The 123,193-nt window shown below is 39.9% G+C and overlaps 11 protein-coding genes and 1 long non-coding RNA gene across 20 annotated transcripts; 7 read left to right on the top strand and 5 right to left on the bottom strand.

Annotated features, from left to right (window-relative positions):
• Positions 1-5,439: 5,439 nt before the first annotated feature.
• Positions 5,440-8,261, bottom strand: coxfa4a (cytochrome c oxidase associated subunit FA4 a). The gene is made up of 4 exons (XM_006803008.3): positions 8,093-8,261; positions 7,416-7,504; positions 7,237-7,297; positions 5,440-5,946 (listed from the first exon to the last, which is right to left on the bottom strand). The coding sequence occupies exons 1-4, from the start codon at positions 8,132-8,134 to the stop codon at positions 5,890-5,892; spliced, it is 249 nt and encodes an 82-aa protein (XP_006803071.1). The 5' UTR covers positions 8,135-8,261; the 3' UTR covers positions 5,440-5,889.
• Positions 8,262-11,567: 3,306 nt separating this feature from the next.
• slc35b1 (solute carrier family 35 member B1) lies at positions 11,568-18,453 on the bottom strand. The gene is made up of 9 exons (XM_006803009.3): positions 17,773-18,453; positions 15,624-15,715; positions 15,308-15,438; positions 15,159-15,189; positions 14,527-14,687; positions 14,254-14,380; positions 12,830-12,936; positions 12,542-12,695; positions 11,568-12,255 (listed from the first exon to the last, which is right to left on the bottom strand). Exons 1-9 carry the CDS (start codon positions 17,895-17,897, stop codon positions 12,203-12,205), a joined length of 981 nt encoding a protein of 326 aa, XP_006803072.1. The 5' UTR covers positions 17,898-18,453; the 3' UTR covers positions 11,568-12,202.
• A 240-nt stretch (positions 18,454-18,693) lies between these two features.
• On the bottom strand, positions 18,694-27,782 carry fam117aa (family with sequence similarity 117 member Aa). The gene is made up of 8 exons (XM_006803010.3): positions 27,249-27,782; positions 25,721-25,866; positions 23,078-23,173; positions 22,772-22,885; positions 22,335-22,451; positions 21,784-22,009; positions 21,469-21,643; positions 18,694-20,061 (listed from the first exon to the last, which is right to left on the bottom strand). The coding sequence occupies exons 1-8, from the start codon at positions 27,370-27,372 to the stop codon at positions 19,848-19,850; spliced, it is 1,212 nt and encodes a 403-aa protein (XP_006803073.1). The 5' UTR covers positions 27,373-27,782; the 3' UTR covers positions 18,694-19,847.
• Positions 27,783-29,374: 1,592 nt separating this feature from the next.
• rundc3aa (RUN domain containing 3Aa) lies at positions 29,375-44,144 on the bottom strand. Of its 3 annotated transcripts, none has more exons than XM_006803013.3 (11): positions 43,849-44,144; positions 35,889-36,016; positions 35,540-35,673; positions 35,349-35,434; positions 35,064-35,153; positions 32,608-32,688; positions 32,353-32,518; positions 32,110-32,267; positions 30,900-31,013; positions 30,692-30,795; positions 29,375-30,334 (listed from the first exon to the last, which is right to left on the bottom strand). In XM_006803013.3, exons 1-11 carry the CDS (start codon positions 43,953-43,955, stop codon positions 30,192-30,194), a joined length of 1,311 nt encoding a protein of 436 aa, XP_006803076.1. In that variant the 5' UTR covers positions 43,956-44,144; the 3' UTR covers positions 29,375-30,191. The 3 variants fall into 3 exon arrangements, with proteins under 3 accessions (XP_006803076.1, XP_006803077.1, XP_006803075.1); XM_006803014.3 differs by having other exon boundaries at positions 30,692-30,798; positions 35,901-36,016; positions 43,849-44,143; XM_006803012.3 differs by having other exon boundaries at positions 30,692-30,798; positions 43,849-44,143.
• On the top strand, positions 36,356-42,262 carry zwi (zwilling). 2 transcript variants are annotated; one of them, XM_087840001.1, is made up of 3 exons: positions 36,356-37,267; positions 39,902-39,934; positions 40,819-42,262. In XM_087840001.1, the coding sequence occupies exon 1, from the start codon at positions 36,593-36,595 to the stop codon at positions 36,839-36,841; it is 249 nt and encodes an 82-aa protein (XP_087696127.1). In that variant the 5' UTR covers positions 36,356-36,592; the 3' UTR covers positions 36,842-37,267; positions 39,902-39,934; positions 40,819-42,262. The 2 variants fall into 2 exon arrangements, with proteins under 2 accessions (XP_087696127.1, XP_087696126.1); XM_087840000.1 differs by having other exon boundaries at positions 39,902-42,262.
• On the top strand, positions 37,274-42,262 carry LOC148103010 (uncharacterized). Of its 3 annotated transcripts, XR_015719000.1 has the most exons (3): positions 37,274-38,858; positions 39,902-39,934; positions 40,819-42,262. It is a non-coding gene; the product is annotated as an uncharacterized LOC148103010 (long non-coding RNA). The 3 variants fall into 3 exon arrangements; XR_437358.2 differs by having other exon boundaries at positions 39,902-42,262; XR_015719001.1 differs by lacking the exon at positions 39,902-39,934.
• An 870-nt stretch (positions 44,145-45,014) lies between the features above and the next one.
• On the top strand, positions 45,015-49,621 carry rnf113a (ring finger protein 113A). The gene is made up of 10 exons (XM_006803015.3): positions 45,015-45,172; positions 45,576-45,655; positions 46,061-46,159; positions 46,418-46,525; positions 46,718-46,827; positions 47,153-47,259; positions 48,664-48,753; positions 48,830-48,923; positions 49,005-49,111; positions 49,478-49,621. The coding sequence occupies exons 1-10, from the start codon at positions 45,067-45,069 to the stop codon at positions 49,543-49,545; spliced, it is 969 nt and encodes a 322-aa protein (XP_006803078.1). The 5' UTR covers positions 45,015-45,066; the 3' UTR covers positions 49,546-49,621.
• A 36-nt stretch (positions 49,622-49,657) lies between these two features.
• strada (STE20 related adaptor alpha) lies at positions 49,658-59,613 on the bottom strand. 4 transcript variants are annotated; one of them, XM_087839996.1, is made up of 13 exons: positions 59,454-59,613; positions 58,772-58,835; positions 58,254-58,311; positions 55,975-56,003; positions 54,162-54,264; positions 52,737-52,858; positions 52,429-52,537; positions 52,168-52,291; positions 51,895-52,066; positions 51,647-51,751; positions 51,187-51,440; positions 51,028-51,070; positions 49,658-50,707 (listed from the first exon to the last, which is right to left on the bottom strand). In XM_087839996.1, the coding sequence occupies exons 2-13, from the start codon at positions 58,781-58,783 to the stop codon at positions 50,552-50,554; spliced, it is 1,287 nt and encodes a 428-aa protein (XP_087696122.1). In that variant the 5' UTR covers positions 58,784-58,835; positions 59,454-59,613; the 3' UTR covers positions 49,658-50,551. The 4 variants fall into 4 exon arrangements, with proteins under 4 accessions (XP_087696122.1, XP_087696124.1, XP_087696123.1 ...); XM_087839998.1 differs by lacking the exon at positions 55,975-56,003 and having other exon boundaries at positions 59,454-59,472; XM_087839997.1 differs by lacking the exons at positions 55,975-56,003; positions 58,254-58,311 and having other exon boundaries at positions 59,454-59,612.
• Positions 59,588-67,874, top strand: ddx42 (DEAD (Asp-Glu-Ala-Asp) box helicase 42). The gene is made up of 18 exons (XM_006803016.3): positions 59,588-59,695; positions 61,299-61,520; positions 61,641-61,791; positions 61,876-61,937; positions 62,290-62,326; positions 62,614-62,766; positions 62,891-62,995; positions 63,154-63,273; positions 63,358-63,534; positions 63,627-63,755; positions 63,855-63,954; positions 64,058-64,105; positions 64,194-64,291; positions 64,567-64,843; positions 65,016-65,242; positions 65,363-65,473; positions 65,595-65,708; positions 66,609-67,874. The coding sequence occupies exons 2-18, from the start codon at positions 61,306-61,308 to the stop codon at positions 67,212-67,214; spliced, it is 2,730 nt and encodes a 909-aa protein (XP_006803079.1). The 5' UTR covers positions 59,588-59,695; positions 61,299-61,305; the 3' UTR covers positions 67,215-67,874.
• Positions 67,875-70,161: 2,287 nt separating this feature from the next.
• limd2 (LIM domain containing 2) lies at positions 70,162-81,134 on the top strand. Its single transcript, XM_006803017.3, has 4 exons — positions 70,162-70,301; positions 77,827-77,871; positions 78,082-78,218; positions 78,320-81,134. The coding sequence occupies exons 1-4, from the start codon at positions 70,299-70,301 to the stop codon at positions 78,465-78,467; spliced, it is 333 nt and encodes a 110-aa protein (XP_006803080.1). The 5' UTR covers positions 70,162-70,298; the 3' UTR covers positions 78,468-81,134.
• Positions 81,135-84,181: 3,047 nt separating this feature from the next.
• Positions 84,182-105,816, top strand: map3k3 (mitogen-activated protein kinase kinase kinase 3). The gene is made up of 17 exons (XM_006803018.3): positions 84,182-85,576; positions 90,691-90,780; positions 91,252-91,373; positions 94,569-94,609; positions 95,048-95,147; positions 95,590-95,703; positions 95,917-96,037; positions 96,661-96,794; positions 97,171-97,244; positions 97,451-97,518; positions 97,919-98,014; positions 98,130-98,291; positions 99,421-99,569; positions 100,787-100,918; positions 101,434-101,563; positions 101,717-101,894; positions 103,122-105,816. The coding sequence occupies exons 2-17, from the start codon at positions 90,777-90,779 to the stop codon at positions 103,348-103,350; spliced, it is 1,854 nt and encodes a 617-aa protein (XP_006803081.2). The 5' UTR covers positions 84,182-85,576; positions 90,691-90,776; the 3' UTR covers positions 103,351-105,816.
• Positions 105,817-112,203: 6,387 nt separating this feature from the next.
• gfap (glial fibrillary acidic protein) lies at positions 112,204-118,610 on the top strand. The gene is made up of 9 exons (XM_006803019.3): positions 112,204-112,776; positions 114,427-114,487; positions 114,586-114,681; positions 114,781-114,942; positions 115,102-115,227; positions 115,850-116,070; positions 116,153-116,196; positions 116,408-116,490; positions 116,926-118,610. The coding sequence occupies exons 1-9, from the start codon at positions 112,256-112,258 to the stop codon at positions 116,965-116,967; spliced, it is 1,356 nt and encodes a 451-aa protein (XP_006803082.2). The 5' UTR covers positions 112,204-112,255; the 3' UTR covers positions 116,968-118,610.
• Positions 118,611-123,193: the final 4,583 nt, after the last annotated feature.

Genomic DNA, 123,193 nt, shown 5'->3' on the forward strand with positions numbered 1-123,193 from the left:
ACACGGGTTTTGTGAGGTCACAGCGACCTTCACTTTTGACTATTTAATTCCAATTAGGTCATCCTTGAGCCCAAATGGACCTTTGTGCTAGATCAAATCAAATTTCCTTTTGGTATTTCTGCTATTGTTTCCATGACAATGGGAAGGATGGATGGGCAACCTGAAAACAAAATGCCTCTGGCCTTGGCTGTAGCCATGAAGACATAAAAAAGGATTTAGAAATTAAGGTGTCAACATATTTGAGGGTTTGGTGAGAAGAGGAGTTAGAAAATAGATATAAGGAAAGCACAAGGCAGCACATGGTATATAATAATATAGGAAATTGCAGTTCAGTTGTGTTTGCTGTTCATCAAGAGGTGTAAACAAAATGTTTCTTTCATTTAACCCGGTAAGACCCAACCCTTCAAAAAACTAGCCAGAAAATTCAGATTTTTTTGGAACTGAGATGTTTATTAACCTTTATAACAAAATCCACATTTTTTTTTGCTATATCATGTTGTGTATGATATATTTTTATTGTATATTTATTATATATTTTCTGTATCGCATTGAATACATTGGGCATTTTTTGCAACTTTTTGTTAACAACAGTGTTAATTTTAGAGTTTTGTCTATAACATTTTGAAATTATGTCAAGTATTGATCATGTTGATGAGCTAGAGGTCTCAGAAACTCATATCAAATATGACACAACGGGCATTATAGGGTTAATTTATGGGAAACACAAATGAAACTGCACTATTTGGTTATTAAATGAGGGATGAAACTAAATGCTGGAAAGGTTTGTTGGTAAATTGCAAATCATTGGCAAACATAGGTGAAGGACTTTTATTTTAATGAAATGGGTTGTTGTTTTTTTAGCTGGAGAATTAAGAATATAAAAAATAAAATGTAAAATTAAATAGATTTAAAACCATTAACCTTAGCTTCTAAGTTAAAGTTCCATTATCTTTTAAACCTGAGCAGCTGCACTAATCAAAAAGTTGAACAAAGAGTGAAAGGAGAAAAAAAGAAAGCTGAAGATTATTTTTGTGGTACTGATGGTTTCCTAAATGACTTTTTGAAAAGCAGTCATTTAAGCAGGCCACCCACTTGTATTTCTGCTCAGACATCATGGCTAAACTTTGCCGATCACAGTCATAAAATATTCAAGATAATACTCAAAAAGAGAAAATGATATGTCTAGTTGTTGCTGGCAGGCTTATACTGGGGTAGAACTGCAACAGCTTCAAGTGCATGGCTTTCAGATTAAAGAGAATAGAAGAGCTTTTTAATTGTTTCTTCTCATGCACAAACTTCAAAACTCACACAAGCTTTATGAAGATGCTTTGGTCAGGACTTTGCTAATATGAATGGTGCAAGATTCTCTGCATTCTCCCATGTTTCTGGGCTGCCTGACCTTTGGTTTGACCTTTTGAAGAAAATTTGCAGCACCAGCTGCCTAGTGTCTTGCCTCACATTAATTTTCCTCGTTACTTATTTTTTCTATGCTAACTTTGCAGTGTGGCAGAAAAAAGCTGAATTCAAGGGGTCAAGGGTCAGGAGTGGGAGGGTAAAGATGCAGGTCAGCTTGGCTCTGCAGTTGTGTTCAGCCAGTTTCCTCAGAGGCGTTACTGCCACAAAGCAGTTTGAACTCTTCCCCCTTTAGCTGCCTGTCAAAAACTGTCCCTCAAGAGTTGACGGTTAGATTATTAGAAAAGCTCCTAAGCCAGTGTTGTAATAATGTTATGTTAATGTTATGATTCAATGTACATTCATTGTTCTTTAATGACTTTAAAAAACAAGAATTGGCTGTATATGTTTGAATTTATTTAGGATTTTTTTGTAGACATCAGCAAGCTTCTAGCATAATTCTGGCTCTATATTCTTGGTAGAACTGAGAGTGTTTTGGCTCAAAGATATGCACATACTCACTTAAATCTTGGGAAGAACACTCAACACATCATCCTCAGATGGGAGGAAATGAGGTCCCAGCAGATAGCTGCCCCTCCCTGAGCCTGGTTCTGCAAGAGGTTTCTTCTTTTTAAAAGGGAGATTTTCCGTCCCACTGTCGCCAAAGTGCTTGCTCATGGAAAAGAAGCCCCTGCTCCAAAACTGACACCTTCAAGCTTGATTGAAATCTGCAGCTGCCCACATGGACAAGACAAATGCCTTCTGAAGAAAAGTGGCCAGCTGAGACTGTCACGTCCGAGTGGCAGACGTGTGGAGTTGTATGAAGGACCCAAAAGGCGGCAGCTCTGGTGCAGGTGAGTATTTATTTACAGGAGTGGGCACAAACAGCAAAGGTGGGTGAACATGAAACTGGAAAACCTAAACTGGGTAAAACTAACAAAACAAATCAGAAACGAAGATGCAGGGAGGTCCGGGGAAATACATACGGAGAGACGCAGGGAGACCGAGGGGAAACAACACAGACGAACCAGCAACGACTAAGACAGAAGACACGACTTAAAAACACTCAGAGAACACAGGGAGATTACACACAGGTGGGGGACACAGCTGGGAGTGATTAACGTGACGAGACTAGGGAGGTAAACTGAAAACACTCACATAAGATGCAGACCTTCACAATAAAACAGGAAACACATACACGCAAAGACACAGACTAGGAAACGCGGACTTAGCACAGGAATAGATGGGCAGAACAGAATAACACTAAACAGGAGGAACAACAGAACCAAAATGACACTAATAGAAAACACAAAACGCTGGGTCAAAAGAACCCAGGATCATGACAGAGACAAAGACTGAAGTATTAGGTCACAGTGACAACAGGTATGTTTGGAAGAGTAAAGGTGAGGCTTTCAAACAGAAAGAATACTGTACGAACTGTCAAGCATGGTGGTGGTTCCATCATGCACTGGGGCTGCTGCCACTGGTACTGGTACATTGCATACAGTGGATGGAATAATGATAAAGGAGGACTACCTTCGAATTCTACAAATTCACCCAAACTTAACAACTAAATGGCTGAAGCTTGGACACAGTTGGGTGTTCCAACAAGACAATGATCCCAAACACACATGAAAACTGTGTTTGGGATGTATAATGGATAAATCAGGCTAACATTAAGTTTCTGGACTGGACTTCCCAAAGCCCTGACCTCAACTCTTTTGAAAACTTATGGACTATGCTTAAAATCCAGGTTCCCACCAAAAAAAAACACCTAGTTAAAATGATCTCTTGTCTTGATGCATGCTCAATCATCCAGGTAAGGAAATCCAGGAAAACTGATTCTGTTGTAGCATTTTCACTGGAAGAAACGTTTTGTCACTCTTCCAAGTGAATTCTTCAGTCTCAGTTGACTGCAGGCTTCTCTAATGTCATAAATGAACTCTTGTTCCAAGAAGAGCTGTCAAATATCCAGCCTGATTATGCCTGAAGGTTGTTAATGGCTACAAAAGTCCATGGTGAAGGTGCAACCTGCTACAGGACCAACATATCTGTTATTTGGAATGTATACATGTAAGTATACATACTTTATGTATGCTTTTGACCCTGTATGGACTTAAAGATGTATGCTGTGCAATCATTCTACCCTGGAAAGTTAAAAGAAAACAAAAGCCCCAAATTACTATGACATTCATGCCCATGATGGTATATGTAAACTGTATGTATGCTTAACATTTACTTGAAAGCAGCAAAACAATTGTTACAACAAAGTCTTTTTTTTAATTTAATGCATTTATTCCTCAAAAACAGCAAAGTCAATGTAAAAATTATTAAAATTTAAAAAAAAAAAGAAGAAAGAAATCTGTTAGATAAATAAGTCTAAATGCCAATTTCCTTATATTTTAAGGTAGTGATTTTGCATCATTAATAAACAAAATGTCTGTACACATTAGTGATACCATGAATAAGGCAGAAAGCGAGTTTTCTCTCCCCTGATGGAGTGTTCACTATGGACCAAGTACGCCACTGGCTTCCATCTTGTCACCCCTTTAAAACAGATTTTATTACCTCTAATAAGAACCTATCTGGAGTGAGGCTTGGCAGCATATATACAGTGGGTGGCAAAACTTTCCCACAGATTTAGATCTGGACTTTGACTGGGCCATTCGAACACATGGATATGTTTTGTTTTAAACCACTCCATTGTTGCCCTGGCTTTATGTTTAGGGTCGTTGTCCTGCTGGAAGGTGAACCTCCGCCCCAGTGTCAAGTCTTTTGCAGACTCCAAGAGGCTTTCTGCTAATAGTTGTCCTATGGACAGATTCCCCCACCTGAGCTGTAGATCTCTGCAGCTCGTCCAGAGTCACCATGGGCCTCTTGGCTGCATTTCTGATCAGCGCTCTCCTTGTTCGGCCTGTGAGTTTAGGTGGACAGCCTTGTCTTGGTAGGTTTACAGTTGTGCCATACTCCTTCCATTTCTGAATGATTGCTTGAACAGTGCTCCGTGGGATGTTCAAGGCTTGGGAAATCTTTTTGTAGCCTAAGCCTGCTTTAAATTTCTCAATAACTTTATCCCTGACCTGTCTGGTGTCTAAAGCCAATCGAGAATCTGTGGCAAGATCTGAAAACTGCTGTTCACAAACGCTGACCATCTAATCTGACTGAGCTGGAGCTGTTTTGCAAAGAAGAATGGGCAAGAGTTTCAGTCTCTAGATGTGCAAAGCTGGTAGAGACATACCCTAAAAGACTGGCAGCTGTAATTGCAGCAAAAGGTGGTTCTACAAAGTATTGATTCAGGGGGCTGAATAATTATGCACACCCCACTTTTCAGTTATTTGTAAAAAATGTTTGGTATCATGTATCATTTTCGTTCCACTTCTCACGTGTACACCACTTTGTATTGGTCTTTCACGTGGAATTCCAATAAAATTGATTCATGTTTGTTGCTGTAATGTGACAAAATGTGGAAAAGTTCAAGGGGGCGGAATACTTTTGCAAGCCACTGTGATATATATATATATATATATATATAGATATACACACATACACATAGGTTAAAAGCTGATATTGTGTTATACACTGTAGCAAAAGCCCCAAGGTGAAAACTGGGAGATTCACATGTGTGCAACACTACAGAAGATGGGTAAAGACTACAACGAGGGCTTCCATTCAAATATGAAAGTGTCCTTGACATTTTCTGCACTGCATTGGCTGCTCATCCTTGTCGCATTTCTCCAGGCTGCAGATGGAAAAGCACGACCTGTTGACATTTACAAACTTATCTGGCTGAGAGCGATGGCATTCTATAAGAAGACACACCTCCAAATGTCCCACTGCCAACTTCCAGTTCATTCCACTTAATGTGTAACACAAACACGCTACTGCTCTAACCCATCAAGTCCAGCTTTGAAAGGGGGGGGACAAAAACAAAACAAAAACACACCTTTTTACCACCATGTCTTCTCGATTGAAGCAATTGCAACCAAAGGTGGTTCAAATACAGACAGGGTTCCTTTTTATGTCAAAAGATTGGACAGCAACCAAAAGTAGTGTGGTACATAGTTTACTGTTAATTGGGTTAAAGCAGGACAAAGCTAAAATTAGGTGAATGCAAAGCAGGTATAGCAGCAGCAGAACATGACAAATGTAAAGAAGTTGTGGACATTAGTCTGAAAAGTGATGCAATATGTATGCATATTAGATGCTGGAAAGTGAGGATGCAAATTAAGACAGGACAAGCATATAGCAGGCAACAGCACATGAAAAAAATAAAAACAAATTATTTTCTCTGTATAGAGGAGAAAAGACTCCTGTACTTTATTGATGAGACAATGAGTAAATCAATATCAAAAAGCCAAATGGATGCAATGAGGAAACTTAAATATGTAACATCTGTGCGGGTTAAGCCTCTGCATCATTAAGCTTTCAAGAGGAACGTTCACAATGAGCCAGTTGGTGCAGATCTGCCGATCTTTGTGCTTGTGGTCCAGCTGTTGTTTAGAAATCAGGACGGTCCTTCTTCAGCTTGCTGTAGTCCATGTTGACTGCGAAAAACTGAAAAGACACACACACAAAAAAATAATAATAATAATAATAATAATAATAATGATAATCAGGCCCAGATAAAACCCTGATAACCCATAACCTACATGGTAATTTCAAGTGTGGGGCATGCATTAATTGTCAATACACCAAAAATGTTAAATCATTCAAAGACCCTATAGGTGACAAACTCATTGCCATAAAGGGCTTTATTACATGCAGAACTAAAAATGTAATCTACATGATACATGTGCCCATGCAATAAAATATATATAGGAGAAACATCTCGCCCTTTAAAGATCGAATTAATGAACACAGAAGTTCAATCAAGAGGAATGATTTAACCAGTCCTGTTGCAAGACACTTCAATGATAAACATCCAAATTCACCATTATTTTTCCTAGGCATAGAAGCCATTAAACTAAACCAAAGAGGTGGCAATATAAATTTTATCCGGAAAAAAAGAGAAGCATCTTGGATATTTCGTTTTAAGAGTCTGCACCCCAGAGGTATGAATGAGGATTTTTCTATCAATGAGTTTTTATGAACTACACCTCTTTTTTTTTTTTTTTTTTTTTAAACCTGTGTGCATATTTATAGCATCCTCCTTATGCATTTCATGCATGTGTTATTTTCAGACATATGGGGGTTATGTCACACACCCCCCCTCCTCCTCATCAGTAATGATCTAGTCCGGTATTTACTTGGGCGTGACTTAGCCAATTAACCAATACCTACCTATTATATGTCAGCTGACCTGTCTGAGGTTTTGACTGGTTAATTTGAATTTTTTTTTCTGTTTCCTGTCTTGTATTTAAGCAATTTTTACAATGTTTTACTATGACCCTGATGAAGGCCACAAGCCGAAACACGGTGGACTATTATTAAAGTTGTTCATCTTCCCTCAAGTGTTGCTGGAGTTCCTGCTTTGTGAATTCTTTTATCCTCTCCATGCACCTTGGAAGCAGGTGAAGTTGTGCCAGAAAATTTTCCAATTTTTTTCCAACACCAAGATTGCACAGAAAAATGCATGCACCACCATAAATGGTTTGGGTCACTTGCCACAACAAACATGACTACATCAAGTTACACTCGTTAATGACTTAATAAGATTTGTTAACACAGGTCAGCGTTAACAAGATTATGTTTGATTAGTTCAACTAAAGAGGAATTATCCCTGGATCAGAAACTCCACCGCTAAAGCTACACAATACAATCCAAGAGTAAAACCACCTCCACTGTTAAATACATCAGAGCAGAAAAATCAAGACTGCAAGACAATTAAACATAAGGGATGCACACCTTGTACTGATCAGTTGGGCCAAGTTTGTTCCAGGGCTCTGGATTATTCTTGCGATCCCAGCTGCAGAAAGAAGAGTTAAAGAGTAACTCCTAGGTACATGGCAACCAACTTGAAAATTCTCTTGTATGCAAATACTAAAAACAAACACATTTTTAATTAATAAAACGACATGACTTACCAGACATCAGGGTTTCTCAAGCCCAGACGGGCGAGGTACAACAGAGACATGGCTGCTCCTCCACCGATGAAGAAAAAAAGGGGGATCAGCTGTAAGAGACAAGAAGATAAAGTATCTTATCAGCTGAGAGAAGCCTAAAGCTCTCAAGACAATGACACTCAACTACATGTTTACACTGAAAACACGCCCCTGCTCACGTAGACAGCCTCTGGAATGAAACACGAAACTGACAGGGGCTCAAATTGGCCAACTTTAACTACCATAACTATAAAATATATATACACACATATATTTTGTCGAAAAGAGAGGCGCTTTTGTGGGTTCTATTAATAGTTCACAAGGACTTGCTAACCCAATGTAGCCAGCTAACTAGTGGGAGCAGCTATTTAGAGCACATGAAAAGGCTCTTCGTGGCTAATAATCAACAACCATCGAATGACTAAAGTCGTGACCTTATTTAACTGAAAGTCATCAGCTGCCAGAAGGATCACTCTTAACTAACAAATTACACAGAAAAAATGAAAACAGAAACACCGCTACATACTTTGATCTCTCAAAGTCAGTGCGGTCAAACGCAGAGGCTAATCAAGCTAGCACTGCTAACTGGCAACTTAGCCTAGTACCAGCCTGGGCTCTCAAAATGACTTTTAACCTGAATATAGTTACAATATACTTACAGCTGGGTGGTTTCTAAGTTGTTTGCGGACTATGGCGAGCATTTTGTCGTTCCTCACGTGCAAAGTTAACCGACTTTGTACACAAATAAAAGGATTACGAGCAGTCTTGCCAGAACAGTGCGCAATTTAATCCTTGAGAAAGGGCGGAAGGAGGGTAGAGCAAGTACCAATAGGATGCTCACACACTGCCTGATTCAGCGTGAGTAAAAAACGGAATTAATTATTACTATGTTCAGTATGCATATCGATAATTTTGTTAGTGGATATAATAAATTCCGAATAATTTCACATGGTTTAATTAACGAGCTGTTATATTGCTCGAGCTTTGATTTCCACGCAGCATTTTTAATCCGGCAAAATCAAAGTGGTTTAAAAGCCCCAACAATCGCTTATTTTGAACAAAACAAATATTTAATATATATTCTCTTCTTCTTGAGGTCAAGAATAAAATTAACCTTCAGGACTGTCTCTGTTTGTGAAGCCTAACAAATGTTCGTCTTAATTTAATTTGGAATACTTATTTTATGTACCTATTTACCTACTCCAATGAAAAAAAGTATTTTATCATTCGTATTTCCAATATTTCGTTCAAATTTTATGTGATTATTAAACAAAGAAAAGCTTAGATCCTACCGAGGTTATTGTAGTTAATTAAAAATAAAATAAAAACTAGTAGATGTCGAAAAAGCTTTTTAGTTAATAAATATAAAAAGTACACTTTTGAAAAAAAAAAATATATAAGCTAACTGAAACGATTTTGTGTACTTGAAAAAAAAACCTTAAAATAAAATGAAAAACATATCGTAACCAGCCTGATGAGGCTTTGATGGACATGTTTATTGGGACTTGTGGGTGACCTGCTTTCAAAAAGTTATTTTTTTAATGTACTCGCTATTCTGATTTTTTTCCTAAACATCCTCTTCAGTAGATGCTCTCCATATCCTGGAGGCCTAAAATAAAGACCGAAGCTAATAAAAACTCAATGAAAAGTAAACATTTGTAACCAAAATGAGCAAACACATTTTGGGAGCTATATTAAACTCAACTGAAGTGAAAACTCAATAAAATAAAATAAATAAAACTATAATAATTCTGGTTCCCACTGATCCAGAACAGATATTTTTTTTCATTTATCATCTTATACTGCACTATAAATATAAATTGTGTTTAATGTAATATGTGCAATCAGCTATATATGTTTCCCACACCAAGACAGAAGTAGCTGTTGCTCATAATTATATCAAGCTACAGTATAAAGTCTACCTAATGTTAAATTCCCCTTTACTCTATTTAAAAAAACTTTAATATTAGTGGCATGATAGATAACAGTAGAGACACACCATGATCATTATGATGTTTGAGAATAAATATTCAGAGTAATTCATTATGTATTTCATTATTTACTTCTTAACTTTGTTCTAGGCAAACAAAAAGTTTCATAACTCCTTATCTTGCTCTATGACATCTACAGAGAGCAAGATTAGGAGGTTAGAAGTTTACATACACTCATCATGGGTATGAAAGACATGGTAATTTGGGGGGGGGAGGGGGGGGGGTTTGTTTTTTTAAAAAAAAACATTTCTTTTTCGAGAGGGGAATGATTGCACAGCTTAGATCTTTAAAAAAACAAAGAATTGTGTGCATAAGTTTGAATTTATTTTGGATTTTTGCTAATCCACACAGAGTCAAAAGTATACAGATACGTATTCCTATATATATATATATAAACATATATATATAAACGGTACACATTCACCCAAATCTTTTTTGACAAGGCAAAGGCCTATTAACTTCTCATCACAGAGAATGATTGGTTACAACTGGTAATTTGGATTGACCAGTAGAGAACAATGCGACACAGCTGGGTGTTCCAAAAGGATCACCAAACAATCCAAAGCACAAATCCAAAGCTGGGTTTGGAATGGATAAAGGAGGCTAGCATTAAGTTTCTGGAACAAATTCCACAAACCCCTAGTCTCAACTCTATTGGAAATTTGTGCAGTATGATTAAAATCCAACTTCTTGCCAGGGAATCAACCAGATTAAACAAAAGAATTTCTGCCAAGAAAAGTCAAATGTTCAGCCAGAATTCTTCCAGCAGCTTGCTAATGGCTACCAAAACTGTGTGGTTGAGCTGAAACTTGCTAAACAGAACAATTCGTGTTTTTAAAAGCCATTAAAGATGTTTGTCGTACAATCACTCCACACTGGAAAAACAACAGTTCAAAGAAATAATAAAGAGTTCAAAATCATCATGACTTTCATGTCCTTGATGAGTTATCTTTTTTTTAAAGTTGCTATTTTGTTTTCAGTTTTGTTTTATGTAGATTTTCTCCTCACAGTTAATGTTGTTAATTTGTTGTTGAGGCACTCCCTGATTTGCAAATCAGGGAGTGCCTCCCCTCTGCACTGTTATGAGTTGTAATTTTATTTTTTGAACTATAACTGTGGTATATTTAGTGATTATACGCTAAATGCTACTTTCATATTATAATTTCCTCAGGTACTTTCTCTCAAAGTGCACACTGAGATGAGTTTACAATTTGCACTATACATAAATAGTGATCACTTACTTCAAATTTATTTTAATTGAATGATAAAATAGATCTCAGACTTCACCGTAGGATATGGTGAATTATATTGATGATGAAAGTTGGTTATAAAAATGTATTCATTAATCATGCTAAAGAAAACAAGATTTGGGCTTTGGACTGTGACATTTAGAGTGGATGTAAAACTAATCTAAGTGGAAGTTTAAACCCTGAAAATGTCATCAGATTTCAATTTTTGCTATCAAATGCATTTATTAAATTATGACAGATTTAAAAATCCTGGGGGAAAAAACACGCATGTCCCCTAAGTACTTTGAGGAACTATAACTTAAAATTTCTGTAGTATGAAGGTAAAATTTTGCAGGCCTTATTTAAATACAATAAAGATTGCATATTTTGTTTCTTTATTAGATATAAAGAAACAAAACAGGCTGCTGTTAACGTCTCTTTTATCAGTGCATCCATGTTTTAACAGCAGAGTTCACTGTCAGCTATTTCTCCTCCAAACACTGCATTGATTTTCAAGAAAAAAAACCCTGGCTATTTAGTTTTAATTGTCAGGTTTAAGGACATTTCCCTTAAGATATAATCAATATTCCAGTTTTTTACCAGTTCCATTCAAAATATTGATTCAGAGGCATTTCATATTTAGAAGTCCGGTGTCCTTTCATTCCTTAGGTACATTTCCACAATCAATGCATCTTTAAAAATATTATTTGAAGTAGAGAAAATTGTGTAAGCTACATATTATTGGAATATCGATGGGTGTTTAAATACATTTAATTGTTGGGTTTGGCTAACAAGTTTAACAAGTAGCTGGTGATTAGTGTCTTGATGTAGTCAATACCATTCTAGAATGAACCGATTCGAACCAGTTTTTAAAAATTGAAAGAAAAAAAAAAGGAATAAAAATGACAACAAAATATAATAATTTCCCTTTTATGGCAAGTAATTTTCAACTTTAGAAAATAAACGTAAATACAATTTAATAGTAAGACTGGACATAAGACAACAGGCGACATACAACCGTCTAAATTTTCATAAAGGACATTAAACATACTAATTGTTTTCTCAGACAAACTAAATGTTACAATTACACACATTCAAGCATCCATTTGTAAACCATTTGGTGTAATTTCATGGGTTAACTGCTGGAAATGTATTTCTAAGGCCTTGTTTGGTTCAACATCAATCCAAGGCAGGTGAGCTGGTTTCAGAAACAATAAAGATTTGTCTGAATAAAATAAGGTTTACACCTGTGCACTTCAGCCAGTTCAAATTCTTCCACAAAAAGGATTGCAAGCTGTGTCACAGCTCATTCTGGACTTGATCCCATATAATGCATCTCTTCAGTATATCAACTGTACACAACAGAAGCTGGAGTTGAAAACTACAACGACTCTCTTTTAAATGCAGTAAAATATCTGACCATAGTTCAACAAGTCATAGGCACATATAGTGTGCCTGTACATGATGTCTTATGAAAATAATATACTGGCTATAGTGTTTCCAATCTAGTGTTTCGCTTCTTTTTTTTTCCTCATGTGTGCCAGATGTTTCAGTGTGTAGTCTTCTTGGGGGCTTTGCCAAATTTAGCATCCATTCCAAGACCTAAAGTGAGAAAACCAAAGATGTGAATGGAGGGAAGACACAACATCTGAACAGATATTTTATATACATTTAACCTGACGAAATGTCTTGATGCATACTCAATCATCCAGGTAAGTAAATTCCAAAAAGTTGACTCTGTTCATCTGGACGTAGCGTTTTCAATGGGAGAAACGTTTTGTCACTTGGATTGAAAAAACTATGTCCAGATGAACAGAATCAACCTTTTGGAAACCTGACGAAATGGAAATCTAATATATTAAAATACGAAAGTAATATAGTTACTGACCGAGGAATACGAGAATGGTGCCAACCCACTGCATTGTAGTCATTACATTGCCAAACAAAATAACAGAGCCAAGGATGGTGAAGAACTTCCTCGTAGTTGTGACAATGGAGCAGGTCAGAGGCCCAAAGTACACAACTGTCATGAAGATGAAGGTCTGAAAAAGGAACATTTGAGCCAGCCAGTCAGGATGTCAGTCATTACTAAGTATCTATTGTAAAACACAACAGGGTGTTTCCTGTTCTTTAATATGGCATTGCTAATAATCAGTACTCGCATTGATCCACCTACCTGGCCTAAAGCACTGGTGACGCCAAACAGAAATATATTGTAAAAGATGCCCGGGTGGCGCTCTGCAAAACTCAGGAATTCCCACACTTCCCCTGTCCACAACACCGCTGAGAACAGAGAGGAACGTAACATCAACAACTTTTCAAAAACACAGTTCATTTCTGACTATCCTTGGTAAGAAAACCAGACTGAGTTCACAGTGTGAATGTACAGCACCACCAAGTGGTTCTGTAAAGTATTAGCAGTTAGGTGAAATCTTAGTGTGGGGGTGTAATGAATTTGTAGGAGTGGAGGTATAAGAATACCTTTGCATCTTGGGAAATACTAGACATCAAAGTCTTGCTGTGCATGTTGAAACCAGGAGTATATCTGCATTTGCACACATTTGACAACCAATAACTAAAAGCTGTTAAGGTTGCATATTGGAACTGCACTTAACGCTTACAAAAAAAACCAAACCATAGCTTTATAAAATGTAATTTAGCATAATAAAGTGGTTCAGGAAGGATAGAAAAACACTCCAAGACGGCAGACTCTACCAGTTAGTTAGCTTAAAAGTGATGACAGTCCTCCAGTTCTCATATAGTCTTTGACCTTTTGATCTTTATCTCAGAGCCCATTAGTACCTAACCTTAAAAAACCCATCATTAAATTGTGTTTGTTTTATGTGCCTTGCTCTTCAGCATATTGTAGCAATCTGCTAACAGAACTGAGGGCTTTGAGGTGCAGGATTTCTTATCTAAAAAGATAACACTCCGCACTATGCCTTGACTGAATTAATGAGTTTTTGCCTCCTGAGGGAAAAGTGCACACATTTTCTGCTTCTAATGCAGCTGTTATTGGTTCTGTTTGAGGTTGTTTTTTTTTTTTTAAACTTCTTGCTACCATCTACTGCATCACACCCGCTATTCATCCTGGAGCTCGTGTCAGAATCCAGAATGAGAATAAAATATACCAAACTCACATTAAAATCACCTTAGGAACACAGCACTACAACGGAGAACACCTTATGGTACTTTTGTAAATGCAAAATCACCATGAGGTGATTTCACTTTGAATTGGTGTTTAAAAAGTTTTGAGTGGAAAAGCACCTGAAGAAAACTACATTAAACATAGGATATTTTGTTCTTATCTTTAATCAAAATTTTTTTGTTAATTATAAACATTATAGCACCATAAGAAATTTTCTGCAAAAGCCTCAAACCGGTACTATGCTCTTAGATAATTATTCACAAAGAAAGCTTTGAAACCGTATAATCAATTCACCAGTGTTGGCAGTACTGAACCACACCAAGGTGAGTTTGCTCATTAGTGTCTCCTCTCTAGCTGCAGGTGAGCAAATCAGTGTAATGGCCAGATGTATTTTCAGTTGGAATGAGAGCCTGCATGCTCCTGACACATATTCTATTAGATGTGAGACTCACCTAGTCCCAGCACCAGACTGGACCACATGTTGATGTTCAGCATCATGTGGTTCGCACCCGTCTGGAAACGAGCCCTCATGTGGTCCTGGGCCACACCAGTCAAACCGTCCAATGTCAGAGAGACCAGCTATGATGCAGCAAAACACAACACCGAGACGTGAGATGAAAGTAATGGGAAAGTCAAAGCACCCATGAGGACACGAGGGAGATGCAGGCAGATGGGCAGCATATGAGGACAAATAGGTGAAATGAACAGAATATGTGTTCGCTCACCAGCAGAATCTCTCCAAAGCCAAAAATATGGTCATCAGCAACAGCAGAGCTCTTGTTGGGTTTATAGAGAAAAAGAGCAACGCCGCTCACAATCAGCAACACACACAGGTATTTAGCCAGTGGATACTTCTTCCTCAGTATTGTCACACCGAGGATCATCACTGCAAGGACACAATAACAGAAATATGAAGCCGATTGATAACAGCCTGGACGGCGTGTCAAAACTTCAGCCCTGAGAGTGAAACATATGGAAGGAAACAGAATTCAAGAGATAACCAAGCTGTGAGGGGTGAGCGATGACCTTCATGTATAAACAGAACATACTGTAATATGCAAAGCAGGCTCTCAGCTCCACATGCCTAAGAAGAATATTCAAACTAAATGTGTCCCTAATCTGTAAGAAAAGACCTCAGAATCACTCGTGTTTGTTTGGTAGCCTACACTTAAAATAAAAGTAAATAATTTGACTTTGTATATTTCCTCATACACACCCTGCATACTGTACACTTTCTGAATTAGTCAGTACAGACAGACTGCTGTCTGCGGAAACAAAGGTAAGCAGTGACAAAATATTATGTAAATGATATGGTGAAAGAAAGCAACACTACAACACTTATTATTGTTCGATTTACCTGGTATGGGTTTGCAGGATTTCCCCAAAACCTATCAAACAAAAACGCAGTTATAGAATATGCAAGGCTCAAGCACAAATACACATACATTGAAAAAAGAAAAACACATAACCAGTTACAGTTGACCCATTTAAATTGGGCATACTCACCTGGGTGGGGTAGTTGACATATTGAAGGGCAGAGTTACTGGACACCATCGCTCCAAGATAAGAGAGCGAGCACAGGCCATAGAGCCAGCTCTTCGTGTGATCTGGCTTGGAGCTCTCAAAAAACTGGATCACTAATTATTAAAAGAGAATTAAAGAAAAAAGTTCACAACATTACATTATTTTAAATATTAGGCAGAGAAGTTAACATACAAGAGATTCGACTAGTGTTGTTCTCAGGTGTTTCCTAGCAGAGTCAGTGGAGTCTTTTAACCACTGTTATTAGTTTTTGTGTGCATTTTGTGCAGCACATACTCACAGATCTTTGCAAAGACACAACTGATGATGCACTGGATGAAGACCAGCGTCCGGGCGAATCTAAACTTCTCGTGACCATAATCACCTCGAGTGCTAGAAAACAGAGAGCAACAGCATGTTGAACACAACAGACCCGTCTTGGCAGGAGCATGCAAATAGCTAGGTTAAACATCTGAGTGGTTTCATGTGTCTCCTAGCTGTGAAAAGGGCATTCAGAAAAGGAGAGTGAAAGAGGGGTGTGGTGAGGGTAGCAGTCTGTTAGTGGACCAAAGGTTTTTTCAGCAGCTGTCTTGCTTGAGTACTTAGTGTCAGTTTGCAATTGTTTTTAGTGGGCTAATCTGAAGATAATATGTCCATGTTCATAACAACATGTAATAACATGTAATAAAAGTCAGACATTGGTTTGTAGAAGTGCCGCTTCACCTCACATGACATTTTCAAGTCATCATTTTGAAACCAGAGAGTATTCCTGTACCCTTTGTTGACAGCATACCATCTGTGTCCTTTCTCAGTATCGGTATGTAAAAGAGAACACAGGCAGAGCTCTGCTTACTTTACATAAGCCAAACTGCAGATTTTAAAGTTGCATGTATAGGAAAAACAGTAAACATGAAACTAACATGTCTCTTTTGCAAAAACTTATGACTGAACCAGTAAATCTCTGAGATTTTTAAATTTACTCCCCAAAAAAGAAAAACAATGCAAAAACAAAAGTCTGTGTAATGCAGAATTTGGCTTTTAAGATAGACTAAAAACAAAAAAAATTTCTTCAGAGAAGAAGTTTTCCAGATGTCTTATTCTTTTGCATATTTCTCACACATGTTTCATTTCATCAAACAAATTTTAATATTAGACAGTGATAACCAGAGAAAACCATGATTTAATTTATTAAGGCAAAAAGAGCCAAACCTGTGTGAAAAAGTAATTGCGCCCATTTATCGTTAAACCACAAGTTAACTTTGATTACCGCAATTTGAAAGCTGAGCCCAGTTTCACTAGTCACACCCAGGCCAGAGTACTGCCAGATCCGTTGAATAAAGAAATTGCTTAAATAGATCCTGTCTGACAAAAGATCAACTTTTTAGAAAGTTTGAATCCCATCTTATCTAACGTAAAACTAACACAACATAACAGCAGCAGTCAAACATGGTGGTGGTAGTGTTATGACCTGAGGCTGCTTCATGATCAGAACAACTTGCTCTAATTGATGGAACCGCAAATTTTGCTCTACCAGAAAATCCTCATGTCCAGCCATCGGTTTGTGCCCTACAGTTTAAGTTCACTTGGGTTAAACAGGAAGAAAATAATCTGAAACACACCAGCAAGTCCACCTCAGAGCTGCTATAAGATGAAAGGTTTTGGCATGGCCTAGTCAAAGTCCAGACTTAATTTAGATTGACCGGAAACAGACATTCATTTTCAAAAAAACATTTAATGTGGTCAAAACAATTCTACAAAGAACAGTGAGGAAAGCAATATCTGCCCCACAGTGACATGAAGGAGTCATTGCCAGTTATCACAAATACTTGATTACAGTTCTTGTTACCAAGGTTGGCACAACCGCTTATTAGTTTCAGGGGGTAATTACTTTTGCAGAGCCCGGTAGGTTTATTTAATAAATTAAAAACAACAAGTTAAAAAATGCCAGTTTATATTTACATGGGTTATCTTTGTCTAATAGTAAAATTTAAGTGTGACAAATATGTAAAAATAAATCAATCAATCAAAAAGGGGGGATACTGCTGCAGTACTGTATTTAGTTTTACTTAACAGATCTGGAGATCTACAAAGACAGTGCTTCAGGTCATATGCTCATATGATTAAGATTATGAGAACTGTGGTTTTTTTTCTAATGAGAAAACTATAACCAAACTCCAACTAAAATTTTAATTTAATTGAAATTTTAACACAGTCACTGTTACACCGGTAGCGACATCGTTAGATATTCCAAAACAATGCAAACGCATGTTGCGGAGTATTCCGTTATACTCTTCGGATTGTAAAACATGTTGTGGTAGGAAAAATAAACTAATTTAGATTCGGTGACGTCTGTATGCATAGCAATATTAAAGCGGCAGCTTTTTGAAGGGAGTTTTGGTTCACAGCAGCATAACAATGTATCTAGTTTAGCTTCGTTACTTGTTACTTACATCGTCTCTTGCAATATTCCGTAATAAAAGTAGCACACGAAGACTCCGAAGAAGCAAACGATGAACCGTAACCTCATATTGTCCCACAGCCAGGCGGGCTTCCCAGCTCCCTTTCCCGCTGCCATGCCGTCGTCGACCACACCGGGAATGTTAACCGACACCACCGCTCCACTTCCCGCTCCTCTCGCTCCGACCTCTCGCTCCACTATAGCCGCTATCACGAGCCCGGAAATGGCGCTCGGGTATTTACGTTGGCTGTGGATTATGCACCAGCTGGAAGACTTGCTGATATATCGCAGTAAATCTTATTTGCCGGAGCTTTCCAACTCTTGTCTTGAGATTCGAGTGTCATGCCATAGTTGGTTGTCCTATATCACCCCAGACAGAAGGGTCTTCTAGCTGTGCAGCTGCTATAGCATCCCGTTTTTCACACCCGAGTAACGGTAAGGATGTGCCGCTCGGGTTTTCATTGGGAAATTAAAACCTGCAATTAGCAGGAAAAGTTATCTTCTAAAAGGACCCATTAGGTGTCAGCACCTGAGCCTGTACGCTTATATTAAGTTTAATAAAACTACCCTGAGTCATACAGGCATAATAACGTGTTTAATATACTCCGCTCCAATCCTGCAAACAAAACGCTGCCTCTTCTGTGATCGTTTGGTGTTCGCGTTAACCTTTAATGGTTAGTCGTGACTTGAGGCAGCTATTTAAAATGCCGAGGTCCTTTCTTGAAAATGTCGCGTGCCCTTTTGTCGTCCTAGGATGTGGATTAAATTCATTGGTCCATGTAAGAACTATGGAGCCGCTTTAAGCCAATCACAAAGCTGATTTGGCAAAGGAGGCAGGGTTCAGATTTAAAAACCCACAGACACACGTGTCAAATGCAGACACGACAACAAAAAATAACCACAGGAATTATAATTACCGTAGAAGGCATTTTAACGCCCCCAAAACAATTTTCTTTTATTGTTTTCTACACAGGCAACAGCACAGGTAACATTTTTAACTGCTATCACGTAAAAAGAATACCAAAAAAAAAAGGCTGACAAATTCTTCATTGACGTTTACTCCCCATTTATCCTGTAGGTCATTTATTATGTTGAATAAACACAACTGAATAATAATTCAATCAAAGGGAAGTCAAGCTCTTCACTAACACTGTGGTCTAAACTCCAGGGTTCAAAAAAGGCTCAAACTGACAAACACTGCGACCTGCTCTAATTATAACAAAGCCCCCTGTAGGCAAATAAAGCTATAAAATGTCAGCACAAGTCAGAACAGTGAAAACAGAAGCAGTATCATCTGCTTCTTATAAAGACATAAAAATATGTATCTCCCTTGAAACACATCTGTAGAAAAGCAGGACATTGGAAACTTTAAGCCAAAAATATTTCAAACAGATATATATATATAAAAAAAATTCAACAAATATTTTGTTTTTCCATCAGTTAACCCTCACAAATTAAGCTGGATGTTTATCTAAAATAAACAATACTCAACTAGAATACCCATCAATTGTTTGGATAGTAAGAAGGCAAAACCTGTACCAGTGTGTGTTCTAATTGCTAGGGTTTTTGACAGTAAATTCTCATGTTTCAAGATGAAAAATAAAAGCATCCCTTCTAGACTGCGGTCTCTAACTAGAACAATTTTAATGCAAAAGAATGATTTAATAAACGCAAGTATTTATAAAGCTTTTCAAGCATTTCCACAACTTAAATCCTGCAGTCTAATCCATGCCTCATACGGTTGAATACTAGGTCAGTTTAAGTGTTGATGAGGTAAATATCAGCTGAATCAAAGCTTCCTGCAGGTGGAAAAAAAACATAAAAAAAACCAAAAAAAAAGATAAAGCGGGCAGAATTTAGGCCACAGTTATTCTAAAGTATGACAGCAACAAATCTTCACAGTCACAAAGGTTATTTTGATCACAGTGATGATGGCGTGTTACAGCAGTGATGCAACACTGTCCATTGTCACGATGCATTAAAAAAATATATATATCACATCCAGTTTCTGCTTGTCCTGGCAGTGCAATGTGGTTCAGTCCTGAGAGACTCTGCTCAGATATCCACCTACTGCATGCCCAGGTGCCTGGTAGGAGAGGCCTGACCTGAGCAGCCAGTGACGGGAGATACCGACAGGCCACGAAAGAGGAGGTCCATGGAGGGCAAGAGGGGCTTCAAAAGACTGACCGGGCAGAAAGCTGAGCCTCCGTGGGGGGTGAAGTTGACTTTATTGGGGTCAGGGCAGGATGACTGGAGGAGAGTCTCGTCCTGATAGGCAGAGCTGTAGATGGAGAGATAGAAGCATGAATCCCCATACTGCAACACAGCACCCACGGCTTTATATGTAGTTACATATTTATAGCACCATAATAACGACTTCTACAACCCATCAATTTCATTAAACCATTCAGTGAAAAATAACTGTCACACAAGATCAGAAGGTTTCAAGTGTGCACTGATATTCTGACAAGACTAATTTAAGCTGTTTTCTTCAAAAGTCTATAAATTAGCTTATTTCCTAAGGTTGTCATAGTGCATTGAGCCACATAGTTGATTTAACACACATTTTTAGGCCAGGTGTCCTTCCTGATGTAACCTTCTCATTTATCCAGACTTGGGACTGCTCCAAGGCAGATACTGACTCGTGACCTCCTGAGGCTGGGTTTGCGTTTCCTCCGAGTTGTGACCTTTTGCGCATTAGGCAATTTTGCTAATCAACACACTATGGAATCCCACAAATGTGTAGGATAAAATGCTTTTTCATCTGTTTCTGCTGATGCAGTGACTGGAGATTTTTCTACAGAATATCAAATAAGGATGCCGTTATTATTGCAATTAAAGTGCCACAAATAATAAGTCATCCTATTTCGGTAACACAATCAAGGCTTCGTTTTTCCTGTATATTTCATACTTGGTGACAAACAGAATTAACAGATGAAAACGTGGCATATAGGGAACCAATCTAAACTCAGATGGTGTCATAATTTGATAGCAACTACAGTGTGCAAATAACATCATCTTACTTAAATAATCATAGATTATATATGCATTTATGTCTATAGATAACTATGTCCTCCTTAACGGGTGGGCCAATCTCAACAAAACGTTGTATAAATATCACCACACATATTGCAATTATTATGATCTATATGTTTTTTTTAAGGAAAAATTTCCTATAAATCCAAGTTCTTTGTATTTGTATATACACTATGTTTATTTAATGATTCCCCTGGAAATGCAATGTTACAGCCTCAGTTTGTATTTGTTTCACGTGTCACGTGGCTCAATGTAAATAAGCTACATTTAAAAAAAAATCCTCCTTGGAGACCTCTCAGACTGGAAAATGGCATAAATTTCATCAAAGTGGTGGATACTTGGTGCTCAACCTGGAAATGTTAAATTCATAAGGGACCACATGTAAATGCATAGCAAGCTGTTACAAAAATACACATAAATAATAAAATTGTATAAAACTTTTGCAACATTATTTGTCATTACTGGCTCCAAGGTTACAACGTGTGCCTTTTGTCTTGTGATCTGAACTTGATTTGGAGTGGTAATGACATCCTGTTTTGCTCTGATGGTACTTGTGGGAGGGGTTTAGTTGGGTACAAAAGTAAATTTGTGGTATAGAAAGTAGGAAATAATTGCATGATATGATCTATGCATGATGCTTTGGTGTACTTACACTGCTTCCTCACACACTCGAACTCGCTCACAGCCTTCTGGCGGTTGGCGCTGAAAAGAGTAGGTTTTGTTGGGACGAGGCGAAGAGGAGCAGGCCTGCAGCAGAGGAGGATCCAGTGCAAATGAAGGAAGCGATGCTGATGGAGAGGGACACAAGATCTCATAGTCCACAGGCTCTGCATAAAGAGAGAGAGATTTTTACTAACAATACCAGAATTAAAGCAAACCTCTGTTTGTAGTATTATTATTTTTCAAAAATACATCCATTTATGGTTTAATAAAGCACTGCAAAACAGGAAATGTAAGCCTGTCTAACCTGGCTCTCCCATGGTGCAGGGAGATTGGGATGGGGATAAAAGTGATGGATTCAAAGGACAAGGTGAACCTGAAGGTGTCAGAAGTGACGCATCAAGAATACAAGGGGACTGAGAAGGAGAAAGAAGGGAAGGATCCAGTGGCCCCGGTGAGGGGTCACTCTGAGAGCCACTGCTGCATCTCTGGGCAGGGGCGGGAGCTCTGTGGCCATCTGGGATATCCAAAATCTGTAAAATTCAGAAGCAAATAAATGAAAATTTAGCATAATAACACTGAAGTGAATGTGAATGGACCAAAATCTCTGAGGAATGTTTCCAGCACCTTGTTGAATCTTTGCTATGAATAATTAAAACAGTTCTGAAAGCAAAAGGTGGTCCACCCTGGTATTAGCAAGGTGTAACTAATGAAGTGACCACTGATGAAATATGGCACACAGATATTTTGATGAGAAAAGCAACTGCACTATAAATTGGTTGATACTGGTAGTTCTTATAGCCTTTTGATATTAAAACCTTTCTGGTTTTACGTATAAGCAAGTTTCAGTGACCTAACCTCATGCTGATCGTCTTGTTTTTCACACACAAACACTTCCTCCAGCTCTAAGTTGAGGCCCTCGACGCTCCGTCGCAGCCGCGGAGCAAGTCTGTTCAGCGGCATAAGCGTCATCGTCTGAGGAGAAACGAGTATAATACGGACAAATTTTGAGGTAGCCTAAGCCTGATTATCTGGTTTTTCCACTATTGCAATTGTTAATAGTGCATGTGAAGAGTACAGAATGATATGCTCGTTTCAAACTGTCTTTCAGAGACAGCATGGCAGTAGCACGGCAGACTTGATGACAGCCAGTACTAAAAAAAGAACAAGTGTTTTTTATATCCCTGTTACCAAGCTCCTCCTCGTCTGCCTGTGGAACACAGTCTGGCATTGGAGGCAATCATAAAAACTTTGTTGTATGTGTCCTTTAATATCCTAATTGGACAAAAGGCTACCTGAGTGACTCCTGCTGCATGACCTGCAGGCAGGGGGTGGGGGGGGAGCTCGCATCCTGCTGAGGGAGGGGCATGGCGGGAACGCTTCTGCAACTGGTGTCTCAGCTTGGCCACCTGAGGGCAGAGTGGAGAGAAAAATGATTCAGGGGTCAACGTGATTCATTCAAGGTTAAGGTTCAAAGTTTGCCCTGAAGGAACCCTTTTCTTTCAGGCTATCAATGGGAGGCCAAAGAGAAGAAGAGTGTGGGTATGTGAGAGAAATAGAAGAAATGATTAATTAACTGCTTTAGTGTATACAATACTTGCCTCCCTTAGGTGCTCTGCACTGCCCCAAGAAGCTGAGCGCTTGTGCCCACCAGCACTTCGTCTTCCCCGGGTTTCCTCTGCCCAGGAACTTGGAGTCTTAAAAAAAAGAAAAAAAAAGGAAGAGAGAGCATATATAAATAAGGCATCCAGTGTTTTTCCTGACATGCTGTTGAGGGGCTCTGGTAGAAAATGGCCTAATTGGCAGTAATTCTGGCTGTCAGAAAGGGCGACCTTTTTGGAGACCCACTCTATTTTTTTTTTTTTTGCCAAAACCAACTAACTCCATTCGACACTCGTGTGCACAACACTTAAGTTGAGCCCCACAGCTGTCTTGCACACCTGCCCCACAACAGCTGTACAGCGGAAGGCGACAAGAAACCACTATGAGCTGCAAAACAGCCCGGCTTACACTCTCATAAAAAAAACATCCAAACCACATCAGTGTAAAAACTATAAATACAGTGCATTCAATACCTCAGTGCACTTACGCACATAAATAAGTTATTTGTTGTTATTCACAAAGTCACACACTGTTGAGGGAAAAACAAAAAGCAGCCAGCAAGCAGACTTTTTAGTGCACTTCTTCCTTTGTCAGTCACAACTCTGTAACATCCTTTTCACTCTTATATCCGTACCGATTTCTTCACATTGACTCTTGATCTTCTACCAGTGGGAGCTGGGTTGTTTGCTGCTGACTGTTGGTTGTATGCAGTAGACTGGACATTCATCATCACACGGGTGAACTTAAGCAACAGGATCCGATACTCTAGGTTCTGGTGCCTCCACGTTTAGGGTCAACTGCTTCACACACTTTCAAAGAATCTGATCCACTCCCCGGTGTCCAGTCTATTCATAAGCCGCTCACAGGCAACCATGCAGCGTGATTGCATTGTGAATTTCTGTCCCCTGAAACACAAGGTGCTCGGCCTCACAGCTCAGGGAAGTCTTACTGGTGCCATTACTGCCTGTAGAAAAACACCGACATCATCTCCTCTTCAGTCGACTCTGTCGCTAGGCTAAATAAGTCCGAAAGCAGCATGAGTCAGTCATACAGTGGCATTGGTGTAGAGTTACGGCTACCAACCTCCCCCACCATCCAACATCAAAAACCCCTCCCCAAAACATGGACAAGGGATCATGGAACACAAACCTATAAAAAGACCCCAAGGTACCAAAGCACTTGGTCTCCATGGCTAATATTTCCAGCTTGAGGCACTAATTAAAATGTTTTTGGTATTTATTTTTTTAATATAGTGAACAAGGTGGAAAAAAATATTATTTCCTTTACATTTTGGGCTAATTCTATAAAAAAAAAATCTTCATTTATGCAGAACCTCAAATTTAAGAAGTCCCAATGAAAGAGTTTTCATTTTTAAAGGTTACTATATTTAACTGCTGCTACTTTAATAGGTCAAATTAAAGAAAACTCTAATGAGATCTGCAATCTCAACAACTATTGAGTGTGTCAAGATCATTTTTAACCACCAAGGTGATTAAAAGTTAGTTAGAGAGGCAAGATTGAGATGGTTTGGACATGTGCAGAGCAGGGCCAGCGGACATATTGGACAAAGGATGTCGAAGATTGAGGAAGACTACAGAAGATTCGTGGATGTAGTGAAGGAGGACATGGTGTGACAGAAGAGGAAGCAAAGAATAGGGTGAGATGCAGGCTGCTGTGGCAACACCTAAAGGGAGCAGCGGAAAGAAGATGAGGAGGACCAGGATGAGATTCCATCAGCTTTGTGCTAATTAGCAAAATGCTAAAACATTGTTGACTCTCAGCATGTTAATATAGTGTTAGCATTTAGCTCAAAAACAAGCCAACAAAACTCAAAGAGCTGCAGGCACTAATTCAGACTAAAACCAAATGTAATTGCCTCAAACATTTAATTGATTAATTGGTTGCAGTTACTTTCATTTGATTCACTAAGTGATTATTCTAACACAAACTGGAATAAAAAGGTGCAGTAGTGTGCAAAGTAAAGAATGAAGTAACACCAAACAACTAGTCATATCATCTGACATAATGCAGAGGAACTATGGCAGAAGGAGGTGCTGGGTGGGGTGCTGCTAAGTACGTGTTAGTGTGGTTTTTGGGGAGTGCTGGGGGATGGGGTGCCTGTATAATGAGGTCAGGAGGGGCCTGTGTCTCACAATGGAGGCAAAGGGGGTTCGTTCGGGTTTAAACTGTGTCAGGAGAGAAGACGAAGCTTTTGGAGCTTGGCGATGTTACTCCAGGCTTTGTGCACTAGTTAGGAGCAGATACAGTCGAGGGGGGGGGGGGGGGGGGGGGGGGGGGAGCAGCGAGGGGAGAGAAGCAGATTTCTTTTTAAAAAGAAGAACAAAAACGAGTATTTCCAGTTGGCTGCCTTCCACCCGCCGCGCCGAACTGGAACCACCAGACACCTGCAGAGCTAACATCAGATATCTTGTCCTCTATAGAAATCGTTAACATCCAGGAGAAGCACAGCAGAGTTTGCCTTTTCTGCAATTGATTCAACAGGTTCACACTGTGTTCCTGCACTAACAGAAGCACTGGTACAGAACAAACTGGGATTAATTGAGACCAAGCTCATTCGATTATAGCAACTCCATCACAGTATCATAACAGATTTGGGGGTTTCAGGATATATCAATCATTACCTGTGTGGCTTTATCATTGACACAGCTCACTACCGCCCCGTCTGCCTCTTTGGGCCACTGCCCCTGGAGATAGGGTCCGACAATCGCGTCCAAAGAAAGAGTTCGGCGGATGGTGGGTTTTGGTGGACGAGCCGTGGTTCTGTCTGCTGTGGAAACAGAGAAAATAGAAAGAAGCCAGAGGGCATGTTGAGACTGTAAGCTTCCACTCAGTACATGTCGAAACTGTTTCTGTGCTGAAGAGGGATTGAACTCCTGCCTGTGTAATCATGTTTAGCCTTCAGTAAGACACTGTATTGGACATGTAAGTGTAAATAACTCTTTAGCCCCAGTGGCAGTTGCTCACAGCCTCCTTCCTTTCCATAAGTGTGCAGACCACAGGGCTGTGTGAGTGTTAACAAGTGTGTATGTGTGCGTGTTGGCAGCGTTTTGCATCTCTGGCAGGTGTGGACCATGCCTTTGACCTGGAGCAAAGCCATCCAGCTACACAACACTGGCAACGCTCACCACAGCCAGCTAGTACATTTACAACTAATCCAAAAGCACACCCACAGTATGTTGTCATCAGCCCATGCTGCAGGGCAGACAGGACACATAAATAACATGCAGATGTGAGTTTTGTGGATACAGTGAAAGAACAAGTACTCAAAGTAAAACAAAGAGGTCTTTAAAGCTGCTGCTGTGTTAGCATGAAGCATGCAGCAGGAATCCCACAGGTCAGAGTGCTAAGGGGCAGCTGAGTGTCTAAATAACATTATGAGAACAGTGTTATGTTTCAGGACTAGCAGCCTTCATTGTTGACTTAGCACGTTGGAATTGTACTCTTTTGAGCACAATCCAAGTAAAACGGCTGGTGCATAGTTAGGCACACTGAAACAGTTCATGCCCTCGCTTTGGGTGAGAAGCATGGTCGTCTCTTGTATTTGCTTCTTAAATATTCTTCCTGCTTTTCTTCAGTGTGCTGTGGTTCATTAATCATTCAGTGTATGAATAGCTGGTCCTGGTGTTGCATGCTTTCCCTCTAGAGCTCCAATTAACAGTTCTAGAGACTTCTGGAAGAATCTTTACAAAGGTGCACTGATTAAACTGCAGAGTACTTTGAGGAATTGAAGAATAATTCATTTCCTATTAAATATGTCAGAAAATAGCAGCTATCCCCCTTCACAAATTCACAGTTTTGTCTTACCAGCTTTTCAAAATATAAAAATATGCAGTTTTTAAATGACAAAAACAACTTAATTCATCCACAATAAAAACAGCAGCAGGGTCAGTTTTCATTAATCACCCAGCAATTCATGTTTAATGATTAATCACTCTGGCTCAGTTCCCCTTTGTGATGATACACAGTCAATATTTTTGCTTGAATTAAATCCACTATATATCAAAACCACAAAACATTAACCCTTTGCCCCACTGGGTCACATTTCTATGGAATAATGATGATTAAGTGATGCACAATCAAACTTTTCAGCTCTGGACCACATGGAAGTGAATGCAGATTCAAGCCCCCTCCTCCTGAGTGTGTATTTACCCGTCTTGACCTCTCTGCTGAGGAGAGCTGAGCCCCTCTGGAGCTGGTATGGGACTGTGGCTCTAAGGGGCTGCAGGCTGGGGTTGCTGCACCCCCGAGGCGCTCCTCCACTTCGGCTCGACATCCCCCCACTTGGCTCCCACAGCCGAGCGCAGCTTATGAAAACAGTCGTCCCTGCTTTTCTTTTTCCTCGTCGTTCACTGCAGCTCTCACGGGCTTTCTCACTGAGCGCGCTCACTTCATCCACACTGATGATCCAAAGCTCTGATCGGGCCTCTGGATGGAGAAACTACTCGAGCTTTCTTTTGTGATGTTGACCATGATGTTTGCTGCCTCACTGCTTAGTTTCGGGAAGAAGAAAAAACACGCGTGTTAAGTGAGCTTTGCAGTTTAACGCATTATACCAAACTCCGTATTATTCTTCATGCTGCAGAGTGAAAAGGGCACCAGCAGAGTCTGAGTGGTCCTGTGTCACATTGCTGCTTGTTTCCCTTGTCTGCAAAGTGACAACACAACTACTCAACCTGTGCAACTATCTCGTGCAGCATGTAATTCCAAGGGAGGATGATGTGGTTGGTTGCTGCAGAATATTACTGAGCACTTATTGGCCATCACATCCATCTGTCTCCTAAAAGGAAAGCCACCGCCCCCCCAAGCATTAAAAAAAATTGAAGCTCCCACCCACTTTGTTGAGATTTTTTTTTCCTTCACTATGCGGGGCATGCGCCATCCCCTCCTCCCTTTAAAATCCACGTACAAACCTAAATCTATTCACAGGGTGTACGTGTGGCTGTGTGTGTGAGCCTTTGTGGTCTTTCAAAGGAAGTTCAGGGACCGCTAAAGGTCACTGCAGGGGTTCAAGGGATCGAGGACAATTTTCTCTATTATATCAGAATAAAGCAATGGCACTGAAGTAACCTTAGAGCAACGTGCTTGTAGGTTTTGCAAGTTGGTAATCCTCCACAGGCTTAAGCAGAAACAGACAAATTAAAGTAATATTTTATTTGATACAATATTCCTAACAGATATTTTCACCATTCTTTTTTTCCTTCTATAAAAAACGTCTTCAACACAAGAACCAGGATTCGGGTTTTTGCGCTGTTTACATGATTTTGAACTATTTGCTTGGATTTTTCATTTTTATTCTATCATAACCACAAAATATATTTGAAATAATCCATAATTTCTGCCAGAGTTATAATTAAATGTCTAATTTCTTGTGCAATGCAGTTAATCATAGAGGAACATCTGCACTATTCAGTATGACTTTGATTTGGCAAATGGGAGCATCTGCAGACTAAACAAATGATATGAACACGTTTTTATTTATGCTACATAGATGCAAATTATAATAATATACTTTTAAAGACCTTAACATTAAGTTAATGAGCTACTTAAAAAGTCCCTGCAGGCATTGTTTGTTCCCAGCAATATGTCCTGGCAGCATAACAAAAGCACAGGAAGCTTGCTGAAGGGCTGAGAGATTCCTGTGAACTGATGAGGATTATGCTTGTAATGTTGAATTATTGCCCAGTTATTAAAGCGTCAGGGAAAATGACACAGTCAAAAATGAATCACTGGGTGTGTAGCTGTTTGACAAACTCCATATTTCAGTGACGTAGATAGAATTTTTCACAGAGTGACTGCTGGAGGATTGTGGTGCCCTCTGAAAAAACACAAAAAAAAAGCTCTGGTGAGGACAAAGCATGTCAGGACGCCCACGATCAGCATAGACTAGTCAGATCTGTCTATCATGAGTTATCAACTCCAGGAATTCTTTTACTACCGTTTCAACTGTTTCTTGCATCAGCCGTGAAATACTGACTATAAAGTTGGTAAAGTTTCAGCCTTTCCATCAAACACTCATCAGCAGAATAATTCTTGCAGATTATTATGTTGAAGCTGGAATTTTTAAAAAAGATGTTTTGATCCGTTTAGAGGAAGTAAAGTCTGTTTTTTTACTACTCTAAGTACTCTAATTTGTTGCAGAACCCAAAGGCTTAGAAGTTATATGATATTCATATAATATATTTAACCAGCAGATGGAGCCACAGCAATGCAACTCCCTACTTAACATCTATATTGCTTTTGCTAATGTTCCTTCTAAGACACACTAAAAGACACACTTCATGGAAAAAGGCAATTTATTGCAACACAAAACAAAATAACTCAACGTACTGCATACGTGTAAAAAGAACATACTGTTGGAGATGATAAATGAACATATGCGGTACTTTAAGACTTAAAAGAATCCATAAATAGCTGCACAGATTTAAACCTACTGAAAATGTTTGTGTTGTTTGATTAGCCAGGCAGGAATGATAAGCACTTTCAAGGGTGACAGACCCTAATACCGTTCAATCACACAGAGCATACGTCTCGATGCTATGACACCATAAGGGCAGCGTTTAACCACCCACCCTCTGACTTTATATGGATAATCTGCATCTCTTAAAATAATCATCACATCTGTCTCTGCATCCAAAGAGCTGCTAGTGCTGTCTTGGTTACACTTAAAATGGAATAAAAATGGCCAAAGGTGCACAAATACACAGAGAATACCATGAGAAGAATACCGATTTTCAAATAAGGAGCAAGATGGGAAAATTTAGATGCGACTGGATGCTTTGGAAAAGGTCTGACGAGTGTTCCCGGAGGCATTGCATGATTTCAGATGAAGGGATTGACAGATACAAAGAGGGATATGAAGAAAAGATAAGGTGAGGGGAAAGGAAACAACCGAAAGAGAGAGACTCTTTTAGCTTCATGACAACTTCACTCTCATATACAAAAATCCAGATGTGGTGTCATAAGATCCTGTTGTTATCCCATAGAGGTGGCTATAAGATGAGAGCAGGGTTTTGGTAGGGTGTTTGGACATGGTCAACGCAGCAAGGCAGACAGGCTGGGGTTCAATCTCGGCTGTTGTTGGTCTTGAAGCTCCTAGCTGGGAGAGAGCGCAGGGCTGGGTTCAGTGCTGATGTTGACTAAACACTCACTGGACTTGAGGCTTGCCAGAGACTTCGAGCTCGGTAAAGAGGCCAAAGAGCCGCACAGACCCAGCATGGAAGGAGTGTTATCTTTTCCTGCAGGAACATAACAGGGAGAACACAATAAAATTCAACTTGTGATCGTGCATAGTTTAAGCTGCCCACATGAGGCATTATAAATGGGCGTCAAGCTTGCATTTGTTATGAATATGTATGTCCATGTGTATGGGTGGCTGCTTCTGAAAGGCTTTTATGTAGCTGTGCAGAGAGGAGGGAGCAGGATTATGGTGACTTTGTTAAGTATAAAAGCAGCTAATAAAAATCGACTCTGCCACTGCATAAAATTGCATTTTACTTAACAGTAAATACTGTCTGCAAAAACAGAAAGATAATATCATCGCTAGAGTAACATTAAAATGCTCTACATGCAGCGGCCCTGAAAAACATTATTACCTGCAGAGGTCCAGGCAGCGTCGCCATTCTGCCTCCCGTCAGTCTTCTGAGAGTCGGAGTTCAGACTGACTTCAGCGGAAAGCTGCTCCAAGCTGTGGAAGCTCCTTCTAGTTTTCACAGAATATCACCGAGACACAAACATGTCTGGATGAGCATGTATTACAATATGTTTTTAAAAAAAGGAGCTGTGCCGTTTATTTAAGCTCACCTGCGGAAGAGTTTGACATCACGTTGGTTGTTTGTGATGGTTGACCACTGATTGATGAGTGGGATGGAGAGATCTTTAGCCAGGTGGGAGGAGTCACAGGGCATGAGGGCAGAGCTGAATGCAACAAAGAGTAAAATTATTAAATTCCAAAAACTCTTAGTTTTAGTAGACAAATATATGAGCCTGAACATCAAAAGCATCCAGAGTTTGTTATAGTAGTCTTTAATACAGCTGTCAGTTAAATACGCAGACCCTGGTGTTGCTGAACATCCAGAATCATCCTCAGATTTTACAACAGACCCTCAAAACTAACAGACATCAACAAGATCAGTGAGAATTGTAGAAAACTGGGGATTGAAAGGAGGACAGATGACAGATGGACAGATGGTTTGAAAGAGGAGTGAAAGAAGCATCTATGTCCACTGTGAGCGACCATCTTTGAACAGAGGCGGCGGTTTACGACACCAACTGTCTGCCATCTATAATCCAGTTTTGAGTTCCCTCCCCAGACGGCTTAACGCCCACTCACATCCTGGGCCATCTGACCTCAGGAATCCGCATGATAAGGTGGGGCCAGGTTTCACAATGAGCTCACCCGAAACGCTGGCTGATTGGGACCCACACCCAGTTTCACACCTTGGCTCAGGCCATTAGAGGATCATCAGAGGGTCCTTTTGTCCCTCTGTGGGGGGAAACTCCCACTAGGTTTATATCTGGGACTCTCCACCATTTGACCTTAGAACTGAAGAAGCTTCTCGGATGAGAGGTGAAACGTCTTCAAGCAACTTAAAGAAGTCCAGACGCTTTTCTTTGCAAGCTCCTTTGACTACAATGACCTGGATGACTGAGAACCTTCACAGACGGATTGAAAGAAGCAGGTTTTTTGTCAGGTTGTGTATCTTTATATTATATTTATAACATTTAAATATATTAAAAGCATTACAGACATAAACCTTTGCAGTCTCTTCATGAAGACAGCGTCAGAAGCCAGTGTAATAGTGTCTTTTATTCTTCTAAGCAGAAGCAAACTTGTTATGTCAACTAAAAGTCAGAATCTAACTGTCCCAAGCTGTGAGGTTACATTAAAACAATAGTTTTAGCTCCCCTTTTAAACTTGGCCCAACATGTAAATACACTGCATAATGGAAATCTGTGTGCGAGAAAGAGCAAACGAACAAATGTAACGCCAAGCTCGTATGTGCTAACTCACAGTTGTGCCTGCAGCTCCAGCACAATGGCTTCCAGCTCCTTCTTCTCCTGTTGGCTCTGCACTGTCAGCTCCTCCACCTTGGCTCTCAGACGCTTGTTCTCCGTCTCTACGTTCTTCAGCTGTGACTCCCGCAGGCGCACCAGCTCCTCTAGATAACCCTGAATAACACATATTGAATGAGGCAGGTAATTCTTTGCAGATGCTCATAGCAATGATCAGATACGTAACGTTGTTATGAGTCACCTTCTGAGCGTAGACAATCTTAAATCTTTGTTCCATCTTGCGACACTTGTTGCTCCAGCTCTCCTCGTCTGTCACCAGAGGGATGTAGGGATGCTCAGGGACGCTCTCCTCGCTGTTACTGCTGTCAACACTGCGCCGGTCCTCCTCATCACTAAGGTAGTCATAGCTAAACAAGAGAGAGGCTGGAGTATTAATGTGACCCCATTCCTGTGCATGCATGCATGCATTGTTAGAAGAAGAATGATGTGTGCTCACCTCTGAGTGAACTTCAGGTAAGGCGTATAATCAATCACAGCCGGGGATTTCCCATCCAGAGTCTCGCCCTTCAGGCAAAAACTACACAGAAAGAAATAAAAAAGAAAAATAAATGGAAAGTGCTGTGTACATTATCCATTAATAAACATGCCTACACTACTGGAAGATTTTATGCATTACTAGGTACTATGCTCAGATTCAGATGACAGCTTTAAGCCCACTATAAATACTGGGCTTAAAAAAATTATATAGCAGACCTAAAAAGATGACATACACAAGGTAAGATACTTAAAGGGGGCCTAATATGCATTTTCACCTAAGTAGGATTATTCTTGGACTCTGCTACAGTAGTAACCTTTTATTTACTGTCTAAAACAAGCTGTTTTAGCTACTCTCCCTTGAGACAATTTGGCCAATTTAATTGGCTCCCATCCCAGAACAACGTCAATTAGATCACACCATTAAAGGCATGTAGATGAAACACTAAGACAAAAAAAATGTCTGACAGCAAACATTTAAAACGATTTATTGGTTCAAAAGCTGACCTATTTATTTGAACCTTTGGCCATGATTAGTATTAGTATTCACCACTGTATCAGTATATATATATTGCTGTGCAAAGGCTTTGAGCGACACTTCATTCATTTACATTTTTGGATTTTTTAAAGTGTTCTTGTGCAGTAGTTTTTCAGGCTTTCTGAAGGTCTTTCAAAGAATTTTTGCTGCGAGTTCAAAGACTCTTTGTTAAGTTGTGTTTAGTGTTAAGTGTTTACTTAATGCGAAGAAGTGTTGTATCCACACATAACAGACAACTTAGCAAAGAACTGGTTTTAAAATAGTATCTTTAGGCACTTTGTTACTCACACTCTGCTGCAAAAACACATCATTTGTTCCAGTTTATTTAGTTGAATATATAAAAAAAATGCCACAGACAACACAGTTTTATTTTTGCACCAACAAGGTGATTCCCTAAAACTCTGTGTACTTGGAATATATCCAAAGGAATTTAAGCAATCGGGGAAAAAAAACTAAATCACTGGGCTATGGACTACTTCAAGCCAGAAGAGCCATTGCGCTATGTTGGAAGAGTATGGATGCTCCCTCCATGGGACTCTGGAAGAAGGAAATTGCAGCCCCTCTAGGCCTGGAAAGACTAACATATATTGCCAAGGGCAAACAATGGGACTTTGTGAATATGTGGAAGCCATATATGGATATTTTAGGGAGTGGAGGTGAAGGACATTTATGAAAAAGAAGGAAAAGAAGAAGGGAAGGAAGGGAAAATCTTGTCTATCCTAACCCGTTGTATTTTGGTATTACTGTGAGAACCTTTCTACATTTGAATGTGATGTAAGCAGGTTTGATGTATGGATGGGTGTGTGAATGTGAGGGTGTTCAACATTTGTTTGTATTGTATTATAAAAAATTTCAATAAAAATATATGGAAAAAAAACAAAAACAAGGTGAGTCCCAAAGAGCTATTAGCTAAAAACTTGGTATATCTCAGCATGGTGGGAATGCAGCGCATCCTTCAAAATGATAGAAACTGGACAAATTATCTACAAGTATCTATAAGTCAAGCCCATAAGAAATAGTTAAAAAACATCCAGCAAAGACTTGACAACGAGCATGAGAGATACATCGTGCGCTCCAGCTGATCCATCTACTGTTCAGTCTCACAAGAAATGGTCTCAGTGGCAGAGTGGCTGTCAAGAAGCCATTCTTATCAGTAAACCATCCTGCATTTCATCCAGTGGCGTTAGGGATCTTGTCTAAACATTATGTACGCAGAAAAGTACCAACCGATTTTGATCCATCATGCAACATCATCTGATTGGCAATAGTTTCATTTTTCAGGACGACAATGATTCCAAACGCAAAACCAATGCTGTAAAAGCATACTTGGATAGAAAAAACACACAATGGAACACTATCAGCCATGGCCTCAACAGAGCCTGGACCTCAACATTACTGAAGAAGTGAGGGGTCGTCATCAAAAGGCAGCCAACATCCAAAAAAGAATGTCCTTTAAGAAGCCTGGAGAACTCTTCCTGAGGACTACTTAAAGAAATGAGAAGAAAGCTTGGCTAAGAGAGTCCAGGCTATAAATAAAAAAAATAAAAGTGGTCACAACAGGCTTGAAAGTCAATGTGACTTTCAAGCCTGTTAGAATTGTACAAACTCAGTTTTTGCCTTATATCCTCTAATTCCATGTGTTTCCACCTATTTTCTGGAAAAATATAATTTGATGAGAGGTACCTTAGGACTTTTGCAGGGCATTATATTTTACAGAAAATAAGGAAAAAGCATAATGAAAGGCTAATAGCTCTACTTTATGATAGCTTACCGCATTACACGTAATAACATATTGATTTTAAAATGCCTGGGCTGGTGTCTGTGCTTCTTTCAAAACATATTGTGTTCTGTATCACAGTCTCTGCACAGCTCCACCTCACCTGAAGTCAATGGCACTCAGTCCAATGAGCATGCCAGTCAGCACTGTGGCCTCCTCTCTCAACATAATGGCACCATCATCATAGAACCTCCTGCCAAGTAAAGAGGTGATTATCACTTCCGAATTTCTAGTTATCATAGAGTATTTACGTTCATTTTCATAGGAGTAAAACCCTGTATATAGAACCGATGTTTCGTATTGAGATGCTGAATGTGACGTGAAGGAAAACAGGACTGGGGATCATTTTAAAGCAAAGGTTTAGTTTAAATTAAGAATCCAGTCAAACCTTGTTGTTCTTGTGTCTCTGAGAGCAGTGGACACATATTCAGAGAGACGTTTCTCCATCAGCGCCACTCGAATCCACGCCCGGCCCTGTAGGACGACGTATTAGTGAGTGGGAACAGAGGACCTTTTCTCACACTCATCCGCACACAAACAGACACGCACACACACTAGAGTGCATACAAATCTCCTTGCCTTGGCTCGTGATGTGCTGATGTTCTCTATGTTTTCGATGCTGGCGATGCAGTTGTTCTGCACCTTGCTGCACGCCAGCCGGATGTATTCCCAGAAGCTGCGCTGTCCATCTGAGCTGAACCAGCTGCCAGAACCTGGTTTGATATTAAAACACACCAATCAATCATTTCTGTTCTGACAGCAAGTGAAACTAAAATATGCACCCACAGCAACAATCCAGCTGACTATGTAATCGCACACATTTTATGGCTTTTTGACGAGAACGCCTGCTGCATTTTTATTTCAAATATATTTCGACTGTTTCACAATGAAAGTCACATTAACTTTGTCCATCTTTCCTGTATGTTACCTGCAGTGTTACCTTTGAAGCGGTGGCTGAGGATGTGCTCCAAAATGGCAGCAAAGTTGATAAACTCCTCAGATGAGTCGTCTATGGGCTCTGCTGTGTACTTTTCGAGGAGAGTCTTTACGGAGAATCTGAAATAGAAGTGCACCGAGAAAGAAAAATTAGACAAATACTGCACACTTTGATGCACAATGTGTGAGGGGTTTGGACTCTTAGTTGGCTGTGCTGCACATGAAATGCAGTTGTGTACTGTAACCAAGCAGACAAATGTACTACTGTATTTGAACAACAGCTGAGAGGATTTTTTTTTCTTCTTTTTTTGGGAACTACGCCATCTTATCATACTGAGGTCACCCCAATTGTCTTGTGTACTGCACAATGTACCCCTTCAGTGCTTTGGCAGTGTTATCATGAAAACAATACAATTAACTCCCTGTCTTTACAGCCTTTGTGCGTGCTGTGCTTCCAGGTCCCTTTGGGTCTTGTCTCTCTGAGGGACCGACGAGCATGAAAGAATGATCAAATAATTCCCTCCCCCTTATCTATACATTGTGGTGTGATCTATTTAGGGCAGCTGCCGGAGCTTTAGCTTGGCTTTTGACCTCACATGCTCACCCCACCGCCTGCACCGCAGAAGGAACGCTATGCAGCGTGCATGTTAGGAGCGGGCATCCAGGCACAGGCTCGGGCGGGTTGCCTCGGCTTCGATGGGCAACACTAGCATCACAGAGGGCAAGACTGCCCTGGCAGTGGGAAAAACCTCCATAGCCAGGGGAAAGACTACAGTCTCCTTAGGCAACTCCTCCATCTTCAGGGGAGTGACCACCACCTCCATGGGAGATTCCACCATCCAAAGGCAAAAGACGACTGTGGCTCTGGGACGGGCCAGCTTCAGCCGGGGAACCACTACCACCTCCTTCCGTAAAGCCTTGACGTCCAAGCGGAGGAACACCTAAATGGAAAGGACCCCCAAAACCAGGGCTAAGACACCCAAAGCAGCCAAGCAGTCCAAAAAAGACTCTAACAATGAGTGGAAAACTACATTTTCGTCAAGCAAAACCTCCTTCACCAAAGGGAGGGTTTCTATCCTGAGGAATAAGTACACCATCTCCTGGGGTAAATACTCGATCTCCTGGAGCAGAACCACCACAATTTTGGGCAAAACCAGCATAGCAGTGGGCAATACCTCTGTTTCACGAGGAGAGACTACAAGCTCTCTCACCACCCTGACCTTCACCCATGGGACCAAGTCTGTGTCTGTGTTCAAAACCACTCTCGTCAGGGGCAAAGAAACGCATAGCAACATCTACTGGGATTTTCACACTTGAATCCTGCACATACTTAAAAACCAATGGATATATCTATATGGTCTGTTTTAGAAGGTCAGTAGTGATTCAAAAATCAATAAAAAGAGCTGCTATGTCTATGATGTGTATAAAAAAAAATGATAATGACCTGCAGATCTAATAGGTTCGCAATCAAAAGCGAGCCGTCCCATTCCCAAAGTAGCGCTGAGCATGTTATGCAAATGTGACATTGATGAAATGACGATTTATGGTGTGTTGACTTGGCAGGGAGGGGATGTGTGTGATGTATGTGGAGACAGAAGAGTATGTGTGTGCTCTTCATCAGCACTATTCTCCTGTATGTTGTGCATCAACACGTCCGCATCGTTGGTTTGAATGTGGTATTTTTTTCCGCTGATAAGACTGACTGATACTTCACATTTCCATAACTAAGCTCCCACACTGCAAATCCAGTTTTCACCCCCAAGACTGTAAAGGTTGATCGATGTAACAGTGCTTATAAAAGTAACATGTCTAAACACTGATGAGCTTGACTGTTTTGTATGTAGACATTTCAAGATCTGTAACACATTAAAGGGGAGGAAAATAAAAACTTTGCACGAGTTCAAAAAGTTCAGCGAGATTTCAAGTGGATAATAAACACCAACTGAAGGAACCACACCCATATTCCAAACGGAGGGACGGCACAAATCCAGAAGAGGTGCAATCAAAGCTTCACATACATACGGAGAACATGAGCACATTCAGCATCCCTTTCCTTTAAAACAACACGGTACAACTCATTTCACATATGGTGCATACAGTTGTACACAAAGGGAACATCTTACAATCACAGGCTATAGGGAACAATGGCTCAGAAGAAAGTGATGTCACCACAGACTGTCCTCTTTGCAACAATGTCTCCTTCAACCGTCCGGTGTCGTCGTGGCGCTGGGACAATCGCTTTACTGTCCCAGTCCCCCCAGATAGGCAGTGGCCACCTACGGCTGCCTCTGTCCATTCACAGGGACACATGGGTGGTATGTGGCCTTCCAAAGCCCACGTTGAAGAGCTCAACGAAGGCATTATGCGACACGGGGGTCGCACTATCCACGCTTAGCATTCTGGTCCACTCTGGATTGTAGCTGATGTTACTATTACTCCCGAGGGCTTGCAGAGCACAGAGTGCTGCATGAGTGTGCGATGCTTTGCGTCCAGTGAGTCCCGAACCCTGCCGTCGAATCTGGGTCAGGAAGACAAGCTTCTCCTCAATGGGCAACACCAGCTTCACGGAGGGGAAGACCGCCTTAACCCTGGGCAACACCACAATAAAGAGGGGGAAGACCAAGCTTGCCATGGGGAATTCTTCCATCACCCGGGGCAGGAGCACAACATCTCTGGGCTCCTCCACTATCACCAGTGGGAAAACCAAGATCTCGCTGGGCAGTGCGTCCTTCAGCAGAGGTACCACCAGCACCTCTTTTCGGAAAGCCATCTTCCCCAAACGCAAGACGCTCTAGATGAGAGAAGACGGCATCACGGGGTGGGGGGACTGACTCAAAATAAGAATCATCAGAGAGGACGTATGGATAACACGACGGAATCGGCACTGAGAGCAAAAACTGGATTAAATTTACTTTTCGAGCCTTGACTTTGTCAGGTCACTTTGGATTTATCAAAGAAACAGGTTAGTGGCATCTGAATTTTGTCTGATAAAATGTTTGAAAAACCATGTAGTTCAGCAGATTAATGGATAATAGATCCAGAAAGTTAGGCTGAATCTCTTCAAGTGTGTTCTCTACTTCAGCTGGGCAGCTAAAATTGCTTTTGCTGAATAAAAAAAATCCACTTGGTGGGTATTGCCAAATAAGCACAAATACTGTGTGTTGGGACCGGTGGTGACAGCTACGATTTAGCTTCACAAAATAATCGGCTTCATACTACCTGATGTTGTCTAAAGGGATCCCATTAGGAAGAAAAGTTAGAAAATTAGAAATCTGTCAGAAGTATGAGATAATGAGTGAACAGTAAATCATATTCACCCAAATTCACAGTACAATCCCTCTTTGTGATGCTCCCAAGTCAGAAAAATGCATTACATCAAATCTTTTCTCACTGTGCAGAGCCTAGATGCCATGGAAACCCAAGCGGTGGGTCTGGACGCTCAGTATACGAACCAACATGTAACAGCTTCTTGTTAGCAAAAGTTACGGCATTTAAAATCATCAAAACAAAATATCAACAGCTGCAAAAAACCTGTCTGACCTAATAATGCGAGAGCAACGTCATCTTAACAGGAATATTGTAACAGATGATTGTAAATGAACTGAAGTCCTTTGATCTGAAGGGGAATCTCTGGCGTGCCTCAAATGCAAATGGATGGAGTGGAATAGCAACATGTTCTTGGTACGATTTGACACTGAAAAACAACTGCAGGGCCTTCTGACAAGCTTCTTTTGTGCAACCTCTCACTCAGCCTGGATCAATGCCAAGCACACTCTCAACTCTTGTTAAATGCCCTCTTGTTCTCCTTTCTCACCCCTCTACTGTACTTACAAACTTGCGTTTGATCCGCAGCACGACACGGGATAACCAAAACTGCATTCATCAGCAAAGATGTCTAACCTAAAAACACAACGCTTCACATTAACTTTCTCGACTTTCATTTTTATTTACAAGCATTTCCCTGACTACTTTCTCTGTCTTCTTATTTCTGTCTCTGTCTTCTAGCCTTGGCATAACCAGCAGGATCAGATGACACAGGTGAACTCCTCACTGGCCGAAGCATTGCACAACGCCAGCCAGTGCTGTGTTTATCATCGTGGACTGTCGGGGGAGGCGTCCTGCACTGGACTGGCATGAGAAAGAAAAGGCTTTGTGCTCTGAAGAATATTTCAAATCACAATTTGGGCCAAATCCTCAATGACAAAAAAAAAAAAAAAAAAAAAAGTAAAACAAGAAACCACACACACAAAAAAAAACAAACAACTACAGCAGGGTGTGTCTCTCTCTCACCGATCCCCTCTGTGACCAAGTGTCCAGGAAGTGTTTCATGGTCAGAGGAGGTGTAGAGGGATCACAGCGTACGACGGACAGTGAGGGTGTTGAGAAGCACAGAGAGTGTGAATCAGATATTTGAGTATGACAGAGGGGTAAAAATGAGGAATAACAGGAGACGTTAACAGTGAGAGTGTAGACAGATCAGCTGATGAGTGGTGTCCAAGTGTTCAGCCAAACTTTTAGACATTTCTGCTGTAATTTCAAATACTTGACGGTGTGGGTAAGGAAAAAAAAAATTTAAAAAGAAAAGAAAAAAGCGTAGGATCAGAAATCAGGAAAAATGCAAAAGAAGGCTGCACGGAAGCTGAACGATTAAAATTAGTGTTACTCCATCTGCACACGTAGATTCAAATATTCGTTGACTCTCTTGCCGATGCACGTCTAACAGGCGTGCTTTACTACAGTTCAGAACATTTTATTCTCTTCTCTTGAGCCACGCCCCAGGAGGCCTCAGAGCTCAGCCAACATGCAGCACGTCGCCCTCCCTTCTTGCCTCTCTCCCAGCTCTCTTTGTTTACAGGAAGCGGCTGCACGGATACCTCTTCACATCAGACTTGTCTCACTCATCTTATCTATTTCTTTCTCAGGTTCACCACGTCTACAGTAGCACCGTTTCTCCTGTCACGGACCGCAGCAAGAGAGCTCTTAGCCAGACTAAAAAAAGCAGCAAAACATTCAATTTTAAACATTAATGGATGGAAAGCGCCCTTAAAAACAAACCAACACAAGCCGGTTGGTTTGCTTCCTCTGAAACCCAAACATTTTGTCAAACTGAGCTCAGATAAACAACGCTAATCCGAGAGTTGCACGAATGTCCTCCACTCGCTGCAAAAAGCCACATTTAGATGAACCCTGTTGCTACTGACAACAGTCCAACTCAGTATGTCACTGATACCACTGTGAATGTCATAAATATCAACTCTCTACGTGGCCCTATATAAATTTTTGGGGTTTTCAGATACTTTTTGGGATGTCTGGCAATTCAAAAGTCCCCCTAACCTAAAAAGAAGGAGCATTCTTCTTACTTACTATTTAGAATAGCCATCTCTTATTATTTTTCTCTGTTGTTATTCTTTTTTTGTCCATTCTTTTCTCTGTAGATACAGCACGTCTCATTAAAATAGGATTGGTCTGTTAGGTATGACACTGAAACACTGAGCAAAGATCAGTCAGATTTCTGTGGCTGGTACTCGTGACCCACATCATGCCAGATCAAGTGTACACACTTTTAACCGGGACTTTGATGCCAACACATTAAAGGAATTGTTGGGAGTAGAAATGTTAATCTCTGTGTGTGCTGACTGTATGTTAAACATGTATGATGTTGCAGTAAGAAAAAAAAGAGGGCAGACTTTATATATGCAGTAAATGCACACACACACTTAGGGTAAATAATAGCTTGGCCTGGTGAACTAATTAAGCACTAATGTCACAAACTCAGCTGTGAGAATGGCTGCATCTCAACAACCGCGACAGAGCCTGGATCCTGAATCGTGCAACACGATGCCCTGCCTGCACTAATGCACAGCCAGAGGGACGGTGCTGATTCAGGCTCTCTCCTCATTATCCGATCAGCGAGCAGCCTGTGAATCAGCTCTGACCTGAACAACATGAAAAAGGTCCAAAACACCATGAGCAGGGAGATCGGGCAGCAACTTGGACATGCCAAGAAGAAACTGCCCTCGAAGTGAACCTAATCAATGTCATGTTGTTCATTAGAAAATGGAGAAAAGTTGTTGTAGTAAGCATTACTGATGGAAAGCTGTTTGAGATTTATTTCTGTCTTGTCCAGTTTGTTTGTCTTTAAAACGCTTAAATGATTAAATCTGTCTTAGCGCGGTCAGGAGAAACTGAAAACAAAGGTGTTTTTGTGTCCCTGTTAATCCTTGTCTGTGTCCACTGTGAGAACTTTTCTTTCTTTGCATGCATGCTCTCTGTGATGTTGTGTGTTTTTGCCTCACTGTACATGCCACTAAAACGCAGGCAGGACCTTCGATATAAAGGTACTGGAATAAAAATGCTTGACTGTGAGTCCATGTTGGAGTCCCTTTCTGTTTTGATTGGTGGTTTCTAGCACTACGGTGCAATAAATTACAAGAAATACAGCAGAGCTCAGACGCATGATCCCACTTTTATGAACGCTTTTTATGATTATAGTCAATTTGCAATTCAAGATGAGGAGTAGTACTATAGTAAATTTCATGAGAGCACAACAACATGATCAAAGCAGCATTTTCCTGCCAGTCTCTGTGGATATCACATAATTAACTAATACTCCAAAAGTAGGATAAGGTCACTATAACCTAGTTATGTCAGAGAAAGGAAAATAATCAGAAACATATTTTTACAAAATGGGTAGTTCAAGTTATTTTAAGGCAAAAAAACATCTGAGATGTGGATATTTGTGGCATTTTTCTAGACTTGTACAGTATTAGGTTGTCCATCTTTGGGATGCGATGATTATTTGTGCAAAAGACGTTTGAGAAAAAAGCACCTAGGCCTCTGAGAACTTGTGATAACATGGTCCAAAAGCTAATTAGCCTTCAGTGAAATGAGCAGAGTCACTTTTACATCAGGGATGCCTAATTTGAAAGGTTACAAAATTAATGCAAGGAGGTCATGAAGTGCTGAGAAAAGAGAAAAGAAAAAAAAAAGATTTCTGGGCTATTTTTAATAGTCTTGCTACATTTATTGTTTCTATATGAATATAAACATTGGTCTCACGTGGAAGCATGCAAATTAGAGCCTCTGGTCAAAAAGGATGGAAGCTGTTAAAGCTCTAAATATCACACGTGATGTAATAATGTGCAGACTGGAACCAGGAGGGTGTTACATTATTGTATTAACTGGACTTACTGTGCAGCTGAAGAGCTCTCGTTGTGTGAGCTGTCAGCTCGCACATTTACAGTGCTAACCTCACTGCAGAAGACAGTGATTTATTAGAGCCAATCAGTTAGAGGCCATGTCTAGGCTGGATGGAGAAGGATGGAGGGCCCCTGATGTGGGGAGGAGTCCTTGCACTGCTCCAAATGCCCTTGTCCAATTCAGGCACTGAAGCTCACCATGATGGAGGAGGAGACCTGCTGCTGACTGGCTTATCTTCCCTTCATCCCTATTCTGCAATTGATTCTGCAACACTCATCACTTGAATCACTTGAAGCTGCATTTCCTGCTATAGAAACAAACACGCAGGGGACTGTACTTTTAAACGACAGACAGAATTAATAGATTAACATCATAGCAAAAAAAGAAAGAAAAAAGCCCTGCAAGCTGTAAACGAGCATTTAAAAACAAACCCTGGATAATTGAGTGGTTTCTTTAGTCTACTGAGTACTGTCTCTATCAAACTGGGTGTGATGACAGAAGGTACGTGAAGGTGAACACGCACCTGCCCCCTCCTTAACCCTCGCCTTTCTAGAAATGTGGCCCTTTTTTCTGTAATATTTTCCATTTATGTTGCTGCCATTGTTTCACTTTGGGAATGAGCGCAGGGGTGGAATTCTTGGATGAAAAAAAACCTTCATAATGAGCATACTGGTGAAATTATAACCCGAACAGCTTGCAAGGACAGGCTCCTACTGGTAAATACGGCACGTCGATGGTGTCGTGATGTATACCTGCAGACCGTGATGAGGTTTTTTCGCTCCACGCAGACGCTCCGAGCAGACGCCTTTTTCGATGTCAGACCCATAGCCATTGCTGTCTGAATACAGCCCGACTCCATCCAGCGGCGGCCCCGGGGCCTCTTCGGGATTCGTGCCCAGGCCAGGACCGCTCCCTCCGCGGGCCCTGAGTCCTACAAACACCCGCCGTCCTCTGCGGGGAGTCACGGATGCTGCTACAGTCGCTGCTGGAAGAGGAGGAGGACGGGATCTAAGCGACTAGAACCAAGTTACACGTATTTATCAGTGCACATTCCGGTTAAAACTTTCAAAATAAAACCATCTTCCCGTTTTCATCACAGATTCATGAATTATACTGAAATTTCCAGTCTTCCGGTGTCAGGCAAAAAAAGTGATTGCTGATGTTTTTATGTGTTTGTATGTGTTATATCTTGCCTTACATTGGTAGGTAGGCTAGGGCCAACAGAATCTTCAAAGGGCTAAATATAAAATAAAGAAATTAACTTTTTTGCAAGTATCTCGACTCTGCGTTATTGTAGCTACTCTGTGTCCTGCATTATAATCAATCCAGTCCTTTTTTTGCTGCTTAAAATATCTTTATACAACTGTTCTTTTACATTTGTTGTAATTCCTAAAGCCCTCTTTGACCAAACATGTTTTGAAAAAGATATTTTTAATATCAGTTAGACTTTTTACCTGGAAAAATAAAGGAAGTCACTGTCTAAGAGTAACTTAGCCAATTACTTCCTGCAGCTCCTACTTTGTGTTTGAAGGTGTCAGAAACTTTTGCAATTTATTTGATAGATTATAGACCAACAAGTCATTTAAAACAGTTTAAATAATTATAACTTCTTGATAAGTATCTAAATCCCCCCTTTGGCAGACGAACGTGTTCTGGTACAGCTCTAAAAACATTACAGCACTTCACAGCGTTATAAAGATTTCCAAGACATAACTTAAATTCTCATGAATTATTTTTAAATATGAAATAGGTAAATATCATTGAGCAACCTTTAATTGACTGGCTCGCAAAAATTGCAGCCACTTTCTCACTGAAGTATCATTGTTGTCTTTTTAAATCTAACTTCACAATGCCTGAGTAAATGGACAGGTGTGATTCTCCTTTTGGCCAGTACAGGGACTAACTTAATATGACTCCTAGACACTAGAGGGTGCTGTGGCGAGAGCAGATATTTACAAAACAGAGTCAAGATGGCGGAATCAGAGGAGCCTCGGGAGGGATCTTGCACTTTTCTGTTTAAGAAATCTAATAGGAAATTCTCTGGGCGAAAGAGAAAAGCAAGCGATAGCGAGAAAGGTTTGTTATTTAACTCACTTTCTGATCATTTAAAGTCCAGTGAACTTCCGGTGCCGACAGCGCTCGAGCTTTTTAATGATCGACTACTTGGTTCTGTTCTAGTAGTCCTTTACAGATAACCACTGTGTTATTAACACGGGAAGAGTCAAAAATACTATATCTGATTCCAAAAATCGATGTAAAGTGCCGCAGATGACACATTTTTTGTTCCTGTTATAAACAAATTTCACATTCGTGCCTCGTTTACGTTTCCTCGGAATTTGGAACACTAGATGCGCCTGCTGTTTTTTGTCCTCCCAGTTAACTCCGAGATTATTCTAAGATTTTTGCAAGTCTGTTGTCAGTTATAGGGCAAGTTACTAGATTTTTTTCACCAAATGTATCTCACTCATGTCCTTTTCAGATGAAAACAGTGATGAGGACCAGACCCTCGTTGTGAGAAAAGAAAAGAAAGAAACTCGCGTCAACCCAATGATTCAGAGGGTAATTAATGGATTATAACTTTTTTTATTATTTATATTTTTTGACACGTGTTTGTCGAGAATTGCGTTTTTCTGTCTTAATCACTGTGTACCTCAACGTGCACTGGAAACGGCAAGTATGTATCCAGAATCAGCTGGCACAAAGTTAGATTTGCAAAAGTCTAAATCTGCATTTAGATTTACAAGAGTACTAAAGTATTTAAAAGTGTGTTATGTTAATGCATATATAGATTTTTTTTTTTTACATTTAGAATTTGGACAAACGTTTTTATACACTTGCAAACCTGATATTTTGAAAAAGTTTATAAATCTAATCATGCAAACACACATTTGCAGACAAGACTGCTATGACAGTAGCCTCAAATGAGACAGAGGTGACTGTTTTTGTTTTGGGTTTTTTGTCCAGACAAAGAAAGTGGAGAGAGATGCTGTATCATCCAGTGAAAGTGAAGATGAGAAAGAAGACAAGAAGGTGACTGTTTCCTACAAGTCCACACGATCAGCGGTGAGTTGACTTTTTCTATCATACTGACTTTTTAAAGGCTGTCCTTTAAAAGTAAAGGAAGATATGAATGAGCAAGGTATCCAACCTTTTTGTTGTTTCATCTGTATGCATGCTGATTTGTCCTCTTCTGATTTGCCTTGTGTGTGTGTGTTCCCTGTCCTGTATACTGCTTAAGAGCCACAGTCTTGCAAACTTATTGATGTGCTTATATAAAAGTATTTAATGTAAATCTTTTTCCCAATCCTATCCAAAAACAAGAAACCAGAGGGACCGGAGGACATGGGTGCAACTGCTACATATCAGCTGGACACAGAGAAAGACAAAGATGCCCAGGCCATTTTTGAAAGGAGTCAGAAAATCCAAGAGGTAGTAGATGCTATTTTTAATGTTAAAGCCTTGTAGAAAAGGCTACAACTCCTATCATATAATGACTTAGTTGGAAAACTGTTCTGTTCATATTCACAAATTGTGACTTGAGTGCTAAAATAAAATTTAAAAAAAGTCCAATAGTTTCAACTAAATCTTTAACTAATGTTCTTTTTTTTTCTCTTGTAATAGGAACTGACAGGTAAAGATGATGATAAAATCTACCGTGGCATCAACAACTACCAAAAATTTATCAAGCCTAAAGACACAACTATGGGCAATGCCTCCTCTGGCATGGTCAGGTGAGCATTAAGGCGAGGCTTATCCATTCCATCACAGTCACATTGTGTCATTAAAAAAAATAAAAGTAAACAGAACACCAAATGCACTTGTCTTGTGGATGTGTGTATCATTAAAACTGCTAATAAACCACAAAGACAAAGGAAATCTTGAGCTTTTTAAGGGGCTTGAAATAGACATTAAATAATGCTCCATCTGCTCAAGACTTTCTATGATGGTGCATGGTTGATGATCTATCACTGATGCAGTTTTGGGGTTTTTTTTTTAGTTCTGAAAATGTAATTAGTTAATACTGATATGTATAATTCAGTTCAATCATTTTAACAGAAAAGGACCAATCAGAGCCCCTGAACACCTGCGAGCCACAGTCAGGTGGGACTACCAGCCAGATATCTGCAAAGACTACAAGGAGACTGGTTTCTGTGGTTTTGGAGGTGGGTATGATATTTTAAAATACATGTCTTTTGTATAATTAATCAAACACTTTTCCTTTAATGTCTTGACACTTCCCTCCATCTATTGAGCAAGAAAAACAACTCAGATTAAATGTTATGTGTTAAATGGGACAAATGTAAGTAAAACCTCCCACTAGTTAGAACAACGTACACTCATTGGCCACTTCAGTAGGTGTATCTGTTCAACTGCTTGTCGGTTCAAAAATCTATTCAGCCACATAGAAGCAGGCAAGAAATTTGGTTTATGTGACTCAAATGTGGCAAATGTGGCAGACAAGCTGATCTTGAGTATTTCAGAAAATGTGGATGCACTGGAATTTTCCCACATAGCCACCGGGTTAGGGTTTACAGAAACTGGTCCATAATATTAGGTGAGCTGCAGTTCTCCAGGTGAACTTCCCTTTTTGATGGCAGAAATCAGAGATTGTTCTGACTGCTTGAGCTGATAGGAAGGCAACAGTAATTTAAATGACCACACATTACGCAGAAGAGCATCTCTGAATGGACAACTGTTAAACCTTGATGCAGATGGAGGTTCAGCAACAGAAGACCACTCTGGGTTGAACTGGTGACAGCTAAGAACAGAAGACTGAAGCTACAGTTCACACAGTCTCACTCTAACTGGACGATAGAAAAATCTTGTCTTGTATCAACAGTTCATGCTGCTGCTGCTGGTGTGATATTGTTGGGAAACATTTTCTTGGCACACTTTGGGTCCCTTAGTACAAGTTGAGTTTGGTTTAAATGCCACAGCATATATGAGTATTGTTGCTGACCATGTCATACTCTTAATGACCACAGCACATCTTCATACAATAATGAAACGTCACAAAGCTCATATCCTCTCAAACAGGTTTCTTATACATGACATTGAACTCACTGGTCTGCATTTATAAGAGCTCAGTCCAAGAAAACACTTTTAACATGTGATGTAATGGGAGAACTTAAGAATTTGGATTTTTCAGGACGTCAAACCATTTTGTTTAAAAGAAGTCACTATGACAAAAAGGAAAATTCACAAAAACGACAGAAAATCAGGGAAAAATTAGTGGCAATAATATCAAATTCCCTTACAACTTTGTTTTTATTGGGGTATTGTTTTTGTTTTGTGGGAAATTAAACTATTACGTGTATAAATGTATCAGGTGGCACAAGTCTGACTGCAACTGCCAAATCCTTGGAAAACCTTTGGCAGAATACACTTTTTTGGGTGGTTTTCATAAAACCTTATGTTTTTTCTTAAGACCTTTTTTCATTGTGATTGAGTTGTGTTTTTTATTCTATTTATCTATAGATTAGAGAAATTTGTAGTGTGTGTGAAACATTTAAGAAAATACTGGTCGTTCAATAAAGCTTCCTCATGATCATCTCTCCTGCTATCAGACAGCTGCAAGTTTCTTCACGACAGATCAGACTACAAACATGGCTGGCAGATTGAGAGGGAACTGGAAGAGGGACGATATGGAGCCAATGGTGAGTTGAGAAGGAACTGCATTTTTGTTGCTACTGTAAAAGAGCTTTTCCTGAACGCTGTCTTATTGTTATTTAGATGAAGAGAACTATGAAGTAAGCAGTGATGAGGAAGACTTGCCCTTCAAGTGCTTCATCTGCCGGGAATCCTATAAGAATCCCGTCGTCACAAAGTAAGACTTTAATGTCATTTTTTCCATTGCCAAGCTGTTCCCTGTTTTTTGAAACATATTAACAAGTCTAATGTCTCTCAGGTGCAGGCACTTTTTTTGTGAGGTTTGTGCACTTCAGCATTACCGCAAGTCCAAGCGCTGTTATGTGTGCGATACTCAAACCCATGGAGTGTTCAATCCTGCTAAAGGTAGGCAAGATCTCTATAAAACAGACGACTTCTTTTAATGTCTTGATTGTCCTTTCTGCATCCTTGTGTTGGCTCAGTTACGAGTGAAATCAATTTTGGCATTAGTCTTTGAGTGAAGGAGTCCATGCAGATGTGTGTTTGCCTGCTTTTTGTCACTGCGCACTCGGGTGTGGAGAATTTACATAAAAATGCATCAACTGTTTATGCGACGGGCTTCAAAGTATAACAGCAATGATTACTCGGCCACCAGGTTTCCAGCTGTCTTTGACCGCAATAAGTATAATCAAGGTTATAAGATAGTATTGTAATCAGTGCAACTTAATAATACCCATTAATCATGTTTTATTTTACCTTTTCCCCTCTCAGAGTTGATGGCTAAGCTGGAGAAGCACAATGCCATGACAGACCAACCACCATCCGATGAAGAAAATTAGCAAAATCCAAACATTTCCAGCCTCCCCTTACGTGTTTGTCTGTGTAAAATTGAAATAAAACATTTTTAATAAGGTTTACAGCCTCACTGTGTGGTGCCATCAAAATAAAAAGTTAATGTCAACCACGTTTATTGTTAAAAGTCAAGTTTGAGTTTTGCAACACATTGCTTTGCCCTCACTTTCAAATATACATGCAGACAAAACAAGCACCAATAAAACATTCATTTTTGACATGAGTTAATACCCAGAGTAAGTTCAAGCGAATACATACGTCTATGCTTTGATGGTTAAACTAACACGTTAATCTTAACCTCTGTGCAACAGAACAGTTGCCTGAAACATGAAATGTAGTTTACACTGTAACACAAGCAGAGCTAAGAAATGTGTTTACATGCTGTTAATTTAATTGACCCTCTGGGTAAATGCAAAACCTTCCATCTGGTGCAGAAGACTAACCGAGTCAGCTGTGAGGACCGCTGTGCGCCATTATGGCCTCACTGAGCATATGGGCTGCATCAAGCAGCTCTGTTCTCACACGAGGTAGAGTGTCCCTTCTGAATATTTAGTAGCAGCTTCAAGCCAATTTGTTTTGTGAGACTCTTTAGGCTACAAACACAGACTCTCTGACCTCAACACTAGCATGAGGAAGTGAGAGTTCTGCTTTGTTTTAGCTCCAGGGGGCTTGTAATGTAAGAGTACAATCTGTAAACAGGTGTGTGTGTGTGTGTGTGTGTGTGTGTGTGTGTGTGTGTGTGTGTGTGTGTGTGTGTGAGAGAGAGAGAGAGACAAATAGGCAATCAGTGCAGTGCAAGAGTTTGTGCATATCTGAAGAACAAAAGCGTGAGAGATGTCAAAAGAGGCAGGATGGCTGCTGGTTTGTAACCTGGGTCTGAGAACAGCCACTCCTTTTAGTATTATATACATAGGGGCCATAACAAAAACTAATCTTGTCCCATCTGCTCAGAGAGTTTCTCATATGAACATCTTCCCGCCAAATCCTCCACTGTCAGAAGTCCCAGTCATCTACTTCCAGGTGGCTGAGACCGGACTCCAGACTGGCAAGTCCAGAAGGTGAGTCCTGAGGCTGGGAGCTTTCAAAGCTGGTGATAGGCGACACGGGCCGCAACAGCTCAGGCAGGGCCTCTGAAGGTCGCCGTTTGATCTAAGAAAACAAAAAGATTTAGAGAACAAACTGAAACACGACCAATTCATATCTTATTTACCAAAATTAAATGTTCTAACTCTCCCACAATTGTCTAACACTTTAAATACTATATACTGTCAGTCTGCCCCAGGGCAGCTGTGGCTACAACTGTAGCTTGCCTCCACCAGTGTGTGAATGGGTGGATGACTGGGTGTGTAAAGCGCTTTGGGGTCCCTAGGCGGGACTAGTAAAAGCGCTATACAAATACAGACCATTTACCATTTACTGATACATGTACACAAGTGAAAATGTTATAATTAATTTGATATCTTGCACACCTGTTTGAAGAAGGGATGGCCAACAAGACCGGTTGCAGATGGTCTGAAGAAATGCAATTGGGAAAACAGTTAGTGTCCCAGTCATAACACATTCCTAAAAGCAGTTGCAGTGCATTTATCACATATATACTTTAAATATGCGGGGAGAGTTTCGCCAACCTTTTTTCTGGGTCTCGCTGTAGACACAGCTCAACGAAGGCGTGGAACTGTGGGGAGAACGTCCGGTTGTATGGGTGTCCTCCTGACGATGACGAGGGTTCACCGTTGGAGTGTCGGACTCCTCCCGGTCCCGGACCCTCACAGATCCCAGAGTCAGCACCAGAACGGGAAGGTTTCATGGACAGCTCCTCTGGTGGTATAGTTGTGGTATCCAGCAAGCATGGCACTGTCCCGTTTAGCTTCTCCAGTAGCATCTGTGGAAATGAGCTAGTATTAGTTTAACCCAATGACCTTCTTGCACACCTTAGAGTTTGTGGTTTTAGCGTTCAGCTTTACCCCTAATCTTCAGTTTAGATCAAAATGAAAATAACACCAATTTTGTTGTTTACCATTAAATTACTTTCTACAGTCAAAATGTAACATAGGAGACTATTTAGGGCGTTGACACATCTCTGCTTACCTGTGTAGCTGGCATGTCTTTGAAGGGAACGTGTCCATTGGCTAGTTCACAGGCTGTGATGCCGAGGCTGTAGATGTCTGATCGAGAGTCATAGCCCTGGAGATTCTTCAAAGAAATCAAATAGAAACTGTCAGTTTCATCTGTACCCTTCTTCTCATTTTTGTTGTGCGTGTAGCATGAAAACTATAGTTCTGCAGCCTCTAACACTGACTGCAGAACAGCATTCACAGTGTTGAAAAATGTAGTACCTGTTGCAGCACTTCGGGACTAAGCCACGGCAGCACGTTAACGCTATACTGGGGGAAGTCGTGGACCACTTTGGCTCTTTGGCCATGTCGAATGAGGCTAAAGATGCTCCGCAGACCTGACATGCAGACTTGTCCATCTGCAGAGATCAAAACGTGGCTGGCCTTCACACTCCTGCATAACCAAAACATTTAAAATAATCAATATCGTATCAGGTGTGAATGCTTGTAATTTAATGACAAGGTAATATAAATTAAACCACATGCTTGTCTTACCGGTGCACATATCCCATATGATGGATGTATTCAAGAGCTTTGAGCATGCCTAGCAAAATGTATGCTATAGTCAGCTCACTCATACCATCTGTAAAATGTGTGCAGATGAGATCTCTGGCTGACCCTGCAAGATTCAAAAACAGATAATCGTGATTAGAAAGCTCTCCCACATTAGCAGAGGCCGCTTCATGAATTGTTAACAGAAATTTAGTTGCATAACGTATGAGAAACAGCAATAAGGTAAGAAATTGGATTTCTTACCATAAGCCATGAAAGGTGTGATGACCCATAATTCATTTTCAGCTATAAAGACGCTCTTGTATGGTAGAATACTGGGGTGGTGAAACAACTTTGACACATGTAGTTCACCCTGTGAGACAGAAAGGAAACTACATCTTATTATGTCAAAACGAAAGATGGGGAGGAGAAGATTACATAAAATGTAACAGACTACGAGGCTGGCAAACAGATAAATTCTCAATAAACTAAATTTCACTAAAATGAAGTATGGGGAGGAGGGTGACATCAGAGTCAAGTCATGCACACTGAAGGCATTGAGCGATTCAAACCTGCAGGTAGGTAACCATGTCATTAGTACATGACTCCAAGTCAATCCGTCGGATGGCCACATGCTCCCCAGTGGGTCTATATCGAGCCAGGTTAACAGTCATTAAATTGTCCAAGCCCCGACCTGCAAGACAATATTCAAATCACTGAGACAAAGGCTACGTCCACACGTACCCGGGTATTTTTGAAAACGCAGATTTTTCTATGCATTTGCACCTTTCGTCCACACGTAAACGGCGTTTTCGGTCACTGAAAACGGAGATTTCTAAAAACTCCGGCCAGGGTGGATATTTTTGCATTTACGTGTGGACGAGAAAAACGAAAAAACACAGAAAACGCAGCGTCAAAGATGTACACCACGTTATTGTTTCGGTGAAATGAATTTCTACAATACTATTACTGTTAATTGTACTCTCTGCAGTGTTTAAATGCTTACATAGACACACACAGTTACTGTCCCTCCACACATACGACTCGGTTCTGCTTCTATGCCCCATCTTTGTTTACCATTTCCCACCGAGGCTTCTAGACTTCTGATTGGCCAACATTTCTACACGGTTAGGAATATAGCGCCACCTGCTGCTTTGGCATGTTCCTAGCAGCGTTTTCCTTCATTTCTGCCTTTACGTGTGGACGGGATTATTTTTTAAAACGAAAACGGAAAATCTCCGTTTTCAAAAATACCCGTGTAGGTGTGGACATAGCCAAAGTCATCCTCCAGTTCTGTTTGTTTGAATATTTATGTTGTTAAATGCTAAACACACACAACTTAACAATACTTTTTATTTACAATCCAAATACCACCTTTAATAGTAAAAAAAACCTCAAAACAACACATCCTTACCATTTAACTACACTTAAAACAATCAAGGCTTTAAAGAAGCTTTTTACATTCATCTTTAGTTTAAAGGGAAGGAAAAACCACCAGGACTCTAAACTAATGATGTAGTAGCACATCCAGCTCACGAGCTATCATAATTCACTGGAAGGTGACCACGGTGTGTGTACATTTGATTAAATTCTGATCAATACTGAAAAAAAAGAGCAGGGATAAAAATTTTAAATGAACAGTTGATAGACTTATTGCTATAGAAAAAGCTTATTGTTCCTTTGACCACTTGTTTATATATAACTATTTTTAAGTTGAGTGTTCTTTACTCAAGCATCAATACATTTTGTTTAACAAATGTCCAGAAATAACAAGAACGACATTAATGAAGGTCACCCAAAGCTACTACCTTAACTATATGGAGGCCAGCTGTGCTTAAAAGGCGCATTAGGAGTCAGGAAAAACCCTAGGTGATCTAGTTTTATGAAGAAAAAAAAAACATCACAAGAAACTGTTCTTTAGCCAGTGCAGGCAAAACAAATCTGTTACTGCCAACAAAAACTGAATTAAGTTGAGGCATATCTTTGATTTTACTTACCAATAACAGCAAGGAGCTCATAAGAGCTGCTGTCAGGAAGGAAACTGCCCATAGTGTCTCGACGAGGGAACGAGGTCAGACTCTCCTGACTGTCCTCATTGGCCTGGAGGAGAAAAGGAAACAGTGAACGAAGATCAGTTCTGGCATGAACCTCAGTGGTTATAGCACTGAACCAAAAGGGTTTGTGAGTGACAGCTGGAGACTTAGTCTTATGTGTGATAGCTGTTAGAAGATCACTAGAGAGGAGACTCAGGTGTGTTAGCATGACCCATAGCACTAGTGGAATTAGAGAAAATTTGTAGCACAAACTGGGCAAACTATAAGTCTAATCATTAAAATAATGACCAGAGCTCCACTTAATCAGAATACTTCAATAATTCCTAAGCAATTTTAATTGCTCCAGAGAATTACAGTGCATCAGTTGTATATGGTTACTCCTCTGAACAACACAGTGTAAACACATGGATGTAGCTTCCAGGCCAATTGTGAAGGGTCTTAATCCTGCCTTCTATCTGAAAGCCATGTGTGAACGCTCGTGTGCTAACAACTTGTCAATTACAAGTCACAAACCAATAAGCAAGCAGTTTCAAAGTCAGATCTGTCCCTCTCCATTACATCTGATTGCGTTTTTTTGTTTGTTTGTTTGTTTGTTTGTTTTGCAACCAAGACGCTAATAGTGTAAATGCTCATTTCAAAGCCTCGGAACAAAACTTCATGGTCACTGTGCCATCTTTTAAACCATCTATGCTATGAACTAATTCTCCAATAACAAAAACAGAAGTTAAGCTTAAAACCTTTTACATAACATGTAGAGAACAGTTTATATTTTTGAAAGTGAGGACTCCTGAATTCCATCAGTTTACTTCTGTTAAAATGATGGAAATGGACAGACTGCAGTCAAGCTGTGGAGGCAAATGACAGCAAGATGTAGGAATATTTGGACGGTCTCCATGGTGACCAGCAGTAAGAGACAGGCAAAATTAGAACAGCACCCTTCTTTGATCATAATTGACTCTTACAGGCTGGAGATGGCTTCAAGATCAACATCAGGAACACACAACTCCGAAAATATCCTCACAGATAAAACTAAGAGTTGTTTCTTCTTATCTTTATGTAGTTTAAATTAAATACACATTAAAACTGGCATGACAGCAAAGTCAAACATGCTTTGGTAGCCATCGCTTAAGGGAGTGTCGGCAAATGTTATCTAATCACATGGGGTACACTAGACGCTGCCACTGTGATCAGATTTAGAAGGGGTTACCATGCATTGCAAAAGCTCAACACATGGAACTCCATCCATTAACAAACTGCAGGGACACACGGTCGCAGATATCAAAGTGTGACACTTTCAGCTCACCGCCAACTCAACATAGGGGCCGTCACCTCACACAGGAAGTGTGAAAACACACAATATCTTTTTAATGTTACTCAAGACTTTTAGTACGGCTACAAAAACCCATCAAAATCCAAAACAGCAGCTGCCTGAAGGCCAAAATGTAAACAGCAGCACACCAAAGGACTCAGACTATTTCAAATAAGCTGTAGGAGGGAGTGAATTCATCTCTTTCAGGTATGCTTGTCTATAAACCACAAAACAGAAGCCCTCGCGAGTGAGGTGAAAAGGGCTTTCTATGCTACAAGCATGTACAGTGTGTGTCATGAACTGCAAAGTCATGCATATATAAATGTGCAAAGCCTTGAGGGGGTAGTGGGTTCTGCTTATTCTGTGTGCGCACATACATATACATGCATGCACGCACATACACAAAAGGCACATGGGGTGATGCAGTGGCAGGAGTACCACACTTACTTTCCTGTGAGAGACTCCCTGAGCTTGCTCTGGGGTAGAAAAACCACATCAATGACATAAAAACATGTACACAAACAAAACAAGAGAAGGATCTGTGTTTAGAGAAGCTTTTGAACTGGTTAACACAGCCTCTGGAAGTAAGGGTTTGCTGCATGAACCAAAATGTGATAAATGAGCTTTGCTGGTTTCACATGATTTGTCTAATTCAGCATCTTTGTCCTTTTGGTGACCACCCACACAGAATTATCTGTTTTAAAGGCTTCATTCGTTCTTAAAAAACACAAATTAAAAAAAATAAAACAAAACAATCTCGCTAAACCCATCAGGCTCTTCCCAGATGTTATTTTAACCATCATGAACACAGCCAAAACAGAAATTATATACTTGATCCAAATGCAGCTCTGAGCAATGATCTGCATGCATTGGAATGAAAATGAGACAAATACTGTACAACTTCTTTTTAAAAACAAATACTTGACAAAAATAACAAGAATATCACAATTATAATACTAATTATTGAGGAGTCTGACAGCTCAAAGATGAGCTTTGCATTCACAGGATTTTCAGAAAACTTGACCTCTGACCTTAAGATTGAGGTCACACAGATATGAACTTCTTCAAGATTGTTTGGTAGCTATACATATGGTGTCAATTTGAAAATTGTACATCGCTTCATTCTTCAGTTATTGCATTTACAAAATGTGTCGACATCACCCACCTGGCAGGGTGACAACAATACCCCATCAGCCCTTTATGGCTGAGGGGTAAAAACTATATAGAATATCAGAAACAAGAGTTAACAAATCATTACAACTCTCATCACATTAGCAAAGCAACTCTGTTACCAATATCAAGATTTCTTTTTTTTTTTAAAGTTGCATAAATGTTCCTTGTACGTGGAACTATTCCAAATCTAACCTTAAATAAGTTGCTCAGAGTTAAATGACCTGTCAGCTGGGAAGAAGTAAGACAAAGTGAGAGACACAGACATCCTTTGCTAAGGCTGTGTAATGAGTTTAACACTAGACTCCTTGGAGCCCAATTAACTGAGACACCATACTATGTAGGCTTTACAACAATATGGATGTTTCTTCAGTAACCAATTACATTAAATTATGTATGTGACATTGTAGCGCTATGAACCCTGCAAAACCTGGAGTACCCTCATTGCAACAATCCCTCTACACCTCACTAAAGAGTTACTTGTAGCTTTAAGGTGCAGTCATTAATGAATTAATGCATGAACTGCAGTCACTGAAGGTGGGGACTAAGAAATAGCTGCAGATTGTCCATTTACCTTAACTCTATGTCTCAGACCTCAGATCGTTTTTTATCAATGCTTGCATACTTTTCTGTCAGCTGAGCACTGCAAAACAATTACGCCAAACTAATGGCTGTGGACCTTTTGCACAGTTCAGTCACATGCATGCCTTTCTTGTTTTTTCCTTCTTGTTTTTTTGCTTTATTTCCACCCTGTTTTCACACTCAGAGTTGCACCAATGCTGAAACCTCGTGAATTTTTTTCATTTTCTCCCCCGATCAGGAATCTAAGGGAACCAAAATAATCAAGACAAAAGCATTTTAATTCCCATCCTTGTTTTAATACTATTGTACCCTCTTCCTATTTAAATAAATCTCCCTCTCACCCCCGAGGCCTGGTATGTGCTCCTCAAACTCGGGTCCTCTACTAGAGGCCTGGGACTCTGAGGGTTCTGCCTCTTAGCCATTCCTAGGACTGCACTATTTTTTTTCTTTTAGGTATGTTTTATCTTTGTTTGTAACCACATGTTTAAATGATCTGGATTCTTTTCATTGTTTCACATATGTATCTACTGTGTATCCCATTTTTAATGACCATTTATGTTAATGGTGTAAAGTACACGTGGTCAGCTGCAACTTAATTCATTAAAAGGATAAAGTCGCATTTAATTACTTGTGAAATAAAATATTTAATAGTTAAAAATAAGCACTTTTAATACCAAACACAACTTCAGAAGAAGCATGACAAAAATGTGGCAAGCCCACATGACATCAGTTGTGAGTGCCATCCTGTGATAATGTTCCCTTGTAAAATGAAACAATAAGTTAAGAGCGCTGCTGACAGATGATTAGGAGATGGAAAAATTTCATAATTGTGAAATTCACAGCAAAGTAAATACTCAACTAGAGCAAAGCTTCAGTGAAAACTGAAAGTTGTTTTCTGTTGGTGCTGTTGAATGGTCAGTGGTTTGTGAAAGGTGAACCCTATGGTTAAAAATTAATTTGGCTTTGAGTCTCACCTCCAAACAACTCCAAATCCCGCAGGCTCTCCACACTCAATTTCTCAGATACCCAACGCTGACATACACAGAGAGTTAATGGGAAAAAGGAGAGAAATGCAAGCAAGAATAAGGAAAGGTTACACATAAATAAAGGCACATTTAATGTTGCTGAATAAAGTTGGTTAATTTAATAAGGTGCAGCTGTAGAAGTTTCTTTAATATTGTGCAAGAGAAAGTTGCGCAAAGCTCTGTTTCAAACACATTTAGCAATTGTGTCCAGTCTTGTATATCTATAAGCAGTGCTGCATCGAAAGGCAAAGTGTTTCTTTGCTGTGTGAACTTTAGAAACATGAATACACTAATGATGAATCCCTTAAAGGGATTAATCCTTCTCTTGGTACAGTGGCAATCTTCAGTGGACATGAATAAAAGCATACAATTAGACATAAGGCATGGTGTGGCTTAAGAATCAATCCTCATGATACCAGCCCTGCAAGACAGTACAAGAATTTAGAAGAATTTGACCAAATACTTACAAGAAAAGACATCGATCCTCTCAAGTGTGTTACATTTGATGCCGAAAACAGATAAAGGGAATAACTGTGGAAACAAGAAAGAAAGAAAACAATGTATGTAGCGGTCTAGCCTCACTCAGCTGTAGTAGTGGTTAATTAAATTAAATATAACCAATACATATTACAATTATTTCACAGAATAAATGTGAAATTTAACACAAGTTGTAGACAATAACATGTCTAATGTTTTGGTAGGTCGCCAAACAAGCAAAACCAGTCTTTCCTCGTTTTCATTTCGCTTACAAGTTATCGCCGTTCATTAAAGCGCTTACTAAACCTTGTATAGAAAAATTAAACAAATAAATGACCTGTAGAAGTAACTATTGGTTTGACAGATGACATCTCTTTTCTTGTCATTTTAAGCCTAGAAGCGGTCGGAGTTTACGTTTCAGTATTGATGATGGCTACGCAGACAGATTTGCTCAGCAATAACAAAAAAGAAGAAGAAGGAGAAGCGTGAATAAAGCGAAAGAAAATAAAGAAATCATTCACTAGTACCACAATGATATTATTGTTATTATTGAGGGGGTACTCGCTAATGTTGCTACGATGGAGGTTACAGGCTGGCATAGTTAGCTAAAACGGCGACATTAACCTGTTTTACAGTCAAAAACGCCATTATTTTAACACCTCGATAACTCACCCGTATAATGCTCGGAGCAGAAATGCCTTGTTGGTGTGATACTATGTCTCAGGTTAACTTATTTGGTGCACCATCCTCTCCGGCAGGATGTTTTTGATAGCTCTCTACTAAGCTTTCTGGGTTGCGCGCCGTGTCGCCAGCGAATGACGAAACGCGCAAAAAGAAACCTCGCGCACACGATTGACGCTAGTACCGTGGGGGACTAGTGAAAACAGAGGCGCTTTTATTGGAATAAGAAACAGGTAAATAAATACTCCCTACCGTTTAGCACTACAAAGGATCGATGCTTTCGGCTAATGAAGAAAAAATTAAGCTCTGTGCTGCGCTTGGCTGTGAAAGGGCCTCGTTCACGGCAAAGTTTCGATCCTAACGTCGCACACCTCCTCGGCCTTACTGCGGCCTTGAGCTAACGCTAACATTTGGTGCAGATAAATCATGTCCAAGTGCTGTTACTGTCCAACCGCTACGACGCAAACAACCTCTCGAAGCTAGCAGGGCAATCAAAATGTATTGTGTTTACTTTTATCTTCGTATTTAGCGTATGCGGTAAGCTTTAGGAACCGTAACGTCGATGCTTTGCTGTTGCTTTTTAACAAATATGCATACCGCCAATAGACAGCAGTTTCTGTAGTACCGTCATAGATATCAATAAAGGCGTTTCATGAATTTTGTGTATTTATCATAGTAGTCGTATTGACGTGAATAGTCGTAGATGCTCGTCTGCGCATGTGTTGTTCAGCTAAAGTTGGTTTCCGCAGTAGGGGATGTAATGTATTTACGATCCGTATTATTTGTTAGTAAACTCGTCATTATCCACCGAAATGCCCTTGTTAGAAATGGACGCTATTGACCATGTGACCGGCTAAAGAGAGAGGTGTCCATAATGCTGAGTCAGATTTGCTGAAGGCACCTTTAATAAAGAGCCACAAAGTATAGAAAAGGTCAGATGGAGCTGAAAAAGTGTATGATAGGATTCTAAGAAAGGAACTGTGTTATTGCATGAGGCAGTGGGGACTGGGAGAGAAGCATGTAACCGTTTTGCAGGACGTGTGAGGACAGAGACAGTGGTGAGGTATAAAGTAGGTGTGACAGATGGGTTCACTGTGGGGGTAGGATTACATCAAGGATCGGCTCTGAGCCCCTTGTTGTTTGCAGTGGAGGTGAACACATTGAGGGATGAGGTCAGGTTGGAGTCTTCGTGGATTATGGTGTTCGTAGATAACATTGTGATCTGTAGTGAGAGTAGTGAGTTGGAGGAAGAGAACTGGTGAGAGTTATGGTATGGAGAGAATACGAATGGAGGTCAGTATAACAAAGACAGAATACATGTGCACAAATTAGAGGGAGACAGGTGTAACAGTGAAAGGTAGTCAAGGTGGATGAGTTTAAATACCTGGGGTCAACCATCCAAAGCAACGGACGGTGGAGACAGGGTGGAGACAAGTTTTATGAGAGAAGGTTAGCAGCGAGAGTGAAAGAAAACGTTTACAAAATGGTAGTGAGACCTGCTATGATCTTTGGCTTCCTAACAAAAAGACAGGAGCCTGAGCTGAGTTGAACATGATCAGGTTTTAGTTGGGATGGACAAAATTAGAAGTGAGTACATCAGACGAACAGCTCAGGCCGGCAACACTAAAGAGGCAAGATTGAGATGGTTTTTAAAAACTGAGCTGCCTGTAAGGAGGAAGAGAGGAGGACCACAGAGGTTCGTGGATGTAGTGAAGCAGGGTTAGTGTGACAAAGGAGAAAGAAGAACTATTTTTTAACTTTAAATTGGGAAGTGTAACAGGGCTGGTTTAAGATTTTAGAGACTTCTCTAAGAGCTCTTTTTTAAATTCTTTTCAGAACAGCCATGAACTGGAACAAAGGTGGTCCTGGTGTGAAGCGAGGTTTTGGCTTCGGGGGGTTTTCGCTCGCAGGAAAAAAAGAAGAGCCTCGCCTTACTCAACAATCACACACATCATTTGGAGGCCCAGGATCTGGAAGTGGTGGATATGGGAAGAACCAGCAGCTTCCATCATTCTACAAAATAGGGACCAAAAGAGCTAATTTTGATGAGGAAAATGCGTGAGTATTACATATCTCACATATGTACAGTAATAGAAATATTAATTTAAGCCCTTGATAGCAGCACATACTGGGATTGTGAGTAAATGTATAAGCTGCATATTTCCTCTTTTCAATTAGATATTTTGAAGACGATGAAGAGGAGTCCAGCAGTAACGTGGATCTGCCTTACATCCCAGCTGAAAACTCACCCACACGGCAACAGATGCAGTCAGGTGGCGGCTCAGACAGCGAAGATGACCCTTTGGATGCTTTCATGGCCGAAGTTGAGGTGAGTAGAATTTTACAGATAAGCAGAGACACAAACTAAACTAAATTCTGCCTTTAACAGATTTATTTTATTTTTATTTTTCAGAACCAAGCAGCTAAAGACATGAAGAAACTAGAGGAAAAGGAGAAGGAGAAAAAGTCAGCCAAGTAAGACTCTATATTTGCTTGTTTTTATGCTTAATTTAGGTGTTAGGCATTAAATAAAATTATTTCAAAAGGAAAAAAGAAATTGCCCACAATTGGATCAAAATTTCATTTAATTTTAATTGTGGCTTAAGTTGCCAAAAGCTGTTAAACTTTACTCAAAACGTATGCTTCAAATTTCTCCAAGAAAAAAATGTAAATAAAAATAAAAATCCAACAGTACCTTTGCTAAATTAAAAAACAAAAAAGATATTGTGAGGTAAGGAGATTGATCGTACTCATAGTGGGATGTGGGCTGTCTTTGGTGTACGAACGAGCCGCAGGGAAGTTTTTTTTTCTCCGCTTGTCATTTCAGGGGTATTCGTGATGACATTGAAGAAGAAGATGAGCAAGTGAGTGAGCCCTCCAAAGTTTTTAATCCTCTACTTTGCTGGTCAGAGAGGTCTACCCTCTCTAATGTTATAAAGCCTCATGTCTTCCCTTTTTTTTGACCAGGTTGCATATAGGATCAATATTTTTAAATGCATTTCATTCTTATTTATAAATTGTTAAGTATTCTTTAACCCGTATGTTAAGCTTGTGCTATAAAGCTGAAAGTCTCATTTGTCACTTCATCCTGGAGGCTGTAGTAAGGCTGTACTAGCTCACTTTTTCACCTGAAATGATTTAATCTCTGCAGGAAGCTTACTTCCGCTACATGGCAGAGAATCCCACCGCCGGGCTGACACAGGAAGAGGAGGAGGAAAACATTGATTATGACAGTGATGGGAATCCAATTCCCTCAACAACCAAGAAAATAATCATGCCACTTCCTCCTATTGACCACTCAGAGGTAAAGTTTATAATTCTGACTGAAAACACACAGTTTTTTGGGGGGTTGTTGTTGTTTTTGTATTTGTCACATATGATAACTATTTGATTGTACATTTTGCTGCCTTTTTTGCAATTTTTCATAGATTGATTATCCACCCTTTGAGAAAAACTTTTACGAAGAGCATGAGGAACTCAGCAGCTTGACTGGAACTCAGGTGCTGGAGTTGAGGCATAAACTGAACTTACGAGTAAGTCTGTTATTCATTTTTTGTACCTGAGAAGGGATAGGGATGTAGTTTAAGCTTTCTTTTCTAGTCTTATTTTCATTATCACCGATATTACTAGCAACATGGATCGTGAAATAAAGATTAAGTTATTTGTTGCTCATTGTTTTGTTCTTTCTCAGGTATCTGGTGCTGCCCCTCCAAAACCTTGTACCAGCTTTGCCCACTTTAATTTCGATGAGCAACTAATGCACCAAATTCGGAAGTCTGAATATACTCAGCCCACACCAATTCAGTGTCAGGTATATTGCAATTTAATGTTTTGATATCCACATGGGTGAAAATTTAATAGGTTGTTATTAATGGGGAATAAATTTGGATTTTAGGGTGTCCCCATTGCGCTGTCAGGACGTGATATGATAGGTATTGCAAAAACGGGCAGCGGCAAAACTGCAGCTTTTATCTGGCCAATGCTGGTTCATATCATGGACCAAAAGGAACTGGAGCCTGGGGAAGGACCCATCGCAGTCATCGTGTGCCCTACCAGAGAGCTTTGTCAGCAGGTAAGAGAAGGTTGGAGTATAAAGGGTGTATTTGAAATTACATTGTTAAAAGCGTTGGCTCGGTATGGTGTGTAACTGTTAATATTTACTAGATCCATGCAGAATGTAAGCGCTTTGGGAAAGCCTACTCATTGCGTTCAGTGGCTGTATATGGAGGAGGCAGCATGTGGGAGCAAGCCAAGGCTTTGCAGGACGGTGCAGAGATTGTTGTGTGCACTCCAGTAAGAACCTTTTTTCATTTCTCCTGGTTAAAGGGTGAAGCATTTGCTGCACTGTTGCAAAATAAGCATTAAGTTCACTGCACGCGTGTGTTTGCACAGGGTCGTCTGATAGACCACGTTAAAAAGAAGGCGACGTCTCTGCAGAGAGTAACATACCTGGTGTTCGATGAGGCTGATCGAATGTTTGATATGGGCTTTGGTGGGTTATCATTGTCACTGCTCTAGGAAAGATGTTGTGCTTTTATTCTTTCTAATTTACAGTATGTTGAAATCATTTTTTGTTTTCTTTCTTTTTGCTTTAGAATATCAGGTTAGATCCATTGCCAGCCACGTTCGCCCAGACAGACAGAGTAAGTGATATGATTCTTTTTTTTTAATGCAAATACTGGAACTACTGAGAATTTATAAATTAATATTAATTCATTAATTTCTTCTCAGCTCTTCTGTTTAGTGCTACATTTCGGAAGAAGATAGAGCGGCTTGCTAGAGACATTTTGGTTGATCCCATTCGTGTCGTGCAGGGAGACATTGGAGAGGTAAATATAGAGTTAATGCTTTTAATGTTAATGCTTCTTAAATGTTTACAGGGTGGTGAAGTACATAGATTTCAACTTTTCCTAACTTTCGATTTTTAAAACGTGGTTTCATGTCTACGCAAATGTTCTGCTGCAAAATAGACAAAGTTTTGTAAGACATTTTTGTCTTTGAAGCTCTGTATTAAAAAGTACATAACATGTTTTTTTAGGCTTTTATTAAAATGCAAACAAAAAAATGCCCTGACACCGCTTTTATTTTAATCCTCTCTAAAAAGGCCAATGAGGATGTGACTCAGGTAGTGGAGATGCTGATCAGTGGGTCTGATAAATGGGGCTGGCTGACTCGCCGGCTGGTCGAATTCACCTCCACAGGATCGGTCCTCATTTTTGTCACCAAGAAGGCCAACTGTGAGGAGCTAGCTACTAACCTGACTCAAGAGGGCTACAGCCTGGGCCTCCTGCATGGTGATATGGACCAGAGTGAGAGGAACAAGGTCATCAGTGATTTCAAGAAGAAGAACTTGCCCGTTCTGGTGGCCACTGATGTAGCTGGTGTGTACAAGATGTAGTTCTGATTGACACTAAGGTTTCCTTGTTCTCTTTTCTTTACGTTTTCATCACTTTCTGTAGCAACTTAATTTTCTGCAAGCTGAGAAACACATGCATGTATGAACGCAATTGTAATCTTCTAACATTTCCTTGCTCCCTTTTTCCCTCTTACTAGCTCGTGGTCTGGACATCCCATCAATTCGTACGGTGGTGAACTACGACGTTGCACGAGACATCGACACACACACCCACAGGATCGGTAGAACGGGTCGTGCTGGAGAGAAAGGTGTGGCCTACACTCTCCTCACCAATAAAGACACATCATTTGCAGGGGACCTGGTGCGGAATCTGGAGGGAGCTAATCAGGCTGTTTCCAAAGAACTGATGGACTTGGCCATGCAGGTTAGATAAATCACTGATTCACAAATAATATTTATCTGGACTAAATGCATCACTTTATTAATTGATTTTTTTGTTTTGTAAACTTTGCTCAATTTGCATTGTTTTGGTTTTTTTTCCCAGAATCCCTGGTTCAGGAAGTCACGATTCAAGGGTGGCAAAGGAAAGAAACTGAATATTGGTGGAGGTGGTCTTGGTTACAGAGAGAGACCCGGCCTTGGGGCTGAAAGTTCTGTAAGTTACTGATTAGTAGACTGTGAAACTCCTAATGATTGTAATCATTAATTCACACTGTAAATTAATTAGCAAAATGCCCATAATAACAGATAATGACTTATAACTGTTTTCTTTACAGGATCGTAGCAGCACTAGTAGCTTGTTGTCTTCCACTAGTAGCTATGAAGGCTACAGCAAACCAACTACTGGGGCAATGGGGGATCGCATGTCTGCAATGAAACAAGCCTTCCAGGTACTCACTAATTCAATTTTTCTGCCATTCTCCTTTATAGTCTATAATTATTCCTACCTAGAGAGATTTCAAATGCACGTTTACGACGTAGTATTAGGGCCACATTAAGAAAACAAATATTATTGATCATTTTGAGAGTAAAATAAAAGTTGAAAATCGATTTAGAGAAAAAATTCAAAATGTGGAGATTACAGTTGTTGTTGTTTCGAGACAAATTCCCACGGCTGCTGTATCCTCAGAGTTACTGAAATTGTACTTCAGACTCAGCTTAAGTGACAAGGAAAGAAATGATTTGTCTTTTAGCACATAAACACAGTGTGGTGATAAGAACGACGGTGAAAAGAAGATTCAGAAGCTGCATTTGGTCAAACAGAAAAGGCACACAAACTTGGAAGAGTGCATTTGTACAAAATGAAAGGGCTGGTAATGGACAGAGGCAAGATTATCGATGGTTCCACCCTCGTTCAATAAAGAGGATGTATGTTATATCATCACAAGTCATCTACACAAGGCATTTTGTAGAGGGTATAGCAGCCGTGACAGTTTGCCTTAAAATGACAGCAGTAATCTGCACGTTTCAACTTTTAACTCAAATTAGTATTTCGACTTTAATCTCAAAGATTTGACTTTTTTCTCAAAATGATCAATAATATTGGTTTTTCCTCAGTGTGGCCCTAATACTCCTTTGTTAGACTTACCTCCATGTATTATGTATAAGTACTTAATGCAGTATTTTTTGTTTAGCCGCTTAAATCAAAGCTGAAAAGCAGTTCAGTTGCATCTTGATGAGTTCATCTTAAACTTACTGTGTACGCTTACTTTGGACATTCTTTGTTAGAAAGGAATAAATGCCTTAGGTTTAAGATAGTTAGTCATTCATAATGTCTCTTTTTCCTCTAGGCTCAATATAAGAGCCACTTTGTAGCTGCATCCAGCGGCCCCCCAAAGCTCAGTGCCAAGTCTAGTGGCTCCTCAGGATGGACCAGTGCCGGCAGCCTGAGCTCTGTGCCAACAGAGTCTGCCAACGGCTCAGAACGGTCTCACAGTGCTACCTTGTCCATGGTGGGTTTCACCAGTGCTGGCTCCCTGAGCTCAGTGGCCCCCACCAGTCAAACCAGTTCACACCACAGCTACACTCCACCTGCACCTCCGCCACAGAGAGAGAGCTCACGTGAAAGACACGGGGACGACCGGGGGCGTCACGGTGACAGTCAACACCGCCATAGCGACAGGAACGATCGATACAGTAGCGAGGATCGCTACGGAGACCGGGATCGTCACGGGGATAGAGATAGAGATCGCGACCGCCACGGCGACCGTGATCGCCACAGCAGCAGCCGCCACAGTGACAGTCGTAACGGAGATGGAAGCAAGAGGGACAGAGATGATCGGAGGAGTGATAGGGATGGGGGAGACAGGGGGAGTGGAGATGGGAGGGACAGAGGAAGCGATAGCTTCGCTGTCCCTGAACCACCTAAACGTAGAAAGAGCAGATGGGACAACTAAAGAGAACATAAACACATTAATCGATCTTTATGTGCACCCAACTGCTCCATAACAAGCTTGTCTGTATAGGCAGATAGCAGAGCATATCAGAGGCTGACACAAGCACAGAATTGGGGATATTTTATAGATTTCGATTAGATAGGAAGTGTACCGAACCTCCTATCAGGCTGGTTAGGTCAGCATAAGCGGCTCCGAGACAGCTACTGTACATATACCATCTAAGACTGTTGTTACTGTAAGTCAAGTCAAGCAATACAGCTGTAATAAATCCTCCTGTCCATTAAAAACAATCAAATTAGGATGTGTTATTGTTGTTTGTCTCACTGGCCTCATGCTTTTGGCTTGCAAACCTGATGCTTTATTTTCTCCAGTGGTTTTTTGCCAAGTGTGTTTGTATTTTTGCATTTTGTTAATCTACAAAGCAAACTGTTTGATTTCTGAAGGCGCACTGTGATGATTCACAGTCACTCGAGTACATGTCAAAACAAATATGTATAGTTCTTTTTGTGTCTTGTATTCAAGTTTTAGTGAAGTGCCTCTCTTTGGCATTTAGTCTGTATTCCAAAATGTTTTCAAGAAAATGCATTTGTTTGAGAGGAATTTCAAGTGTATATTGACATGGAAAATGAGAGGTTTTTGATTAAAAGGACTCCTTTGGCACATGCTTTTATATATTCATTTTTGACTTTTGTTACATAGTGATAGGGTCAGAAAGTTGGGGTTGAGATGGGATGACATGATGCTAAGGGACTGGAGTGAAATGAAACCCAGCCTGCCACATTGAGAACTAAGCTCTTGTTGTATGGGCTGTTGCTTTAGCATCATGTGACGTAAAAGGAGTTTTTACTGTTGATGTTAAAATTCAAAAAGGTGACATGAAAGATGGGAGTTGTATATTTCTCTAAAGTGGTTTAAATTCATTTAATTTAAACTTAAACAGTTCCTGGCAGCAAACAGCCACAAAAAAGTGGTTTTGTCATTTCTCACTGTGACCACTGGGGGGCATAAATGGTTGTGATACGCATCATTACACATAATCGTGCCGGTATCAAACATCATATTTTTGCAGGCAGCTCAGATATTTGCGTATAATCCCTGTGCAAATTTTATTCACATAAACTACAAAGCAAAAAGTAAATAACTAGCATGTCACAATTTTACTCCCCCTTTTCAAAAAAGTTTAACCAATTTGGCATTCACTTCACATAACGATTGGTTTAACTGCTTCAGTGTGTTGTACACTGCTCAACACTATGACCTGTATTTTCAAATTAGTTTTACCATGGCTACCTATTTAACTAACATTTACTGGCTTCAAGTCTGCAGCTTTTGATCCAAATGAAGTGTAATTTCCAGTATGTAAGAGCTTCAAAGAAGGTGGACATCTTTAACTTCTTTGAAGATGTTTCACCTTTCATCCAAGAGGCGTCTAAAAGGTAAAGAGTTCCAGGTATTTAAACCCTAGTGGGAGTTGTTTTTCTTAAGAGGGGTCAATGATGCAATGTCCTCGAATAACTTAAAGACGTCCAATCACCGTCTAAACTTTCAAGCTCTTAAGACTACCGTGACCGGGATCACCAAGAACCTATACAGATCTAAGACTATCTACTTTTGATGGAGCATTTCTACATTGTTATAAAGAAATATATGGATATAAATACACATTTTAGTCTTCTTACAATATGTACTTTATTTTGGTAACTTGTAATCTCCTGGTTTAAGAACTGATTGAATCGGGAAACAAATATAATGAATAAGGTGAAAAGCTGATAGTTGATAAAGCAAATAAATGTGTGTGCTGATAATATATCACACATTACCACACGATTAGATTTTTGTGTTATGATGAACAGCCTAAGATGTCTAAAGAAACAAAAGTGCACTTTCACCATAACATCTCAGTTTGTCCACATTGAGTGATTTTACTGTTATTACTTCCATATTACTCACATATATATATATATGTATATATATATATATATATATATATATATATATATATATATATATATATATATATATATATATATATTTTTTTTTTTTTTTTTTTTTTTTTTTTTTTTAAACTCATACTGACCACTCGAAGTGTTTACCATACATTCACAAAACACTTTATTTTATGCACTTAAAGGACTTTACCTACCTCTTACCCATAGCCTATTCAGAATTCACAGATAATCTAATATGCATGTATTTTGACTATGGAAGGAAGTCTAAGTGCCCAGGGGAAAAGATGCAAACTCCACACAGGAAGGCTATAGCTCGGGTTCAAACAGTGCAGCTTTTAAAGGCACAAAACCTGCACAACACGCATTTTTGTAACAGATGAACACAGTACAATAGTATTTTGCACCTTTATGATCAGAACTACATGTATTTTAAGTAAGTAGTAAGTTAAAAATATTTTTAACTTATAGTTAAAAATATTTTTAACTTATAACACATTTTACTCCTGTGTATAAATACTGCCATCGCATCACCCCACGAGGATTATCAGTGAATTACATTAAAATAAATAAATAAAACAATGCACGATTCCGCGGTACATTTAGTCACATGGTTTTGACAAATTTAATGCATAGGAAAAAACAAAAAGCATCGAAAGCTTACATGACATGTTCACACACTTATGAATTCAGGAAAGACACGTCCATCAATAATATGAATAATATCAGAAGAAACGTGCAGTTCAAAGCAATTACCAAAGAATATCTAAACCAATAAGCCGGAAATTATTATCGTTGTTCCTTTAAAACATGTAGATTACGATTAAAATATATTTAGCCTTTGTTTAAAAACTTTCTGTTCGAGCTTTAGTTGTGATTTGTCCGATAACCTGCGAATGTGTCAGAACAGATGAGAACCAATAGCGTGCGACCTCCTGCCGGAGGAAAAAAACACGTTCCGTTGAAAACCCGAAACGAGAAGCGAAGAGGAGGCAGAAATTCGCCGGCGTTGGGGTTACTGTCTCCGAAAAAAATCTTGCCTTAACCCAAAAGTGAATGAGAGGGAAGGTATCTGCCTCCAGCTACTGAGCAAGCAGACTTCGTGTTATCAGCCAGTGTATCGCAGACAAGAAGCCAGATGGTGAGTGTGTATTTTTTTTTTTTGTCCGTTGCACCGTGTGTGTGTCTGCAGCCTCCCCTCCCTCCGCCGCGCGCCCCTCTTCTTCTTTTAATTTTTTTGTGAGAAGATGTGAGGTGGTGATGTCTTTCCACCCGGGAACGGTTAGCTGTGCAGAAACTGATTTGTTATGTAAACCACTGCGTGAATTGCTGGGGCAGGAGGAGAGAATCAGCTCTGAAAAATTTCCACAGAATTTAAATGCCCGCCGCCGCAGCCGCCGTGTTCCTCAGAAATGCTAACAGTGTGCCGCTTCTTGTCTGCTCGTTAGCTAGCTCGATGGCTAATTATTATAATCTAACCATAGTATCTAAATATACTATTAGTGCGTTATTACAAATCACTCTTGCTTATTATTAAGTCTACGACTTATTAATTTCCCTTCCTTTTTATCGGCCTACTTATAGATGCGTTTAAATCAGCTGAATATTATGTGGCGTGTATTTATGTTTTTGTTTTGCTTGAGCTGCACCAGCCATAGCAGATTGTCATTACTTGCACCTGATATTTCTGTAGCAATTACACCAAACCATGGACGAGCATTCAAGAAACCTGGGAAAGAAAAGCACGCAAAAAGTATAAAGATGCATGTTGTATTCCGCTCACTGGGCATACTTTGCAGCCAGCTGGCTTCATACATGATCATAACATAAATGTTGACTAGCAGCATCCATCCAGGCATTCCTGCATCCCTATGAAATAACTGTGTTCATTGAGGGATAAGCAGTTATCCAGGTCTGAATACAATGGATATACAATGAATATAATGGTCCTCTTTGACTTTACCCTGCAGCATACAAAGTCGCCTTCCAAATGTATAAGTGACTGGGTTTTCAGCTTTATTTGCACTTACTGTAGTGGTTTGTATTGTCAAACCATTATGTGCGGTGTGGTGAAACCACATTTCATCCATCCAAAGCACCACAGCTTTAGAAATCTGTAATTATGGCCCTGGCATATGGCGAGAAGGCTTAAGTAAGTATACCGTCATTCTCTGATTTCCTACTATCATCAGTGTACTGTCTGAGTGTAATTTCAGTTGGAGTAGACTGCACAGATTGACACCCTGTTCTGCTGCCTGAACTACGTCAGTATCCTGCTGGATTTGGAAGCCTATTGTTGCAGTTTGACTCACTTGTTTGCCCAGACAGTAAATAAATAAAGCAGCTTTCAGCAAACCCCATTTTCCAAAGCTGCAACGAGGACTACTAAAAATTGTATTTAGTTTGTCCATATGCTGTTCTATCAAACAATTACCATTAACGGCACAAAAACCTGATTTGTTGGGCATGTCAGAAGTGCCATATGTTGGATGGAAGGGGGGGTTGCCTGCTGTCAGATGTGCAGAGGAGTATTAAATGGGTCGCCAGCAGGTCCATGGCATAGAGCTGCAGGAAAAAGTGGCACATAGTTACACTGGGTGCATACCTGTGCCTTTATATCCCCCTCTATCAATCATTTACTGAAAATAAGAAATATAGCCAGGAGGTATGTGTAAGCAGGCAAGATCAGGCTTGGAAGGATGTTGAAACAATTTCACAGTTGATTTAATGCTTTTAACTGATTATATATATATCGTGTGTGTGTATGTGTGGGGTTTTTTTTATTGTTGCGTGGAAACGTCACTTCTTTGCAAGCCAAATCAGCTGTGTAGAGACGAATCAGTATTTTTCAATCATTGGGCAAATCACTGATTGCCAGTTGAGCACACAAATATACCTGACCTAGTAAAAGGGAAAAAATACACGTCTCTTTCGTTTCCTGTGGGTATGTGCAGTCTTGCAGTCTGTAAACCTGCATAAAGACTCATTCCAGGAAGTCTTAGTACGTTACTTTCTCTTTGATTTATTTAATTTTCCTGAGAAGTTTCATGTCATTCTCTTGTAAATCAGATCTCAGACAGATGTGTGGTGCTGGTAATAAAGGTTTGGCTGCTCTACTCGTACAGCAACTGCTCCAGTTGAAGATAAGAAACTTCAACATGATTATAGTCTTTTCTCCATTCTTTTTATACAGTCCAGTCTCCCCAGCCACCCCCACTGCCATTTAAAGCTCTGCGTGTCTCTTCTTTATACCAGTATTTTTCAGTCTGGACTGAAACCATTAACTCACACTACGTTTTGTCTCTGAGGTTGTCAGCACTGGTCCAACGTCTAAAGTCCTCACGGAAAATAGTTTTGAAGTACTCCAGTTCCTCACAGCATCATAAGTCAACAGAGAACGTCTAAGATATCTCATGTCTGTGGGGGTCTGCAGACAATCACCTCACAAATGATTACTTTTGAACTTGAGAAGTAACTACTGAAGGCACTTTATTGAGCAACACTTAATTCCCTGTTCCTTGCCCTCCATTGCCACTGTGATGGAAATTTTGCTGTGATTGCAAAGCAGATATTTGCATGGGGCCATTTTTTTGTAGACGGGATGAGGCATGTTACGGTGAATTCCATTCAAGGAGAAGAAGTTGATTGTGAAATGGTCTCTCTTCTGAAGTCCCCGATAACATCAGATCATGTCTTGAACTTGCATCAGTTTCTGTTCTACCTCCAGCAAGGTTGCTGAAAGCAGTGGCATTTAGCTACATCAAGTCAACACAGACTCCGGGTCTCCAAAACATTTTTTTATAAGCTGGTTTTACTTCTTTCAGTTTTAAAAAGAAACCATAAACATACCACCTGCTACCAGCACCGACAGTAGTGCTACTGGAATTTGGTCTCTTCAGCAAAGGTAGCCCTGCAGTGCAACTTATAAGTTACTATATGTTTCTTGCTTTTAACTGCAAGTGATAAGTCAGTAACACTTTCTCCTTTTGAAATGGCAAACTACTTCTCAGAAATGATACATGCAAATGATATTAAAATGTTGTGTTTTTTTGTACTACTGAAAGACTTTGCCTACTTCTTAAATTAACAGAACAGCAAAACCAAAAAGAAAATTGAGATCAGAAATGGTTGGGATTGACTTGTTATTCATCAAAAAGTTAATGCACAGCATATTTGCCACACATTTTCTGGTTGCAGCTTTCTTGTATGACGATCTTTTAATTTTCACAGTTAAATGCCAAGATAATGAAACAATGAACGATAGACTGAATCAGAAAAGCACTAAAAAGATGTTATCGTCTAGTCTCATTGTTCACCCCTAAAGTTCATGTCGTCCCTCATCTTTGTCAATCTTAGACAGGAAGTGAAAAAACCTATGAGACGTGGACATGTGATAAATGGTCTACACTGTCAAACACAGAAAATGCCTCGTCATTTTCTTCTTTTATACAGGAAGTTCAAAAGAAGAAGAGAAGTAGTGGTCAAACAAATACCAAAACTTGGCTCAGACATGATTACTCTGCAGACTGTTGAGGCAAACCTCTATCCGTACTCTGGCGAACGAGACCATGTCATTCTTCTTTTAGCTGCTCCCCAGCCAGTAGCCATGTTCAAATATTTCTGCATCACAGATTATTTTTTTTAAATTAACCTTATATTAGATGAGTGTTTTATTTTTTCCTTTCTCTGGCATGTCGTCCACATAGCTTGCTTTGTCTCTGCACGTTAAGCGTTATCGAATCTCTTCAGCAGGTTTTGTAGTTGTTGGATCATTTCCGTAGCTTGCACATCCATATTACGTACAGTTAGATATTTTCTGTAAAATAAATATTCAGGCTCTAGGTTTATGTTGTAAGTACTGGTCTGGAAAATTATTGTTTTTATTCGCGAAACCGTTAGGCTGCTGATAAACAAGCTCATTAACACTGTTGTGTGATGTGTTAATGACGACGAGGTACATTGTTCAGTTTTTTGACTCTGCTTTCCAAATTATTAAACAATGATCTTGTTTCTAAAAATAAGAAAGTGAGCAAGAGAGAGAGAGAGAGAGAGAGACTGGGAACCTTATTTGATAAATGACATTTGTTACATAGCTTCCCTCCATTCCCTTGTAGGGGCCTGCTGCAGCACTCTGTGTTTTAAGTGATAATCAAGTGTGAGGTGGTGGCATTTGCCTTCTTGTGTTCTGTCCATCAGCACTACAAGAGAAAAAACGTGTGTCAATTTTGAACTTCACTAGTATGTTGAACTTTCACCCCCATAATACTCTTTTAGAGTTTTTGTAGCTAGTTAAAGGTCTGAGATTTACATCAGCAGACAGCTCTTGTATACATTTCAAAGATTTAGAGATCGGGGGCCTTGGTTTGTAGTTTTGGTGCTTGTTTAACGTCAACATCAGTGAAGAATGTATACGCTTTATTGCTTAATACTTCCTATAATTCCTAAATGGCATCTCCACATACTCTCCCTATTACGTCTCCTCTTGATTTTGACAGAATAAGAACAGACCTGAGGGGCATTTGACTCCCTGGTCAAACACATCCATGGCCTCAAAGAAAAGGAGAGTAGGATTTTGGGACTTTGGTATTTTAAGTCAAAGGATTGAAATCATACTTCAACATGGAGATCAGGATGCACAGTTGCTTACTGCTGCTAAAAGCTCTGTAGGAAAGATACTGTAGCTATGAATATAAATAGGGAAAATGGCTAGCATGCCTCTGCCATACTGTAACAAATATTACCCTGTAGCACCAGTACTAGCAAGCGATGGTGCTACGGGGTTGATGTGTAGCTTCTTATTTACTATACAAATGTAATAGAGGTATTTAACCTTCAATCTAAGTCAACAAAAGTGAACAAAACCTCCTAGGTGGTTGCAGCATGAATACAAATGCACACAAGCATACGTGCATGTGAGATTAAAGCAATGTGAGGGCTGAATGTGAGGAATGATGCTGTGAGCTAAGAGTAGAAGCTCTTTTCCAAGAAGATTTGAAAACTTGAGTGAAAGTGCTCTTTGTTTGGTAAGATAACCACGCTCCAGCTGGCTCTCGCTCCTCATACACTGGTATGCTGAACTGCCCCACAGTTAAAACAGTGTTACTCATTGCAGGCCTAATTAATCACTCCACAAAACTTTATTTATGTTTAGATCAATTTTTATCTTTAAAATTTTTTATTGCGATTTATTCATACAGCACAAAGTTGCTGTTTACAGTCAATTATTAGTAAGGAAGTTGGTTAGGTACATAGTGATTATACTCCTTGTTGGGACTATGTAAGACAGAGGAAGCCAGATGTGTCAAAACAACTTCCTGCCACATTCAAGCTGTTTGATGGCAACTGAGACCCATATAAGGTAAAAGAAGACAAGATGGCACAAGCTAATCTCAAGTCTTCCTGCATGTTTGTGTACGTGTTTTTGGAATGACTGCCCAGGCCTGACATAGAAACGAATGCTGCTGGGTTATTTTTACCAAAGAGAAAACAAACATTAGCTAGTCTTTGCTTTTGCTTTGATCACTTTACCCTTTTTACATTTATTTCATGATTTCATTTGCACAACTTCCTTATCAGCCTTTACAACCTTCTACTGATGTAAATATTCCCTGCAACTACTTAAAATATTACAAAATCACATTTGAGTTTCTGTAGTGTTCAGTCATTTGAGAAGATCAGATGCATGCTAGTTTCTCAGTTGTATTGCAGCAACAGGAAGTGGTCTATCATGCGTTCTGCTAGATAACCAAAAAAGTGTGAGCTGTCTGCTAGCGAGCAGCAGCAGCATAATGACTGAGTTCAAGATGAATGGGGGATAATGGGGAGACGTCCAACTGTTGGGATGTGATTACATCTACAGGAAGCTGCATGGCCCCACTGTTAATGAACCAATCGTTTCAAAGTATGTCATCCGGTTGTCATAAGTACAGACAACACCCTTGCTGTTCTCCCTTTGAGGGTGCATTAAAGGCAGCCCCGTTCAAAAACAATATGCTAATTAATACGGCAACAGTTTACACTGTTAATCAAGTAGAACCTCTCTAATCTTTAAACTAACATGTGATGTACAATCCAGGAAGTGTGATTTAATAATCCATACATTGTGAAGCCACATTTGTCAATAAAGTTTTGCAAAACTTTATCATTTATGATTGTAGCAAGGAATACTTGCTATTAGCTTAGCTGTGGCCTTGTTGGACTTCAATGAGCAGGAGTTCTGTAACGACATGAATTGTGTGTTTAATGCAGACCAAACATTAGCCTGACTTTGACAGTAATATAAATCAGAAAATAAATAATAATGTTTTACATATAACACATAGTGCCAGTATAAGTTATATCTAGCTAAACTGGATTTTATGGGGCAATGGGACCAGTTGCTGTGATCTGTAAGACTTAATTTGCTCTACTGTTCAAAACAAACTTCTGACTACCAAGAAAGCACCTGGATCACCCACTCCTATACATAGTACAGGGATCTAGTTTTTCAGGCATGTCAAGCACATTGCAATGCTATTTATCACTGGTTTGTTGCTTAACTTCTGCTCTTGACTCGTGTCAGCAGTTCAAGAGCGATTCATGCTCTAATGTATCTTAACTGTTTGTTTGTTATTTTGTTTTCAAAGCTGTAATAAACCTGCAAAAAAACAGCAATCAGCATTTGTCTCTGATGCTAAAGAGCTTTGAAGTTTATAGCAGTCTCTGAACCCCCATAACCTCACCCCAAGGTCCAGCTCCAGCCAGATTGCCTTATATAACAGGGTTTTAGCAAAGTCTGCAGTGGACTTTCCCCTACCTTAACAGAGACTTCCCTTCTTCTGCACTCTAAGTTTTCTTGAAAAGCTTGTTTTGAATGTTTTTCTGTTTATTATCTGCTTCATCTACCTGTTAGTTCTGCTTAAAGATGTGATCATGTTCATTGCTTCAGGAAACCTACTGCAGTACTACTGTCACTTCCTCCAGCAAGTTTTTCATCTTTCTTAACCTTCTTCATGTCTAAGAAGTGTCTCTTTTGCTTATAAAACTGAACGAAACTGCAGTTACGTGACAAAAACGTTCAACACCTGTAGTGTGCAGAAAACTGTGCTGACTTGTGTTGTATGGCAGCCAGAGAATTAAAGAGTAAATTTCTGAATGTGCATGATTGTAGGGTTGAGTCAAACAAAGTGGTTCATTACATGAACTGATTACAGATTGCAAAGTTGAGTCATTTTTAAGATAAAGACTGGCAACAGAACATCAGTTTTATTACTTAAGTGAGAACTCTTCTACCTTTTGTAATAGAGTCCATGCCGTTATCCCTTAAGATTTCTTAACTGAACGCCTGAGTCTGAGTTGTTCTGCTATGTTGAGGGCTGATCCATGCAGAGCAACGCACAGCTCAAGTCACATGACTAAACAGAAGGCACCTGATCCTCTCCCAGGGGTGTAAAGAGACAGATGGAGTGAATAGAAAGAGATCAGATTGACACTATTAAAACACCGGCAAAGGTAAAAAGAGGACAGTGAAAATACCCTTTAGTGTGATTTTTGTGACGCCTGTAATTTTATCGGACAGTGTTACCTAATATTTCTAATGCGTATATAGCACATACACACACGTTATGCATTATACATATTTGAATCATTTATTTAATTGTTAAATGTATTTTTGTGTGCTCACGCAGGACACCGGAAACACCACGGAAGAAAAATCCGTTCAACGATCCAAGGTAAATATATATGTATTTGTCTACTCTTATCCCAAGTTCACAGCTCTGTGTTCACCTGCATGTGATACTTATGCCCAACTTCACTTTCATCAGCATTTGATCTTAGGAGAGAGCATTTAGTGTCTAGCTTTCATCTTGCTAAAGCTAAAAGGCTGTATTGGGAACATTATGTGCATGCCTGGTAGTAAAGCAGTATATTTGTGTGCTCAGTCCTTCAGCTTCAACACCCAGAAGGAAGTGTGTACATCATGTTTGAAGACAGTCTACCCAATGGAGAAACTGGTTGCAAATAACCTTGTCTTCCATTCAGCATGTTTCTGCTGCAGGCACTGCAATGCCAAACTCAGGTGACTATATATAGTAAAAAATACTGGTTTTTTTTGTTTGTTTTTTTTCTCTTGACCACTGTGATCGGCATGTAACTCTTTGATTCCTCCATTTCTGGCAGCCTTGGCACTTTTGCATCTCTTCAAGGCGAATTTTACTGCAAACCCCACTTCAAACAACTGTTCAAGAGCAAAGGAAACTATGACGAGGGTTTTGGACGCGAGCAGCACAAACAGCTCTGGGCCGCCAAGGAGACAAATACGCCATAATCATGGCTGCCTTTGTCCTGTCGCAGACCTGCCTCTTCTTTTCCCTCCTCCTAACACCTCCAATGCATCACGATGAACACATGCCTCATAAGCTGGGGCACTGTTAAATCACCCACGCACTCACTCGCTTTTTAAATGCCATCAAAACAAATACATGCATAGACATCTAGAAAATTACTGGGCAGTCATGATATATACCACTTACCGTAATTTTGAGTATAATTTGATGATAACTGTTAATTTCCTAATTGTATTTTCCAATTTCCTGTTTGAAATTGGTAGTTGATTGTGACCAAAAGCCTTCTCTGGTGTGGAGAGTGGAATAGTGAAGAGGTTTTATTTTCTCTCTCTTTTTATTTAGTTTTAATTAATTGCACCCTTTTATTTTTAGGAATAAGTAAACTGTATGCTCAGGCAAACATATCTAAGGGGTTAAAGAGCATCACGTTTTGCGTTAGGGCATACACTCAGGTCAGTTTTAACCCATGGGTTTAAAAGAAGACTTATCAGATTTTATTACTCATTGTAAAAACACACACATCAAATTAAAAAAAAAAGCGATCCTCTGTATTATGACAATGCTGTCAGACAGGTTTGTCAGGTTTCATATATTTGAGGAACAAACAGGGTACAATGTACTGTAAAATAACCGTGCACGTTAGCAACAACTCACCTCTTGTGTTTATATTTTTGCTTTCGTTAGTCTTATTATTGCTCACTTCATCACACGGTTCTTCGTTATTTCAATGAGTCTTGCATGTTGGTATGACTGGGTCCTGATAGCCTTATCTTATGACTGTATTGATCTTTTGTGGTGTGAGTGTTACTTTCATTTGTTTCTCTTACATAGCGATGATCTTTTTTAACATTTTTAGACCCACTTGAGTTTAGATTTGATTGATGTCATGGCATAAGTTGATCTCTGAGCTTTTTATGGTTAAGATTTTAATGAATTTTTCAGATTGTGCTTTGTATACTGTCTGTATACTAGCTGTAGTTTGTGATTAGTAAACATTCCCCACTGTGCTGTACCCTTGTCTTGCACATATATCTACACACGATCACCAGACAAAAGGTTAATTATGGCAGGGAAGCTGAGCTTTAGTATGTAAACATCCCTCCATCTGTCCTATGAAACATTTTAAGAGGAAGTGTAAACACCTGGATAAATTGATTATTGCATGTATGCTATAAATGAGGATGTTGATGGACAGAGCTTAGGTCTCACAGTGTGTTGCTTCATAATTTCATGCTTGTCAGCTTGTTGTTGTCTTGTGATGAAGTTTTAAAAGCTGTATTATAGCGACATAAACATCCAGTCACTCTGTCTTGAACCCCTGAGTCCTTTTTCAGTTAATGCCTTCTGGTTCTCCTGTCTTATTTGCTAAATGCAACTGGACCTATTTCTTAATATAAATGTTACAATAGATGGATGGATAGTTTGTCACATATATGGGGACCCTGATGTGTGGCTGCATGCAAAAGCCAGTGCAGAGCACCCCCTGCTGGGGAAAGTGTGACAATAGCGTCTCACGTGAGAGGATAAAACAATAACTTGCCCATGATTTGAGTATAGTCTTTTATTTTCAAGTTTTTGAGTTGGATCAGCCAACAGCTTCTTTTAATCTTATTTAGTTTTAACATGTAAGAACAATTAATTCAATGTAGATTTCCATGGTTTTATTTCATTGTGTACAAAGGATAACTCCAAAGCCATTAAATCATCACATTTTAGAAAATGTCTGAGTACCGCTGACACTTGAATGGCACAAAGTACTTTCTGTGACTGAAGGTTTACTGTTAATTTGAGCTTGCTGTGCAGAATAGGAAGCAAAACAGATGGATTTTTTTTTTAAAGAGAAGCCTTAGAAAACAAAGAGCTGACCTTATTGCTTTTTCAAAACACCTTTGAGTGCACAGATCTTTACAACGATCTTGTGATCATGCCTTTTGAAAAACAGATCTGGTTATTGTAGAGTCCAACTCTTTAACATAGGATTACTTCACTCAACCAGCAACCATTTTTCCCCCACCTAACCATCTTTATTCACATGTACAAAAGTTCTAATTCTACTGTGTGTGAACATGTATGTTTTCTTTATGTCATTTTAAAACAGCCCTCTGGATCCCAGAGAATGCTTTAAAAATCAAGAGAATTGTATCTTAAAATGCTGTGTTTGTCACTCTCTGTTAGCAGTTCGCCAAGGTACAACTGCAAAATCTGTGAATTGCAATGTCCAAGTCTAATAGAGCAGACAAGGTACACTTTACACTGGTGCCACAAGGCTCAGGTGAATGATTGCAGTGTGACGTTTTATTGTTAAATCTGTGAATCATTTCATTTCTGTGCTACATGTGGAATTCCTTTTTTATTGCCGTTGTCATCAAGACATTTTAAATGTATGCATCTTTGAAAGTGTGTTCTATATTACAGACATGACCTGTGGATTGAGGTGGCCTTACAGCAAAAGGATGCTTGGACTGTATGCAGTCTTTCTCCTCTCTTCCTCCTCCTCTCTCTTGCTTAGTTGTAGTACGGTACATTTTAAAATGTGAGCGCCCTCTTTCTACGCCAATATACACAATCATTTGTGCATATTTTTGTTTTTATTTTTTTTACATGCTTTTGGAAAAAAATAAATAAATAAAATGCTGGTGTTGATTTAACACACTGAGTTTTACATTGTCTTTATTTGCATTTTATTTGTGGTGAAATACTTTGATCTAATAAAGTTTAGCTGTAATGGAAGTAATCCAAAAGGTAATTGGTTACATTTAAGTACAACTTTGAAGTACTTGATACACTATACCTATATTCCAATACACTGCAGTGAAAAATACTGCCCATCTTACTCTGCAATATTTATATTTATATTACAGCTTTTTTGTTATATTTTGTTTTTGAATGTGGTTTAGTTAGTTACTGTTCTTACTGGAGTAACTTTGTTAATTCCAGATAATATTTTGTGGTCAAAGTATTCTGATTATGAATATAGAACTGTCACTGCTGCAAAGTCAGTGCGTTAAAGGAACGGACCCAAAATCAGAGACAGGAGAAAACAAACTAAGTTTAACAAAAAGCGAGCCGTTTATTTGGCTGAAAAACATGAATACAAAATCCAAAGCAAAACTAACAGTAGCAAAAACAAAACTGGAAACAGGGGTGTCGAACTCCAGGCCTCAAGGGCTGGTGTCCTGCAGGTTTTAGATCTCACCCTGGGTCATCACACCTGAGTTCATTACCAGGCCTCTGGAGAACTTCAAGACATGTTGAGGAGGTCATTTAGCCGTTTAAATCAGCCGTGTTGGATCAAGGACACATCTAAAACCTGCAGGACACTGGCCCTCGAGGCCTGGAGTTCGACACCTGTCGACTAGACTAACAGCTATGACCAAAGAGAACATGAACATGATTATGAGCAGGAGCATGAGAGAAGGACCAAAAAAAAAAAAAAGTGAACTTGAAACATGAACATGCCCTGAACAGAATCATAGAAACCACTTGAAACCTGATGTGGAGAAAGGAAAACAGACAACCTGACAAAGACTGAATGAAAACTCAGAGACTAAATACACAGAAGAGGTGATCAGGGGAAGTGGAAACACATGGGAAAACAGCTGACTGGAATGAACATAATAACAAAACACATTGAACGTGGAAACACCCGACTCTTCAAAATAAAACAGGAAACACTGAGAGACGTAGACATGACAACACAAGCTTGGCGATATGGAACACACGAACATAAAACATATGACAGACTAGGGAGACAAGGAACACCAGAAGAGACATAAGAATGGATAAGGGAGATAAGAGCACAGGCATAACTAAAGGTAGAACACTGAGGCCAAGACAGAAAAAAATGATAAATAACTCTAAATATGTTTTATATTTTAGATTCCTGAAAGTAGCCACCCCTTTGCTTTGTTGACAGCACAGCAAACCCTTGGCCTCTCAATGAGCATCATGATGTAGTCACCTGAAATGGTTTTCACTTCACAGGTGGGCCTTGTCAGGGTATATTTTATATTCTTGCCTTCTTAATGGGGTTGGGATCATCAGTTGTGTTGTGCAGAAGTCAGGTTAATACACAGCTGACAGCTCTATTTGACAACTGTTAGAATTCATATTATGGCAAGAACCAATCAGCTAAGTAAAGAGAAGCGATAGTCCATCATTACTCTAAGAACTGAAGGTCAATCACTCTGGAAAATTGGTAAAACTTCGAATGTGTCCCCAAGTCCAGTGGCAAAAACCATCAAGCACTGCAATGAAACTGATTCATATGAGGACCAGCCCAGGAAAGGAAGACTAAGAGTCATCTCTGCTGCTGAGAATAAATTCATCCGAGTCACCAGCCTCAGAAATCACAAGTTAACAGCACCTCAGATTACAGACCAGATAAATGCCACACAAAGTTCCAGCAGCAGACAGATCTCTCCATCGACTGTTTAGAGGAGACCGTGCGAATCAGGGCTTTGTGGTCACTTAGCTGCTAAGAAACCACTACTAAGGAAAATCAACAAACAAAGAGATTTGTTTGGGCCAAGAAAGACAAGGAATGGACATTAGACCAGTGGAAATCTGTGCTTTGGTCTGATGAGTCTAAATTTGAGATCTTTGGTTCCACCTGCAGTGTCTTTGTGCAACGCAGAAAAGGTGAACGGATGGTCTCTACATGCATGGTCCCCACTGTGAAGCACCGAGGAGGCAATATGATAGTGTGGGGGGACTTTGCTGGTAACACTGTTGGGGATCTATTCAAAATTGAAGACACACTGAACCAGCATGGCTACCACAGCATCCTGCAGCGACATGCCATCCCATCCGGTTTGCATTTAGTTAGTTATTTTTCAACAGGAAAACGACCCCAAACACACCTCCAGGTCGGCAAGGGCTATTTGACCAAGAAGGAGAGTGATGGATTGCTGCCTGGCCCCTACAGTCACTTGGCCTAAACCCAAATTTTATGATTTAAGACGAGATGGACCGCAGAGTGAAGGCAAAAGGGCAAAAAACTGCTCATCACCTCTGGAAACTCCTTCAAGACTGTTGGAAAACCGTTTCAGGTGACTATCTCATGAAGCTCACTGAGAGAATGTTAAAAGTGTCCAAAGCAGTAATCAAAGCAAAGGGTGGCTATTTTCAAGAATCTATAGTATAAACATGTTTTGAGTTATTTCACACTTTTTTGTTTACTACATAATTCCATATGTGCTCATTTGTAGTTCTGATGCCTTCGGGGAGAATCTACAGTAAATAGTCATGAAAATAAAGAAAAACAATTAAATGAAAAGGTGTGTGTGTGTGTGTGTGCATTACACTGCGCAATAAATGTTTCAAATACATGCAACAATAATCCTATGATATAATAAAGTACAACCCGTTGACCTTTTTACATAAGTATTCCACTCCCTCCAGGTCCAGTACTGCTGAAACCAAAATAAAATGAAAATACTTGACTTCAAATACTTCACGTTAGATTATTCTAACGTGTCGTTTAAATTCAATTAGGGAATGCACGTTATTGTTCAATCTTAAAGGAAACATTAGATGACTTAGACGGATGAGGACTGTTAAGTTAAAAGCTGTGAATTTCGGATTTTCCAACTCTTTTTCACGGCAGCAAACGCTTCACGACGTCACTGCTGCTCCGCCCCTCCAATAATATTGTGCGCGCTCCAGAAAGAAGACTTCCACCGAGTAACAGCGCGTCCCCGCGGCTGCACGGCTCTAATTTAGATAGTTTAGGAGTCAGAAATCCCCCCGGGAATAAATCATCGTTATTACTTGCGTTTGGATGCCGGACAGTGAAGCATCTGGGAAACATGGATACAACCTTTTCGAGCCGTTTTCATGACTTCTTGGAAGCATAAAAGCTGGTTCCGGTGGCGATATTTTTTCTGTCAGGAAGTTTGACGTATTCAGCTGAAGATTATTTCTTGCTTTGTTTTGGTTCGGAAAGGTTGTGGACGACCGCTGGTTCCTCTCAACAAACGACATCTTTGTTACTGTCGCTGAAAACAGACCGAGCTCGTCTAATGTACCTTTTTTTTTGTTTATTTGTTTGTTTTTTAAATATCACTTTGCTGTTTATATGAATACTCCAGGATCTACAATTTTAGAGTCTGCAGCCCTGCGAAGTTTAAACATCGATGGACTTTATCCTACTTGGCTTCGCATGACATAACGCATCTGGTTAAAGTATATAATAAACTCAAAGGTAGTACTTTTTTCTGCCAATGTCCCTATAGTCTGTGTTATTTTTAAGTCTGAACCCAGAACGGTGCTATCTCAATTAAATTAATCTGCACATTTTTATAGGCCAGATAGGCCTTCGTGTATTCTTCCCTGATTATGTTTATATCATCAATCACGTTGCAATGCGATGCAGTTATGTTCAATGCAACAATGAGAATAAAAACATCTTCTTCCTAGAATATTGTCGATTCAAACCTGGAACCACGGTCGAGGAAAATCTGCAAACTTAGCAGGAAGAGAGGCCATCAGAATCACGGAAATCGTACGGTCTTTCCTCTGGCGAGCTGCTACCCACAAATGGATTTCATACAGGCCATACGGTTACTGTTACACTTTGGTTTGGCAGCTTTTGTTCGTATTTAACACTGTAATGGGACACGGCTCTGAATACATTTCTAAATTCATCGATTTTTAGTGTGACTTCTAAAGATGTTTTGGAAATTTAAGTTTTCCAAGGATCCGAGGCTACAACGGCGCAAAAGTTTGCCTCTGGGCCACAGCTGGAGCTGTTTGATGTAGGTTTTCCCATCGGAACATTTTCTCTGTGAGGCTTACAGCTGCCTCATGTGACCGTGCTTGTTTTTACAACCTGGAAAGAATCGGTTTTTGTGTGTGATCTAACTTTCCGTTAAAGAAGACAAGCCCCGATACCTGGGGGGGTCAGCCCCGCCGATGGCACCTTTACAGTCACTCACACTCTTTGGTGTGTTGGTCTGACCGAGGACACTAATGGACGTTAACAACAGCTGGACCTACTGCGTCATTCCTGCCGCTAGACTACTGTGACCCGTCGGCTGTACGCGGGAGAACCTCGGTCCTGACCTGACCTGACCTGGAGACACTACAGGTGAGGGTTGTGAGCTACACCTGAGAGTAGTGACAGGTGTAAATTATGCGCTGTGTTCATGCGACAGGGAAAAAATGTATATATTTGAAATATTTTTTATATCTGTCTGCCAAAAACAGAAATGTAAACTTTTCTAATTATTTACGTGGGTCGGGTCTATTATTATTATTATTATTATTATTATTATTGTTATTGTTGTTGTTGTTGTTGTTATTACTATTGAATAGGCTGTGTCCTGGAAATTATTTGTTTTGCTGAATTAGTTGAATAAAGTCTAAGAAATTGACGGTATAAAAAGCTGGAGGGAATTGAAAATGAATATAGATTGTAGTTGTAGTATTTTTCTAAAAGTTTCCATTAAAAAAAGATTTGTCTGTGAGCTCTTGTCTTAATCAGTCAGGGTTGAAAATGGCATCCAGCTTTCCACCTTTTTAATTGAGAAAAAAAATTAAATTCATATTCCATAGTGAATATATAACAGCTGTGCTTCCAAAATTGAATAGCTTATCTTCCTCAAGCATGTGTCATTCCATTTTGTTCCATTTTCTGTATCTATCCTGTTCGGGTTGCGTGGGCACTCCATCTCATCTGGGGGACTGCTGAGACATTTCCAAGTCAGCCAAGACATTATCTCTCCAGTGTGTGCTTTTTCTACCCTGGAGCCTTCTCCCAGTTTGGACATGCTCAAAAAAACATTCCTAGCACGGGACTTGGAGGAATTCTAGTTAGATGCCCAAACCACCTCAACTGGCTTTTATCAATAGTAGAGTAGTGGCTCTAATGTGAGTCCCTCCCAAATCACTGAGCTCCTCATCTTTTCAATAAGGGAGAGGGTCAGGCAGCAACTCGTCCCTGGCTTGGAGTCAGCAATCCACCCTTTTCTGGCTGAGGTTCATGGATTCAAACCTGGATTCAAAAAGGTGCTGGTTCTCATTCCAGCTACTTCACACTTGCCTGCAAACCAACCCATGTGACGCTGGAGATCACTGCCTGATTAGGACGGAAAAACCACATCATCTGCAAAGAGCAGAGACGTGATCCTGAGGTTGCCAAAGCTGAAGCCATGTGGCTATGCCTTAAAAATTCTATCCATAAAAGTTATGAACAGAATCTGCAACAAAGGGCCAGAAGCACCATCCTAAACTTCCAAGTGATGCTGCAGAAGCATGTCAAACGCGACAGCCACAAGTTCAGAGTCTTAAGGAACTCGAGGCAAATTTAATCCACCCCAGGGGCTCGACCACTAAAGAGCTTTTGACTACTTCAGTAAATCAATCACAGTATGGGCCAGTCACCCCTCCTTGTCCCCAGACTTTGCTTCTACTACAGAAGGTGTATCAGTGGGCTTGAGAAGCGACTATATCCTCTATTGAGGTCAGCAGAACTCCATCCCCATTGTAAACAGCATGAGCAGGAAGCTGCTTCCCCTTCCTGAGTCACCTGACAGTTTGCCATAATTGCCAAGTGAGACTGAAAGTCTTGCTTCGTTGCCTCCCCAGACTCTCAGACCCGTGTTTTTCACTATATGTTTGGGGTACGCCAAGTCTGTCCAGCATCTTCTACCACCACCTGTTTTAACTTATAGCCAGGTGGTGATCAATTTACAGCTCTGCTCATCTCTTTACCTGAGTGTCCAACACAAACTGCAACAGGGAGATGGTCTGATAACAAAAACAATTACAAAGTCAATCTGCCTGACCAAATCAATGCCTGTGGATTGCCCCCTTCCTCCCAAACTTAACCCCAACCAGCGATTGACTCCAGGGTGGGACCCCAGTAACCCTATCCCAGGGTATCCATGCACCTTTTTGTTTGTTTGTTTGTTTTTTCTTCATCTTGTGAATCACTCTTAGTTTGGCCCCTCAAACAGGACCAATTTGCTTTGGGAGATCATACCAGGGGCAAATTGCACTCAACAACATAGCTCCTGGGATCAAGTGTGCACACAAACCCCTCCATCATGATAAGGTGGCAATTCATGGAGGGGGAGGTGGCTGTACTATTTTGCAGCATAAACCCTTCTGCAGTTAAAATTAAATAAAACAACTGAACAAAAATCAACTCAACAGCTAAATTAATAACTTGTACCCAAAGCTCCACAGTGCAGTTATTTTTATTGATCTAAATTCCAGAGCAGCACAGGAAAGAGAGTGTGTCAGTGAAGTCTGAGATGGCAATGAAGACCTACACTCAAGTATAGTCATTTGACAATATTCAAAGGTCTAAATTTAAGTGTGACAGAGTTTATCAGAATAACTTAAGTCAACAGGGGAAGTCTTTGGACCAGATTAGTTATGGGCATATAAAAGCATCCATCTGTTTTATGGACGATAAGTCAGGACTTCTGTGCCAGAACTTCCAGATACACAGTAACGTTTGTGTATCTGGAGACGTAAGTTTGTTTCCTTAACAATTACTGTTGAAAACTAACCTTGAATGACTTCATGTTACTATTTAAAGGAAAAGAGAGATTGATAACGAGTGATGCAATTGCTTAGTAACTGCAATATTTTGCATGATGAAGTATTGAGAGGAGACATATTAGAGGATGCTTTGAAAGGCTAAGTTTAAATGCGACTATGAACCTAGAACAGAGCTCACTATAGGCTATTCCCCACGCCATCCTGGTTAGAGTTTAATTTTTGTCATATTTGTATTGAGGAGTAAGCAATGGGCCCATTTGCTGGATGCATCTGACTTTGATTGCCAACTCCTGCTACTAAGACAACTTTGTTTTAAAGCTAACATACAGTAGTATATTAGCTTTAAATCAAAGTTGTCTTTATTCACAACACTTTTGCAAGCTTATCCATGAATGCAACAGAAGGTGCCAGCTTTCTGTCTTTAAATCTTTTTCGGTGGTTTTCATATTAACATGCACAATGAACATTTTGATGTACATTGCACATAAGCTTTGACTTTCAGTGTATTTCCATGTGTGAAAACACTACAGAGGACATTCTAAGACTTCACGTAGCCAACACAAGCACAAGCTCTTTGTTGAGATTGCAATATTTAAATGTGGTGGGTTCCACTAAATGAAAAGCACATGTGCACCTGAAACAGGACAGACATCAGGCCATGGGATTTTGCTACGAAGCCCTCAGTCCTAATGCATCACTGGCTTGAGACAGGGGACTGTGGCTGAGAAAAACAGCCTCAGACTAAACACCTCTTAAAGCAGACAGAGAAGAGAGGGTGGAGGAAAATCCATGTAAATCCTGCTAGTCCTGGAAATGCGATACAAGGAAAATAAAGCAGGCACAGCTGACTGGACTGGTACAGTGCAGCTTTACTCTCCATTGAATTCCCCGAATTCCGCTTGGGAGGTAATTAAAATCAGGAGAAGCAAGAGAGAGATGAGGGTAGCTTGGGGACTTGACAGAGAAGCTTGTTGTTGTGCTGTTGACCATAAGGACCACTTGAGTTGCGGTTTTGTTTCTAAATACTGTGTTGACTGTTCTTTCTCACACATTTTTTTAAGGTAATGCATGAGGTAATTGCTCTATGTTACCTCAAGTGTCTGTGCACTAATGCAGCAGTGAGAAATACACGCTGCATAAATTCAATGTTATTTACTTTGGAATTAGATGCTATAAACAAGTTCAAGGACTGCAGGACAAAACTATTTGGCACCTTCACCGTTGGCAGGGCAACTTGAGAGTAGCATAAGCTTGAAAGCAATGTGGCAACGCTCCGGCGACCACAGACGGACATGCCCTGCATTCCTGTGGGTGATTATTACCCAGAAAGCCACAAAGTCAATGAGTTGCCTCAGGTGCCGATGCTGCTTATTTCATGTACAGTAGAGTTTCTCGTGTTCTTGCTTTCCTTCAAGACAGCCTTTGACTACAGAATACAGACGGACAGCCTCTGCTGTTGGCTCCAGACTCAGACACCGTTCAACTTCTTGTCTGACCTTCTTTAACTGGGGTTTTTTTAGTCACAGCTATATTCTAAATCAAACCAGTCCTTAGTTTTCAAGACTTACTCAGCAGCTAATGATAGAATTTGTGTAGAGGGATTGATTTGCTGCAGTATATTTCAAGAAAAATAAAGCATGTGTCAGGATAAAACATGCTATTTCAATCTTTGGGTTCAAGTTTCTGGTCATAAACGTCTTCCTAAGGATGCTGTGTGGTACACAGTTTCTACATAATATCACCAGATATTACGTTGAGGTATCAGAACTGGGTGAGAAACAAGTCGGTGCATTTCTGGGGGAACAGCTGTTTTAAACTGCAGTTGCTGGCAACTTGTATCTGGTTGACTGAACAATATTTACTCATTATTTGGGGCATTTGTGAAAACGAAGTTTGTGTTAAGACCTCAAAGTCTCAAGAAACTCTAAAGTGCTTTGTATTTGCCTTTGCCGAATTAGTTTAAATTCCATGGTTTATTGGTACAAATATGAGGGAAACCCTCTCCATTGAAGGAAATGCCTCAGTTTATAATGCTGTTGACGCCTTGAGCAGGGCTGATAATATTGCCCTGTTAACATCAACAATGGAGTTATGACACAACCGACTTTGAGTTTTGCAGCTCGTGCAAAGGAGGTTGTTTAAAGCTGGTAGTTACTTAAAACGGCAGAAAACTCCTCACAAAGAACATTTTTCCCATACGAACAAAGCCAGAATAATCACTGCCAGGGCAGCTTGAATTTCAGCCGTTTCCAACTGTCATTCTTTCTCATGGGCAAACTCACAATACACATTCTCACATGCACTGCACACTTTCACATTCGCCTAGCCTTCCAGTCAGAAAAACTCTTTAGGTCTGTGGTCTGCAGGGTTCGGTTACGTGCCTGCAAGGAATGAGAAGAGATTTGTGTTGTAAATGAAAAAGAGCTTCTCTGAAACATATTAAACACTAATGTGTAATTTCATTACTGTAATTTCATATAAGACGGGTACAATATAACAGGTTCTTTGTCATACCAGCGTTCTGGTCTTATTCTGCGATTCCTTTTTTTCCCTATTGTCTCCTCATATACATAACATTTACCAGTAAGGTAGTGCAAGTTTTTAATGATGCCCTTTGTCATATCTGTTCTTACCTCAATTATTGCATGCTTTATTCTCATAACTAATTGATTTCTGTGTTTACCACTAAAGGCTCTGGGAGTTGGTTGGCACAGCAGAGGCAACCCTGCAAGTTTCCGAAGACTGGTTTGTAGACCTCGATCACAAACAACGCCACAATGAGTAAGTCTTAGACTACAGTTTTCTAAACAACATTAAAAACAGACACACACACCAATCACCATCCCCGAGGGCATAGCTGGTGCGACTTGCTTCTCCAGACAGTCAGGTGAAGAGGACTGGTTTTCAGCATTCTGGAGATAGGGGTCTGGTTCAGCCCCAGGGCTGTATGATGTCTGTCCAAGCTATACAAGGGGAATATTTTTCTTTCGTGAGCTTTTCCAGACAAGACAGAACTTGCCCTGAGATCAAATGTGGGAATAAGGATATCAAAAACAAAGTACTTCTTTCAAGCCTCCAATACTCAGTCACAGGATAGTTTCAATAAAGCTGCAATTAAATATGACTGATTGTCTTTTCACACCTGTTAGTGCAGAGCTCATATCTCTTTCACTTTGTGCCATGCTCACACCACTCATTTGTTAATCCACTGTCTAATTGTCTGCTTTTTGCCAACCTTTTTTCCCCCTGTAGATGAGAGGCAGGCTCTCCACTCTATAATGAAGGACCTCGTTGCCCTCCAGATGACGCGGCGGCAGCCTGTGTTGTCTCATGACAGCGGTAAACCCAAAACACCAGCACAGGCCAACAGACAGGTACAGCATCAGTCCATCGCAATTTGGCTATAAAGTAAGAATTAATTATCTAAAATTTCAGAAAATTAATGAAACTGAAGAACTTAAAATCTTACAAATCAAAAACAAAACATGCTGATCCAATATGAATACACAACATCAAGATTTTGTGAGTCTAAAAACACATAAGGTGAGTTTTGCAATGCAGTTCTGAAGACGTAAAGTTGTCATTTATTAGGCAAGACCCTTTAGAAACAGGTCTAAACAAAGGTTAAATCGTATAAATTTGTTTGTCTTCATAAGCTGCTTCCTCAGTTGTTGTGTCTTAAATGAATGCGTTGTTATGTTGTGTTTTGAAGGAATATATTTTCTCTAAGTCGTGTAGTGAGAAATGAGTTTAATAAACATAATGAGCCAGAGTGATATTTGTTCTACAATTCAATTTAAAACCCCGAGTCCAGAGATCAGGGGGGACAAATGTGTCAAGCAAAGAATTTTTATTAGAGAAAACTTCTTTAATAGAGCTCAGTGTAAGTGTCCAGGACTATTTGGCAAAATTTTTTGATGCTTTTAGTATTTCTCCTGACGCACATGGTACATAGTTTTAGCAAAATTACATGAATTTCCAAAGTCACCACCAATTTGTCAAATAATTTTTTAGCTTTTCTAAAAAAGAAGAAAAAGTGGCACTTGGCCCACCTAAAATTTAATCTTGGTGTTTGCCCAAAGCAACGTTCTGGGAAATAAAACTTGTTCCCATTCCTGCAAAAGTTGCATTTAAGATTGATATACATACTTGACTTTTATCTGTACAGTGTGTATATATAAAGCTTATGTGAGCACCTGACAAGTTTACAAAAGAAATTGGACACTAGGGAGCAAGGACCCTAGTTTTGTCCAAAGGTAGAATGGAAAAGTTCACAAGTAGTAGAAACAAATTCTTCCTCATTTCACAGTTTTACGTGGGCTGTTTGAAGAATCTTTGCCCAGGATATAATAATGCAAATTGTGGGGGATAGGTGTAGTAGTGATATTACTATCCCCCACAATTTAAAAGAGAAAAATACATCCAAGCTAAATTTGACCCAGGTTGTTGCTGTTCATGGGTTAATGGTCAGCATCCTGAATCCTAAGCTGTAGTTATGTCCTCAATTTCCAGTATTACACTTTGTTTTTTTGCCCAAATGAAAGCAATGGGAAATAACTTAGTTGGTAAGATTTAGAGCTGGTGGTAGGTGTAGTTTGTTACCTTTGGACAGGACCATGTTAGCTGATCTCTCCATTTTTCAGTTTAAGCCAAGCCAGCTGGATCCTGGCTGTAGCTTCGTGTTTTCTGATGGTCAGTCAGAAAGCAATCTCCTCATGTAACTCTAAAAGAAGGTGAATAAGTTTGTTTCCTGTAGAATTATAACAAGAAATTCTCTCTCTGCTTGGCTATCCGTGTAATCTCGGTAACTTTATTTGCAGTTGTTACAAGTGCAAGTTCTCTAAGAAATTAAAGAGGTACACATTGGCTTGGCTTTGTGTGAGACCCACAGGTGAAGTCTAATTGGTATGATCACCACTACTCCTCGGTGCAGCCTGAACTCTCTTAGGCAAGCTTTCTTGTAATTTACTTAATTAATCTTCAGCAATAATTTTACAGACGTCTTGAGGGACATTCTTAGGATGTTGGCTGCCTTTTGTTGCCTTCTGTCTGATTCCACGCCACTTCAGTAATAATAAGATCATTTGAGGAGGCCAATCCATGACTGCTGGAGTTTCATTGTGTTTTTTCTATACCGATATGCTCTGGAAGTGTGTTTGGGGATATTATCACACACTTTCTAGATGGTATTGCATGGTGGATCAAAACCAACAGTATGTTTTTTTCATGCATAATTCCATCAGTTTTGACAAGATTTCCAACACCACTGGCTGCAGCCCCAAACCAGACAGAGCCTTAATTGTGGTTTACAGATGGCTGTAGACGCTCATTCTTGGCCCTTTTTTCTGACGTCATTTGACGCACGTACTGACAATTTGAACCAAAAATTTGGAATCTGTATTGATCACCTGTTGCCACTGATTTTCACTCCAGTTCTCGTGGAGTCTGGCACACCTCAGGCGTTTCTCCCTGTTTCCCTTCCTTAAGAATGGCTTCTTGACAGCTATTCACTAAGACCATTTCTGATCAGGGTTCAGTGAACAGTAGATGGATCAATTGGAGGACAAAATGCAAAGGCCTGTGTCAGGTCTAAATTGGATTTTTTTTCTTATTTCTTAAAGACATGACTCATCTGAATCTTTGCCACCTTATTTTTGTTCTGCTTGTCTAGTTTCCCTAAAATTTTAAGGACACACTGTGTAGTGGCGGCACTCCGTCTCTATTTCACTCTTCTGTACCACCTTTAGGAGTCAGTCCAGCAACATGCATTTGAAACGCGAGCAAGTCTAGGTAATTTTCTTGCAAAAACGATGTTTATTGAAGCTTTTAGTTTACATGGCAAGACTCGGTCAAAAAACTGTGTTGCTTCCAGCTTATCCGACTCCCCAACTACGTAATTACAGTGTGCCGGAAGCCCAAAATACTAAAAAGCGCATTAGAATGTCGCACTTCTATATTCTATACCTTTAACAAAACAGTATTTTGAAATTAACTGGAAATTATATTCTTAACATCAAACATGTATATTTCTCCTCTAATCATTTTACCAGTACCAATAAAATTAACCTTTAATTGGCTCTTACACACTGCATAAGATATGCCAAGTGTGCAGCCAATAGCTCTTTGCGAATCACCTTACTGGTGTAAGAATACTGTTTAGGGCTTAAACTTTGTTCTCATTGGCATTTTACATAGATTCAGTAAAGAAAGAAGAAATAATTATGTGCTTTTCCACCGGGCCGCTAGTAACAAAGAATCAGAAGACGCAATTTAAAATTGGTTCCTTCCTAAGTTGTTAGTTATGTGTAGATACAACTTTGAGTAAAACAACATTTCTCTGAAAATGTTCAGGTACAACGACAACTGGTCTAAATAATGAGTGAAAAAGCAGTCAATCTCCAAAAGAAAATCTTTTAAAGACTTTCATTAAGATTAGAAAACCACTGTTCACTTTTTTAAAAAATTACAAGAAAATCTGGCTCCTGGAAAGCAAAATATTTAGTTACTTGAGACTTTTGTACATTACTGTATTAGCATCCTTTGACCTTGCTATTTCTGCTTTCTTTCAGGACGATGTCAGGATAAAGTTTGAGTTCTCAGGAGAGAGGAGGTGAGTTTGGCGTGGTTTGCATTAACATGCATGTTGTGAATGTGTGGGTATCGTGCTTTCCAGTAGTATACATTCATATGAAGTGAGAGTGACTAATAACTCATGGAGGAGACATAAACACATTCACTTAGGCATGCAGCTGTTGTCACATGTTCCAGTTCATGAAAGAGCACTTCTCACAGTCTGACACACACTTAATTCAGACTGGTATGTGAGCTGGAGAAGAGAAGGGAAAAGGACTGTGGTTAGCCAGCGACTGCCAACATAAACCACAAATATGCAAGGTGTACATAGAAAAATCTGCACACACTCAAAACATCAGCTTGTGTATTTTGGTTGCATGTGTGCACGTAATTTAATGCAGTTTCTTTACCAACTGGTGTAAATCTTTCATAATTCCTTTGTCTGGATGATTCATTGCTGCTTTTCTTTTTGCAGGATCCTGGTCTTTGGACGACCTGTGCAGTTTGAGGAAATTCAGCAGAAAGTCAAGACGGTCTTTGGCCAGCAGCTAGACCTGCATTATATGAACAATGAGGTAAAGTGTTATACTGTGCCCCCCCCCGCCCCCTTCACCCAACCACCCACCCACGCTGCTCCTTCCTCAAGAATTTGACGGATCGTTGAGTCGAGACATGTTCAGAGTCGAGTAAAAGATGCAGGAAGACACCGCGACATCATCCAAATTGTACTTTAAATCTTAAGATGTTATGTTCTTAAATAGTAGTTGTAAATCCTCTTTTGAGGAAGGGCAAGTAATTTGGTAAATGGAAACATGAGTAATGGATCATCCGTTATCAGCTTTCCAATTCTCATTCGCTCAATTGTGCCTTCCTGCATGTCTGTTTTCTGTGTTGATTTAATGTTCGTGCATTTTACGTTTGAGCAGCAGCCTGCGTATGCTTGTAAATGTTGGCAAGGATTTGTTTCCATGTCATTTTGAATGTGTGTGTTCTTTTTGTTGTCTGGTTTCTTGGCAGTTGTCCATTCCTCTGCGAGGACAGGATGACCTTGACAAGGCAATCGACTTACTAGACCGGAGCTCCAACATGAAGAGCATCAGGATACTGCTTCTCACTCAGGAGCACAGCAATGTAAGACTCAAGACACACACACACACACACACAGGGGCGTGCATTTACAGCATACAGTTGCATCACTACCATTTCTTCACCACAGCGCCATGTTGTGAAATACCCAAGTTCCTGATTTACCGACACTAAGTGGTTTGATGACATGAGGAAATTGTTAAATGTGTTAAAGCATTGTTCACATCTTCTGTTCTCCTATCTTTTCCCAAACTACAGGCATCCTCTCCTTCCCACCACGTGCCATGTAAGCAGGTGAGGATCAAATCCTCCCAGTCCACTGGAGATGTGAGCACAGTGTACCAAAGCTCCGAGCCCAGGGGACGTCACCTATCAACTGGTAAATACTGTGATTTCAGGTCTATTTAAAGTTCTTCACAATTTTACTCATTTGAGAAAAAAAGAGATCCGATTGACTTGAACTGGATTATATCTCCTAACAGTTACTGAATTATCAGTTATGGATATTTTTCTTGTGCCTTGATTTCCCTGCCCTGTCTTATTTTACTCTCTTGTACTGGTGTTTCTTTTGCTTCCCCTTGTTGCAATGAGTCCTCTTCCTTTTCCTGTTCACCATCACTAGACGATGCCTGCTGGACAGCAGCCAATCAGATTACAGAATGCTATTAGTGTGGCGGACCAGTGGTCTGTTTTAGGATTTTTTTTTTCCCCCTCTAGAGGAGGAGGGGTCAAAGTAGCTCCTAGAAGGCTTGAGAGCTTTGCATCATAACAAGTTCAAATGCTGAAACTAGTTCTCATTGTTGCCTTATCTTTGTTGGTCAGCAAGAAGAAAACCCCCAAAATTACAACATGGACTGTAGTCTCAACAGCAACATGTCCGACTTTCATGTGTACTGCAGGAAAATAAAAATTAGTTTCAGTAGAGAGGAACAGAGCCTAACAATTTTTAAAATCAGGCAAACATGTAACTAGCTAATACACATCATTTCTGACTGATTCCAGGTTCTCAGAACACAGGGCGTAGTTCCCCACCTCCTGGCTACGTCCCTGAACGCCAGCAGAGGATCGCCCGCCAAGGTTCATACACCAGCATAAACAGTGAGGGAGAGTTCATCCCAGAAACCAGCGATCAATGCGTGAGCCATCTCTTTATTCATAATGGGGGGAAAGAAAACTTATAATAGAAATCATATGGATCTTGTGTCTTTGTGATTACGACTTTTAAGATTTGTTTACATATGAGATTCAATTAAGATCTTTTCCGACTTTGGTTTTTAATGGGCTGTGAGGCTGACATGATGAGATTTTGTAAACATCTTCCTAAGAAGTTCAAATTAAGTTTGGGAGTAAAAAGCTGAACTAAGTGCTCGGCAAATTCCCCACATTTGCTCATCTCCATTTTCCAGAGCAGCTGTTCTACAGAAAATGTTTTCAAAAACATAGTCCTGTGTGTACACAAACCACATGTGCAAAAAAATGGACACTCTGAATTTTCCATTGTGCCCTGTGCAGGTGCTGGATCCCTGGAGCAGTGCAGAGAACTCAATTTCTGGAAGCTGCCAGTCTCTGGACAGCAACTCAGACAGGTGACAAACAAGCTCTGCCTGCTAAATACAAAACTAACATTGATGCCTCCTGCCAGGAGCTTACCACTCATGCCTTATTTTATCATTTCTCCATTACATTTCAACTACTGGCATTTGTAAAATAAAATAAATGCAACGTTTTGCTGATGAAACGCTTATGAAACGAACATACCTCAGTCTTCATCCTTCCCGCTCCTCTTTCACAGCCCCTCACTGAGGAAGTCTCGCATGCACAGAGCCAAGAGTTACCCTGATAATCGTCAAGAGTGCTCAGGTAACAGCCAAGCCAAGTATTTCCATTACCTCTATAGAAAGATGATTACAGCACTCATGTAATAAGACATACAATGTGTGCATTCAGTCTTACCTTAGTAAGTTTTTAGCAAACTGCCCTGCGCTTTGATAAGCTGAGTGCATAACATTAATTACTGATCTGTTATCTATCTATTATACGCAATATAATCATTTAATAATAATTTATCTGTTATCTACTTTTGTTAATCAGTGATTTCTTGTTAGTGATAATGTAAACTGGCTGCAAGCTTTCTAAGTACAAGCTACGAAATAGAGTATCAAAGAAGCTAAATTTAATGGTACGTGACACCGTGCAGCTAACTAAACTGTTCAACTGCAGCTTCCTGCTGAGCTATGACACTCCGGGTGTTTGTTTTCAGATCGGGAGAATCATGTGTATGACAGGGTTGCAGGGAAGGGAGGCACCTTTCCTCGAAGGTACCTTGTGTCCCTCCCTTATAAGGACAACAGTGAAGGTGAGATTAATGATATCTACTATATACTGCCTCCATCTGTAGTATAGCCTTCCTTAGTCTCACCATTCACAATGTTATATTAGAATCAGCCGCACTCTTTCCTGTTCTCCTCAAGGTCGCCGAACGTTTCCACGGATTCGTCGCCCTCAGGGGAACCTTTTCACTCTAGTGCCCTCAAGACGGTCACTTAACGGCAGTGAGGAGAGTCTGGGCAGCTGGCAGCAGGTCGACGCACAAGGCAGGCTACGCCCCCAGGATCGTTCTGTTCCCCACAAGTGTGAGTAAAACACAACTTTTTAATAAAAAGGTTCATACGCAGTGCTTGTGACAGAGGTGAATAAATGAGTCAACAGCGCTAATTATATTTTTCAGCTGAAGCTTATCTCAATCATGTTAGTTCCTGTTATACTGCATCATAAAGGAAAAAACATTTGATTTCATACTCTTTATAAAAATCACCCACGGGAGCAAAATTAGAGTGTCGGTAAATGAAACATGTGACTAAATTTGACAGGAAGTTCGGTTTGTTTTGTTTTTTTCAAATTGTCAAATGACAATTTTAACTCCGGGTACTTGGAGCCAAGTCTGCCTTAACCTCCTAGGACCTGGCGTCCACATATGTGGACATCACATTTTGGGTTATTTAGACTAAAATACTCAATTTTGCTCTACATGGGCCTGATATCCACTTACGATGACATTATACTGCTACTGTTCTATGAAAATTTTAAACGAATATCCTCATATGTGGCTCTTATTTTTCTTAAAAACAAAAATATGGTTAAAAAAAATTTGCTAATTCTTTGTTTTTACATTCATCGGGCCCCAATATGCCCAAATATCAAAGAGAAATTAAAAATGCATGTCGTGGAAGAGTTCGGGTCTTAGGCGGTTAAAGACTGGATTTAAAATTGTAACTGGAAATGACCATTTAAGGAAGTTGTGTAACAGAATGAGTAACATTTTGTTTAATATTCAGTTATATTTCTGAAAATGTAAGCTGGTGGTTAGCACTGTTGCCTCACAGCAAGAAGGTCCTGAGATCAATTCCACCATTAGGCCGGCGTCTTTCTGTCTGTTTAGTTTGCATGTTCTTCCCGTGTTTGTGTGGGTTCTCTCAGAGTACTCCGGCTTCCTCCCACAGTCCAAAGACATGCAGTTAGTGGGGATAGGTTAATTGGAAAATCTAAATTGCCCATAGGTGTGAATGTGAGTATGAGGTGTGTATATGTGTTAACCCTGCGACAGATTGGCGACCTGTCTAGGGTGTACGGTGCCTCTCGCCCTAAGACAGCTGGGAAAGGCTCCAGCCCCGTGCGACCCTGAAAAGGATAAGTGGAAGAGAATGAATGGATACATAAAACAACAACCAACAAATGTTTTGTTTTTTGTCTGTTTGTTTTCAGCGCCCAGTGCTCCGGTGACGTGGCGCCGGGGGAAGCTTCTGGGCCAGGGCGCGTTTGGTCAGGTTTACCTGTGTTATGATGTAGATACTGGGAGAGAGCTCGCTGCCAAGCAAGTCCAGTTTGATCCTGACAGTCCTGAGACCAGTAAGGTGAGGAGCTAGGAGATATTCATTGACACGGATGGTTTAACTTTATGCATACCTTCACAAACGGAATTTTTTTTCACGTGTGTGGGCGTTCTCACTATTTCTCTCCCTGGTACTCTTGTTTCCACGGTGACTTTCTTGTTATGCTCACATGTTGTATATTTGCAAACTTTTGCTTTTGCTTGTACATTAAAATTGTGCTGCGTTTGTCAGAAGGTTACATCACATCCTCTTTTTACTGTATATCTCATGAATGATGAAATCGTTTTTTTCTTCTTGCTTTTTTTTTAATGTCACACTCAAGGTTGCACATTACTGACAAGTCATGAGTCGTGACCAATGTCCAGCTGAAAATGTGCCAAGTGTGACTTCATACGATAATCTGTTCAGGTCATTATGCTGGAATGTCGATTGTTAGCAGGAATAGCTGAGCATGGGATTAATAAATCAACCAACATCCACAGTTTAGCTACGGCTCTGGATTCAAGCTTCCAATTTTATTTTATCCCCCGAGACAAAAATAAAAGCCTGCTGGAAGGAAAATCAACAAACTAAAAGTGGAATGCATCGTAGAAGTTGTCCTTCCACCATCAACCCCCCCCTCTTCCCCATTTTAATTTCTTTTCCTGTCTGCCACAGAGAAAACACGCACTGTCACTTCCTGTATCTGAGAGCAGCCAGATATTGCAGTGGTGACGGAGGGGCGATGGGTCAGCATTGCATTGACCTCTTGTTACCCCTTCACACCCCCACTCCCACCCCCTGCTTGTAGCAAATGTGATTCAGTATTTGTTTCTGTTAAAGCAGCTTCAGTGCTGGGACCTGGGGATTAGTTTGTGTCCCTCTGAGTTCCTACTCTTCCTTTCTCTGTCTCTCTCTCTCCGCTGTGGCCTAATTCTCTGAAGTAAACACAGGAACTACTTTTAGGGAACCGTGCTGTTGGCTTTTATTGACTCTCTGCATTAGTTTCCACTTTTGGCTTGACTTCACATGCAGTAAAGAAAAAATATCATTTGTTTATGGCTGCATTTGTTTATGATGACTGTGTAATGGTAACTGATATAACAGGGCCTGGGGCGGGAATTAGCTGTTGCTAAAATCCACATTTTGCAATTTGCAAATCCATAAAAATGCAAAGATGTTGAAAAATTATAGATTTTCTGTTATTTGTTGCCTTTTCTTCAGTTTTTAATTTTCCCTGTGTTCACTGTTCTGTGCAGGAGGTCAGCGCTTTAGAGTGCGAAATCCAGCTGCTGAAAAACCTACATCACGAGCGCATTGTTCAGTACTACGGTTGTTTGAGGGATCACAACGAGAAAACTCTCACGATTTTCATGGAGTACATGCCGGGGGTGAGTCTCAGCAGCTCTCATTTTACAGATTCAGGCAGAGCAGTGATTGTTTTCATGATAATCATTTGCTCAATCGCAGGCTGTGTGTTCATTTCCATTGCATGTAGGACTGAAAACAGTCGCACGAGGGCAACAAAGACACAAATGTCCACGAGTTAATGTTTTGCATTGCTGTGTTGATGCTGTGTTGACAATATAAACATATTTATTTATTCAGTAAAGCGATTTGACCACTGTACTTTTATTATAATTGTCAAACCACTAAAGTTACTCCATTTATCTCACAGTAACTGGGCAGTTTTTTAACTATTCCAGAAACTAGTGACAGAAAGTGATTTTTAAAAAATCACACATTGAAACACGTTTGTTTTCTTTTCATTCTTCTGTCATTTTCAGCTTTTTAACTTTATTTCTTAGCTCATTGTCTTTACTCTTTATTGCATTCACTATCTCTGACTTGTTAAGCTGTTGTTTTAAGGCATTACCATGTAAAACCTGTGATTTCTTCCTGTCAGGGTTCTGTCAAAGATCAGCTGAAGGCCTATGGGGCCCTGACAGAAAATGTCACCCGCAAGTACACAAGGCAGATACTGGAAGGCATGTCCTATCTGCACAGCAACATGATTGTACACAGGGACATCAAAGGTATTCCTGTTTAACTGCAGATACTGAAACATCATGCTCTGCAGAAAGAAAACGTTTAGTGTTTTATAATGAGATGCTTGGTTCTTACTGCGTTGCGGATGAGGATTATTGACATGTAATATTTGCATGTTTCATATCAACTGTGGCTTTCAGGTGCCAACATCCTGCGGGATTCAGCGGGAAACGTGAAGCTTGGAGATTTTGGTGCCAGCAAAAGGCTCCAGACCATCTGCATGTCTGGCACCGGCATACGCTCTGTAACCGGCACCCCCTACTGGATGAGTCCGGAGGTGATCAGCGGAGAGGGCTACGGAAGGAAAGCTGATGTCTGGTAAGACCAAAAGATCCACTTCGGTTTAGTTTTGTCCAAGTCGATCAAGGCGGTGTGTTAAACTGAAGTTGACCTCTGCACCGTTTCAAAAGGCTTGCTGACATACAGTTTATTTGCTAGAAAGAGAGAGAGGCTTAGTAGAAACTATGGAACTGATACAAATGCATGAGGGTGGTACAGTTTTTGGTGTTGACATGGATGCGTTAGTTTTAATGACTAAAACTACAAGAACTATATTCTTAATCTGTGTATTTACTCAATGACTGCACCTTGAGTACATCTTTTTATGCCTCCTTGCTTTATTCTTTTGGTACGCTGCTTCTTTACAGCAACATCCATACATGAAGCATTCTCCACTTCAGTTTTTTGTGTCTCTCAGTTAACAAATCAACTTACACTCTGTAAACATAGAGTAAAAAAAACAAGGTTTAATGTTGTCAGGTCACAGAAATCTTATTTTACATACAGATGTATCTTTACCCAAATCCTTCAGTAGACTGGCAACCTGTCCAGGATGTACCCCCTCTGTCCCAGTGACAGCTAATATATGCTCCTGCAGTAGCTGCAGTAGTGACTGAGATCACCAGCAGTCTTTATTCACTAACAATCGGGTGTTTGTTGCTGCACATTATGATTCCTGCGATTGGTGATGGAAACTTGTGTGAGAGTGAAACGAACACATGAAGCACCTTGATGGAAGTAACAAACTACTAAGTTTATTGGTCAGAAACACTTGAAGATGAAATTAGGATCACACGATGAGGGGTTGGGGAGGCTGAGACGTGTGAAAATAGCAGGCTATTACTCGGTAAGCAGGAGTAACAATGTTCTCTCAAAGGAAAACACTAAATTGGGTGAGGAGCCTGCTGTATGAAACCCACTTTCTACTACACTCCCACACACAGCAGACCACATTCCCTCATGCAGTCTAATTGGGTGGTGACCCACCAGGCGAGTGATGTGATTGGCTGAAGGCCAGTCAAACAGGTCATTACAGAAGTTGGTATGTTCCAGGTTTTCAGTTTGTGCTGGAAGGAGAGTAATGCTCCCAGATAGGTGGCAGAGGCCATCTGCAGACAGTGTGTGTCGAAGTTTCCACTAAACACATTCCTGTAAGGCTTCAGGAGTGAGTCGCACAGACAAAATATGTGGTATTTGTTTCAACTTGTTTTGAGACTCCACTGTAAGCCATATTAAAGTTACATTTATTGTGTATGTCTTTTGTAGGAGTCTTGGTTGCACAGTGGTCGAAATGCTGACAGAAAAGCCACCGTGGGCTGAATATGAGGCCATGGCAGCGATATTCAAGATCGCCACCCAGCCCACCAACCCGCTTCTGCCCTCGCACACTTCCGACCAGGCACGGGACTTCATCCGCAGCATTTTTGTGGAAGCCAAACACAGGCCCAGTGCTGAGGAGCTGCTCAGACACCCTTTCTCCCAGATACTGTGTTGAGACCTGCGTGGTTTCTGAACTGAACCACAGAGTAGCCTCAGCAGCATGTGCAGCTTCCTTAAGATCCCAGAAATCCAGACATAGAGATGATTGAGATGTCAGTGTTAAGGGCACTGAGCTTCTTCCAGGACTCAGATACTTCAAAGAAGATTTCTCACAAGCACATCCAAAGAACACAAACAACGCTGACCATGGCAGTCAATGCGAAGCCTTAAAAATGCCAGTATGTGCTCTTACAAGAGTCTCCACAAGGGGGGGAACAAAACACAGATTAAGTAGCTTGATAGATTCAAGCTCACACAGTCACACACACCAAATGATGCACTCCAAAGGCAGAATGATGTAGTTAAGGCTCAAGCACCAGTTGCATCAGCTCCCATGTTTACATTCACTTGTGCAGTTATGAGAAATACCAGATATCCTTAAGTATTTAAATCTAAACATGCAGCTTCAGCTCATTTTAAAGCTACAGTGAGCCGAAAGTGTAAGCTGAACCACAGTGCCGCTAAATGGACAAGATTGCTGTTCTGTTTTCCCCGTCTTGTCCATCTCCACCTTTCTGAGACAAAGAAATCTCTGTTTTTTAAGCTATTTGTGATGCACTTTTTCAGTTTTTGCCCCTTTAAAATTAAGATGTTTTTAGGATTGTTTAGTTATCTTGGTAAAAGGGAAGATAGGAAATTTGGATAACATCATGATAGGACACAAATACACAAAGCCTGATGATATTATCTTGAATAGACGATGATCCTCCACAACTATGAGGGTCATTTGTTTTTCTGTTTGTTGCATTTGAATGGATCTAACATCAGTTTATCTGGAAAATAATCATCCTGCAGTCTTCGAACAGAATATATAAGAAACATCTTAATCCAGCATTATGTATGACATTTTAAAACAGGAAGTAGAAATCAAGACTTTGTAACTGCCAAAGAGTTGTCGTGTGCGGCTAAAGTAAGAAATGCACATTACTCCCAACTTGACCAATTAGTTTAAATTAGTTTGTTTTTTCAGTTAAGTTTCATTTTGAGAAACTACATTTTTGAAGCAAACTTTTCAACGATTGCCAGGTGTTTTGTTTTTTTGACATGCTTCGCTCTTTCACTTGAAACTAGTTTTTATGTGTGAGAGGTGCAAACAGGAGCAATGCAGGTGCTTAGCCTGATCTAAGAGAGATTTTTCTAACAGTTTTCAGGTAGAAGAACAATATCTACTCTTTCAGGCCATCTTAATGCATTCAGGTAAATTCAGAAAATCAGTGCATTTCAATACAGTCTGAGGACTGAGCTGAATAATGTAATAAACAGTTTAAGGGATGTTAAGGGTGGAACTTCACCTCGTAGTATCTAATTTTTCTGTCAGACATCCTCCTGCTGTAGCTCAGAGCAGGAGTAGATAAACTAATCTTGTATGTATAAAAGTAAATCAGATGACGCTTTTTATTGTTTGAAAAGTCAAACTAAAGGCCTTAATGTGATGGGCCTTCTTTGTGTTCACGTGTGTCTGGCCCAGACCTCCCTGACTGAGAAGCTTTAGCGTAAAGATCAATTTAAATCAGATGCACTTTTCTATAAAAGGAATGTTTGTGATGTTTTGGTTTGTTTAACTTCAAATGTGAATATTCTTTCACTTGTATTTATATCCCCATGTCCACTCCAGTTAAATGTTTATAGGTATATATGTTTAAATATATTTTTTATATTCAGACTCTGTCAAAGCTAATGATACTTTGAGGACTTAGTTTTGTTAAAAGTGACTCGTTGAAAGCAACTGGTTTTGCAGACATTTCAGAAATGGGGTTTATAAATGAAAAATGGATGGAAAACGAACTCAGGCTGCCTGGTTTTTGTTCCAGTGCAGAAAAATGTTTCCACACATCCTTAGCTATACATTTTGAAGGCAGTATTACCTGACAGGTTATGGAAAATTTGCATGATTGGCCATACTGTTTTGACTCATCTAGGAGACTCATGAATGAAACCTTTAGGGGTTTAACCTACAAAAGAAATTTCTAGGAATATTTTTCTGTGAACTCAGTGTTATTAAAGCATAATTAAGTGGTGTGTGAGCCAAAGACAAACAGGATCAGAGCCAGCGCTGAATGTCAGAGTTCGCTGTTCAACCCAGACGACGACTTTGTTTATCCCAGGGTTCAGACGAGTCCAGTATTAAATGATTTTTCTGGGCAATAAGCTTGCTACTGCCTTAACTGTAATAGAAAACTATTTCTATGGGGCTGCTACATGCTAAAGGCAGCTAAAATGTGTTTTAAGTGATGCAGTTTTAAAGAAATTAAGGACCCTAGGATGATCAAATGAATACAGACTAGCTGGTAGAAATCAATATATGTAAATGTATTATATGTATCATGACAAGACTTGCAGTGCAAAGTCTAATGTATCAAATTTATTTTACAGCAAGAAAAGAATAGTATGTTATATATAAATATATACTGTATATATGTCCTTCCCTGTCTCAAAAACAAATAAATAGTTTTTAAATATGTTGTCTAATTGTTATCAGTGTATTTATATGTGTGGGAGGACGAGCCTGTCCAAGCCCAGTGAGTCCTGTAAATGAAGGGACACAGGAGACTGAGCTCATTGTTGGCAATGAGAAGCTACTTGATTGATGCGCTCGTTTTTCTTCTGTCTCCCTCACTCCCTCTCTTTTGGCTCTTTCACTCCTCTCATGAGGGAAAACAGGAGGCAGACACAGGAAGAAGAGATTTCTACAGGCCGTGTCCGCCTGTGAGATGGATAAACAGACTGTATCGAACAAAGGGTCTTTTTTTTTTTTTTTCGTGAACTGGTGTCATATAGACATTCCCGTACTTTTGACAGGCTTTGTTTTTATTGTCTTTTCACTCTTTTTTTTTTTTGAGAATGGGATTATAGAGTGAGATTTTAGGGTAAATGACAGCTTTCTTTTCTTTTGTTTCAACTAATCATTTTACCACAAATGTGCTGCATAGATTATCCATAAAGAAACTATTATCATTGGTTTTAAATGGTTCAAAACTGTTTGTCAAAGCACATCCTGTAGTATTCTCATCCTATCAAAATACTTTGCTAAACTAATGACATCTCTGTCTGCTAGATAACTTAGTAACTAGTATTTGCAACATGTTAAACATGGAGAACGAGGCCTCTAAATATCTGAAGGTTAGGATTATTACTGTGAGCTGATGATTGATTGATTAATTGAATCTTTATTTTGAACATGTTAAAAAAGTACAACAACATAGAATTAAAAGAGACAAATAAACAAAGCAAAACAAAAAGAAAACGAGCAACCACAACTACAAATAACTTTCATGTTCAAAAAGGAGCAGGAAGAAGCATAAGCTTATTTAATCCCACCCCTTTTCCACTATCTAGTAATCAATAGACTACAGAAATACCTCCTTGCAATTACATTATATGTCATGTGTATTTTTTTTTTATTCTTTTTTAAAATTTTTATATATATATATATATACATATATGTTTCTATCTATCCATACATACGTATATACACATACGCACATATACACATTTTCAATAACCCCATTAACACCTCAAAGGATACACAACCTACAAATATATATATATACCCATACCAACATACCCGTGCACCCGCACACACATGAAAATATTAGATGCTTATCCAACAAAAACTCTAGCGTGCCCTCTCTTTCTGGTCTTTAATGAGGCTCTAAATTCTGACATGTTAATGATTTTCTGACCTGAGTATAATCAAGTGAAGCTTGGGTTGTTATCTGAGTGCCATCCTCATTATGTGATGTGTAGGGTAAGCAGAGCTATCTGTGTGTATTTGGGCCCCCAGCATTCCTGCTGACAGGCAGACTGGAGCTTGGGCTCTAAACCCCGTCTCTCTGACGTCTTCTTTGTGGCTACGCTCTGTTTGGACCTAGTGGTGCTGAGTCATATTGCTGTTCAGTCTGTCCCAGTTAAGCCCCCCTGATTTTCATTAAAACCCTTTTCCCATAAGGCCTTGCAGCTTCAGTAGAACCCAAGCATTCAGCTGTGTTGTTTTTAACTGTCAAGTCTCCATCGGCACCAGCCTACAGTCAGTACCAGCAGTGGAAGAGTGCTCAGATCCTTTGTTTATTGCACAAGAACAGGTGTTTTCATTTATTTTCCCCAATTAGTCCTCTTTTGGGGGGAGAGACTCTTATGGAAATAATCGAAGTATGAAAACCTTCCCACCGTTGAAGGTGAATGAAGCAAGTAGGAGATTCAGACAGACAGGCACGCTCCACAAACTCCTTAGATGGGATCTAATTAAGCATATAAATTAAAGGAGCTCAGTGCCCCTGTATTATATGTGACTAGTAGGGAAAATTGGAAGTAGGTTTAAGAATTTTATATGCTTTTAATATTGAACTTGTAACAGGATATTTTTATATAAAGGAAAGAACCATTTTTGCATAATGGCAGAAAATTAAATCTACTTATTTTCCCTCCACAAGTCTCAGTTAATCAGCCAAGAGCCCTGCACACCAGGTAAATGTAAAGATATGGTAGGTTCATAGTAATCTCATGTACAATGATTTCTCTCAAGAAGGACGAGGAGTAAAATGAAAACTATACTGCACCATGAGGATCAGTTTACAGACAAGAAATACACCTAGTTTTAGGCATAAATAAAATCTGCATTAAATTATGTTGTTGTTTTTTAATATTCCTAACAATATCAGTGTCTGAGTTGGATCAACTATGCAGGGAATTATGCAAAGTCACTAAAAAGTATAATTTGTCCTGACCAAACAAGTGCAGCAGGGGTGTGAGGGACACAATCAAGCACTCTCCCCACCTGCGTAGTCGTTGGGGGATGCAAGACTCATGTTCACACGGATTAATGCAGATAGGTTAAATTCATCTTGTTTAATTTGTTGCAGGACATCATTTTGTGGGTGTAACACTTTTTTTTTTAAACCCAAAGCACCTAGTTTTGATTAAGGCCTATCCCTTAATTCAAACCCTGTCTGTCCTTGATGTAGTGATGAAGGTGGGGCTGAGATAGTCGTGTTTCCAGCTTGTTGGTCAGGATTCAGTTTGGTATGTGGCCATGTAGATTCAGACATCAGCCAGGTTGAAGAATGGTAGCTGAGAGGTTCACACTGGGGTTTCTGGACGCAAAATGCCAGAGCAGTCAAACTTAGCTGGCTGCAGTTTTACCTTGGCCTGAGATCATTTCAGTTTTAAGATTCTGCCCCACACCTCTTCTTTTTGTAAGTCCTGCAGATGAGATGGTCTTCTTGTGCTGGATCTATGAATCAGCTGTTTGACTTGGCCCTTCATAAAACTCTTGCAGCAGGGAGCAAAGAGAAGGAGAGGTCTGCAGCACCACTTTTACTCTCTTTCTGCGTGGATGTTTAATCATGAGGACATATTACCTCAGTGACCAGAACTGGGGCAACGGTGGTGATTGCCGGAAAAATTCAGAGGGGCGAAACAATTACTGTCACCTTAATGATGCAAGCACGCTATTAATCCTTAGAGATGGAGCCTTTTTAATCAACAAATCTCTGCCAGACTTACAGTGTGCCATCTTGTTTAACCTGCATTAAGAGATACCAATTAGAATTCAAGACAGTGCGTTGTTGTTTTTCTTCTTTACTAGCAACAACACTCAGAGGCCAAATAGTAAAGTCCTAGGGCCTTTATTCACTGTCTCCCACTGAATAAAGGCCCTATGATTGGTCTACAGTCCCTGTGATTTTATGGCCTAGTAACAAAGAAATCCTTTATGAACCACTGCTGTTGTGGTTTTTACTACCTTCAGCAGTTAAATGTGCCACTGACAGTCTGATCTTTCTAACACCAAACAAAAGCAGAATTGATATTTTTTCTGGAATTTAACCAAATACTGGTACTTTTTTTTTTTTACCATGTTGCAACTGTTTTAATTATTTATTTATTTATATTTTTTTTTGGTGGGGTGGTGGTGTGCAGAGCCCGAATGTAGAGCTAAACAAAAGGCAAGCCTTTATAGAGGTTGATCAAGGTTCCAAATGTGATACAAAAAGTCCAAAGAACTAGGAAATGCCAGGAAACATGAGGACACAAGAGCATGACACACACTGAGGATTACACAAATGACACCAGAACAAAGAACAGAAGGAGGAGTGAGGTTTCTATAAACCCAGAAGGCTCATTAGGGATAAAGCACAGGTGGCAAAATCAAAGAAAGGTGAAACAAAAACAGACAAAACAAAAACTTGCATGACCAAACATGGATACAAAAGACTTATATGAAATATACAAAATATAAATTAAAGATAGTGAGAAGGGAACACCTGAGGAGAAAGACATGAACACAGAAAGAGGAGATAGAGAAAAGAAAGAAACTTGCTACTCAGTTACCGTTGCTTTTCTCATTAAAATTACAGCAACATAGAACCAATATTACTCATAGTTTTTTCAGCAGTATTTTCCCTAAACCTTTAGTACTTTTGTGTCTTTTTCAGTTCTGTTTTTAATAACATTATTGTCATGCCAAAATACTCTGTTCTTGACATGATGGATATATTATTGCAGAAGGAAATGGGCACTTGGTCAAAATCTCATTTCCATAAATCACATCTTCTTCAAAAAGATCAGCTGAGGTGGTCTGAGGTAGCCAGCTCTGTGGTTGTCAAGGTAATGGATGATAATGGTTTTGCAATGCAGACTGTTAGTCCTCAGAGTTCAGATTAAAAGGCTTTACTCACCAACTCCCTTCCTCCCCACATCTCACCACCTGACCCCACTCATCTCTGCCATCCATCTGTCTTTGGAACCAGCAAGACATCTAATAACCAGACACAGTGAACATCTCCAAGTCTTAACTGTTTCATTGGGAAGTGTTTTTCTTCTTTCTATTGAAAGGCAATAGATGTCTATCTATCTATCTATCTATCTATCTATCTATCTATCTATCTATCTATCTATCTATCTATCTATCTATCTATCTATCTATCTATCTGTCTGTCTGTCTGTCTGTCTGTCTGTCTGTCTATCTATTAAAAGCTCCTGCTCTGAGATGAAGTGTTATAGATTAATATTTAATGGCATATATAATGAAAACCCTGGGTCTTAAATAATCAGGTGCCATCTCATCTTTATAGTACCATAAGGTACTATTAAGGTACTATAAGGTAAGATACCTTATTGTACCATATCACAATATTAGAGCACTTCACTGTAGCACTGCAGGCTTGCTTGTTGTTCCTAGAGTATTTAAAAGTAGAATGGGAGGGACAGCCTTCAGTTTTCAGGCCCCTCTTCTGTGGAACCAGCTTCCAGTTTGGATTCGGGAAACAGACACTATCTCTACTTTTAAGATTAGGCTTAAAACTTTCCTTTTTGCTAAAGCATGTAGTTAGGGCTGAATCAGGTGACCCTGAATCCTCCCTTAGTTATGCTGCAATAGGTGTAGGCTGCTGGGGGATTCCCATGATGCATTATTTCTCCTTCAGTCACCTTTCTCACTCACTATGTGTTAATAGTAGTGCTGTCAGCTTTAATCTCGTTAAAATGACGTTAACGCCATAACTGCATTAACGCGGCAAATCTCCGTTAGCGAGTTAGTGCGGATTACCCCGTATGTGGGAGTGCATTAACAAGCTAACCGCCGTGCAGCCCCACGCACAGGGTGAGCTGCGCTAACTTGCTAATGGAGATTTGTCGCGTTAATGCGGTTTTGGCGTTAAGGTCATTTTAACGAGATTAACGCTGACAGCACTAGCTAATAAACCTCTCTGCATTGAATCACACTTGTTATTAATCTCTGGCTCTCGTCCACAGCATGTCTTTTATCCTGTCTTTCTTCTCTCTTCCCAACCGGTCGCAGCAGATGGCCCCGCCCCTCCCTGAGTCTGGTTCTGCTGGAGGTTTCTTCCTGTTAAAAGGGAGTTTTTCCTTCCCACTGTCGCCCAAGTGCTTGCTCATAGGGTGTCATATGATTGTTGGGTTTTTCTCTGTATGTATTATTGTAGGATCTACCTTACAATAGAAAGCGCCTTGAGGCAACTGTTGTTGTGATTTGGTGCTGTATAAATAAAATTGAATTTAAACTGAATTGAATATACTTAGTTGAAAATGTATTTTCTCCAATCTGGGTAATATGAACTTTTTCATCGTACTTTAATTTTCATTACTGATTAAGCACATTTTATAATAAATATTCCCATTACGGATGAGTTCATGAACAATGTTACGCCCTTTGTTATATAACTGCTGCCCTAAACTGTGATTGAAAGAGCAGTGACAACAGCTCTTAGATTCTCTCCACACAACTGACCCTGTGAAATCATTTGACCCCAGTCTCAAATGATTTCACAGGCTTTTGTTGTGCAAACTTCCAATACACTCAACAATGTTTTTAATATACTAATCTTTCTTTGCATCTGTACCTGCTCCACCTGCCAATCTGAAGTTATTTTCTGATTAGAGAGCGAAGATCTCTCCCCACCACCCTTTTGTTTGATCAAACTGTGTTTCTGTTTTTGTGAGAGCGCATGTGTGGTCAGCTTGAATTGGTGGCCAGACCCTGTCACACAAATTCCTTTTCATTCAGCTCAAAAAGAAAGAAAGAGAGGAAGACAAAAAAGGGTGAAAGTAAGAGTGAGAGAGAGAGAGTGAGTTAGAGGCTGGGGAGAAGGGAGGAGAAAGGGGGAGAGGGAGAAAGCCAAGAGACATTTGTAGTTGAGTGGACGAGCACAGACAATCCCTGGCACACAGCTTTTTGAGTGTCATGTAAACCACCCCTTCGCTCTCCCTTTTTGTCCCATTCACTGCCTGCCACCCTCCCTTCTCTCTGCCCCACCCTGTGGTCTCTCTGCTTTGGTCTTGGGGGGGTTGGTTGCCCGGCTGTATAAAAGCCCTGTTTGTGCCCAGAACGAGCTCCATTCCCCAACATGGAGAGTCAGAGAATCCAGTCCTCGTACAGGAAGCGTTTTGGGCCCCAGAGCTCGAGCAGCTCTGGAGTCAGAATTGGTGGCCTTTCTTCTAGCCGCCTCTCCTGGCATGGCACCCCTCGCAATGTCACCCACTCCAGTCCTGTGTCGCGGATCTCCCTGGGCTCAAGCAGCACAGCCCTGCTGCTGGGGAGCCCTGTTGACCGGCTGGACTTCTCAGCTGACTCTCTGTTGAAGGCCCAGTACAAGGAAACACGAACTAACGAGAAGATGGAGATGATGGGCCTGAATGATCGCTTTGCCAGTTACATAGAGAAGGTGCGCCTGCTGGAGCAGCAGAATAAGGTGCTGGTGGCAGAGCTGAACCAGCTGAAGGGGAAGGAGCCAAGCCGACTGGGAGACATCTACCAGGAGGAGCTCAGGGAGCTACGACGACAAGTGGATGGTCTCACCAACAACAAGGCTCGACTGGAGGTCGAGAGGGATAACCTGGCTGCAGATCTGGCTGTACTTAAGCAGAAGTAGGTAGCTGGGCAGGACTTCTGTGGGTGGAGGATCATGTAGATGTGATGTATGATCACACAGTAGTACCACCCATTTGTATCTCTTGTAGAGATTGCATATGTATGTACAAGAGTGATGAAAGAAACTCCTTTTGCTTTCTTTTTACTTGAATGCACTCTAAAAATAAAAGTCTTGATTTTTGTGATATCATTGGCATTTTGTATTATGTTTAGGGTTACAAGCTAAAATCTAAATGAATAAACAGGGAGGAGTAGGAATAAACCCCTATGTGCTTCCATTACTCAAATATTATAGATTTTTTAGAGTTATGTACTGAATTTCTATTTCATATTTCATATTTCAGTTAGTGTGCAGATGTTTTGGAGCCTTTTTTATGTTAAACCTTTCCATGTTCTTGATTAAAGCATAGTAGAACCTGAAACACACCAAAAATATATTTGGACTGCAAAAAAACCCCCCACAAAGTGTGTTTTCTAGACAAATGCTTTTGGTTAGCTGGTCTTTGATTGGAAAACACATTCAGCTGGAGTAGATTTTATGTATTTTGGCACAAAATAAGACAAACTCTTTTCTTAGTTTTCTTTTATAATTGCCAGTTCATTTATATGCAGATTTCAGACCCGCTGGAATGCAGCCCACTGTGCTCTGCCCCAGCTTTACTACTGGATCCCTCTTTACAAACTTAATCCTCGCTGAACCCCTTGTCCCCATTGAGTGAGTGTGAAGGAATGAGGGAAACACAATGGTAGCCCAACACAAAGGGAACGGCCAGCCGGGCAGATGTTCGCTAGTCCCCTGTTACTCCAAAATACTGATTCACTGCCATTGCATATGCACCTTTTTTTTAAAAAAATTAGATGCATATGTGGCATGAATCTATAAGTTAATCTTGTGAATGAGTGACTTGAAGCCTCTAAAGGTTCAAAAGGTCTCTCTCACACTATATTTTCCGATTACCACGCAGCTGCTGGTCCTCTAAAAGAATGCAGCATGAATAGTGATGATTCTGGTCAGAGGTCACTTTTGTGATTCATGCTGCTCTTCTTGAAGCCCTCTATTCAGCAATCGCTCCATGAAGCCATACAGATGCTTAGAGTTCCATGTCACTGTGTGCATGGCAGATGGATTGTAGGGTGGTGCCTATCTGTGCACGAGGCTGCGCGTACGTGCGTCCTTTTTATGTCTGTGTGTGTGTCTGCTCCATCCCGTGGGAAAGGCCTCTGGCTGCTAGATTGGAGTGAATGTGTAATGATGCGTAAGCTGCCCTTTCAGCTGAGCCCCGCACATCCCCAGCAGCATGGGGAGCAGCGATAAAGCTGATATCACAAATCTAATCGATGTGCTTAAATATATGTTTTTAGCACTTGCAGATGATACTCTGTTAGACATAAATGAGAAACTGTAAAAAAAAAATTGAAATCCTTCCACGCTTGTTTCCTTTTTGCTGAGATGTGAAGGAGTTGACAAAAAAGCATACTCATGCACAACAAGTTAACTCAAAATAAATGGCGTGTTTATGATTTTTTGTCTATAAAAGTATTTTGCAGAACAAAAACTGGAAAGACTGGATGTTCTATTAACCTACAAAAAACAAATTTGAGTACTTTTTTTAAAATTTGGTGATTTTTCTCCTTTGTGTGACTTAGACTGCAAGATGAAATCGGGCTCCGACAGGATGCAGAAAATAATCTAAATGGCTTCAGACAGGTAATTCTGTTCCCTGAAATCATCAACTAAATAATTTAGACATTCAGTATGACTGACTATCCAACTTCATCTCTCTGTGTGCTTCATTTCTTGCATAGGATGTGGATGAGGCATCTTTAAATCGTGTCCAGCTGGAGAGGAAGATTGATGCACTGCAGGACGAGATAAACTTCTTGAAGAAAATCCATGAGGAGGTAAGAATACAACTGAAGGAATGGAAGTCACGGAGGAGAAATATTAAGGCACCAATAATTGCCACTAACCGCAATCAAATCTGGACTTCCTCCTTGCAGGAACTGCGTGAGTTACAGGAGCAGATCATGGCCCAGCAGGTCCATGTTGATCTTGATGTGTCTAAACCAGACCTGACGGCTGCTCTCAGAGACATTAGGGTCCAATATGAAAACATGGCAAGTTCGAATATGCAGGAGACTGAGGAATGGTATCGATCCAAGGTGAGAAGAAATAGCTGTCTGACATAAAACACATATTGTATATGTGTGACAATTCTTTTTGTATTTCCTGTGAAAATTTAAAATAAATGCACAAAGATAACAGCTAATAAGCTAATGCACACACCACATACGAACGAGCTGTTTCACCTTTGTACACAGTTTGCTGACCTGACAGATGCAGCCAATAGAAATGCAGAAGCCCTCCGCCAGGCCAAGCAGGAAGCCAACGAATATCGTCGTCAGATCCAAGTGGTCACCTGTGACCTGGAGGCTCTTCGTGGCACAGTAAGTACACCAGATCCCGCAGATTACACAGACACTTTGAGTTCACAAATTACACTGCAGTCAGATGGCCTTTTGGCAAACACACACTTTTTTGTTGTCTATAAAATAGCCTGTTTAAACTGTAATGAAACAACAAGTGTGGAGCTGAATCACTGACTTCCCAATTTTAATTTGAGATAACATTTTCTTTCCCTTTCCCACCTACTTCTGGATCATCGGGAAGCAACTCAGAAACTTGTGGATAGTCTGGTCTTGAATTGAGATTGAAGAACAATCAGTTTTCTCTTCTTTGTCTTCTACCTGAACTCAAAGTAGCCTAATAAATCTTTTGTTTTGTTAATCCTGCATCTGTACAGTACTACCAATATTAGTGGTATGAAAAAAGCAGTTCATGTAGACCAGAAACAGCAGTGGTAGATGCTGTAGAAGTAGTAAATGCAAAAGTTGTATTAGCAGGATCAGCAACAGTAGAGACAGATCGTAGTAATGGTGTAAAATTTTGCGTCAACAAGTTATCTAGGAAGAACATTAAACAAAATCTTACTTATCTACATTAAATCCTGGTGTACAGAATTTGCTCTTTCACTCCATTTATTCTATGGTCTTCTCTCTTCTATTTAAGAATGAGTCACTGGAACGCCAGCTCCGGGAAATGGAGGAGCGCTGTGCCATGGAAACAGCCGGATACCAGGATACAGTGAGCCGACTGGAGGAGGAAATCCAGGCCCTGAAAGAGGAGATGGCAAGGCACCTGCAGGAGTACCAGGATCTCCTCAATGTCAAACTGGCTCTGGATATTGAGATTGCCACATACAGGAAGCTCCTGGAGGGAGAGGAGAGCAGGTGAGTTAGAGCTTGTCTGGTCAGATTTAACTATAAATCATAGTATGTGATACTGATTTTTTTTTTGTCTCTTTTCTTCCAGGATCACGATTCCAGTTCAAAGCTTTTCCAACATGCAGTTTAGAGGTCAGTTTAAATTTTGAATCCTTTTTTCTTCCCTTGACTGATTAAATTGTTTTTGCTGTAGAATACCAGCAGTTAAACTAGACAGTATTTATTGGTTAAAAAGAGATTAATCCTGTACCTGTACTCTAAACCAAATGTGAACAGAGGATAGTGTTTCAGCAGGTTTGGTCAGAGCTAATATCCTCTCACTCTCCCTGTGTTTTCCCCTTAGAAACTAACTTGGACACTAAAACTCCTGAGGCCCATGTGAAGAGAAGCATCCTGGTTCGAACTGTGGAGACCAGGGATGGGGAGGTATGTGGATGAACACAAAGAGCAACACACAGACATAGCATACCTCACTCTCCTCACCACGAATTTATTCATTTAACTTTAATTTATCTTTTTAATCTGCACACATTTCTCATTTTCCATGGCATGTCAGTGGTCTGCAGCATATGTTCTAGGAGTCATAAGGACAGAACTTGGCAAACTAACTATATTCTGCTACTGTAACCAACCAGCCACTTAGTAAACCGAGTGAATTAGTGCTTGTATAAGTCTTTCACACTGCTTCAGGACGATTGCACCTCTAACCCATTCCCTCTGGAGGGCAATGTTGAACTCTTCTGCAGATTTTCACAGATTCACTGTGGCTCAGTACACCTGATGCCTTGTGCAACTGATACTAAAGACCCATGAGAGATTTGTTCTTTTTGTTATTTTTAACTGAATTCTTCCCTTTTTCAGATCATTAAGGAATCAACCACTGAACACAAAGATCTTCCTTAAAGTTTCAAGACCAGCTCATCCATATTTCCTTAGTTACTACCTGGGGATTCTGAATGTGCATTATTGGATATTACTACCATTTTTATTTGTTTGTCTCCAGACACAAAAGCTACCCCATCAAATTCACTGCATCCCTCTCTTTTCCCTCCTCCATCACCGGCTTCTTTTTATTGCAACCACAATATAACCACCGATTGTACTTAGTCTCCCTTGTCAGAATTTCTCCTGAAAGATATCTCGGTGTGGCTTTGTGTACAGCTCCACCATAAACCTGAAGTGTTTGCAGCCCAGTCACCTTACACCACCTTTAGATTTTTTCCAATAAAAACTAAGTAAGCTGTTTTAATTTTAACTTGAGCTGACAGGACAGATTTTTAGCATTGATTCTGATTAAATGACACAGAAGAGAATCATAGTGATTATGTTTAGCATGTAGCATGGTGGAGATTGATGTGCATGTGAAATGTGGCAAGTGAAATAAAGGAGGGAGTTGCAGATGCAGACACTTTAAATGGATTTAGGCAAGTAATGGCAGATATGTGTGTGTACTGCAGCTTTTGTCAGAGCATGTGAGTCTGAATTGTTGTTTTTTTCTTTTAACCCTTCGTTTGGTTTTATTTTGATTTTTCACTCCCTTTGTTCTAGTCTATACTTGTGTATTACTTGTTGAATGTAAAGTATAGCACACATGCATAGGTAGATACATACAATGACTGCCCAAACAAAGCTATCTCTGCTGCTCTGTGTACTTAAATCTGCACAACCAGATGGAAGTACAAATAAATGTGCAGATACAGGTCGTGAGGGAGTAACTATGGCGACTTCTAGAGCGTTCATTCGCTCTATAAAAAGTGTAAGAGCTTGTCAGCATCAACATTTGTGTGGGGCCTCTAAAATGCCCTCCATCACTGTCCTTTCACTCCTCTGTCTCTTCTTTAGCATCCTCTGCCTCTTGAACACAACCTGATAAGGGCAGAGTTTTTTGACACCAGGATGCGTCATGACATGCCCACTTATCCAGTAGCGATAACAGGAAAAGACAGGCAAGTTTACAGGTGTGGGTACTGACACGGCTTTTGCCCTGCAGCCTCCACCAAGTGTCAGCCAGCTCCTGTATTTTAGGCTGATAGCAGAGGAAGACACAGAGACCATGCGGTTGTTATAATAACCTCACATATAAACTGTGCTGCAGTTCTGACTTTTCCTTTTTTTTCTTTTTGAATGGGAGGAATTTAGATTTTTTTTAACTGCTGGAAGCATAGATGGACATCACAGTTCAAACGCTGTAATCCAAGCCCCAACTTTTGTTGAATACCCCACAGACTGAAGCAGTGTTGACAGGACCTGCCACTAATGAGAGTGGTGCTACGCCAAAGCCGGCTGTGTCTGTACTTGTCGCCAAGGACACCATGTGTTCATGCCTAGCACCCTTTACACTGGAACTCTCACCCCCATCCCTCAGCCACTTCTCCCTTTTCCTCTAATAACACTTAGCAACTTATTTTGTTTTACTGAATGTCAAATAGAAGTTTTTGCTCCTTTGCTCTTTAGAAACCTCTGCAGGTGTGAATATAACATTAGTTTTGACCAGTGCTATGAGCTGTGATGTCATGTTAACAAAAATAAAACAATTTGTTTGCTGATCCCTCTTGTTTTTTTATAAAAAGTCTGTCCTAACAGTGTTTTCATGTTCTTTTGCCTCTCATACAAGCCTGACACATTCATACAGTATATCAGCTCTCATCACTTTCAGCTGTGTTATATATCCTGACAAGAGGGCTGACAGCAGCGGACAGATATTATTCATTGTAACTGATTGTTTCTGCCCTTCAAGCAGGCTGTACCGCTGAGCAGATGGGTTCACTTCAAGTTATGTCATGGCCCTGTGTGAGTTTCACTGTATGTATGGGCCTAGATATCATTTGTGGCCAAATATAGTATGGCTTGAGATGCATATAAACATTTCTACTGGACTGATAAACACATGATCTCAAAAAGTGAGTTTCCTACATTGTCAGAGGAGTCCTTATACGTCATTCGGGCTACAATTTGAGTTTGAGTTTTTAAAGGATAGATATTTGGTTTTTTAAAATTATTTTTTGGCTTTTGACTTTTATTTGCAGACAGGAAAGAAAGCAGGGGGAAACGCATAGCAAAGGGCCACAGACTCGACACTAGGCCACTCCATGTCTCAAACTACTCGTCAGGTGTTAAAATATAAACTTTTTTGCTCCTGAAATTATTCCTCTTATTGATACTGGCCACTAGTCACTAATTTAATTTAAAGTTTTAATGAAAGTTTAAAGATTTTTTTTAGGGATTATTTTTTGCGCATATTCACTGTTTTTGATTTTTGAAGACTTTGGTCAATTTTAAAGATACAAAACTATATAAACTTCAGATTTTTACTTTTTTATTTTTTATTTTTTATCTATTTATTTATTCATTGCACCGTATGGGGGCCGTTTAATTTTTTATCACTTTTTCTTTTTTAATCTCCAAACTGTCATGGAAGGATTTATTTTAGTAAGCAAAGCATGTTTTGATGTACCAACAATGGGAATAAGAGTACTGTTGTAAGACAATTTAAAAACAAAAAACAAAAAAAGCTTTGATTTACTCTTTTTAAGGAGTTGTAACAGCCTCTGAATCTGATCTGTTAACCAACAGTTACTGAAATGGGTCAAGCTTGAGCTGCACTCCAGTCGGTGTTTTTAGTTATAGAGTTCAAACTATACTTCGAACTTAAAGGATTTTATTTGCCTTAAATAAGGATTAACAAAAGCAGCTAAAAGGCTGAAAAGACCAAGTAATAAAAGACTTTAAATGTGATTCATTTGCTCTCCCTACTCTTGTTTGTCTTATGGTTTTGTCTGTCAAATTTATCAAGAAGTAAACTGTCTCGAAATGGTGAAAAATACTTTAAAAAAAACATGTATAAGTATGATCTGTTAAAACAAACATTTGAGTAAATGAAATAAATGCAATGTTTTTCAATACCTAACATGGTAAATTCAAAAAAGCTGACTGGTTTCACAGTTTTCCTCCTAAATTTAGAAAAACGTCACACCCTGCCTCACTGGCATTAGTGGTGAGTTCTTTTTATTTTCTTACCAGGTGAGTGGAACATGTGTATTTACTCTATAATGCCCTTTGTATCATATTTGATACGTGAATTTCTGAGACCTCTATCTCATCAACAAGATCAATACTTGCCATCATTTTAAAATGTTATGGACAAAACTCTTGTTTTTTGTCTAAAATTAACATTGTTGTTAACAAGAAGTTGCCAAAAAAGCCCAATGTTTCAAATGCAATACAAAAAATATATAATAAATATATAATTAAAATATATCATACACAACATGATACAGCAAAAGAAAAATTGTGGATTTTGCTATAAAGGTTAATAAACATCAATCAGAATTTTCTGGCTATTTTTTTATGGGTTGGGTCTTACAGGGTTAAAGTATGATCCAGTAACTGTCCATAAGCACAGCATGTGTCTGTTTTGTCCAGCTTTTATCAGAAGAATGAAGGTTCTCAGGTCTTAACTGAAGACAACCCTGAGCTGAAGGAATTCCAAGCAGATAAAACTCTCAGGCAGTTGGCCCTGTTTCCCATCTAGTGCTTTTCCACAAGGTTGGGAAGGTACAAAGGGTTACAGAGACGTGCATTTTTCAGGCTTATCTTTTTACGGTGGATGTGAGGTAGCAACAGCTGTCATGCATGCATATGTTATGTACAGAAGTCACAAATGCACACAGTGCCAACACCTTTTTTGAACTATGTAAATCCAAATATCAAGAGAAAAAAGAAACCTCTGAAATTGATTATTTTCACCAGGAAATTCTATGTTTCTCTAATAAATTCTGCAGAGATACTCAACTGAAAGAAGCCGACTAAATCTTGCAGGTGAATTACAGAGAGGATTTATCGACACCATTTAGACAAACAATTTGGATTAGCTTGTTCTAGCATCTCAGTTGTTAGGATTTGCTGCAAAATATGGTTCGAGTCACACGGACGACAGCAGAGACTCTCACAGCGGCCGTTTTTTTTTGCCCAACAACAGGTGATTCGAAATGATAGAATTACGGCCACGGGAGATACTGTCATGAAAATTTTAAAGTGTGTATCTGAGATCAAAATGAAGGTTGAGTTCAAAGGCTTGTCTGATCCCGCCCACAAACACTAAGTAAAGGGCACCTTTACTAGAGGAGGCAGATGGTGCCTTACTTTACACTCCTGTCCCACATGTCTGTTAATTTGTAACTTAACCCACTTTTGTATCACTGGCATACCAGCTGGTATTATCTAGACATTTAAAGCTCAAACAACAAATCAAATTATTATGAAAACACATTTAAAAAAATAATACTTGGATGTTCCAGAAGATATTCAGGAAAGTTAGATATTACACAAGCACCTAGATGCAAAACTAAACCAAAACTTTTCACCTAATTTTACATATTCCTAATTGGGGGGTTTTTAAGACAAAAATAAGACAATCAAATCACACTGGAGTGGTGATAATACATGTTCATTAACTTCTCATAGAGGAAATAATCAGGGTGATGGCGAATCAGGGCAAATTTGCATGCATAGCCGAGAGTTCCAGTCAAAGCTCTTTGTCTTTCGTTGCCCTCTTTAGTGCACATTCCTGTGTGAGAGCCCTTTGGTGGCTCTCACACCACAGGGTCATGTCTGCTCCTTGGTTAATTTTAGCCCTCATTTCATCAAGGCCGTTGAGACGAAACACAGAGCCGCTACCTCAACCCGTCTAGTGAAAGGTGAACCGTCTGATCTCCTAACACCTTTTTCTGTCTAGGTTTCAGTGAACACGTGTCTTTGGACAAAGTGGAAGGATGACTTCTTAAACACATTTGTCTGCTGGCAGCTCAAAGGGTCATGAGTGGCTTCCTGGTGGGTTTCTGTCACATTGTTTGAGTTTTTTCATGGTGAAGATTAGAATAACATATTTACATAGACTCTGAAGGTTCAAAAACCATTTAGAGATATTGTAAGTGACCGTATTTTTACTAGTGGTGGACAAAACACAGAAAAATTTGCAATAAAAAGAGGAAGGGCCATTAAATATAACTCAGCTCGGTTCAGCCTGCTTTGTCTGTGAAACTCTTTTGTGGTTTTTTCCAAACAGAATGTGCACAGTGTGTGAGTTTGAAAAAGGCAGCTGCAGCCTGCAGGTGACCTTTAACTAGGTACACAATAGAAAGTCTGGCCAGGATGTCTGCTCTGTCTCGGAAGACACTGCCAGTGCCAGGTAATCGTGTCCTTGCTGCTCCAATTTGAAGTTAAGGATAGGATTGAGGCCTTTGAGTTAAAAGACTAAAGCCCAGGCATGAACTGACAATATGAAAGCTAAACCCCATCTAGCTTTTGATTTAGTCAAACTTGAAGTTTTCATTTTTGCAACTCAGATCGAGTCACACTGTTTGAGTCTGCATCCTCACGTCTGGCTGTGGCACAATAAAATCCAGACTGAAAGTTTCCAGTCTCACAGTCTCAGGCTTGTTAAACACAAAGTAATCTATCTTCTCAGTTTACAACCATGTTTTGAATCCCTTTTTTCCTTTTTTAGTTTTGACAGTTACATTTTTTCTGCAGTGGCACTTGCGTGCCAAACCGGTGCAGTGTATAATTCATTTCTCCCACAGAAGTCCTGAATTACTTTCACCTACAAACTTAAAATGTGCTTTCTGAACAATTTAAAAAGGGATAAAAACCTCTCACAGAGGCACATGTAAACACAAACAAATGAGTGCACTTTTAAGATTACCATCACTAGTTTAATATAATACTTCAGAGGTGCAATGGCAGCCACAGAGTAAGAGGACGCTGCTATTTTCAGCACAGTCTTCAGATGTAGGGTGAAGCAGAATAGACTCCTGTGGGTCTGCACTCTATCATTGTCAAATCACTGTCGAGCTATCCACAATGCCATAAATAGATAATGTCAGTATATGCATTTCAAAATAAAACATTACTTCAATGAGAAACAAAGTACAAACAGCTATTAGATAAAAGATATGTAGCGCCTAAGGAATAAGGTGCCAGAAATGTAGAAGAAATAATTAATATGATTACAAAACCAGGATTATGGATAACCAAATTCTTCATAGTTTTTCATCACAAATATCTTCTAACCTGACTGACAGTACACGCTATCAGTGATGCTAATGAGTAATGTTATGGGATCTCTTCC

This window comes from Neolamprologus brichardi, chromosome 4 (assembly GCF_056152115.1).
Source record: "Neolamprologus brichardi isolate AB-2024 chromosome 4, ASM5615211v1, whole genome shotgun sequence".
Taxonomy (NCBI): Eukaryota; Metazoa; Chordata; class Actinopteri; order Cichliformes; family Cichlidae; genus Neolamprologus; species Neolamprologus brichardi.

Excerpts from the sequence above, each read along its gene's own strand:
- coxfa4a (XM_006803008.3), bottom strand. The coding sequence starts at position 8,134 with ATGCTCGCCATAGTCCGCAAACAACTTAGAAACCACCCAGCT. Across the intron at positions 7,505-8,092 it reads AACTTAGAAACCACCCAGCT|CTGATCCCCCTTTTTTTCTT; the intron begins GTAAGTATATTG and ends TGTCTCTTACAG. Across the intron at positions 7,298-7,415 it reads TTGAGAAACCCTGATGTCTG|CTGGGATCGCAAGAATAATC; the intron begins GTAAGTCATGTC and ends TTCTTTCTGCAG.
- slc35b1 (XM_006803009.3), bottom strand. The coding sequence starts at position 17,897 with ATGGCAGCGGGAAAGGGAGCTGGGAAGCCCGCCTGGCTGTGGGACAAT. Across the intron at positions 15,439-15,623 it reads TTGTGTCTTTGCAAAGATCT|TGATCCAGTTTTTTGAGAGC; the intron begins GTGAGTATGTGC and ends TTTAATAATTAG. Across the intron at positions 14,688-15,158 it reads ATCCTGCAAACCCATACCAG|TGATGATCCTCGGTGTGACA; the intron begins GTAAATCGAACA and ends GTGTCCTTGCAG.
- fam117aa (XM_006803010.3), bottom strand. The coding sequence starts at position 27,372 with ATGTCGAGCCGAAGTGGAGGAGCGCCTCGGGGGTGCAGCAACCCCAGC. Across the intron at positions 21,644-21,783 it reads CTGCACCATGGGAGAGCCAG|AGCCTGTGGACTATGAGATC; the intron begins GTTAGACAGGCT and ends CTCTTTATGCAG. Across the intron at positions 20,062-21,468 it reads CGAGTGTGTGAGGAAGCAGT|CTCTGCCTATCAGGACGAGA; the intron begins GTAAGTACACCA and ends CTCCATCTACAG.
- zwi (XM_087840000.1), top strand. The coding sequence starts at position 36,593 with ATGGGCAACACTAGCATCACAGAGGGCAAGACTGCCCTGGCAGTGGGA.
- rundc3aa (XM_006803012.3), bottom strand. The coding sequence starts at position 43,955 with ATGGAGTCGGGCTGTATTCAGACAGCAATGGCTATGGGTCTGACATCG. Across the intron at positions 36,017-43,848 it reads AACCTCATCACGGTCTGCAG|ATTCTCCGTAAAGACTCTCC; the intron begins GTATACATCACG and ends CTTCTATTTCAG. Across the intron at positions 31,014-32,109 it reads CTGGAGCTGCAGGCACAACT|CTCTGCCCTCATGCCCTGTG; the intron begins GTGAGTTAGCAC and ends TGTTGCATTCAG.
- rnf113a (XM_006803015.3), top strand. The coding sequence starts at position 45,067 with ATGGCGGAATCAGAGGAGCCTCGGGAGGGATCTTGCACTTTTCTGTTT. Across the intron at positions 45,656-46,060 it reads TCAACCCAATGATTCAGAGG|ACAAAGAAAGTGGAGAGAGA; the intron begins GTAATTAATGGA and ends TTTTTTGTCCAG. Across the intron at positions 48,754-48,829 it reads GGGACGATATGGAGCCAATG|ATGAAGAGAACTATGAAGTA; the intron begins GTGAGTTGAGAA and ends ATTGTTATTTAG.
- strada (XM_087839995.1), bottom strand. The coding sequence starts at position 54,426 with ATGCTAACACACCTGAGTCTCCTCTCTAGTGATCTTCTAACAGCTATC. Across the intron at positions 51,752-51,894 it reads GTCCCGAAGTGCTGCAACAG|AATCTCCAGGGCTATGACTC; the intron begins GTACTACATTTT and ends ATTTCTTTGAAG. Across the intron at positions 51,071-51,186 it reads CAGCGAGACCCAGAAAAAAG|ACCATCTGCAACCGGTCTTG; the intron begins GTTGGCGAAACT and ends GCATTTCTTCAG.
- ddx42 (XM_006803016.3), top strand. The coding sequence starts at position 61,306 with ATGAACTGGAACAAAGGTGGTCCTGGTGTGAAGCGAGGTTTTGGCTTC. Across the intron at positions 62,327-62,613 it reads TTGAAGAAGAAGATGAGCAA|GAAGCTTACTTCCGCTACAT; the intron begins GTGAGTGAGCCC and ends TAATCTCTGCAG. Across the intron at positions 64,844-65,015 it reads GGTGGCCACTGATGTAGCTG|CTCGTGGTCTGGACATCCCA; the intron begins GTGTGTACAAGA and ends CCCTCTTACTAG.
- limd2 (XM_006803017.3), top strand. Across the intron at positions 77,872-78,081 it reads AATCCGTTCAACGATCCAAG|TCCTTCAGCTTCAACACCCA; the intron begins GTAAATATATAT and ends TTGTGTGCTCAG. Across the intron at positions 78,219-78,319 it reads CACTGCAATGCCAAACTCAG|CCTTGGCACTTTTGCATCTC; the intron begins GTGACTATATAT and ends CATTTCTGGCAG.
- map3k3 (XM_006803018.3), top strand. Across the intron at positions 91,374-94,568 it reads CAGCACAGGCCAACAGACAG|GACGATGTCAGGATAAAGTT; the intron begins GTACAGCATCAG and ends GCTTTCTTTCAG. Across the intron at positions 94,610-95,047 it reads GAGTTCTCAGGAGAGAGGAG|GATCCTGGTCTTTGGACGAC; the intron begins GTGAGTTTGGCG and ends TTCTTTTTGCAG.
- gfap (XM_006803019.3), top strand. The coding sequence starts at position 112,256 with ATGGAGAGTCAGAGAATCCAGTCCTCGTACAGGAAGCGTTTTGGGCCC. Across the intron at positions 112,777-114,426 it reads CTGGCTGTACTTAAGCAGAA|ACTGCAAGATGAAATCGGGC; the intron begins GTAGGTAGCTGG and ends TGTGTGACTTAG. Across the intron at positions 114,488-114,585 it reads ATCTAAATGGCTTCAGACAG|GATGTGGATGAGGCATCTTT; the intron begins GTAATTCTGTTC and ends TTTCTTGCATAG.